This window comes from Mus caroli, unplaced genomic scaffold (genome assembly GCF_978045245.1).
Source record: "Mus caroli unplaced genomic scaffold, Mus_caroli_1 scaffold_18, whole genome shotgun sequence".
Lineage (NCBI taxonomy): Eukaryota > Metazoa > Chordata > Mammalia > Rodentia > Muridae > Mus > Mus caroli.
This window is the reverse complement of record NW_028227273.1, coordinates 40,751,439-40,893,442: the sequence shown is the minus strand read 5'-3', so window position 1 is coordinate 40,893,442 and position 142,004 is coordinate 40,751,439. Positions and strand designations below refer to the sequence as shown.

The 142,004-nt window shown below is 40.9% G+C and overlaps 2 protein-coding genes, 1 long non-coding RNA gene and 1 pseudogene across 3 annotated transcripts; 1 reads left to right on the top strand and 3 right to left on the bottom strand.

Annotated features, from left to right (window-relative positions):
* Positions 1–23,435: 23,435 nt before the first annotated feature.
* LOC110289043 (uncharacterized) lies at positions 23,436–30,607 on the bottom strand. Its single transcript, XR_002377320.2, has 4 exons — positions 30,452–30,607; positions 28,145–28,228; positions 25,452–25,628; positions 23,436–23,566 (listed from the first exon to the last, which is right to left on the bottom strand). It is a non-coding gene; the product is annotated as an uncharacterized LOC110289043 (long non-coding RNA).
* Positions 30,608–33,876: 3,269 nt separating this feature from the next.
* On the bottom strand, positions 33,877–36,159 carry LOC110288828 (putative sperm motility kinase W). The gene is made up of 2 exons (XM_085832690.1): positions 34,715–36,159; positions 33,877–34,279 (listed from the first exon to the last, which is right to left on the bottom strand). Exons 1-2 carry the CDS (start codon positions 36,139–36,141, stop codon positions 34,258–34,260), a joined length of 1,449 nt encoding a protein of 482 aa, XP_085688816.1. The 5' UTR covers positions 36,142–36,159; the 3' UTR covers positions 33,877–34,257.
* A 23,244-nt stretch (positions 36,160–59,403) lies between these two features.
* Positions 59,404–91,432, bottom strand: Sult1c3 (sulfotransferase family 1C member 3). Its single transcript, XM_021149636.2, has 8 exons — positions 91,293–91,432; positions 72,226–72,421; positions 70,014–70,142; positions 65,363–65,460; positions 63,380–63,506; positions 61,790–61,884; positions 60,218–60,398; positions 59,404–60,005 (listed from the first exon to the last, which is right to left on the bottom strand). The coding sequence occupies exons 2-8, from the start codon at positions 72,395–72,397 to the stop codon at positions 59,893–59,895; spliced, it is 915 nt and encodes a 304-aa protein (XP_021005295.1). The 5' UTR covers positions 72,398–72,421; positions 91,293–91,432; the 3' UTR covers positions 59,404–59,892.
* Positions 91,433–110,900: 19,468 nt separating this feature from the next.
* Positions 110,901–112,292, top strand: LOC110312277 (band 4.1-like protein 4B; annotated as a pseudogene).
* The last annotated feature ends 29,712 nt before the right edge of the window (positions 112,293–142,004 follow it).

Here is a 142,004-nt window from a genome sequence, read left to right as displayed (position 1 = left end):
GGGATGGTAATCCACTATATAAACAAACTCAAAGACAAAACCCACATTAGATGCTGAGAAAGTATTTGACAAAATCTAATATTCCTTTATGATAAAAGTCTTGGAAAGATCAGGAGTTCAAGGTCCATATCTAAACATAATTGAAGCAATCTACAGCAAACCAGAAGGCAACATCAAACTAAATGGAGGGAAACTCAGAGCAATCCCACTAAAATCAGGGACTAGACAAGGCTGCCCACTTTCTCCCTACCTATTCAATATAGTACTTGAAGTCCTAGCCAGAGCAATTTGACAACAAAAGGAGTCAAAGGGACACAAATTGGAAAGGAAGAAGTCAAAATATCACTATTTGCAGATGTTATGATAGTATATATTAGTGACCCCCAAAATTCCACCAAAGAACTCCTAAACCCGATAAACAGCTTCAGTGCAGTAGCTGGATATAAAATTAACTCAAACAAATCAATGGCCTGTCTCTACACGAAGGATAAAAGGACTGAGATGAAATTAGGGAAACAACATGAACTCAGCTAAAGTGGGCAAAAGAACAAGCTTCTCCTTAGAAGAGATGACAAGAGATCTCAACTCAATGGGCTCCAAGCCGAGCACCAAGCCTCCATTCTCCCTTTGTCTGGGTACAATTTGTGCTTCCAAAGGCCACCCTCATGCCTTCCTTCTGTTTCTTTTATAACCCAGAACTAGGCTTTCCTTTACTAACAATTTTATTTCTGACATCTCCTTGGAGTCCTTCCCTCACTTTCCTCCTACCAGGTAGAACCTGTTCCCATGAACATATTGTTGTCCCCAAACTAATTCTTTCCATTGTAACCAGGAAAAACAGATTAAGCAGAAAAGTTATTAGGATTTCATGTACTTTCATTTAGACGATCTCTATTATTTGTGTGTTTGCTCTTGAGGTAGTTATTTCAGAGATAGATTCCAGGCTATACCTTCTAGAAGAATGCCAACATAAAATTTATACTATTCAAAGTTGTTTGTTTGATCGATTGATTAGCTGACTAAACTGTCTTACTGATTTATACTGAATAGTGGACAAAGTATACATTGGACATGATCTGCTCTTATGAGTTGTAATGTGATGTTAGTAATCACAGAGTCAGAGACACAATCCTTGGCCTTTACAGTTTGCTTTCAGGGCTTCCTTTGGCTGGATTGAGGCTTGCAGACAGACTGCTGTTCTTGGTGTCTTCACATCTTGATCAGAGTTCCATGCAGAAGTTCAGAGAGGTTCTGCCCATCTTTTGCTTATAGATTTCATCAAACCTCTCATTCTGGGCCACAGTAAAGTGCTTTTTCCAATCACCCACAGTTCCTAAAAGACAAAGCCCAGACAGGAGCATCAGTCTCTGATTGACAGTCTTTGTGTCCCTTACTAGAGTGTGGAGTGGCCACACTGGAGCTATCCTGACGGGAGCTCAATTCCTTATCACCTTACCTCTCCTGTCTTAGAAGAGGCCCTAGTTGTTTTTGTGAAGGGACACAAGCTTCTAAATCAAGTCATCAATTAATTCAGTGTGAACAACAATCCTGGCTCTACTGTGGTACATACATATACTGGATAATCAAAGTCATAAAAATGAATGAATAATTGACATATAGCCATACCAGGAGATCTTAAGATGTTATACTGGCCAGAGATTTGGGACATAAGAAAACATATACTGTGATATTCCCAGTATATGCCATCTGAGAACAAGCCAAACATACCTAGAGTGAGAAAATGAGAACCTTTTTCTCTGTAGGAAGAGATATTGCCCATGGTAAAGGAATTCTTTGCTTCTTTGATTTAGGGTGTTGATCACATACTTTTATTTGTTTATAAAATTTATGGAGCTGATTAATTCATTTCTGGGATTTGTTTTTGTAGATTATATCATTGGAATGAGATTCTATTTTTTCAACAAGAACTGATTAAAGTAATTTTAGACAGAGAGATACTCAATGGAACACCTATGTGTTTCTTATCTGTGTTTCTTGCCCTAGAGGGATGGCTCATATTCAAATAAGCAAAAGTGTTTAATGTAACCACAGTTTGTGTTATAGTGAACAGATTTCTGTCATGGTATTTATATTTGTGTTTTTATGGGCCAAAACAAGTAAGCAAAGAAGAAAACACAAGTGTATGCAGAGAATGCTGGACATGGATAGGCTGGGAAAATGGCTACTTGTCAAATCCTCACCAGAGATTAAGAGAGAAAAGTGGTAGAAGTGTTTGATTCATTTCAGGGCCTGGGATACTTGGTATATTGCAAAGGCAATGAAATGAATTAACTCAGGTGCTGAAGGGTCAAAGAAAAGATGTTTTGGAGCACTGTGTAAACACCAGTCCAGGTAGCACTGCTGTGGAAAAAAAAAATGCATATGTTAATGAGACAGTGGGATGGGTTTCATTCTGTGCCTATCTTCTTGGGAGGTGGATTTACTGAGGATCCGTGTGAAATTGTCCAACAGTATTGATTTTTCTAACAGTTAATGTGTGTACTAACTTAAAATTATAGCATTGTCCACTTAAAATTGAACCATCTGGGCCAACCAGAATTATTTCTTCCAAATCTAGTAAGCATTAAGTGGTTAGGTCTCAGTAATACGTTGAAAATCCTGAAAGTGTTATGAGTCATGATTCAGAGTCATATTCACTCTAGGTTATGCATAGAACCTGAAGCTGAAGCAACAGCTATGGAGTAGAAGAAAGGCACAAGGGTGGAAGGCAGGTGGCAGACATGTGCACAGCAGCTGTCCTAACAAGGGGTAGAGTCTTATACAAAGTGGTCCACTCCTGGTGTCAATATCCCAGATTGGATGAGTCTAACCTCACGCAGGGTTCTCAATGAGGTGCCCAGTGGTCTTAGTTATCTGTAAGACTTGCTTAGTAGTCTTGTACATTAGCAACAAATATCTTGCCTTCTTAGACTCATAATATGTGGATTGGAGGGTGTCTTAGTCAGGGTTTGTATTCCTGCACAAACATCATGACCAAGAAGCAAGTTGGAGAGGTAAGGATTTATTCAGCTTACACTTCCACATTGCTGTTCATGAGCAATGGAAGTCAGGACTGGAACTCAAGCAGGTCAGGAAGCAAGAGCTGATGCAGAGGCCACGGAGGGATGTTATTTACTGGCTTGCTTTCCCGGGCTTGCTCGGCCTGCTTTCTTATAGAACCCAGGACTACCAGCCCAGAGATGGCACCAGCCACAATGGACCCTCCCATCCTTGTTCACTAGTTGAGAAAATGCCTTACAATTGAATCTTATGGAGGCATTTCCCCAAAGGAGGCTCCTTTCTCTGTGATAACTCCAGCCTGTGTCAAGTTGACACACAAAAGCAGCCAGGACAGAGGGGACTGTCTCAGAGTTAGGGATAAAGAAGCCCCAGAAACCTTTTCTCATGGAAGGGGACATGGACTGGTCCAGGATAGACTTGGGAACCGTAGAACAATTTGTCATAGGATTCTCTTTCATTTTCTCAAATGATGTCTCCTGGACTATTTTATCCACCACATCCTCATCCAAATTCTTGCCCATAAACTGCATCACCTTCTGGATTTCATGCTTTGGGTCCTGTGAGTGAGGATAACATTGAGTTGAACTGGAAGAGAGTTTTTTAACTATCACATTTTTCCAGACATCACTGTCAGAACCTCATTCCTAAAGCAGCTTCCCTGTTCCTGACCCAGAAGCAGACATTTACTTACCCTCTTCATATCTTCATAGAAGAGGAAGAGAATCTGATATTTGTCTCGAATTTCCCACCATCCTTTCACATGGTCAAACCAGGATCCCCAGCTTACTGTAACAGACAAGGACAGCGTGCAGGGACAGAAAACTTCTGAGTCAGGAAAGTTTAATTTTTTTTTTAATTGAAGGTACATCAGAGAAGGAAAAGGTTTGTAATTCTGTATCAGATATATCTCAAGTGCACTGAGCTGTTTGATTCTGAGATCACAGAGATTCTGTCAGAATTGAGAATTTTGCCTTAATATGAGAATAAAGTGGCTTCATGTTGATTATGGGCAATCACTTGAATCCTCATATTATGACAGGGCCACATGGGCTTAGGGAAGTCTAAAGGCCAGGAATTCCTGAATAAAGGTTTTTAAAAAGGAGGCACAGGAAACTGGGGAATCAACTGTCATGGGTGGTTCTCTCAACTCAGCCTCATTGGAGTAAAAACACAGAAGAGCCAGGCATGGTGGCACACGCCTTTAATCCCAGCACTTGGGAGGCCGAGGCAGGCGGATTTCTGAGTTCAAGGCCAACCTGGTCTACAGAGTGAGTTCCAGGACAGCCAGGGCTACCCAGAGAAAACTTGTCTCAAAAAACCAAAAAAATAAAAACAAACAAACAAACAACAACAAAACACAGAAGAAGGGGAGAGGGGAACAAAGCATTTTTATTTATTTATCTTTTCCATTGATGAAATTTTCAAAATACTCATCCCAGGTGCCTGGCTCTGGGAGCACCTGGCTCATCCTGAAGAAGTGGTAGTAGAAAACCATGCAGTCTTTAGCATTTCGAGCTACATAAAGGAACTTTGGAGAACAAGAGAGGTGGGTTAAAGGGTCACAAAAATGAGAAGTTCTGAGTTTTTGTTCTGGCTGAGTCCTCTTGGGGGAGGCTCAGCTCTCCTGCCCTGGAAGCAAGAATCAGCCTAGAGTATTGTTGCCAATTAAGCTACATCTAGCCCAGCCCTAACTCATTAACAGTTATCTCAATTCTTGGTTTCTGCTTTATTATCAGGGGTTATTTTCAGAGGTTCCTCTAGAAACTCTGACTTGCTACCCAACTAAGAAGCCAATGAGTCTTTCAACAACCTCAGCATGGTTTCTGGGAAAGCAATAGCTCCACCTGGTGTTTCGATGTGGAGCAGCACTTGCTTTGACTATAAACCTTCCATTAATGATCACTTTAGAATCTGTGTGTTTTCACACAGAATAAACAAATGCCAGGTGCCTTTGAATAAGGGCCCTGCTGGGAGACTTTGTCACCTTGCTAGACATTTAGCCCATGGTTTCTCCAAGTAAACATGCTGCTGTGCTCCAATGGAAAGAATTTTCTAAAGTGTTGGTTTAATTCTTTTATTCACTTTGAATTCTTGAACTTTGTACCTCAGGCTGTCTTTCACTTCAGTATTGCCTGACATTTTGTGAATGTCTTCTTTCCTTTTCATGTATGTGAATTTCAGCCACATCACATGACTCTTGCCTTTCCTCAGTCCTCATTCACTCCCTTTCCAAGTTCATACATTTCTCTTTTCAGATGCACATAGGCTGGGGGTTAGCATAGTTCTGTTATTTAATTTTCAGTGTTTCATATATAAATTTCTAAATATGTACATATAATGTATATATAATACATACATATATGTGTGTGCAATTATAAAAAGCTATTTCTGTTTTTGATGATCTGACTTAAAATCACATTTTATTTCTTCATGTCATTTTTGATACAATTATTTATTTTTGTCCAGCATTAACATTTTCCTATTTTTCCTTATAACAGGTTTGTCAGAAGTTTTGCGGAGCTAACTCTGGCTGTACTTTAGCAGACAACTTTATGAAGGTCTCTTCCCTTATGTATGTTGTAATGTATGATGGTTATCACAGTGGTAATCTGGGGGTCTAAGCTGAGATGATTTCAGATACGGTTCATATGCATTTCTCTTAGATATACTCGTGTTTCTGGCACTGGAGTCATCTTATGCTGACTTGTATGAGCTGGCAGTGTCCTAGACAGGGCAAGCAGAGGGAATAAGTCATTACACCGTCGAGAGACGGCATAAGGCGACCCAGAAGCTGCCCATGGTCTCATGTACCACCGACAATGTACACTATATTGGTAAATTGTATTCTGTTGTTTGAATTCCTTGAGAAGACGTCTCTGGCAGTGGGGTTACACCACACACACTTCAACACCAAGCATATTTTCTAAGTTTTCTCTAAGATTCCTTATCTGGGAAGGGACTAGTCCACTAACTCTGTGACTAGGAGGGAAAAGGACAGCAAAATAGCCCAAATTAACTCTTTGTGTTACTGAGAACATCTGGAAGGTGAACTATTTCCTACAGGTGGTACTTTGTTTAGCCCATTGGGAAAGAGATGCTAGAAGATCAATTCTCAGACATAGAGTGAAACTCCAGCTGATGCTTAAACTTCTCCAGTCAGTTTCTGGAAAATGTTGTGAGCACAGGATCTGCTGATGTTGGCACTTTTGATGGGTAAGCTGGTTGGCTATCCTAATAGAGATTCATCAGTAGTTTTTGCTAGATGTTTGTGAGTCCTACTTTTGTAATATTATCTTCCTGCTGTGATTTGTTTCTTGACCAGGAAGCATCACCCAGGGGCTCACTATATTGTGCTTGGCACTCTTTCTGCTGGGACTACCAGCTGATAGACACAAGAGAGTTGCCCAGTCAGTTTCTGCTTCATGCTTTGAGGACCTGATTTGTTGTTAATCTGTCTGTCTATCTCTCTCCATCCTTCCATCTGCCTGATGCTTGGTATGCATTCTTTTTCTTTGGCTTGCTATATATACTTTAAAAACTCATTCAAATCTGAAAATATAGCCATTGAAGATTATTCTCTACCACAGAGCTCAGCTCCTCCACCTATGCATACAAGGAGGATGCTGACCCATGGTTCCTCTGCTCTCTCTGCTCGTTCTCTTCACTCCTTGTGCTTGGGCTCTATTCTAGTCCCCGTGCAAACAGTAAAGCTAATGTTGCTGACTTTCCCAGGACATCAAATACCACTGCATAGCTCTAGGCTAATTCTGCTTTTCTTAATTGTTTTCCATTTTATTTCCTGTAACTAAGCAATTTTCTCAACTTTTTTGATCTCAGTTGGACAACTTCATGAGGTGTTCCTCAGTGGTTTCCTGATAGCTGATCTCAGTAATGCCAGGAATAGAATTGTCATTCCTTACCCAGCTGTACTGACAGTAGACAAGTCACTTGATCATGGGAGTCACAGCTTTACTCCTGCTATCTTGAAATATTTTAGTCCTTTTTAAGTAATTCTTAATTTTAAATTATGTGATAATTTTAAGTATATTGATGTTTTTGCCTGCTTGTATGAACATGCCAAATGTGCATTCAGTATCTACAAAAAACAGCAGAGGGCATCACATCCCCTAGAACGGAAGTTTCAGACAGTTGTGAGCCTCCACGTGGGTGCTAGCATCTGAGCCTGTGTCCTCTAGAAGAACAGTCAATGCTCTTAACCACTGAACCATTTCTTCAGTTCTTTTTTTGTCTTTCTTTCTCTATTTCCCATTTAGAAAAAGAATACCCTTAGAAAAGCTATTGAGAAGCACCTGAAAAAATGTTCAACATCCTTAATCATCAGGGAAATGCAAATCAAAACAACCCTGAGATTCCACCTCACACCAGTCAGAATGGCTAAGATCAAAAATTCAGGTGACAGCAGATCCTGGCGAGGATGTGGAGAAAGAGGAACACTCCTCCATTGTTGGTGGGATTGCAAGTTTTTACAACCACTCTGGAAATCAGTCTGGTGGTTCCTCAGAAAATTGGACATAGTACTACCGGATAATCCTGCAATACCTCTTCCGGGCATATATCCAGAAGATGTTTCAACCGGTAAGAAGGACACATGCTCCACTATGTTCATAGCAGCCTTATTTATAATAGCCAGAAGCTGGAAAGAACCTAGATGCCCTTCAACAGAGGAATGGATACAGAAAATGTGGTACATTTATACAATGGAGTACTACTCAGCTATTAAAAAGAATGAATTTATGAAATTCCTAGGCAAATGGATGGACCTGGAGGGCATCATCCTGAGGGAGGTAACCCTATCACAAAAGAACTCACACAATGTGTACTCACTGATAAGTGGATATTAGATCAGAAAATTAGAATACCCAAGATATAAGATACAATTTGCAAAACACATGAAACTCAAGAAAAATGAAGTCCAAAGTGTGGACACTTTGCCCCTTCTTAGAATTGGGAAAAAAACACCCATGGAAGGAGTTACAGAGACACAGTTTGGAGCTGTGACGAAAGGATGGACCATCTAAAGACTGCCATATCCAGGGATCCATCCCATAATCAGCCTCTAAACGCTGACACCATTGCATACACTAGCAACATTTTGCTGAAAGGACCCAGATAGAGCTGTCTCTTGTGAGACTATGCCGGGGCCTAGCAACCACAGAAGTGGATGCTCACAGTCAGCTATTGGATGGATCACAGGGCCCCAAATGGAGGAGCTAGAGAAAGTACCTAAGGAGCTAAAGGGATCTGCAGTCATATAGGTGGAGCAACAACATGAACTAACCAGTACCCCACCGGAGCTTGTGTCTCTAGCTGCATATGTATCAGAAGTTGGCCTAGTTGGCCATCAGTGGAAAGAGAGGCCCATTGGTCATGCAAACTTTATATGCCTCAGTACAGGGGAATGCCAGGGCCAAGAAGTGGGAGTGGGTGGGTGGGGGAGTGGGTTTCGGAGCATGTGGGGGACTTTTGGGATAGCATTGCAAATGTAAATGAAATAAATACCTAATTAAACAAAAAAGAATTTTCCTAACAAGCCCTCCATCTCTGAGGGAACTCCTCTCTGTGTCCCTCTCAACATCCAAACCTGAAGTCTTTTTATGGGAATGTCAAGGAATTCACTCTATCATTTTGAGGATCATGAGCTTAAAGCCAAAGATAACCAAATTTGTATATTAAGCCAAAGCCAGTCACGAACACAGAGCAGGTTTTTTACCCTTCTTCCAGTCAGAGCCAAACCTTCTCTTTGGTTCTCTTCAGTGATGTTTCTTCTATAAAATCCTTTCTGATTCATGATTTATAATTTTTGCACTTCTGTTTACAACCCTTATAGGGACTTGCTCTTTTAATCATTTAGTTAAACTGGTGCAAGGGGAAAAATAAAGATGTAGACTCTCCCTGAGATATTTCCTTTAATCTAGGAATCAGGGTTTTCAAGTAATGCCACTGCAAAGCTAAGAGTGTTAGTCCTGAGTTGCTTCAAGGATTGGCATGAAATCATGCTCTTAGGTGGCACATTAGAATCTGGATTCTGAGCCACAGAAAATAGTAAATATTCTCTTACATGAATAATCAGAAAGCTTGTCAACAAGGAGCAGAAGCACTTATAAAAACTTGAAGCATGACTGGTAATGAGTGACATTTAACTATAAATGTACATCAGGAGGGCATTCTGTGAAGTTCCTCTAGGTATAATGGTGTTTCCAGAAAGGCTGAACTACAGAACATAGGCAGCCCAGTGTAGAGTTAGACTACATAGAAAACGGTGAGCAGAGCATTAGCACTGGTCTCAGCTTCCTGCCTATAGATGCAATACATTCACTTGCCTCAAGCTTCCTGAGATATTTATCATATGAGCTGAAATTTGAAATTCAAGCTAGAAAATCCCTAAAATGGCATAAGCAGAACTTAATGGACCATTCTGGTGGGAATTTGGAAGACAAGAAATGCCAAGAAAAGAGCAGATAATGGAGGCTCGGCTAGTGAGATTTAGGAACTGCTGTATTGAGAGCTGGGCTAGTGGTTATTATATGACATTTTGGTGAAGAATCTGTCAACATCCTGCTCACGTACTAAGAATTTGAGTGAGACTGCGTTCACAAATCAGGGCCTAATATGTTTAGCATAGAAATCTCAAGACTAGATAGAGCCATGTTATTTTTATTGCTCGTGGCTGTTTTTCAGTTCCATAGTGAAAGTAGGCAAGTAAAAAATAGTACTGAGAAGTTTGACAAGGAAAGAAGCATGGCTTGATTAAAATTTCAGAGACGGCAGCACAGAAGTGGTTGTTATAAGAATTGCTTCATTAAAGAGAATGCTTCACTCTCCTTTCAGACCAGAGTGAAGAGGCACTGCAAAGTAGAAAAAAAAAAAAAGGAGAGGATGTGCTGAGAGCAGCCTTCTCCAGTCACTGCAGCTGTGCCCAGTGAACCCTGTGGAGATGAGGCAGATAATTCAGACCTTCAGAAGGTCTGAACACAGAGCATAAATCTGTGTTTGTCTGGAAGATGACATATTTGTCATCTTAAAAAAAGGAATGGAGACTCAGGTGAGATTACCATTTTCTCTTGGGTGACTGTCTAAGGTGGGACTAGCCAGGAATGCACAGGCTGCATAAGCAGCAGAGCAGATGGGACAGGGTCCTTCTTACTTCCATTTGCACTCAGGATGTGGGGTTGTTCCATAGCCCTCTGTGCACTGGTCTTGCCAGGAGAGAGCTAGTCTCCCAGGAGTGCTGACCCAGGCTTACAGACCAACAGGAGGAACAAGCTGTAGCCAGGGAGAGCAAGAACATCTAACACCAGAGATTACCAGATGCCAAAAGGCAAACGTAAGAATCTTAACAACAGAAACCAAGACTACTATCATGAGAACACAGTACTCCCACCACAGCAAGTCCAGGCTACCCAAACATACCAGAAAAGCAAGATTTGAATTTAAAATCATATCTCATGATGGTGATAGAGGATTTTAAGAAAGACATAAATGAGGTAACCCAATCACGATCACACCCTGGACTACCATATCCAGGGATCCATCCCATAATCAGCCTCCAAACGCTGACACCATTGCATACACTAGCAAGATTTTGCTGAAAGGACCCAGATATAGCTGTCTCTTGTGAGACGATGCTGGGGCCTAACAAACACAGAAGTGGATGCTCACAGTCACTTATTGGATGGATCACAGGGCCCCCAATGGAGGAGCTAGAGAAAGTACCCAAGGAGCTAAAGGGATCTGCAACCCTATAGGTGGAACAAAAATATGAACTAACCAGTACCCCACCGGAGCTCTTGTCTCTAGCTGCATATGTATCAAAAGATGGCCTAGTCGGCCATCACTGGAAAGAGAGGCCCATTGGTCATGCAAACTTTATATGCCCCAGTACAGGGGAACGCCAGGGCCAAAAAGTGGGAGTGGGTGGGTAGGGAGTGGGGGGGAGAGTATGGGGGACTTTTGGGATAGCATTGGAAATGTAAATGAGGAAAATACCTAATTAAAAATACTTAAAAAGAAAAAAAGAATTAATAAAAATTGACAGATGGGTGATGCTAAAAAAAAAAAATCATAAGCCACTATTACCCTGATACCCAAACCAAAGAACTCAACCAATTACAGACCTTAAGAATGTAGATGCAAGATTTCTCAATAAAATATTCCAAAACTGAATGCAAAAAACACAACAAAAATATTATCCATTGTGATTAAATTGGCTTCATTCCAAAGATGCAGGGATGTTTCAATGTATGTTAATCAGTAAACAGAATTTACCTTATAAACAAACTAGAAGAAAAAAACATACACGATCATTTCATTAAATGATGAAAAAGCCTTTGACACAATCCAATACCTTTTTCAAAATTTCTTATTAGATATTTTCTTCATTTACACTTCAAATGCTATCCCAAAAGTCCCCTATACCCTGCCCCTATCCTGCTCCCCTACCCTGCAACTCCCACTTCTTGACCCTGGTGTTCCCCTGTACTGGGGCATATAAAGTCTACAATACCAAGGGGCCTCTCTTCCTAATGATTGCTGACTAGGCCATCTTCTGCTACGTATGCAGCTAGAGACAGGAGCTCTTGGGTTACTGATCATATTATTGTTCCACCTATAGGGTTGCAGACCCCCTCAGTGCCTTGGGTACTTTCTCTAGCTCCTCCATTTGGGACCCTGTATTCCATCCAATAGGTGACAGGGAACATCCACTTCTGTATTTGCCAGGTACTGGTATAGCCTCACAAGAGACAGCTATATCAGGGTCCTTTCAGCAAAATCTTGCTGGCATATGAAATAGTGTCTGAGTTTGGTGGCTGATGATGGGATAGATCCCCAAGTGGGCAATCTCTGGATGGTCCATCCTTTTGTCTCAGCTCCAAACTTTGTATCTGTAACCCATTCCATGGGTATTTTGTTTGCTATTCTAAAGAGGAATGAAGTATCCATACATTGGTCTTCGTTCTTCTTGATTTTCTTGTGTTTTGTGAATTGTATCTTAGGTATTCAAACTTTCTGGGCTAATGTCCACTTATCAGTGAGTGCATATCAAGTGAGTTCTTTAGCGATTGGGTTACCTCACTCACGATGATATCCCCCAGATCTATTCATTTGCCTAAGAATTTCATAATTTCATTGATTTTAATAGCTGAGTAGTACTCCATTGTGTAAATATACCACATTTTCTGTATCCATTCCTCTGTTGAGGGACATCTGGGTTCTTTCCAGCTTCTGGCTATTATAAATAAGGCTGCTATGAACATAGGGAGCATGTGTCCTTCTTACATGTTGGAACATCTTCTGGGTATATGCCCAGGAGAGGTATTGCTGGATCTTCAGGTAGTACTATCCCCAATTTTCTGAGGAAAATTGATTTCCAGAGTGTTTGTATCAGCTTGCAATCCCACCAACAATGCAGGAGTGTTCCTCTTTCTCCATATCCTTGCCAGCATCTGCTGTCACCTGAATTTTTGATCTTAGCCATTCTGCCTTTTGTGATGTGGAATCTCAGGGTTGTTTTGATTTGCATTTCCCTGATGATTAAGGATGTTGAACATTTTTTTCAGGTGCTTCTCAGCCCTTTGATATTCCTCAGTTGAGAATTCTTTGTTTAGCCCTGTGTCCCATTTTTTAATGGGGTTTTTTGAATTTCTGGAGTCCAGCTTCTTGAGCTCTTTGTATATATTGGATATTAGTCCCCTATCAGATTTAGGATTGCTAAAAATTCTTTCCCAATCTGTTGGTGTCCTTTTTGTCTTAATGACAGTATCTTTTGCCTTATAGAAGCTTTGCAATTTTATGAGGTCCCATTGTTGATCCTTGATCTTACAGCACAAGCCATTGCTGTGCTGTTTAGGAATTTTTCCCCTTTGCCCATATCTTTGAGGCTTTTCACCACTTTCTCCTCTATAAGTTTCAGTATCTCTGGTTTTATGTGGAGTTCTTTGGTCCACTTAGACTTGAGCGTTGTACAAGGAGATAAGAATGGATCAATTCACATTATTCTACATGATAACTGCCAGTTGTGCCAGCACTATTTGTTGAAAATGCTGTCTTTTTTCCACTGGACGGTTTTAGCTCCCTCGTCAAAGGTCAATTGACCATAGGTGTGTGGATTCATTTCTGGGTCTTCAATTCAATTCCATTGATCTACCTGTCTGTCGCTGTACCAGTACCATGCAGTTTTATCACAATTGCTCTGTAGTACAGCTTGAGGTCAGAAATGGTGATTCCACCAGAGGTTCTTTTATTGTTGAGAATAGTTTTTGCTCTCCTAGGTTTTTTGTTATTCTAGATGAATTTGCAAATTGCTCTTTCTAGTTCAGTGAAGAATCGAGTTGGAATTTTGATGGGGATTGCAATGAATCTGTAGATTGCTTTCGGCAGGATAGCCATTTTGACTATATTAACCCTGCCAATCCATGAGCGTGGGGGATCTTTATATCATCTGAGATCTTCTTCAATTTCTTTCTTTAGAGACTTGAAGTTCTTATCATACTAATCTTTTACTTCCTTAGTTAGAGTCACACCAAGATATTTTATATTATTTGTGACTATTGTGAAGGGTATTGTCTTTGTATTTTCTTTCTCATCTGGTTTATCCTTTGTGTAGAGAAAGGCCACTGATTTGTTTGAGTTAATTTTATATCCAGCTACTGCACTGAAGCTGTTTATCAGGTTTAGGAGTTCTCTGGTGGAATTTTTCCGGTCACTTAAGTCTACTATCATATCATCTGCAAATAGTGATATTTTGACTTCTTCCTTTCCAATTTGTATCCCCTTGACCTCCTTATGTTGTTGAATTGCTCTGGCTAGGACTTCAAGTACAATGTTGAATAGGTAGGGAGAAAGTGGGCAGCTTTGTCTAGTCCCTGATTTTAGTGAGATTGCTTCCAGCTTCTCTCCATTTACTTTGATATTGGCTACTGGTTTGCTGTATATAGCTTTTATTATGTTTAGGTATGGGCCTTGAATTCTTGATCTTTCCAAGACTTTTATCATGAATGGGTTTGGATTTTTTCAAATGCTTTCTCAGCATCTAACGAGATGATCATGTGATTTATGTCGTTGAGTTTGGTTATATAGTGGATTATGTTGATGGATTTCTATATATCAAGCCATCCCTGCATCCCTGGGATGAAGCCTACTTGGTCATGATGGATGATTGTTTTGATGTGTTTGCTGTGTCAATTCTGCCTCCCCCAGAAGCTGTGTAGCTTCTGTAGGCCACACTCTCACCTGTGCAGACTAGTCTCTGAGGGATCCGGGAACCAAGATCACTCCTGTATTTCTTTAAGTGAGTTATTAATGCCCTTCTTAAAATCCTCTACCACCATCATGAGATATGATTAACAATCTGAGTCTTGATTTTGGGTGTGTTGGGGTATCCAGGACTGGATGAGGTGGGAGTGCTGGGTTCTGATGATAGTCCGAGGTCTTGGTCTCTGTTAGTAAGGTTCTTATGTTTGCCTTTCGCCATCTGGTAATCTCTGGCATTAGTTGTTATAGCTGTCTCTGGCTGGAGCTTGTTCTTCCTATGATTTTATTAGCCTCTGTCAGCACTCCTGGGAGTCCAACTCTCTCCTGCATCTCAGTGGTCAGAGTACTCTCTGCAGGCCACCTCTCTTCTGACAGAGGAGGAGTGCAGATGTCTGGAGCTCAGATCTGCTTCCTAGCTGAAGATGAAGGCCCAAAACTGGGCCTGTCCCAGAAGCTATGTTGCTTCTGCAGTCTGCAGGCTCTCCTGCGCAGACTGGGCTCTGAGGGACCCAGGATACAAGATGGCTCTCTCACATGCTCCAGTGGTTCCCTAATATCTTTACATGATAAAAGCCATAGTGAAACTAGGGATATGAAGAAATATCTCCACATAATAAAGATATTTTATAAAAAGCCAAAAGCTAACATCAACTTAGATGAAAAGAAACTCCAAGCATTTCCACTAAAATGAAAGACAAGGTATGAATGCCTTGTACTCTTTCTATATCTGTTCAATATAATGCTAAAGCAAAACGATAGTTGTAGGAGACCAATAAGATACAAGGAGGAAAGGCAAAATCAAAGGTATTCTTTTTTGTTTTTTACTTTGTTTTGTTCGTTTTCCAGACAGGGTTTCCTCTGTGTGGCCCTGGCTGTCCTGGAACTCACACTGTAGACAAGGTTGACCTTGAACTCACACAGATCTGCCTGCCTCTGCGTACTGAGTACTTGGACTAAAAGTAAGCACCACCATGACCAGACACCAAAGTATTTTCATTTGAAGACATACAATCCTAATGATTTTACCAGCAAAATTCTATAGTTGATAAGCTCACTCATTAAATTATCAGGATACAAAATTATCACAAAAAATTAGTAGCCTTCTGATAAACAAAAGAGAAAGATACTAAGAAAGAAATCAAGGAAATAATAACTTTCACAGTAACCTCAGAAATATCTAAGAAGGCGAAATATATGTAAAATGACAATGTTAAAGGAAGACATTAAAAGGCAGAAAGACACCAGGCAGTGGTGGCACAACCTTTAATCCCAGCACTTGGGAGGCAGAGACAGGCAGATTTCTGAGTTTGAGGCCTGCCTGGTCTACCGAGTGAGTTCCAGGACAGCCAAGGCTACACAGAGAAACAATGTCTCAAAAAAAAAAAAAAAAAAAAAAAAAAAAGGCAGAAAGACCTTCAGTACTTATGGATTAGCAGGACTAATGACATAAAACAATGCATCTTACCAAAAGCACTCTATTGATTCAATGAAATCTCCATTAAAATTCCAAAACAATTCTTCACAGAAATTTTGCAATTCATATTGAAACAAAAAGCCCAAGATAGCTAAAACAATCCTGAATAATAATAATAATGATAATGATAATAATAATAACATTGCTAGATCAGGGACTACTGTTGAGCAAGGGGCAGAAAAAATTTGTAAGAACTAGAGGATCAGAGAAGATTGTGTTTCCTAGTGATTTTAGAAGGTGTACCTATAAAACCTAAAACAGTAGAAGTAGGAGGGGAAGGGAGAGGGGGAAAACATGCAGCATCCAGGAGGCAGAAAAGGTACAAAGAGGGATGGGTAACCCAAATGTCTGGATTATATAGGGAAGAGCACCCCAGTCCTCTGGGCTGGAAAGTTTAGGGTAGGAGTTAATTTTTGACACTCAGGAAGACTTTGTAACAGGTAGTGGTTAAGGAATGCAGGGAGACCATGGTGGCTAGCATCTGCTTTAATATGTTAAATAGGCATCTTAGCCACCTGTCCCAGGTTTGAAACCTAAAAACAACACCATTTTTTTTTAAATGTGTGCTTTTACATTTTTATTTTGTTTTCTTTTTAAGAGAGGGAAAGAATATGAATTGCAAGACAATCTGGGAGTATTTGGGGGGAGGAAAAGAATATGATCAAAATGTATTGTGTGAATAAATTATTCACTAAAAAATAAACTTTTAAAAAATGTTCAGTTGAAGGATTTTCAGTATGTTCACAGGATTTTGTCTCCATTCATGTTAAAACATTGTCATCTTCCCCCAGAAGACATCCTGTGGTTGTCACACACTCTGTAATCCTTTCATCTTCCATCTGACTCACCTGTAAGTCTCCTTTATACCTATAAATAGATTGTACAATTCTACACATTTCCTGTAAGTACAGTCACTCAAGTTCTTTTGTGACTGGCTGCTTTTACAATCTCAAAAGTACAATCTCAATTTCATAATTCTTTCAAGGCTTGGCAGTATCCTGGCTACTTTATTGTCAATTTTACACGAGTTCGAGTTATTTGGGAAAAAGTACTCTGAATTCGAAAACAAAACAAAACAAAGAAGCAAAACAAAACAATGCCTCCAAAAGATATGTCTGTTGGCAAGTTTGTAGGTCATTTTCTTAATTAGTGATTGATGTGGGACAGCTCAGCCTATTGTGGGTTGTATAACCTCTGAGCATGTGGCTCAATAAGAGCACAAAATGATCAAGCCAGGAAAAGCAGTTCTGTAAAGCAGCACTCCTTTAGGGGCCTCTGCATCAGCTCCTGCCTCCAGCTCACACCTAGTTTGAATTCCTGTATTGGCTTCCCTTAGGAACTCTGACTCAGGATTTGTAAATCTATCAACTTCCTACTCCGAGTTGCTTAGTTTTATCACAGCAATGGAAACCCTAGCTAATTCAACCAGATTGTAGCATTCTTATAAAAGAAGCACCATGAAAGCATGTGTACTCAGTTTTGTGCCTTTCATTTTTCTTTAACCATTAGCCATCAACTTATGGAACTCATGTGTTGAAATAATTCTGTTCATCCCGAGATTTGCTTAGAAAAACTAAGTCCACTGTTTTGGGCCAAATATAAAGCAAACTTTATTATATATTAAAGGACGGGCTTTAGTCAGGACCATTCTAAGAACTATAGCCCCGGCACTCCAGGAAGTTAGCTGGTCCTTGTGCAGGCAGGGCTTAAAGGATTATTTTTGGCATTACAACTGCATTCCACAGCACAGGGCTGGACATGAAGATGATCAGAGTTGTTACCAGTTAGCTTCCTATTCATATTGGTTTTTCTTTGTGTAGGTTGCTTCCTCCCAGAAAGTCCATGCCAGGGTCGCTAACTACAGTAGTCTTGACAGATAATATGTTCACTCGGTGGCACATGTTACTTGGGCTGGAGAAGATGATATGAAACTTAAGGACTTGAAGCATCAGAGCAGTAGAACTGATGTGTTCCAAGGGAGGCTGAGAAACTACCACTTTGCAACAGAATCATAGTTGACTGCCAAGTAATTTTCCTCAGCAAGAAAATTCTCAGAATAATGAATAGGAAGAGAAAGTCTCTGTCACCCTCATTACTGCTGTGTACTTTTCTCAGCACTTTTTTTTTGGCTTGTGAATAGTAGGTCAATCTATCTAAGCACCTTTCTCCTTCTATTGTATACCTTGAGACATTTCTCCCTCCCACACATAAATTAAATATAGAAGATTGGTATTTTTAGTTATTTTTAAAGAGGACCGCTTGCCGTTAACTATCAAACTTGAAGACTCCATTATATAATCCTCAAACCAGTCTTCTAACTGATGTGATTGCAAATATTTCGTCTTGTCATATTCCCAATTCTCCTCACTCTTATTTCACTTTTTTGACAGCGCACATGAAACATAAGAGGGTTTTTTTGTCTTATGTTTTATTTTACTTATACAATTTAATTAAAATGCATCACTTTCCTCTTTCCCTTCTTATTCTTCAGCCCCTCCCAATTTTCCTTCTTGTAACTTCTCCCTTGCGTCCCAACTCTCATATGTATGTTTCTGTATGCACATACAGTGTGTATGTATGTTTATGTATGTATATGTGATATATACTTTTCTTGTTTGTATAGGGTCTTAGGGATGACCACTTTGTCTTGGACAACCAAATTTTGAGTTCATAGACTAATTTGCCTCTCAGCAGTCATTTGGTGGCTGTAGTTACTTTTCCAGGGATGTGACTCTATTGAGATTTCTCCCCTTCCTCATTAGCATGTCTTTTGATATGGCTAAGTTCAGATCTTGTTTATGCAGATCTCTACTATAATCTTCCCTGAGCCATAGATCAGGAGCTGTGAGGCAGTTGCACACACTGGGACTAGGCTTTCTATAATTTGTTAATCTCTGAGTTATTGTGTCCAGTTGTTTTCTGACAACAACAACAAGAACAACAACAAAACCCAGCTTCTTTGATGAAGGTAATAGTTACACTTAGATGTGAGTATAAGGATCAGATTTACAATGTAGTTAGGAATTATTCTGGTTTAGCAAGGTGGCGGTCCTAGGTTATCTTCTACAAAGCAACACTACACTCACCCTAGTACTGTGTAACAGTTTCCTCCTACAAAGAAACATTGTGATCTGCAGGGAAGCTCCTTAAGCAAGAAAGTAAACAACCCAAAATAGCTTCAAAAAACCAGAATCTGACCAGACTCATTAGGGTAGCCAGATTCACTCTCTCTCAGTGGAACAACAAAGTTCCAGGGAGTTACTCCCAGACAATTCAGGATGTAAAGAAGACTGAGAGAAGACCAGCTGCCTGGAAGAAGAGGAAAGCAGTGGAGCTGCCTAGAACTTGTTTAGACCAAGGGAACCACTGAGTACCTTGGAAAGGACATTCTTTGGACTGTTGAATGTTGCTTTGTTCTGTGCTTTAGGTTCACAGCTTGTGTGAGTTATCACTCATGGGTTTTAATGATCCAGCTGTCTTTGAGTCATTTCCATTCCTGTAAGTAACCTACCTACTGCTTTGAATAACCTCAAGAAAACATTAGTTCACCAAGTTGGACTTTAGTGGCATCCATATTTTGGTCTCTCTTAGGCTCCCTCTCTGGGGTATGAGTAGACATGTGTGTAGCATTTCCTGACGAAAAGTCTTGTCACACAACACCTAGGAAGTCGGCTGTGCAAACTCATAGTGTACAAAGGGCAGAGATAATTTCTCCTCCCTGAGACTTCAGCATAGAGCTATACAATTCCCATAGAGACAGGACAAAGGCTGCTTTGCCTATCCTCCCTCTGTGTCGCTTTGAGGTGCTAATCAGAGGCTGTAGCTTCCAGCAGTAAAGTGACTCAGACATGCAAATCAGCTGCAGAAGCAAAGTACCTAAACAAGTGGTTTGGGGCCTAATTTCTGTGTGGAGATAAAATTGATATGAAAAAGGAACTCACTCTACATCTCTATTCTGTGCAGTCCACTGTCTCTTAGATCCACATTGTCTCTGAGGAGACAGGGAAGAAGAAAGGTCAAAACTCTACTATTCTTACTACAAGCATCCTGAAGTAGGGATGTGAATCTAGACATTGGTTTCACCTTCCATACTGGCCACTGCATCCCTTTGGGCTGGTTGTTGAGATACCTGATTGCTAACAAGGGCCACAGTGTCTCAGGGTGGAAGGTTCATTCTCTGTGTGAAAGGAACAGAATTTAAATTTTAAAATACTGTGTGATAAAGCATACATGACATGAAAAAATGACTGTTAACTTTCATTAGTGGATGGCTCCGTGGTATTAGTAATGTTCATGCTGTTGTATGCCCACCATAACCTTCTACCTCCAAAAAACTTTTTGCTTTCCTAGATGGAAAGTAAGAGACCATTAATGTTAAGTCTCTTCTCCCTGGTCTCTGGCACCACCATTTTCCTTTCTATCCCCGTGAATTCTAGAAGCTTCGGAAAAGTAAAATGATTTTGTCCTTTTGGGAATGGTTTGTTATATGTAGTTGAATGATCTTAAGAATAAGCTTTGTAATGGCATGCCATCAGATTTCCTTCCTAATTAATGCTGACTATTATCACATGTCTGCTTGTACTATGATTTCTTTATTCATTTGCTTATCCAAGGGCATCCAGAATGGCCTTTTCCTGTTATAGTGGATGATGTCTGTAAAAACATGATGCACAAATATTTAAGCTCTCAAGTTCAGAGTTTTTGATATATGACGCAATGTAGAGTTGTAAGATTATATGTTTCCATTTTCAAGAGGTTGTCACAGCCTTTTTCTACAGTGACTGTATCATTACCGTGGTCTACCATTAGTGTATCATACTCTATTTGTCACTGACCTGTAGTATTTCTGCCTTAAACATCCTTCGCAATAGATTTGTTTGCCATTACCTTCATGACTAATGATGAATAGCTTCTGAGATGCTTATACTTGACTTTGTCTTTTGGCAAGATGCACTTTCCTGTACTGCTTGCTTGCTGTTGTTTGCTATAGCCGGATGACTTGTAAATCTTCACACAAAAAGGAGGGTAGGAAGAATGAGCCTCTATTACTCAAGAGTAAGGGACTATTGCAGTTACTAACAACATCTACTACTGCTGCTCAGAGGGATGACAAGGTAACGTTCAGCTACTGTCCCAGTGCTGGGTTGAGTACCTTTATAACTGTCTTATTTTTAATTCTCACATAACTTGAGCCACAGACAAGTGGAGGGGAAAAGTCTTTATGGAAAGTGTAACAGTAAAAAAAAAATTGCTGGAAATCGAATAAAGAAAACTAGCTTGGCCACTCCAGGGAGTGAAGGAAGGAACGATGTACCAAGTCGGTTCATACCATCTTTCAAGGAGACAGACAAGCATAGACAGCTAGATTCTCTACAATGCAGGCAGTGATTTTAGAAATGGAGAACCAGTTCTTTTTGAAAATATTTCAAAGAAAGCAGCAGCTATAATTACAATGTAGCAGAGAGGGCAGATATTTCATGAAACTCTGAGGTGTGCTGTAGTCAATTTCAGTACAGGAATATAGATTATTGCCATCTCCTCCTCTTTCCTTCTTTTGGTGGGGGAAGTGGGAGTGGTGCAATGTATCTGTACATATCTCAGGATACCTCATAAGTCACTATGTAGCCAAGAGTGGCACTGGTTTCTCAATACTCCTGTCTCAGGCTTCTTGATGCTGAGGTGTAAGCTATCTCACTAGATTTGGAACATTGACACTTCTAACAGACCTTCTAGGTTAGGTCTTTCCAAAGTTTTCCTCTTCTTTTCATTTACATGACAATTTTATCATGAAGAAATAATTATCACTCTTCTAAATAGGAGAAGGATTGTAAAACACAATGTCTTGCTCTGGATTGGAGTTAGTATCACTCTAGACATCCCATCATCTTTCTTTAAAAACTCCCTCATTTTAAGTTTGGGTATGCATGTTGCATTGAAATTTTAAAATCCTTTGCAATCAATGAACCCATATGCACAAAGAAAATTAGATAACAGAGGAATTATTATTTTACATATTTTTGTCCTCTTCAAATATAAATTATGGTATGTAATATAAAGGTTCCCAAAGAAGCTTTTATCATAATCTCCAATAGCAAAGGTGGAAGAGGTGGGGTCCCTCAGCATATAGCAATGACTTGCTTGACACTGGAAGCTCAGAGACAAAGGCACACAGATATCAAGGCCTCTAGAAGCTGGGAATGAAGGATTGGCAGCCTCACTTCTTAACATGGAGAAACCCGAAGGTCCTTAACATGCAGAGAAATGAACACACAGAGATACATGAAAAAGCATATATGGACACACATGTAGACACCAACACTGACACACTCAAACATACACATTCATACAAAAACACAGTAACACACATACCTCGGCAGCCTGAGGATATCAGGAATCAGGCTCCCAGGATAGTACCAGAGATTCAGCTCTGGGCAAGGGCTCCTGAGTGGTGACAGGGCTTCGGGAAAAGTCACAGTGGGACTGCAGTAGGAGTGGCCACTATGTGGGCTGAGTTAGGAGAAATGGGTAGCCATATTCTCCTCAGACAAGAACTGCTTGTGCAAATGTGCCCTGGCGTCACCCAAGTGGTGGCCTGTGGTCCTGACTTGGTGGATCTTGCCACACGGGCTGTTGCAAGATCATTATGGCTCAGGGTCATGCAGATAGAGGGGTGGGATTCAAGCAGCAGAGGTGGAGCCCTAATTACTCAGTCATTCTGATGTGTGTAAGGTAAAATCTCAAAATTATCTTGATTTGCATGACCCTGATGGCTAAAGATGTTAAACATTTCTGTAAGTGTTTCTTAGATATTCTCCTTTCCTCTTTTGAGAATTTACTGTTTATATCTGTATCCCATTTTTAAGTTTTTTGTTTGTTTTTTTCCCACTTTGATATCTAGTTTCTTTATTTCTTCTTATAATTTGCCTACTAATCCTCTATTGGATGTGTAGTTGGTAAAAAATATCTTTGCCTAGTCTATTGTTTGCTGCTTTGTCAGAATGATAGTGTCTTTCATCTTACAGAAGCCTTTCAGTTTCATGAGGTTCCATTTATTAATTGTTCATCTTGCTGCTGCTATCATTTCCATGTAGAGACAGGCATTTGACCTGTCAGAGTTTTCTACAATTAACCTACTTTAAGATATTTCAGTGATCTTGAAAGACTGAGACAAGCTCGCAAACAGGCTATTCATTTAGCTGTTATTTTCTTTCCTTGTTACATCTGGGTGTTGCAGTAAATCTCCAACCCAAATATGCCTTGCCAATGAAAACACAACTCACAGGAGAATAGAATTAACATCAAGTATAATTAGCCCCAGAACATCCCACAACATCTGGGTATCCAAATATTCACATGAAACATTACAGTGGAGGAGAAATCATTTATATGCTACTTTCTCTATTTTATCTGAACATACTTGATTATTTCTAAAGTACAAAAATAAATAACTTACTTGTTAAAGATATATGAAAACCAATAAACAAGAAACCAAATAAGAACTAGTAGAATATTGTGAGGTATAGTATCCAGTTTCCAGGCTTGCATCATCTGTTGGATGTTCTGAAGAAAGCTTCTTTACACTTGTTTCTGAGATGGTAGCATTAAAAACTCTGGACCTTCCTCTTTGAGCAACAGAAACACCACTCCTAAATCCATACTCCCCTCTCAGTCAGATTCAAAGACATGTAACTCCTTTCCAGAGGCTCTGAAAAACTTTGTGCATTCTATGTAATGATGTGTGCACAGGTGATGCTGTTCTTAGCGGCCTCAGCCCCACTTCTTGCTCTTCTGTAGACACATCTAAAGAGATGAGAGTCAAAGTAAGCCAGAGATTTTCAGGAGCATTTTACTAGAATGTTATAGGAAAAAACATAGTTATTGATGGCTGGGAACTAGATCACTACACAACGCAAGTAGGATCATTTCTGAAAATTAACCAATGATTTTTTTTTTGTTTCATCTTCTTCATAGTACCTCCAAAATTTGACCCTGTATATGTGTACTCATGCATACATGTGTGTGGTCATGTCTGTGTGTGTCTATGTCTATATCCTGGTGTATAAGTTCATGTGTGTTCAAAAGCCATTGTGAGTATTTGCTACTGTTTGAGGAGGTCAGTTAAGTCCCTCCCTGAAACTTCTTGCAATATGTTTTGACACACTCTTACCTGGAATGTGGACTGTCAATTAGATTAGACTGTCTGCACGGAGAGCATGAGGGATCTGCTTCCTTCTCAGTGAAATTCAGATTATTGGCACACTGAAGAGCCATGCCGGGGTTTAACTTGGTTTTTGTAAATCTAAGCTCAGTTCTTCATACTTTATTATCAACCATTTTCTATAGAAAGTTCCTCCTTTGCCATAGACATGGTGTCAGATTGGGCTTCAGGGTAGGTTTCATGGCTAGATTCTCATCTCCTTATATTTTTCATGAACCTATCTATTCTAGTCCACAGAACTAATGTTCATTGCTCCTAAGTTTAAAATCCTTGGTTGCAGCTCTGTATAGTAAACAGAAATAAGTGGAGTCATAATGTAATTTTTTTTGGTGGACTCAAGAGAAGTTAAAAATTAAGGAAAAAATTATTTGTGTGTGAGTGTGTGTGTGTGTGTTAGTTTGGATTTCCATTCCTGTGAAGAGACACCCTGACTAAGGCAAATCTTGCAAAGAAAAATATTTAATTTTGGCTGGCTTACAATTTTCGACATTATTTAGATAATATATAGTTCAATATATTACCATCATTACAGGAAGCAGAATTCTATATCTTGATCAACAGACAGCAGAGAGGCCGTGTCTAACATTAGGTCTACCTTGAGACTGCCTTCACAGTCACACTCTCCATCCAACATGACTACACCTATTCCGATAAGGTCACACTTCCTAGCAGCACCATTCCCTATGGGCCTATGGGGGCCATTACATTCAAATAACCACAATATATATGTATGCACATTTATTTCCTATATATAAATGCACACACACACACACACAAACACACACATTTTGATATGTGCTAGCATCTAAATATAGGGTCTGCAGGTTGAAGGAGACACAGAATTATTGTGAGCAAAGAACCCATAGCTGATAAAGCCTTGGTGTTATTGAGCTAACTGCCGTATTTGGAAGGCATATCTATTATGTCTTAGGGGCTGCAATGGGTATATTTCTAGGAACTGAATTGGAACTTATTGCCTAAGGGTATAAAGCTTTTGTTTTCAGAAGGAATGGGCAAGTTACTTATGTAACTCAGTTTCTCTGCATCATGGTACTTAGACTAATGCATTCCCACGGAGTGTCCCACAGACTCAAGAACCAAGCTGTGAAGAAGTTTCATTTACCCCTTAAACTCTTTCCAATAGTCAAACAATTCAGAGAGAGGTCACAAACTAATGACTGTGTTCCTCTATAGTAATGCATTACTAAGGTCCACTTTGACATACAGAGTATTGGAGAGTCATGGCCTGGCAGTCCTGAACACTGAATGTCTCATGTGTTTGAGATAGTTACCCATGGGCTGAGGGTAACTGATGATGAGGTTGACTGACTGTAAGTGTGATCAGAGTTCCATTTTCACACATGGATGATCCAATGGCATTTTGTGTGTTCTTTCAGAGGATTCTGAAGTGTACTTGGCATGCGTTCATTTCCTGAGATGAATGGTCACTATGTGACACATACTAACCTTTTGGGGCAGTTGTGAGTTGTCCAACTTGGAAGCTGTCATCTATCTGTGTCATGCACAAGAACACCACAAAAAATAAATGTCCTTTGGACAAGGAAAGGGAGCTCCTTTCTCAGCATGCTGCAAGGATCCTGGAGTGTCAATCTTGAACATTTTCAGGGATGTTATTAGGAATATCTACATGGAATGAGAGACATGGATAAGCCCTCTGTTTTATGAAAAGGCAAGCAGGAGTATTTTCAACAGTCAGCACCTTAGTAGATGCAACTCCTAGGTCAAGCCAGAAACCTGACACCTAGATGTCACTGGATCAGTAAGCAAGAGGTCTCCAGGATGCAATGGGGAGGACATAAGCTGAAATACCCAGCAAAGGGGAGATAGAACCTGCAGAGACCATCTCCATGGGCATGATCCCCAGTTGAGGGATGGAGCCACCCACCCATTTCAAACGTTTTATCCCAGAATTGTTCCTATATAAAGGAAATGCAGAGACAAAAGATGGAGCAGAGACTGAATGAAATGCCTTCAAGAAAATGTCATACCTAGGGATCCATCCCACCTACAGACACCAAACCCAGACTCTTGCTGGTACCAAGAAGTGCTTGCTGACAGAGGTATGATATAGCTGTGCCCTGAGAGGCTCTGCCAAAACCTGACCTATACAGATGCAGAACCTCACAGCTAACCCTCAGACTGAACCCAGGGACCCCAATGGAAGAGATAGGAGAAGGACTGGAGGAGCTGAAGGAGATTGTAATTCCCATCAGAAAAACAATATCAACTAATGAGACCACCCAGAGCTCCCAGGAACTAAACCCCAACCAAAGAGTACATATGGGGGGAACCATGGCTCCAGTTACATATGTAGCAGAAGATTGCTTTATCTGGCACCAATGGCATGAGGGGCCCTTGGTCATGTGGAGGCTAGAAACCCCAGGGTTAAGGGGATATTAGAGAAGTGAGGTGAGAATGGGGACTGGGGGCGGGATAATATCCTCATAGAGGCAAAGGAGAGATGGTATGGGACAAGCAGTTTGTGGAGGGGAAACTAGGAAGGTGGACAACATTGAAATACAAAGGTAGAAGAGATGGCTCAGTGATTAAGAGCACTGGCTACTCTTCCAGAGGTCCTGAGTTAAATTCCCAGCAACCACATGGTGGCTCACAAACATCTCTATATTAGGATCTGATACCCTCTTCTGGTGTGTTTGAAGATAACTACAGAGTACTCATATAAATAAAATAAATAAATCTTTAAAACTAAAAAAAGAAATATAAATAAATAAAATAATCAATTAAACAACAGAAAATATTTACACAATGGAGTATTCCTAAGCAGTTTAAAAGAAGAATGACATCATGAAATTTTCAGGCAAATGAATACACTTAGAAAAAAATCATCTTGAGTGGCATAACCAAAACCAAAAAGATACATATGATATTTATTCATGTATATGCATATATTAGCCATAAAGGAAATGATAACCAAGCTGCAATCTTTGGACCCTGAGAGGTTAGATTAAGCAGACACCTAGAAAGGGAACATATGGATCTTCATGGGAGGGGGAAATAAAATAGTTTTTACATGTAAAGCAGGGACAGGTGGGGATGGGAGCAGATGAGGATAGGAGTTCTGGGAGGGGGGCGGTTATGAGAATGACTGGTGAAGTTGGGGTGGAAAGAGAGAGTGCCAAACCCTGGGAAAGAAGATTGGAATTTGGAGATATTTGTTGTGGAAATGAGGTGCAGTGAAATCTTTCTGGAATTTATAAAAGTGATCCTAATGAGGACTCTTAGAAATTGGGACTGTGAAGACTCAACTGGCCATCTCTGGTAAGCGGGCATAGCTTCTAGTATTGGGACTCCATTGCATTCAATTGAGTTACTGGCTAGATGATCCCATGGAAATTTTCAAACAACCCAGGCTGCTGCCAAGAAAAAAAGGTATCTAAGGGGAGCTCCACCTTCTCTGAGGAGAGGGCAATGGGATAGGAGGACGAGGAATAAGTAAGGCTCTGACTGGGAGCAGAGGAAAGAGGGGGGCTGTTATAGAAGTGTAAAGTGAATAAAATAAACTATTGAAAGAAATTAAAAAGAACAGTGACTAGATATACCCAAATGCTCAAGCCAATTTGTTTTTCTCTCAGCCATCTGTCAAAGTGTTCTGAATGCCAATTCAAAGATGATTTTGGAATTCTACTGAAATATTTCAAGCTTTTTGTTTGTAAATATTATCTAAACAAAGTTGCAGAGAGATGGTCCAACAGGATGCCCTCAATTTCACTGTCTTCATGTAAGTGAGCCTGTGATTTTGGGTCCATGGCCACTGCTCTTCTCAGGAAAACAAATCTAGAGCCACAAAAGGGATGCACATTCACATGGAAAGTCTGTGGTAAGATATATTCTTTATTTGCTCAGGCAGATTTCATGGCCAAAATGCAAAGTATCTAAGGTGGGGAGTGAATCAGGTTTATCTACCCACTGGGTGGCTTTCACAAAGAGATCCACCTATAGAGTCACCTGATATCATTAGCAATTTGGAGTGGTTATGTGTAGCTGGACAGTAGAACAGAAACATTTCATTGTCTACCACAGCATCTCCTTCTGATGTTGTGTGCAAGTCTCTGAGCTCCTCTAGAGCTCAGGCATGATATGATAGTCATTCATGGAAAGTGTAGGTGAAAGATGCTCACCTCAGGCAGCATCACGAATGCTGTGTGTGCACAACCTCATGTCGGGAATTATCTGGGTACATGTTTCAAGATGTTGCCAGGCATCTACAAGAGAAGGATTATTTTCCAATGAAGCTGCCAGAAAGATTCTTTCACCAGCTCAAGTCCTGTTGCCTTTCAGACAAGAGCAGGTTTATTTTAGGTGGAATTCAGTACCTTGTGAAACAGGTATTCATTTTCTCCTTAAGTGATCTACCTGAGGATGAACTCAATGGGTCTCTTGAGGAATTTCTGTCTGAAGGGATTCTCTAGCCTGGATCCCTGCTGCTGTTCTGTCCCAGGAACAGGCTCTAGGAGTCAGGAGGAGAAGCAGTTTCCCAACCACCTGTCTGGGTTGGACACTGTGCATTCTGTACACCACCTTGTTTAACACTTGCCTAGATGAGTCAGAATGCATAGATGGTGAAAATGATCCTCCACCACAGAACTTGTCTAACAGAGCCTGCAGATTTGACAGATGAAAGCAGGGTCAGTGAGAGATCTGGACTCTAGTGTAGACCCTAAGACTACAAGGGAATACAGTGTTTGTGATCATATCTGAGTCATATATTTGAAACAGTGTGCCAGACAATCATGCTCTGTCCAAGAGAGCAAGTTACTGAGCATATATGCGACTCAGATTTCTTCTCTGGGAGATGAATATTACTGGCCAATATTTGGGTCAAGTGTGGCTAGCTTCTGGTACAAAAGCTAGTGTTGACTGCACCTCTCCGGGTGTCTCCATCAGGCAGGCTATGTGGAAAGTAAGGTGCTGAGTCTGTGAGTGTGGCCCCATTAAGCTGACTTCTCTTTTCTTGGGTAATAGGGTTAAGGAAGCAACATGATCCCTCCAGTGGCTGTAACACAAAATGTCCCCAATATATTTTTACTGGCCTCTTGGGCATCAATTCTGCACTGTGAAATTCACATACTTGGAGTCAACTGCACATGGTGTAGCCGAACAATCACTTGTCCTGTATCTCCTGAGATTCCTTGATATGGCTACATTACTCAAGTCTCCTTTTCCTTGGTCCTGCTTTAAGTGAAGTGTGTGAGGAATCAAGAGCACCTTAGTGGACACTAACTAAGAAGCAGATCAGTTATGGGCCAAGGAAAAATGACTAATACATCTTGGTTGGCTTCTTCAGCTACTTTGATGGATCTCTCATAATCTAGACTCTGAAATTTAATACAAATGCAGTGACGGCACCCAGTGGCAGAAAAAATGTCAGGACATAGTTGTAAGTGAAGATCCTGAGCCTCTTTACTTTAAACCCTTCTTACTTGAATAATTTCAGACAGAGAATCACTTACACTAAGTTATTCCAGGTTCCCTCTTTATCCATTCCTTAATGGGACTCTCTCTCTCTCTCTCTCTCTCTCTCTCTCTCTCTCCACTCCCCTTCTCCCCCCTCTCCTTCTCCTCTCCCATTCATTTTTTATACTCTATAAATAGTCAATGACCCTTTCTGAAAGAGTGTGAAAGGCTTTCCTAGGCAGAATCAGGATTCCTGACCAGTAGACCAGTGTGAAGTTAGGCAAAATTTCAAGAGCTTATCTTCTACAATCACTGTTCTAGGCTAAGTAAGCCCTATGAACCCTCCAAAGTGTGGCAGCATATAGGTATTCTGTGTATAGTTGTGCCCATTTCCCTCCAGATTGTAGGTACTCTCCTGTTAGGAGACAGATATGGTTCTGAGAAAACTCTGCACACTGAGGCTCCTTAGCACACAGATTAAACTGAGCCAGAATGCATGGACTATGACTTCTGTAATGGGAGGGATACAGGACTAAAGGCAGGCTGCAAACACAACAGCAGGGAGGGGACCTAGAGGAAGGAGGGTATGGAGCTGTTCTGTCCTCATGTAGGAAATCTGATGAGAATGAGAGAAACGAGTATTGCTGTGGTATTTCTCTACAGGCTTGGCCACAAAATTGACACATTCCTGGGTAGATTGCACATGTTATTGGCTCAAAGTGCCATCTGAAAGGATGCTGTGAGAGGCCAGGCCTGGGCCATGTTTCCTTATTAACTGTGGTTCCCTGTGGAGCAACCCAGGGTAGATGGTTTACCTCCTCCTGTGATTTATAGAGCCTCTATTCTGGATAAACATGCACACTGTACTCTGGATTTCCTGCAGGACTCTTCCTTCATTCTGCTCTCTCAGTCCACAGCAGGCAATCCCGTGTTTCACAATATATAAAGCTTATCCCTTCAAAGAAGTAGGATATGTGAAATGGACCTTGTAAGGCAGTAGTTTTCTGCCCTGTTAATTCCTCAAAACTTACTACAGTTCCTGCTGCTTCCACAAACTCTGCTTCTCATCCTCTGCTGTCCATCTTGAGCTCAACTACTTCATTTTACACAGAAGCAAGAAATTCTGGGGTACAGGCAACTTGAAATCCGATTTTTAAAATTTCATATCCATCCATGGCAAACATTTAATGTGTCTGTTTCAATGGAATAAGACAATATCAAAAAGAAAACTTCATGAAAAACTTATATGAAGCAGATACAGGGAATCAAACACATGCCCAGCCTCAATTTTGAAATTTTGACATTTTCAGAAACAGATCAAGATGAATGGCCTATGTGTTACAAGCCTTTCCCCAAAGACACAAATGGGTTGTTTTCACTCGTGTATAAGTTTGATGGTTAGGAGCCTGAACATCAATGACAAAGCTGTAAGGACATGGAATAGGACAGTGGTGTCCTTGAGATGTTCAACAACATTTAGTGATGCAGACAGTTCACCTCTCACATTACAGACACTCCAGAGTGTGCTGCACAGTCCTTTGGGTGTTTCAGAGCCAGATTCTTGCATCCCTGGCTTACCCAGCGAGGATGAACAAGTTTCTGCGATTTAAATATCAATGGAAAGTAGTTTGATAAGCAGAAAAGCACTGTGGGACCCATGAAAGCCAGGCTAGAGAATGGATATCAGCAGATGGTTAGACCATATCTGGGTGTTGGATCAAGAGAACAGGATGCTCTTGTTTACCTTGGTGACCATGAAGTGAAAACTGCCTTCAACAATATAATACAGGCACCAGTTGTCTCAGTGACCCACCCTAGTCCTCATGTGTGACATCTTGGCTCAGATGAAAAAAACTCCATCAATCAGACTGGCTAGCCACTTTAGATTGTCCTGGGTTTTCATGTTGAGGTCACATGACTTGTGCCTGGAATGCAGGTGAGGAATCCACTGAAAGCAGGCAACGTTATAGAGTCACACTCTGTGGCTTATTTTCAAGGGTGTGTCACGTAGAGCAAACTGATATCTCTCCACAGAAGTATTCTAGATGAAATTCCCACCTTAAGCTACCCATTCCCATGAGAACATAGACTTTTTTTCTGAAGATTAGATTTGAGGTTTGCTCCCAGTTCATAATCCACCATGGATGAATTGGAGGGCAGTGCCTCCAATTCAATTCTCTCCATGCCAAATGATAAAAGCACAAAACTGACATGATTCTATATTGAAAAATTAGAAGATTTTATTATTGCTGCTGTCCCGTATTTAAATTAGGCAAGTACCTGTGTACAATCCTAGCACGCAGGATACAGTGGTGTGGGGGAATCTCTGTGAGTTTTAGAGCCACCTATTTTACATAAAGATTTCCAGAACAGAAAAAGAAAGCTATATAGTATGTTCCTGTCTCAAAAAATATAAAAGTTCAGGACAGGAAATTTTCCTATCTCATTTAGAGAATGCAACAGGACCCCCATTCAACAGGAACCCCATTCTTTCAACAGCTCTAGCTTCATTGATGTGCAAAAGAAACACAAGATGACCCTGTCTGAAGCCACAGAAGTCAAAATTGCTTTTGCTCACTATGGTATGGAAAGAGCTTTTTGTTTTGGCTACACAGGACTCACCAGATGATCTGGTTTCTAGAAAGTATTAACAGCCAAGATTCCAGTCATATTGCTGGGAAGAATACTGGGCCAATGCTGTCGATATGCCCAAGTGCTCCATTAAAAACCCAGGGACAGGTGGTCAGAATGGAAGCTGGCTGCCAAGTACAAAGGAGCAAATACTTCTTGCCTTACCACATTTCTGCCAGCTTTCATTTTCCAATTGTTGTCAGTACACAATCAACACTTTCCCTCTGTGTATGGGATACTAGCCTAAACTACTTTATGGGTTCCTTTTTTCCACTATGCTAAGACCAGGTATCAGAGACTCATGTTCTACAACAAATAGATACTTAGTATATTCAGCCTTACTTTCAAGTGCATGGTTCCCACAGATTAGGCCTCAGATTCTCTGTGGAGCTCAGTTGCCATGTCAACCCAGTGATCTGCTTCTTACCTGGAATGTGTCCTGGAAAACACCTCACAAAACACATCACTAGGACTCCATACTCCACCAGTGGATAACATTTCCAACACCATGATCACCAATGGTTTTTTTCTAAGCCTGAATTCTTGGTTGGCAATAGATACAATGAAGTACCATGGCTGCTGTCCTCCTAGAGACAATACCTGGCATCAGGCCTGGCAAGGTCTACTTAATTTTCTATAGTGGAACAGAACAATATTATAATAGATGAAAGAGGCTGTGAGGACAAAGACACAGGTACAATATGAATCAAATGATGGATATGCCACACCTTCCATTTGTTGCCCAGAACAAGAGAGTGTATTTAATGAGGCATTCTCGCACTTTTCTACCTTGACAGTAACCATCAGAGCAGGGCCTCTACACATGGCTTGCCCAGTCCTGTCTACTCATACTGTCTGCAGGGCACATTTGTTCCAGGTCTTCCTTGTTCAAGACCCCTGCCTCAGTCCACACATTTATCCATTTCTCCTTAATTATTGACAGCAAGTATCTCAGCACACACTTGATTTCTCTCTCTACAGGGCCACTCATTTCCTCCTTTCTCTATCCCTTCCTCTTACCTCCATTTGTAATCAAGTGATTAAAGTGGAGCAAAGCCTGAGACCTATAGACATGTCTGTTGTTTCCAGGAGTAACTGTTTTAGATGCTGTGAAAGCCTTTTCCCACCAACCTGACAAAACTGGGGATCTTAAACTTTTATTGCACCAATGCTGCATGTGACTACTCAGGGAAGTCCAGCAAGCAGTGCAGGTGTTCCAGTAGCTGAACCACTCTACACATGGTAGCTGAGGCTCTTTATTTGGAGGAAGAATGCTATGACCTGTAGCCCTTATATCTTTTTACACATCACCTTGGATTTCTGCCTTGCAACCCTCTCTTTGCACAGCACAATACACTTCTCCTCAAAAGGAGCAGAAGAAATCATGAAGGACCTCTGTTACAGACACTGAACATAGACTTGATCAGTATTGAGGAGAATGGACTCAACTGACCAATAGGGCTGCCTCTTTTTCTCCCCTCATGATAGCTCAGCAGCAGAGAACAGGATGATGATGTTTCAAGAGAGCATCCTGTTTATATGCCTTGACCCATGCAAGGAACTATCAGTGCAGGCCCTTTTCTTCTTGTTGCTGGCCATGCTAATCTACCTCCATGCTGTACTCCACGGGAAGTTGTGAGTGCTCTTGATTGCCCAGACTTCTACCTAAGCCAACACAAGCATCTCTTTCATGCTGATTTAAGGACAGAATCTATTCCTCACTCTACACCCCTCTCATTTCTCTTTACCCACTCCATCCCATTTGCCAATTGTTCCCATGACCCCCTTTCACCTGTCTCCCTCCTTCCAGGGGACTTACATGTTTCTTGAAGTTCTTCTCAAAAGACAGTCAAGAAATAAGATGGAGGGGATAAAGTGACCAAGATGATGAGGCTCCTTATGTCAGAAGACACGTCATTTCTGGTTGTGAAGGCATCTGTTTTAGATGCTGTGGGCACTAGTGCTACAGCACACTCAAAGCTGAGGAAGAAGAGCCTCATCAGGTAGATGTTCCTCATGCCCACCTTTCTGTCCAGCAAGCAGTGATGGGACTGGAGTAAGATGAAGGAGATGCACACTGACAGTTCAGATCACAGGGTGAGAGAGACACAGAAGCCTGATGCCCTGTGTTGAAGGAACACAGCACCATGGAGTTCTGTCCTGGCTTTCTGCTGTGGTGTCTCTCTTCAATAAGGCTGAAATGCTCCTAGTCCATTTCGGTTTCCCCACTTCAAAGCAAAAAAAGAAATAAGAAAGTACATCTATTAGTGACCTTGACAGAGACAGGACTTATTCAGCACTGACCTGACCTGATCTGCCAAAGCTCTCACCCTCCTTTCTCCTCTGTGAAATTTACCCCTTTATCCAAACTGTACTTGGTCTCTTCCAACCCACTCTGCCCCGTTCTATACTATCAGCTTGTGACTCAACTCTCCAGATATTTAAATGAAGGCAAAGCTGTGGAATTTTGCCATATAATATGCTAGACACTTTACGATCTTGCCCTATGAGAGGGTCCATCTTGTCATTTGCAATGGATATTAAATAGCATATCCTAACCACACTGAAATTATAAACCTGGGCAACCAATCCAGCTTGTTTCCTAAGGGACTTCACTATCCTATCTTTTCTTTGATGCACCTAACACAGGAATTTGGGCTCACCGTGGGGAGGGCAGACAGCAGCAGCAGCAGCAGCAGCACAGTGCTTTCAGAGCACGGGAAATTCGCCTCCATACTGTGGGTGACCTAGATCTAGAAGCTGTGGGGCCAGCGTGGGCTGATACTGGAGAGACTGGCTCACCAAGCATGCTGTCCTTGGAATCTCTGTTGACTACAATATCCCCGGTAGCACTGTTAGTGACATCAGCTGTCAGAGCATCACTTTCTGGCACTGGGTCATCTGAATAGGGCATCCTCTCTGTGCAGGAATTTTTGGTGAGTATGGGGGAATTTCTGCAACTCTTGCTTCTTCTTTCAACACTCTCATCCTGAAAGTGACTCTTCCTAGCTTCTATACAGGTTGAAAAGGTAGGTTCACTGGCTCTCCTCTTCAAGTGGGGAATGGGGATAAGGGCACATGAAGGGCTGCTATTTGCCCAGGGCTTCTCGACCTGCTGATGGCTGTCCCCATAGCTCAGTTGGTATTTTAAAATATTAAATGTTGCCATTACTTCATCTTTGAGTCGCCTATGTGTTAAGGATGACACAATCTCTTCACAGGTATAGCCAATGGTGCACATTGTGTTCACGATCCTGGGAAGGATATCTTTTGTGGCAACCAGCCCATGGTCTTGAATGTGGCCCAGCCACGGTCGTTCCACAAGCTGATGTATTGTCATCCTGTACCAGATAGGGACCATGAGTAACCGTGCAATGATGATGTGACACGGATATGACAAGTGATAAGGAATGGGACACATTGTAGTAGTGATGATCTTGTGCATATCCTCAATGGTGGCTTCTACATATGGAAAGTGCCCTGTGACCAGAACATAGAGGACGATGCCCAAGCTCCACATGTCAACTGCCAGCCCATCATAGGGTTTCCTTGCCAAGATCTCTGGGGCCCAATAGAATACAGAGCCACAGGTATCCTCCAACATCTGCCCTTCTGTGGTTTTAATTGCCATGCCAAAGTCACAAAGCTTTGCATTTCCTGCTGCATCGACCAGAATGTTTTCCAATTTAATATCTCGATGTGCAATGTGTCTTTGGTGGAGGAAGTGAACTGCTGACACGACCTGCTGGAAAATAGGTCTAGCCTCCTCCTCTTTCAGACAGCCCAGTGCCCTGAGGCACTTCTCAAGGTCCTCTCCTGCCACATACTCCATGATCACATAAGTTGTTGGCAGTGTGTCAATCATGTGAAAAAATCGAACAATGTTCCTGTGCTCTAAAGATTGAAGTAGTTCCACCTCCGAAGTGATGTCAGCCACACTGTTGATGTTTTTCTCAAGGACCTTGACAGCCACCCGTATACGTGTGGGAAGGTGGCAGGCAAGCTTTACCTCCCCAAATGAACCACAACCCAGAGATGTCAACATCCTGAAATCCTTTTCCAGGATGTTCTCTTCCATGTGTCTGGCCATGATGTTTCGCTGAAGTTCAACCACCTACTCTCATATAGAACGAGGGACATACGAGGCTAGAAATAAAAATTAATGCAATTTTAGAAAGAATTCTCTATCATGAAATCTGAGATCTCCCAAACAACCCAATGATGATCCTCAAGGACATATAAATACCAGAAGATCCCAACCACAAACAAGTAGAGGAGGAATTCTAGTAAAGGTCAGAGATGATTTCAGTGAAAGGGGCATGCAAAGGGAAATACTGAGAGCACAGCAATAATGGGCTAGCTGTTTTCAAGACAACCATGGAAACTGTTCACCTAAGGGATCAAGTGAGACCTGATACCGTTTATAGAACAGAAAACAATAAACTGATGTTCTACACATACTCTACTATGACTACAATCCAGATGATCTTTCAGAAATGCTTCAATTTTTATGCTTACGGAAATTAGAAAACATGCAAGGAGGCTTTAGACATGTGTAAATTTTGAAATAAGATGAAATAAACATGTAAATACAAGAATCATGAACAACAAGTATGGGGTAGCAAAAGAAATGTAATTCCCATCAAAGCAAAGCCCACTCATGGATCCCCTAAATGTATAGATTGTTGGAGAAAAATGTATACCAGCCTTACAGAAATTAATTCATGAAAGAGAAAACAAAAGACTACATCCAAACTCATCCCTGTTAATATTACCCTCATCCTACAACCAAATAATCACAATGGACAGAGATAGCATAAGTTTCCTTCCTTGGTGAATATATATATGAAAATTCTTCATTAGAAAAAAATTGTTCTTGCTTGATACTTCACATCCATTTTAGGAATAGACTACACAGTCCTTCATTTACAATCAAAATGGCCTCATCCAGAATGAAAGGACAATATGTAAAAAAGAAAATGAACAATAGTATAGCCTATAAGGGGTCTCTGGAGAAGACTACATACCAAGTGCTATGCCCAGTGAACCCTTGAGGGATGAGGAAAGTCACTGCTAGTAGACATAGTTTGACTTGAAAGAACACAGTTCCACTAGCAGAAATGGGTTACATTTTTGTCTCTTGTGGGCAAGGAGGAAGGAGCCTGAGCTTTTAAAAAAGTCATACTATCAGTACAAACACATGGTGGGCAGAAGGAAATGTTCAGGCATGCCTTGGGGTCTCTCAGAGACAGAACAACCAATCAAAGAGAGAATATGGGCTGGACCTGGGTGTCTGCCACTCCCAGTACACACATGTAACAAAGGTACAGCTTGGTCTTCATGTGTGTTCCCAACACCTGGAGCAGAATTGGGAGAAGATATATATGAGGGGGTATTGAGATATATGAGGGGGTATTGAGATATATATGAGGGGGTATTGGGAGGAAAAGTAGGCAGATTGGGATGTAAAGTAAATGAATAAAATGAAATGGCTTATGTGTAGCATTCTTAAGTGCAATATAAATTTACTGCAGTGTATTAAACTTATTTTGTAATTATTATTATTACAAACTCAGCAAATACTATACCATAATAATTTATAATCATAAAAAAGTAAATTTATAGTTTCCAATATAAATTAGTATACATCACAATATAAATAATTATCATAAACATTATATCATATAACACATAATATATTAAGAATACTAATACATATCATGTTTACCATACATATTGAGGGTAAATAAGCTAGCCAGGAGTCTAGCATAGTAGTCCTCTGAGAGGCTCCACCTAACAGCTGACTCAGACAGATGTAGACATCCATAGCCAAACTATGGATGGAGCTTGGGGACTCTTATGGAAGAAGAGGGGAAAGGAACTCCAAGTAAGTACCAACAGAATCAAGTAACCTGAACCCTTGGGGCTCTCATAGTCTGAACCACCAACCAAAGAGCATATGCAGTTGGACCTAGGCCTCACCCACATATGTAGCAAATGTGCAGCTTGATCTTCATGGGGGTGATGAAAAAGTTGAGTGGGGCTATCCCAAAAGCTGTTGCCTGTACGTGAGATATATTCTTCTAGCCTGGGGTGCTTTGTCTGGCCTCGGTGGGAGAGAATGTATCTAGGCCTACAGAGACTTGATGTAGGAGGTTGGCGGGAACCCTAGAAGACTACACACTCAAAGAAGAAGGGAAGAGAGTAGGAGGCAGGAATGTGGGGGTGTGTGACCAGGAGGGGACAGTGAGCAAGAGGTAAAATGAATAATTTAAAAATAAATATATATATGTTTTATACTAGGAAAAAGTAATGAAGGAAATAAGACTAGAGTTTCAAAATAAAAATTGGCTCATAGCCAGGCAGTGTGGTACACACCTTTAATCCCAGCACTTGGGAGACAGAGGAAGTGGATTTATGAGTCAAAGCCATCTTGTTCTACAGGATGAATTATAGGACAGCCAGGACTATATGGAGAAACCCTGTCTTGAAAAAAAAATAATGGGTCATAATTAATGAAGAAAGTGATAATATAGGTACACATTAACCCTCAGAGAAAATACAAGATCATTAAAATATCTTGTTTCACCTAGTCTGCCATGTTCGATCACTATCCCTGGGAGGACTGATCTTTTCTGAAGGAAACTGGGAGAGTAAATTTGGGAGACAGAGGAGGTAAGGGCACAACAGGGAGCAGAGAGGGAGGTGAGAATGCTGTTAGGATGTATTAAATGAGAAAAGAATCAAAGAAAGTAAAAATATAAGTGTGTATATAAACATAAACATGAATATAAATTTAAATAATTTAAGACCAAAAAGAATCCAAAGGGCAAAACTAACAAACTGCAAAACAATATTGCAGTCTTAACAACTAGCAGCAAGAATTGGCAAGAATTTCAATAGTCTGTAATACTGAGAGAAGACACACAAATTCTTTTCATCAAAAGGCAACATCTGGAGTGGAATACCTGTTTCTGGACAACACATGGAAAATACATGGACCTAGAGAAGTGTGACTTCAAACATGCCAGATCCACAAACACAATTGTCACACTTTGTACTCTAGAGGTCATGAGTAGGCAATGGGACTGAACCCTTGTAAAATGAGAAGTACTTATCACATCCAATGGGTGGGGAAGTGAAATAAAGCAGATAAAGAGTATTCAAAGGCAGTAGAAGCAGTTATGTGAAGTCAAGATGATTTCCTCATTGTGTACAGTTAATATATACCACTGAAGGTATAAAATAGACAAGAACAAAGGCAAACAGGACAAGTAAATGAACTTGATAAAAGGAATAACAGTTGAAATGAAGAAAGGAGCATACAGACATAAGTTAAAACACAAACAAATGATGTAAATAAATAAAAAATAGATGACCACCAAATACCAAAAGTCCAAACTGAAAACCTAGAAAACAAATATAACTCACTATATCCAGATCCAACAAGTTGGGGAAAAGGCCAAGTTGTGGGAAACAACTGAATCCAACTGCTCTCCCACCAACCAACTGCCTCTCTGAAGCACAAGGACAAACCCAGCCTAGGCAGCAGCTTGCTATTGGTTGGTATCTCACATTCCTTGCAAAGTCTCATTATGATGTCACATGCAAGAGACCAATGACAGCTCTACAAAACCCCATAGTATTTTTTAAATATATTTCCTCTCACTTTCTTGCCCCAAACTTCTATAAGGCTAAGTATTCTCATGGTTGTGATCAAATGCAGACAAGGATCACTTGTAGGAGGAAGAGTTTGTTTAGCCTCAGATTTACAAGGGCATAGTTCAACATATGGGAGCTACCAATGCCATGCAGATCAGCGTAGCTGTGCAGTTGGGTACCTGGCATTTCCAATCCCACAATTGCTCTGACATGTCCCTTTCTTTTTTAAGTAACACTAGTGCAATCTTAAGCATTTTTCTCTATTCAGCCAGGGTGAAGTTCCATTCTAATTGCCATGAACCTCAGAGTGAACCAGTCTTTCTTTCTCTCCCCATGCCCTCTTCTCATTTAACTCTAAAAAGAGTGGGATCCATGACCTGGAACTGTCTGTGTTTAATAGTCTTATCCTCCTTTAATGCTCATTCTCATGAATTTAATAGCATATCTGAAAATATATACATGTTCCCTGTTCCACGAAGACTTTCCATTCTAAACAAGGCCCATTCAATCCCCTTCCCTGCTACAGTTAGTGAAACTTCTCCCTCGATCTCTGCTTACTTGGATTTTGCAGTCACCAGCCTGAGAACACTTGGCATTCTAACATATTTCCTTCAAAATCATCAGTGTAGCTACACACATGAGTAACCACCTTTTATCTTCTGTGATTTGTTAAGAGACTGTGATGTTGGAATATGTCTAAACTATTTGTGCCTCTTTCAAGACAGATTAACAAAGAAGATGCATAAGAAATTATCTATTAATGTAAGGAAAGATGGAGTGCACTCTAGAGAAATGAACAAGTTTGTACAAAGTCTTGTATTCCACAGGAAGAAGCCCTCCTCCCTACACAGAGAATTGCAAGTTTAGCTTTGACGCTGTCCTGAGACTCAAAGTAGGCATGCAGCAAGCCCATCTACTTTCCTGTGTTCATTCAGGAGGTCGACACATGGAGGGTTTGCCCAGTGGCCTCTGACTGCTGGGACAAGCTTGGCCTGAATAGACTTGCTGCTGTCCTGGCAATAGCTCTGTGAACATATGACTATCAACAGCTTCCTACCAACAGACCTGGATCAAGACACTGTGCCTCCTACCACACTTACAGTTTCCCATTTGAGACAAAATAAAGATACTCTGACGATGAGTTGCACTCAGGAATTATGTTTTCTCATTCCATCTTCAGAAATATATGAGCAAGAAGACCTTCTGAGAGCTAGGGAGTTTATCTTGGTCCTTCATGAAACCCAGCCAGTGGCCCCATGATATTATGATGGACTTCAAAGTTCTGACTCAGAAGTTACACTCTTGGTACCAGACAGGAGTGCACAGTGGCAGTTGAGGTGCTTGGACAGGGTCCTTCCACCCTCCATGTGCAACTTTTCTGGGTCAAATTTAAAGCAAGCTTTATTAAATATTTAATACTGACCAAAAGATGGACTTTAGTTAGGACTATTCCTTGGAATTTCCTACCTACATTTTCCTGGAATGAACCTGAGCCACCTCTTCTATTTTTATAAGAACCAACCCATAGACCATCATATGTTCCCATGAGGCTTTGTTATTTTCCAAGGAACTATAGCCTTAGCACTCCAGGAGGTTCCCTAGTCCTTGTACCGGTGGAGTTTACAGGTTTCTTTTGAGCATTACACCCACATTCAGTATCACAGGGCTAGACATCACGAGTATCAGAGTTGTTATTGGTTAGCTTCCTATTGGTCATATTGCTTTTTCTTCTTTGTGTAGGTTAATACCTTTGCAGTTTGCTTCATCCCTGAAAGTGCACCCCCAGTGTTGCTAACTACAGTAGTCTTGATGGATAATATCTTCCCTCAATGGCACATGTCACTTGGGCTGGAGAGGAAGATATGAAACTTAAGGACTTAAAGTATCAAAGCATTGGAGTTGATGTGTTCCACAGAGAGGCTGAGAGAACTACAACTTTGATACAGAATCATAGTTGATTGAGAAGTGATTTTCCTGAGCAAGAAAAGTCTCAGAATAATGAATTGGGAGAGAAAGTCTCTGCCTCTCTGACACCCTCATTCCGGCTGTGTGCTTTTCTCATCTCAGCACTTTTTTTTTTTTGCCTTGTGTAAAGCAGGTCAATCTACCTAAGCACTTTCCTCCTTTTTCTATTGTATACCTTGAAACATTTTTAGCCTCTCACAGATAAACTAAAAATCCAAGTTTAGCGTGTTTGGTTATTTTTAAAGTGGACCACTTGCTGTTTTACTCTCAAACTCAGGAAGACTCCTTTGTATGATGCTCAAACCAGTGGTCTATCTAATGTGATTGCAAATATGTCATCATATCCTGTTGCTGATTCTCCTCACTTTTTTTTTTTTTTTTTTGGTTTTTCGAGACAGGGTTTCTCTGTGTAGCCCTGGCTGTCCTGGCACTCACTTTGTAGACCAGGCTGGCCTCGAACTCAGAAATCCGCCTGCCTCTGCCTCCTGAGTGCTGGGATTAAAGGCGTGCGCCACTACGCCCGGCTTTTTTTCTTTTCTTTTCTTTTTTTTTTTTTTTTCTTCTCCTCACTTTTATTTCACATTTTTGGCTGTGTCTTTGAAGCATAAGAGGTTTTTGCCCTACATTTTATTTTAGTTACACATTTTAAAATGTTAAAAATGCACCATCCATGCTATCGCAGGCTCTCGCTGCCTCCATGGTTAACCCCTTGAAGCGACTGCCCATGTCACGTTTCTCTTGCTGTGGATTCTGCTCACATTCCAAGCCCCAGTAAAATCAAAACTCTAGAGGCTTGTAATTTATCAGTCAGATTTATATTAGTAAATTCTCAACCCACAAAACACCTGCATAATGAACTCAAACTTAATTGATATAAACACAAGCTATACACCTAGATGGGGCAGATGCACCCTAATTATTATTTAATCGTCTAAGAAATCCCCAAAACTTCTGGCACCCAGTACTGTGTGGTTCTAGCTCCTCTTCCTCTCCTATAGGTTCCATCTTATCTCTTCCTCTTCTTCCCTTCTTCTCTCTTCCTGTCCCTGTCTCTGTCTCTGAAACTCTTAGCTCCACGTTCCTTTACCCTGTCCAATCACAGGCTTCTTGTTGTATTAATATTTAAATTAATTGGGGAAAAATTCTGCCACACATTTTAATTAAAATATAATTATATCACCTCCCCTCTTCTCTTTTTTCCTCGATTTACCTCAAGTTTCCTCCTTGTAAATTCTCCCCTACCTTCCACCTCTCAAATTAATAGCTCTTTTTCCTCAATTATTGAAACATGTATGTATGTTTGTGTATGTGAAAGTATCTAAATATAACTTGCTGAATCTTCTTTTATTGTGTGTGTGTATAGGGTTTTAGGGCTGAGCACTTTGTTTTGGATAGCCAATTTTATAGCTCATCCCCAAGAAAGCCTCCTTCTCTTAGTAGTCATTAGGTGGCTGTAGTTACTTTTCCAGGGGTACAAATGTATGAGATCTTTTCCCCTTCCTCATTAACATGTCTTTTGATATTGCTAAGTTCAGATCTGTTTAGCAGCCATTATGATGAGAGACTGCTTCAAAGTAGAGTTCTTGGTTTTCTTTTTTTTTTTTAATTTTTTTTAAAATTTTTAATATTTTTATTACATATTTTCCTCAATTACATTTCCAATGCTATCCCAAAAGTCCCCCATAGTGCCCCCCACTTCCCTACCCACCCATTCCCATTCTTTTGGCCCTGGCATTCCCCTATATTGGGGCATATAAAGTTTGCAAGTCCAATGGGCCTCTCTTTCCATTGATGGCCGACTAGGTCATCTTTCGATACATATGCAGCTAGAGACAAGAGCTCCGGGGTTCTGGTTAGTACATCATGTTGTTCCAACAATAGGGTTGCAGATCCCTTTAGCTCCTTGGGTACTTTCTCTAGCTTCTCCATTGGGAGCCCTGTGATACATCCAATAGCTGACTGTGAACATCCACTCCTGTGTTTGCTAGGCCCCGGCATCGTCTCACAAGAGACAGCTATATTTGGGTCCTTTCAGCAAAATCTTGCTAGTGTATGCAATGGTGTCAGCGTTTAGAAGCTGATTATGGGATGGATCCCTGGATACGGCAGTCTCTAAATGGTCCATCCTTTCATCACAGCTACGAACTTTGTCTCTGTAACTCCTTCCCTGGGTGTTTTGTTCCCAATTCTAAGAAGGTGCACAGTGTCCACACTTTGGTCTTCATTCTTCTTGATTTTCATGCGTTTATCAAATTGTATCTTATATCTTGGGTATCCTAAGTTTTGGGCTAATATCCACTTATCAGTGAATACATATTGTGTGAGTTCTTTTGTGATTGTGTTACTTCACTCAAGATGATGCCCTCCAGGTCCATCCATTTGACTAGGAATTTCATAAATTCATTCTTTTTAATAGCTGAGTAGTACTCCATTGTGTAAATGTACCATAATTTCTGTATCCATTCCTCTGGTGAGGGACATCTGGGTTCTTTCCAGCTTCTGGCTATTATAAATAGGGCTGCTATGAACATAGTAGAGCATGTGTCCTTTTTACCGGTTGGGGCATCTTCTGGATATATGCCCAGGAGAGGTATTGCTGGATCCTCCGGTAGTACTATGTCCAATTTTCTGAGGAACCACCAGACTGATTTCCAGAGTGGTTGTACAAGCTTGCAATCCCACCAACAATGGAGGAGTGTTCCTCTTTCTCCACATCCTCGCCAGCATCTGCTGTCACCTGAATTTTTGATCTTAGCCATTCTGACTGGTGTGAGGTGGAATCTCAGGGTTGTTTTGATTTGCATTTCCCTGATGATTAAGGATGTTGAACATTTTTTCAGGTGTTTCTCTGCCATTCGGTATTCCTCAGGTGAGAATTCTTTTTTTTTTTTTTTTTTTTTTTTAATATTTTTATTACATAATTTCCTCAATTACATTTCCAATACTATCCCAAAAGTCCCCCATAGCGCCCCCCACTTCCCTACCCACCCATTCCCATTCTTTTGGCCCTGGCATTCCCCTATATTGGGGCATATAAAGTTTGCAAGTCCAATGGGCCTCTCTTTCCATTGATGGCCGACTAGGCCATCTTTCGATACATATGCAGCTAGAGACAAGAGCTCCAGGGTTCCGGTTAGTACATCATGTTGTTCCAACAATAGGGTTGCAGATCCCTTTAGCTCCTTGGGTACTTTCTCTAGCTTCTCCATTGGGAGCCCTGTGATACATCCAATAGCTGACTGTGAACATCCACTCCTGTGTTTGCTAGGCCCCGGCATCGTCTCACAAGAGACAGCTATATTTGGGTCCTTTCAGCAAGATCTTGCTAGTGTATGCAATGGTGTCAGCGTTTAGAAGCTGATTATGGGACGGATCCCTGGATACAGCAGTCTCTAAATGGTCCATCCTTTCATCACAGCTACGAACTTTGTCTCTGTAGCTCCTTCCCTGGGTGTTTTGTTCCCAATTCTAAGAAGGTGCACAGTGTCCACGCTTTGGTCTTCATTCTTCTTGAGTTTCATGCGTTTAGCAAATTGTATCTTATATCTTGGGTATCCTAAGTTTTGGGCTAATATCCACTTATCAATGAATACATATTGTGTGAGTTCTTTTGTGATTGTGTTACTTCACTCAAGATGATGCCCTCCAGGTCCATCCATTTGGCTAGGAATTTCATAAATTCATTCTTTTTAATAGCTGAGTAGTACTCCATTGTGTAAATGTACCATAATTTCTGTATCCATTCCTCTGGTGAGGGACATCTGGGTTCTTTCTAGCTTCTGGCTATTATAAATAGGGCTGCTATGAACATAGTGGAGCATGTGTCCTTTTTACCGGTTGGGACATCTTCTGGATATATGCCCAGGAGAGGTATTGCTGGATCCTCCGGTAGTACTATGTCCAATTTTCTGAGGAACCGCCAGACTGATTTCCAGAGTGGTTGTACAAGCTTGCAATCCCACCAACAACGGAGGAGTGTTCCTCTTTCTCCACATCCTCGCCAGCATCTGCTGTCACCTGAATTTTTGATCTTAGCCATTCTGACTGGTGTGAGGTGGAATCTCAGGGTTGTTTTGATTTGCATTTCCCTGATGATTAAGGATGTTGAACATTTTTTCAGGTGCTTCTCTGCCATTCGGTATTCCTCAGGTGAGAATTCTTTGTTCAGTTCTGAGCCCCATTTTTTAATGGGGTTATTTGACTTTCTGGAGTCCACCTTCTTGAGTTCTTTATATATATTGGATATTAGTCCCTTATCTGATTTAGGATAGGTGAAGATCCTTTCCCAATCTGTTGGTGGTTTTTTTGTCTTATTGATAGTGTCTTTAGCCTTGCAGAAGCTTTGTAGTTTCATGAGGTCCCACTTGTCAATTCTCGATCTTACAGCACAAGCCATTACTGTTCTATTCAGGATTTTTTCCCCTGTGCCCATATCTTCAAGGCTTTTCCCCACTTTCTCCTCTATAAGTTTCAGTGTCTCTGGTTTTATGTGAAGTTCCTTGATCCACTTAGACTTGACCTTAGTACAAGGAGATAGGAATGGATCAATTCGCATTCTTCTACATGTTAACAACCAGTTGTGCCAGCACCATTTGTTGAAAATGCTGTCTTTCTTCCACTGGATGTTTTTAGCTCCCTTGTCGAAGATCAAGTGACCGTAGGTGTGTGGGTTCATTTCTGGGTCTTCAATTCTATTCCATTGGTCTATTTGTCTGTCACTATACCAGTACCATGCAGTTTTTATCACAATTGCTCTGTAGTAGAGCTTTAGGTCCGGCATGGTGATTCCACCAGAGGTTCTTTTATCCTTGAGAAGAGTTTTTGCTATCCTAGGTTTTTTGTTCTTCCAGATGAATTTGCAGATTGCACTTTCTAATTCGTTGAAGAATTGATTTGGAATTTTGATGGGGATTGCATTGAATCTGTAGATTGCTTTTGGCAAGATAGCCATTTTTACAATGTTGATCCTGCCAATCCATGAGCATGGGAGATCTTTCCATCTTCTGAGATCTTCTATAATTTCTTTCTTCAGAGACTTGAAGTTTTTATTATACAGATCTTTCACTTCCTTAGTTAGAGTCACGCCAAGATATTTTATATTATTTGTGACTATTGAGAAGGGTGTTGTTTCCCTAATTTCTTTCTCAGCCTGTTTATTCTTTGTGTAGAGAAAGGCCATTGATTTGTTTGAGTTAATTTTATATCCAGCTACTTCACCGAAGCTGTTTATCAGGCTTAGGAGTTCTCTGGTGGAATTTTTAGGGTCACTTATATATACTATCATATCATCTGCAAAGAGTGATATTTTGACTTCATCTTTTCCAATTTGTATCCCTTTGATCTCCTTTTGTTGTCGAATTGCTCTGGCTAGGACTTCAAGTACAATGTTGAATAGGTATGGGGAAAGTGGACAGCCTTGTCTAGTCCCTGATTTTAGAGGGATTGCTTCAAGCTTCTCACCATTTACTTTGATGTTGGCTACTGGTTTGCTGTAGATTGCTTTTATCATGTTTAGGTATGGGCCTTGAATTCCTGATCTTTCCAAGACTTTTATCATGAATGGGTGTTGGATCTTGTCAAATGCTTTTTCTGCATCTAACGAGATGACCATGTGGTTTTTGTCTTTGAGTTTGTTTATATACTGGATTATGTTGATGGATTTCCGTATATTGAACCATCCCTGCATCCCTGGGATGAAGCCTACTTGGTCAGGATGGATGATTGTTTTGATGTGTTCTTGGATTCGGTTAGCAAGAACTTTATTGAGGATTTTTGCATCAATATTCATAAGGGATATTGGTCTGAAGTTTTCTATCTTTGTTGGGTCTTTTTGTGGTTTAGGTATCAGAGTAATTGTGGCTTCATAGAATGAGTTGGGTAGAGTACCTTCTGTTTCTATTTTGTGGAATAGTTTGTGAAGAACTGGGATTAGATCTTCTTTGAAGGTCTGATAGAACTCTGCACTAAACCCATCTGGTCCTGGGCTTTTTTTAGTTGGGAGACTATTAATGACTGCTTCTATTTCTTTGGGGGATATAGGGCTGTTTAGATCATTAACCTGATCTTGATTCAACTTTGGTACCTGGTATCTGTCTAGGAACTTCTCCATTTCATCCAGGTTCTCCAGTTTTGTTGAGTATAGCCTTTGGTAGAAGGATCTGATGGTGTTTTGGATGTCTTCAGGATCTGTTGTTATGTCTCCTTTTTCATTTCTGATTTTGTTAATTAGGATGCTTTCCCTGTGCCCTCTAGTGAGTCTGGCTAAGGGTTTATCTATCTTGTTGATTTTCTCAAAGAACCAGCTCCTTGATTGGTTGATTTTTTGAATAGTTTTTCTTGTTTCCACTTGGTTGATTTCCCCCCTGAGTTTGATTATTTCCTGCCGTCTACTCCTCTTGGGTGAATTTGCTTCCTTTTGTTCTAGTGCTTTTAGGTGTGTTGTCAAGCTGCTAATGTGTGCTCTCTCTAGTTTCCTTTTGGAGGCACTCAGAGCTATGAGTTTTCCTCTTAGAAATGCTTTCATTGCGTCCCATAAGTTTGGGTATGTTGTGGCTTCATTTTCATTGAACTCTAAAAAGTCCTTAATTTCTTTCTTTATTCCTTCCTTGACCAAGGTATCATTGAGAAGAGTGTTGTTCAGTTTCCACGTGAAGGTTGGCTTTCTATTATTTATTTTGTTATTGAAGATCAGCCTTAGTCCATGGTGATCTGATAGGATGCATGGGACAATTTCAATATTTTTGTATCTGTTGAGGCCTGTTTTGTGACCAATTATGTGGTCAATTTTGGAGAAGGTACCATGAGGTGCTGAGAAGAAGGTATATCCTTTTGTTTTAGGATAGAATGTTCTGTAGATATCTGCCAGATCCATTTGATTCATAATTTCTCTTAGTTTCTCTGTGTCCCTGTTTAGTTTCTGTTTCCATGATCTGTCCATTGGTGAAAGTGGTGTGTTGAAGTCTCCCACTATTATTGTATGAGGTGCAATGTGTGCTTTGAGATTTACTAAAGTTTCTTTAATGAATGTGGCTGCCTTTGTATTTGGAGCATAGATATTCAGGATTGATAGTTCCTCTTGGAGGATTTTACCTTTGATGAGTATGAAGTGTCCCTCCCTGTCTTTTTTAATGACTTTGGGTTGGAAGTCAATCTTATCAGATATTAGAATGGCTACTCCAGCTTGTTTCTTCATGCCATTTGCTTGGAAAATTGTTTTCCAGCCTTTCATTCTGAGGTAGTGTCTATCTTTTTCTCTGAGATGAGTTTCCTGTAAGCAGCAAAATGTTGGGTCTTGTTTGTGTAGCCAGTTTGTTAGTCTATGTCTTTTTATCGGGGAGTTGAGTCCATTGATATTAAGAGATATTAAGGAAAAGTAATTGTTGTTTCCTGTTATTTTTGTTGTTAAAGTTGGCATTCTGTTCTTGTGGCTGTCTTCTTTTAGGTTTGTTGAGGGATTACCTTCTTGTTGTTTCTAGGGCGTGGTTCCTGTCCTTGTATTGGTTTTTTTCTGTTATTATCCTTTGAAGGGCTGGATTCGTGGAGAGATAATGTGTGAATTTGGTTTTGTTGTGGAATACTTTGGTTTCTCCATCTATGTTAATTGAGAGTTTGGCTGGGTATAGTAGCCTGGGCTGGAATTTGTGTTCTTTTAGTGTCTGTATAACATCCGTCCAGGATCTTCTGGCTTTCATAGTCTCTGGTGAAAAATCTGGTGTAATTCTGATAGGCTTGCCTTTATATGTTACTTGGCCTTTTTCTCTTACTGCTTTTAGTATTCTATCTTTATTTAGAGCATTTGTTGTTCTGATTATTATGTGTCGGGAGGTATTTCTTTTCTGGTCCAGTCTATTTGGAGTTCTGTAGGCTTCTTGTATGTTCATGGGCATCTCTTTCTTTAGATTTGGGAAGTTTTCTTCTATAATTTTGTTGAAGATGTTTGCTGGTCCTTTGAGTTGAAAATCTTCATTCTCATCCACTCCTATTATCCGTAGGTTTGGTCTTCTCATTGTGTCCTGTATTTCTTGGATGTTTTGAGTTAGGATCTTTTTGCATTTTACATTTTCCTTGATTGTTGTGCCGATGTTCTCTATGGAATCTTCTGCACCTGAGATTCTCTCTTCCATCTCTTGTATTCTGTTGCTGATGCTCGTATCTATGGTTCCAGATTTCTTTCCTAGGGTTTCTATCTCCAGTGTTGACTCATTTTGGGTTTTCTTTATTGTGTCTACTTCCCTTTTTAGGTCTAGTATGGTTTTGTTCATTTCCATCATCTGTTTGGATGTGTTTTCCTGTTTTTCATTAAGGACTTCTACCTGTTTGATTATGTTATCCTGTTTTTCTTTAAGCATTTGTAACTCTTTTGCAGTGTTCTCCTGAAATTCTTTAAGGGATTTTTGTGCTTCCTCTTTATTGTCTTCTACCTGTTTACCAGTGTTCCTTTGTATTTCTTTAAGTGTGTTATTAAAGTCCTTCTTGAAGTTCTCTACCATCATCAGGAGATATGCTTTTAGATCCGTGTCTAGCTTTTCCGGTGTGTTGGGGTGCCCTGGACTGGGCGAAGTGGGAGTGCTGGGTTCTGATGATGGTGAGTGGTCTTGGTTTCTCTTAGTAAGATTATTATGTTTACCTTTCGCCATCTGGTAATCTCTGGGGTTAGTTGTTGTCGTTGTCACTGTTTAAAGATTGGAGCAGAACCTGTGTTCCACTCACCAGCAGTCTCAAAATCCTGTGGCGGGGGTCGTGGGTAGCTGGCAGTACCCCGGTGCTGGTCCAGCCGGAAGAGGCCCGTGGTCCTACTCAGGCTGGTTTTCTGCTTCCCTAACTAATGCAGTCTCAGGTCCCGCGCGCAATTGGATTGGAGCAGAAGCTGTGTTCCACTCACCAGAAGTCTTAAGATCCTGTGGCGGGTGTTGTGGGTAGCTGGCGAGTGTCAGCTGACCCTGCGCCCTCACTACCCCGGTGCTTTTCTGACCGGAAGAGGCTTGTGGCCCTATGTAGTCCGGATTTCTCCCTCCCCAACCAAAGCAGTCTCAGGTCCCGTGTGATTGGACTGGAGCAGAAGCTGTGTTCCACTCACCAGCAGTCTCAAAATCCTGTGGCGGGGGTCGTGGGTAGCTGGCGGGTGTCAGCCGACCCTGCGCTCTAGCTACCCTGGTGCTGATCCGGCAGGATGAGGCCTGTGGCCCTACTCAGGCCGGTTTCTGCTTCCCTAACTAATGCAGTCTCAGGTCCTGCGCGCAATTGGATTGGAGCAGAAGCTGTGTTCCACTCACCAGAAGTCTTAAGATCCTGTGGCGGGTGTTGTGGGTAGCTGGCAAGTGTCAGCCGACCCTGCGCCCTCCCTACCCTGGTGCTTTTCTGACCGGAAGAGGCTTGATTTTTTTAAAATTTTTTATTAGGTATTTTCCTCATTTACATTTCAAATGCTATCCTGAATGTCCCCTATAACCTCCCCCTACCCTGCTCCTCTACCCACCCACTCCCACTTCTTGGCCCTGGCGTTCCCCTGTACTGGGGCATTCTTTTTTTTAAATTAGGTTTTTTCTTCATTTACATTTCCAGTGCTATCCTAAAAGTCCCCCATACCCTCCCCCCCCACTCCCCTAGCCACCCACTCCTACATCTTGGCCCTGGCGTTCCCCTGTACTGGGGCATATGAAGTTTGCAAGACCAATGGGCCTCTCTTTCCACTGATGACCGACTAGGCCATCATCTGATACATATGCAGCTAGAAACACGAGCTCTGGGGGTACTGGTTAGTTCATATTGTTGTTCCACCTATAGGGTTGCAGATCCCTTTAGCTCCTTGGGTACTTTCTCTAGCTCCTCCATTGGGGGCCCTGTGATCCATCCAATAGCTGACTGTGAGCATCCACTTCTGTGTTTGCTAGGCCCCTGCATAGCCTCACAAGAGACAGCTATATCTGGGTCCTTTCAGGACAATCTTGCTAGTGTATGCAATGGTGTCAGCGTTTGGAGTCTGATTATGGGATGGATCCCCAGGTATGGCAGTCTCTAGATGGTCCATCCTTTCATCTCAGCTCCAAACTTTGTCTCTGTAACTCCTTCCATGGGTGTTTTGTTCCTAATTCTATGAAGGGGCAAAGTGTCCACATTTTGGTCTTCCTTCTTCTTAAGTTTCATTTGTTTTGCAGATTGTATCTTGTAGCTTTGGTATTCTAAGTTTCTGGGCTAATATCCACTTATCAGTGAGTACATATCATGTGAGTTCTTTTGTGATTGTGTTACCTCACTCAGGATGATGCCTTCCAGGTCCATCCATTTGCCTAGGAACTTCATAAATTCATTCTTTTTAATAGGTGAGTAGTACTCCATTGTGTAAATATATCACATTTTCTGTATCCATTCCTGTGTTGAGGGGCATCTGGGTTCTTTCCAGCTTCTGGCTATTATAAATAAGGCTGCTATGAACATAGTGGAGCATGTGTCCTTCTTACAGGTTGGAACATCTTCTGGATATATGCCCAGGAGACTTCTTGGTTTTCTACCTCTTGAAATCTTTCTTCCATCTCGACTGTGATGCTTCCTGAGTCATAGATCAGGAGATGTGAGATCGTTGCAAACACCTGGATTAGGTTTTGTACAATTTGTTGATCTCTGTGTTATTGGATATAGTCTTTTTTCTGTGTGATTTGCAAACAAAAACAAAAACAAACAAAAAAAAAACCCCAAAAAACAAAAACAGCTTCTTTGATGAAGGTAATAGTTATAATTATATGTGAGTGTAAGAATAAGATTTAGAATTTAGTTAGGAAATATGCTGGTCTAACAAAGTGGTCATACTAGATTCTCTTCTACAATCCATCACTTTACTAGCCTTACTATTGTGTGTAACAGTTTTCTCTATTATGCAAACTGCAGATGAGAGAGAACATGTGACATTTATATTTTGCAATTTGGGTTACCTCATGTGTTGAACGACACACAGAGATCAACAAATTGTAGAAAACCTAGTTTCTGTGTATGCATCTCTCTCACTGATCCTGATCTATGCCTTAGAAAACATGATAGTATTTTGAGAGAAGATTTCAAGAGCTAAAATACCAAGAAGTCTGCTTTGAAGCAATTTCTCATAATGGCTGGATAAATAGGCTCTGAACTTAGTAAAATTAGAAGATATACTAATGAGGAAGGGGGAAATCTCATAGGTTTACACCCTTGGAAAAGTCACTTCAGCTACCTAATGACCACTGAGAGAAGGAGTCTTTCTTGGGGATGAGTTTAATAATTGTGTGTCTATATTGACTTCTAGACTGGCTGCTCCAATTTGCATTCCAACCAACAGTGCATGCAGAATCCCTTTTCCCACAAACTCCTCAGCACTTGTTAGTGGTTCTGCTGATCTTAGCCATTCTAACTGTGGTGAGAAGAAATCTCAAGACTGTTTTAATGTGCTGTCTTAGTTAGGGTTTTACTGCTGTGAACAGACACCATGACCAAGGCAAGTCTTATAAAAACAACATTTAATTGGGGCTGGCTTACAGGTTCAGAGGTTCAGTCCATTACCATCAAGGTGGGAGCATGGCAGTATCCAGGCAGGCATGGCGCAGGAGTAGCTGAGAGTTCTATGTCTTCATCCAAAGGCTGCTAGTGGAAGACTGACTTCCAGGCAACTAGGGTGAGGATTTTATACCCACACCCACAGTGACACACTCATTCCAACCAGGTCACACCTATTCCAACAAGGCCACACCTTCAGATGGTGCCACTCCCTGGTCCAAGGATATACAAACCATCACATGTGCATTTCCCTAATTGCATGGATACTGAACACTTTTTGAGCTGATCTGTAGTCATGTTTGTTTCCTCTGTTGATAATTCTCTGTTTAGATTCCTAGCTCATTTGTTAATTGAATCATGTTTCCTTTGACTGCTGTTTTGAGTTCTTTATATAGGCTTTCAGATGAATAACTAGCAAAGATGACATCCCATTTTGTAGGTTTCTTCTTCACTTACTGTATTGGTTCCTTAGCTTTATATGTTCTTAGTTTTATGAGGTTCTACTTGTTAATTGTTGGCCATAATTCCCAGGTAAATAATTCCTAGATCAAGGAAAACCTTTTCCTGCACCTAAACTTCCATGGTACTGCCCATGTTCTGTTCTAGAAGTTTCAATATTTCTGGTTTCACATTGAGGTCTTTGATCCACTTGAATTTAGTTTTTGCACAGAGTATTATATAAGTATAATTTCATTTTTCTACATGTGAATATTCATTTTTCTTAGCATGATTTACTAAAAGAAGCTATTTTTTTAGTGTATGGTTTTGATTTTTTGTCAAATATCAGATTGATATATATTTTACATACTCATGTTTGGGCCTTTGTTCCACTAATCTACATTTCTGGTTTTATTCCAGTATCATATTGAATTTTTAAAAATGTATTATTATTATTAATTTAGCTCTATGGTGTGTCTTGAGATCTTGATTAGTGATCCCTCCATTATTATTATTTTTCTCAGAATTGTTTGGCTACCCAGAGTTACTTTTGGTTTCATATGAATTTTAGGATTTTTTTTCAATTTATTTGACTAAATTTTGGGGTATTTCGATTAAGATTGCACCAAATCTTTAAATCACTTTGGATACGATGGCCAGTATCATAATATTAATTCTGTCAATGCATGAACAGTTTAGATCTTTTCACTTTCTAGTGCCTTTCTCAACCCCTTTCTTTATGTACTTGAAGTTTATATTGTATATGTCTATTGTTTTTGATGCTATTGTAAATGAGTGTATTCATGATCTCTTAGTATATTTGTTGATAGTATATTGAAAGGCTACTGATTTTTGTAAGTTGACTTTGTTTCCTGCCACTTTGCTGAAATTTTTGATTGTCTAGAAGGTTTTTTTTGATAGAATATTTAGAATCTATTATATGTAAAATATCATCTGTAAATTGAGATAATTTGATTTCTCTTCCTAATTGTTTCTCTTTTTAAAATTTCCTTCGCTTGCCATACTGTTCTGCCTAGTGAGAAACATTGTATCTTTATTTGGTGAATCTGAATTGTTCCATTTAACATTTTTGTCTTTTTGCCAAGGCTCTTCAAATTTGTGCATCTCTTGCCTCACTTCTCCTTTGTGGTATGTCCATATGCAGCTTGTTTCTTTGTTGTTCATTTGTTTTCATTTCATTTTTAAGGCATCTGCCTGAAAGTTACTCAGCCTGTTTCATAGCAAGTGTTTTTGTTTCCTCAAAACTGTGATTGCTAGAGAAATAATTCAGCAGTTAAGAGTTTGTGTTCCTCTTCCAGAGGGCAGAAGTTCATTCCATTCCTGGTACCTACATGAAAAATCACAACTATAATTTTAAGTCTAGGAGACCTACATGGTGTACAGACAGACATAAAGGCAGCCACTCACACACACATATATATAATAAAAGATAAATAAAAAGAAAAATGGGAGAAAGGCTGTGGCTTCATAAGTATGAACTTTGATTAGCTCTGGGTTCTTATTATCTCTCCATGTAAAAAATGGTGATAATAATATATCTTTGAAGAAATTCTACTTATTAAAAATAATATTTGTTTTCTCTCTCTCTCTCTCTGGATTTACAAATATCCACATATGTGCTATGTTAACTGGCTTGTAAAGGTTAATAAAATTGCATTTACTGATGCTCTTATGGGTCTTGCATTTGTGTAGTTTTAAAATATGTTATATAGGTACATGGAGGCAGGTGATTATTTATTAGAGCTTCATGATAATAAGTAGCATTGATGGGAATACTGTGGTATACTTTTTAATTCTAGATTAGAGAGGCACATTTGTACTTCATGTAGAAAGGAACCTGAATGTGAACATTCTAAGTAGCCCAGCCCATTACACTGCTAACAGTTTGTTTGCTCTACATTAACTTTTAACCTAGATGTAACACAGATGGGGATGCAGAGGGAATGCAAAATTTAGCAGTCTTGGGTATATGTGAATCATTCACTATACAGAGAGAGGAGCATAGAAGAAAAAAGCATTAATACTGTAAATGTCAGAGACAAGGCTGCTCACCTGACCAGAGAGACAAGAGTAACATTTGGAATGATTTTTTGCCTTGCTTCTGATTATTTGTCACGTATATTAGCTGGAGATGGGCCGGAGAAGAAAAGTTTAAGGACAACGATTTACTGGGTTCTCAGAATGCTGAACATCTGAATAAAGTACAGTTTAAAGATTCATTTTTAAAATCTATTCATTCGTTTCTGTGGTAGCAGACAACATGGATCACCTTATCCCAGTATAACAGCAACTGCTAAGGGTATGGGATTGCTCACAGACCTGAGAGAAAAGAACAAGGACAGAGAGCGAGGCAGTTGTGGGAACCCGTAAAGGAGTTCCCAAGTGGCCATCACCAAAACACTTCTCATAAATTGAGTGGGTTGCAAATAAATTTAGCTGGCTCATAATTCAAATCTGAGATTGAAGTATAAGACCTACCCAGTATTTGTCACATGTGTACACATTGATCAGAGGTGAGGCCCCTTGATAATTGCATAAAACTGTGCACATTTAGGGAGTGATATTTCCCCAAAGGAAAATCAGTGATAGCAGCTGGTTGAATGAGACTCTGAAAGGCAAAGCATATAAGAACATGAAAAAAGATGAAGACATAACTAGAAATAATAGAAGGAGAAATACATAAGTATAATAACATGGGTATTAATAAAGTACTTTGAAAGTTTTAAAGGGAGGGAGGGAGGGAGGGAGGGAGGGAGAGAGAGAGAGAGAGAGAGAGGGAGGGAGGGAGAGGAGAGAGAAAGAGAGAGAGGGAGAGGAAGGGAGGGAACTTATTGAACTGCACAAACGGAATGGCACTTCTAGGGAGATGACATTTTTTGACATGGAATATTTGAACTGGGGCAGAAATAAACCACAAAGAGGAGTAGATTGACTAAAGTTAGGAGATTGGATGTTGAGCAACATATACTAATTTTCTTTGATTTTAAGACTGAGCAGCAGTTTCTAAATTACTCTGGAAATCTCTGTAGAAACTGAAACTCTACCAAGGATTCTACAAGGTCAAGTCCATTTCTTTAACATTAATTTCTCAGATTCATTCTTCCAGGAGTTTTGGATGGGCTCTTCCATCACTTATCATATCATGCTGCCAGTATTTTGATGCCAAACTGTATATAGTAAGCCTTATTCTAGAGTTTTACAATTTCCCAGTTTTAATTTATATATAAAGTTTGCAAGACCAAGGGGCATCTCTTCCCAATGATGGCCGACTAGGCCATCTTCTGCTACATATGCAGCTAGAGAAATGAGCTCTGGGGGTACTGGTTAGTTCATATTGTTCCACCTATAGGGTTGCAGATCCCTTCAGCTCCTTGGGTGCTTTCTCTAGCTTCTCTATTGGAGGCCCTGTGTTCCATCCTATAGATGACTGTGAGCATCCACTCGTGTATTTGCCAGGCATTGGCATAGCCTCATATGAGACAGCTATATAAGGATCCTTTTAGCAAAATCTTGCTAGTATATGCAATAGGGTCTGGGTTTGGTGGCTGATTATGGGATGGATCCCTGGGTGGGGTAGTCTCTGGATAGTCCATCCTTTCATTGTAGCTCCAAACTTAGTCTCTGTAACTCCTTTCATAGGTATTTTGTTCCATATTCTAAGGAGGAATAATCATTTATCCATTCTTCATCTTAGCACCTGAGCCATTTAAATTCCCCCTGAGCCAATGAGTTCAAGGCTCTTTCCCATTTTCTCTTCTATGAGATTTAATGTGTCTGGTTTTATGTTGAGGTCCTTGATGCACTTGGACTTGAGCTTTGTGCAAGGTGACAAATATAGATCTATTTTGATTTTTTTTTACATCCAGATTGCCAGTTAGACCAGCACCATTTATTGAAAATGCCTTCTTTTTCTATTGTATATTTTTGGCTTATTTGACAAAGATCAAGTGTCCATAAGTGTATGGGTTTATTTCTGGGTTTTCAATTCTATTGACCTGTCTATCTCTGTACCAATACCATGCAGTTTTTATCACTATTGCTCTGTAGCACAGCTTGAAGTCAGGAATGGTGATTCCATCAGAAGTTCTTTTATTGTTAAGAATTGTTTTTGCTATCCTGGATTTTTCATTTTTCTGTATGAAATTGGACATTGCTTTTTCCATGTCTGGAAGAATTGTTTTGGAGTTTTGATAGGGATTGCATTGAACCTGTTGATTGGTTTTGGTAGGATGGTCATTTTTACTACATCAATCCTACCAATCCATGAGCATGGGAGTTCTCTCCATTTTTCTGAGGTCTTCTTTTATTTCTTTCTTGAGAGCCTTGAAGTTCTTGTCATACAGCTCTTTCACTTGTTTGGTTAGAATTACTCCAAAATATTTTATATTATTTGTGACTATTGTGAAGGGTGTTGTTTCTCTATTTTCTTTCTCAGCTCATTTATTGTTTGTAGAAAGGAAAGCTACTGATTTTTTCTACTGATTTGTTTGAGTTAATTTTATATCCAACCACTTCACTGAAGTGGATTTTCTGTCTTCTCTGACACTGTGTTCCTATGTGCAAATGTGTGCATACATGGGTGTATGTAGCATTGTTTCTACTTCTCTAGATAGCAGCTCAAAAGAAACCATCTCAAGGAGAAATTTTCTGATTGGTTCATTTGTTTAAAATCTTTAATGTGGCTAGACCTAAAAGACCCATGACTCTATTTATACCAGTAGTGCATGGCAGTAGAAAAACATAGCTACTCTCTATATTAGTCAAACAACAGTCTGGGTTGTCATATACATGGTATTTTGAACTATTTCTGTCAAGAAATAAGTATAAGTTTGGTTGCTTGTTCCTAAACTGAGCTCTAGCATATAAAGTCTCACTATTCAAAATGCACATAAATTTACCTGAAAGCTATGTTTGTCCAAGAGAGACAGGGAGAGAGAAAGAGAGAGAGAGAGAGAGAGAGAGAGAGAGAGAGAGAGAGAGAGAGAGAGAGAGAGAGAGAGAGAGAGAGAGAGAATTGATATTGTGGAAAATGGAACACATAATTTCTTCGTTCAAATGACTCAATGACAATGAACTTCAAGCCTCACAGGGAGTCTACTAAAGTGAGACCATCAACTCAGAAGAAAGGGACACTGTAAACGGAATCTGAGATGATGTAGAAAGACTGATAGAGCTGGAAACATTGGCTACTTAAATTCTGATGATATTCTTTGCCAGTAGAAACAATCTATCCAGCCACTGGAGAGATTAATCCTTCATTGCTGGAGGAAACATAATAGTCCCCAAATCACTCTGGGTGTGTACTTTCAAGATGGATCCAACTCAGATCTTCTGGGTTGTGTAAATGGTCCAAAGTGTATGATGAGACCAACAGTAAGGACTTACCTTCTACTTTGGGGAGGTAGCTGAGGATAAAAGTTTTAGGAATCTGTGTTAGATAACCTTGTCAACTTAAAAGGAAGCTTTTATGCCTGACTTGTTGTTGTTGTTGTTGTTATATAGTCTAGGGATCTTGATGTGGGGAGTCTTATTCTTGGGCTAACAGCTATAGTTTGAATAGATAGCAATGTTTATTATATATTGGAAACTGAGTCATCAGTGCAATGGAGTGAGGAGGTGAGTGAGTTAGTTATCTATCACAGGTTCTTGATGAAAACATGAACTTGGCCTCCTCTCCCACCTCTCTGTGCCTTCCATATTCCATCATGGGAGGGAGCAATAAGAAGGAGCTTGTCAGTATGGAACTTTGACTTTATTCACCCAGGCTTCAAAGGACTACATAAGAAGTAGTTTTTATTCTTTATAAACAAATTAGGTGTTTTGTTAAAGTGTCATAGAACAGATGAAGATAATTGTTAAGAAAATATAGCTAGTCTTCGGTTTATGCCCAGTGCTCAATTCTCATTCCTTTTGCTTTTCATATTTACTTTCTTATGCCGAATCCTGTTTTCCTATGTGTCTTTCTATTCATGAGCTTTGCTGTGAGACAAAACAACTGGAGGCTAGTGAAGGCATTCCATTTATTTTGCCTAAGTGTAGTGAAGTACATGATTGTGTGGTAGGTATCAATAATATTCACATAGTGTAACCAAAATATTTCTGCGGAAGGTCTGATTACCTTTTGATGAAATAGAATCATAGGACACATAGAACCGTGCAACAGCTTAGGAATGGAGGCTCAAATAGCTAAAACATACAGTCAGGGCATCTAGAGATTCCCTCTACCCTACTGCTCTCAGATCTCTGTGCGGAAGGTGATAGTACTCCCTGCCATCTTCTTCCGGTAGTCTTCATCAAAATCCTCACTTTGTGCCACGGTAAAGTAGTTCTTCCAGTCTCCAGGCATCCCTGAAACAAAGTGAAATCTTAGGGAGTGCTGCAGGCACAGAGGGAGGAGTACCTATACACCCCTATGACCTGCACCAAGATGAACAGGTATATAAGCCACTTCTCTCCAAAATAACACCTGTTAGCAAAGTCAGATAGCATGGGATAATGGTGGAAAATATGAGCAGGACCATGAGACTTATTTGACATCTCAGAATGTCAATCTCACCTACCTTTTCTCATGAAAGGAGATATAGAGTGGTCCATGATACTGGAGGGTAGAGTGGTATAGTTGGCCATTGGGTTCTGCTTCATTACATCAAAGGATGTGTGATGGATGATTTTATTTAGAACTTCCTCTGAAATGTCTTTTTCCAGGAACTTTACTATCTTCTTAATTTCCCTTTTAGGGTCCTGTATGTAGAACAATTATACAAAACAAATAATTTTGGTCTTCCAATAGAAATGCTGTTTAATCATCATTGACAAACAATATTTGGAAAAGGATGTTTCAAGGGACCAGCTGAAATTATCTTAAGTAGTTTTAGTTGAGGGCACTGACTGCTCCAGCTTCTACTCTTGCTGTCTAGGAGATTCAGTTGTAGCAGGGAATCAATGCCTCCAGAAATAGGACTTGGAATCTTGGGAGGGTAGCTATTCTATTTCCTGGGTGTCAGGGATTGTGTGAAGATCATATGAAGATGAGGTTTTGTTGGTTTGTGTGATTAACTTTGGTATAGTGGCTACAATAGCCAGCAAAATGAGATTGTGAGCTATGAGAAGTCTAATAAGAGAATGAATAAAAGAGTTATCAAGTAGACCCAGGGATATGAACCCTTGCAGCTTGCCTCATTCTGATGAAAGAAAAGGAGCTACAGCTTCTGGTTAACTCACACTGGACATCTTAGCTTGGGTGTAGAAGGTGGATTTGTAACATAAGCACAGCAATATACAGGGTTGTGAAAGTAGCTCATTATTCCTAAGATTTGCCAGAAAAACTAACTTAAAATTTGTGTCAAATTTTAAGAAAGCTTTATTAAATATAAAATACTGACTAGGAGATGGACTCTGGTCAGGAGTCCATTCCCTGGAGTTTCCCAGACATAAGGGCCTTGAGCCATGTGTTGCAGGAGTTTATAAAGACAAACCTATAGGCCACTGTATTCTTCCCATGAAGCTTTGTTATTTTCTAAAAGCTACTTCTCCAAGCATTCCAGGAAGTTGCTTCTTTCCTGAGCTTACAGATTCATTTTAGCCATTACACTATACCCATTCACAATGAAACAGAGACAGAGGTGTCAGTTCAATACCACACTGCATGTGTCTAATCCTGCCAGTGTTCACATGGACTAGAACTTAGTTAATGACGGACTTCAGTGGTGTGGGAGAGGGATAAAGGAGCTCCCCATTTCTACTCTATAACTATGACTGGATAAAATTCTAGTCACTTTGTGAGATAGACATCTTCCAGCTTTTAGATAATGAAACATGGGCCACAAGTGTCAGAATCTAGTCAGTTGATTTGAGTATAAAATCTGTTCTGGTTTTTTTTTTTTTTTTTTTTTTTTTTTGAAGAGAAAAGATTCCGTGAAAACCATTGACTACAAAAAGGGAAAAAATAGTGAGAGCTTCTAGGGAAAAACTGAGTTGCAGAGTTTCTAGGGGAAGACTGAGTGGTGGAGTATCATGGAAGCAGAGAATGGCCTCAAGGATCTTCTGCAGACAAGTCCATATCCCAGGGTGTCACTGGGATTTTTGTAAATGAGGATAGGGGAATGACACAGTCGAGATCACACTACAATCACCTCTTTCATGTCTTCATAGAAGAGGTAGAGAATACGGTGTTTGTCTTTCACATCCCACCATCCCTTTACATGGTCATACCAGGAGCCCCACAGCACTGAGGAAGAAAGAAAGAGGATGTCACTGTCACCTTAAAACGTATCAAATAAGAATGGCTGTGTTAAATACAAAATAACAATTAATAAATACAAACAAAATACAAAGATCCTGAACAGAATTCTTTCTTGCAGAAGACAGTTTTACATACACACAGAGACACTCATAGACACAAGCAGACACACTGACATGCATGCACGCACGCACACATGCACACATGCACGCATGCACACACACACACCCACCCACCCACCCACACACACACACATTTGATAATTTTTCAACCATCTCCCTGAGTCTTACCAGAAGTATTCCCCCTTTTCCTCCTACCCTCCTACCCAGCTGTGTATCTTTTTATTCCAATCAAGGCCAATTTGTACTCCTCAAATATTCTTGAGTATGCTGTCTTCCACTGGAGCATGATGTACTTATCAGAGGATATATATACTCTTAGGTTAAACTGACCTGAGAAAACTGGCCACTTATCTTCCAGCAAATAACAAACCTTAGTAGCTCATTCACTAGGGGAAGACTTTTATGCCCAACTCCTGTCTTGATGCTAGGATTTGGTATGGCTTGGGCTTTCACAGGGTTTATGAATATTCTCACAATTGGAATATATGTACAACTCCTCTGCTGTGCCCAGAAGATGGTTTCCTTATAGTCATTCACTGCTCCTGGCTCTTAGATGCTTCCTTTGGTAAAAGTATTGAGTCAGATGCTAAGATACATTCTGAATTCCTTGTATTTTATTCCCATTATTCTACTTTCTCTGCTGTGGAAGGTTGTATTATGACTGAGTTCAAAACTTTTATTTTTCTTGCATTATCACAATGCACATAGATTAATGTTAAGCAAGAGTAATAATTGTTTAAATATACATTATTTTATGTATGCAATATAGTATATACTATGTTACATATTAATACATTATATATACAATATTTATATGTATACATGTATTGAAAACATTCTAATAGTATTATTTTGAAGTAAACTTGGGGAAATGTCTTACTACCTGGTATCTGGACAACTTCGCTTTCTGTGATGGTGAGTGGGAAGAAGTATGCTGGCTATCTTTTGCTGGTTCTGCCAACTGTGCCCAGCAAGTGGAACTCAGCTTATGGCTGGACTTTGTTCAAAGAGGCACTGAAAGGCTTTTGGAGACAGGAGGATGTTGGACTTGTTTCCTTGGTGTATTTCCTCCTGGCTCACTGTGGTTGATTGCTGGCACTGTCAAAGCTCAGTTCCCATTAAAGTTCCTCTGGTAAGCCCCAGGGGCTAGGGAACACCAGAAACTCTCACTAGCCCTTGCTGAATTCCTAACTTTGCTCTCAGCTGTCAATAGTCTCTTTGCCAAAGTCTTCAGAAATGACCTATTCTTAGTATAGCATTTTCCGTGATTGACCTTAAGGAATGCAAATGTCTATGGAAAATCTTGTCTGTTGTCATTGCATGGCTTAGGAAATAGGATGCCGCCATTTTATTTCACACACCTTTTCCAGCTTTGAAGGTTTCAATGTATTCTCCCAGGGTACCAGGGTCAGGCAGCATTTTATTCATTCTTGAGAAATAGTAGTAAGATACCAGGCAGTCCTTGGCATTTCTGGCCACATAGATAATCTAAATTTGTCCAGCAAAGGAAATGGGAAGCAAAGAGGAAATAAGACAGAACATTATTACTATTCAGTATGGACACTGTGTTCTTTGAAAGCATTCTGTATATTATAGGTCAACTTATTGAGAAATTGGGTATTCATATGTTTTTATGGTCAACATGACCACCTTTTCCAATTTGCTCATGAACCACTACAAAACATTCTTCTTCTGAACAACAAATACACCTTGACTAAGTGTGTCATTTCTCTCCAATGTTCTTAGAGTTCCACATTCCTATCCCAGAATTCTTTCTATCTCTGAGCTACCCAGGAATCAAATAGCCTGACTGAATGGAACATTCTGGTCTATACCAAGGGATTCTCCGTCATAGGCTTGAGTTCTTGTCAGATCCCTGGCCATGCTGTCTGTTTGCTGTGGTAGTGATAATAATTCTTCAAATAAACTTTTTATTTATTTCAAGACTTGTTGATGAAATTGCTATTGAACCCTTCTTCCTTTATCTGTTTGTTGGTATATTCAGAGATAAAAATGTCTGGGAGGTTTGAGTTTAGTAAAAATCTATGTCTACACTTGTAAACAATTCCAATTAAGAAGTGTCAAATCAAATTAAATAGGGGAAATAGAAACACTATACTGGCTTCATGAGATAAAGTCGCTATAAGGGTTGATCAAGTTTCTACACATTATCAAATTAGAGTTGCTATTCCAAGAGGACCAAGTTTTGCCTACAACTTGAACATGTTTTCATTGGTGTCCACTAGAATGTTGTTTGGTCTATGGTTGTAGGAAGGATATTGTCAGATGGCCTTAGCTACTATAGTCTTAATAAACTATCATGTATTGAACAAGGGCATATTTTTTATCGAGACTTTCTTTTATTAGATATTTTCTTTATATACATTTCAAATACTATCCTGAAAGTTCCCTATACCCTCCCCCCACCCTGCTCTCCTACCCACCCACTCCCGCTTCTTGGCCCTGGCATTCCCCTGTACTGGGGCATATAAAGTTTGCAAGATCAAGGGGCCTCTGTTCCCAATGATGGCCAACTAGGCCATCTTCTGCTACATATTCAGCTAGTTATTTCATATTGTTGTTCCACCGATAGGGTTGCAGACCCCTTCATCTCCTTGGGTACTTTCTCTAGCTTCTCCATTGGGGGCCCTGTGTTCCATCTTATAAATGGCTGTGAGCATCCACTTCTGTATTTGCCAGGCACTGGCATAGCCTCATATGAGACAGCTATATCAGGGTCCCTTCAGCAAAATCTTTCTGGCATATGCAATAGTGTCTGGGTTTGGTGGCTGATTATGGGATGGATCCCCGGGTAGGGTAGTCTCTGGATAGTCCATCAACAAGGGCATATTTAAAAAGGGATGTTTGTGGCTAAGGAGTTGGCACAGCAGAAATCCAGAGGCAGAATTTCTTGGATAGTTGGGTTTAGGAGAACTCTTAAGAGATTGCTGAATATTTCATGGGCCTGCACTGTGGCCTATGTTTTTAGAAGTCTTACTATCATGTTTTATTTTACCCATACCCATACTCATGTTTTAGTTTTCCACAGATAGACTGCTCTCTCATTTAAGTCCTTGGTCCCCACACCATAGAGGTTCCAAATTAAAACTCTACCTTCAAGCAGGAAACCCATATTTTGTATTATGACTTCTCTCATCTAACATAGGTTAGGGGGTAGATGATCAGAACTTTGCAAGAAAACTTCCAATGGCACCCAACAATGATATTCTGAAGTAAAGATGGGTGCAAAAAGGAAAACGTGGGCTCTGGGGTAATGCCACCATGTACCCTATAGTTTTCACTGGTTGTTTCTGTTTTAATGAATGCAATTAGGCTGGTCTTACCTTTGAGTCTTCTTTCCAAAAGGAAGGTGGAAGCATTTGAACAGGCAGATGAGTCTTCAGAGTTCTAGGTGAAGGCATTTTGTTAGCGAGATCCAGACCTAGGAGGTAAGACAACTTTATTTAGCCAGATCTTTCTCCCTAGCTATGTGGGTCCAATGTTGTGTTAAATACTAGAAAATGTATTGGCCAAATGATTAAGTCTACAGTCTTACACATGTAAGACCTATGTCTTCCTCTGTCTTGAGGGTGGATTTCTGGCTCAATCTACCATATACTCCACAATGATGGATGGAATTACACCTTGAAAAGGACTACGTAGTTATACATACTTCTTTCCCTTTGCCTAAACTTAGATTCCATGTCAGGATCCTAAAGATGGACTTGGGAAGGGCTAGTCATTGGAACTTTTTATTTACTTTGTAGTGGATTCTGAACTATAGTTATGCCATCCTATGAAAGTATTCCTAAGGATACTTTAAGTGCTAAAACTATACTGGGTAAATTGGCTCTGGATCAGCCATAAATTCCTGTACAATGTCTTCCTGACCCCAAGACTATGAGAAATACCCGAGTCCTAAACTGTTCTCTCTCCATTCTGTAAACAATGCTTTCTTGTTGCATAGGCCCACAGCTGCCATTCTGTACACATTTCAATGGAAGTTTTTGCTACTCTCTAATCTTGAACAAGTTTAGAGGTTGTGGCTGCTTCTCTCTCTGGGACAAGCTTATTGGTCATAAATAAAGGCACCAGTTAATTTGTCTTAGTCACACCTTTCAGGTGTTTTTTTTTTTTCTTAAAACCATATAACATTTTGAGGTCCCACAAAAATGCCTGAGGAAAAGATCCCTGACCCCTAAGTTGGGTGCCTTCTATGGAAGGGTAAGAGTTGTTGGTAATAGGAAGGCCATTGAAAAATTGTTCCTCAACCTTAGGAATTGACTACTCCCCTCCAAACACCTGTCCTCTAAAATTTTTGAAGGGGTCTATGTGTGCACCTGTATTTGGGACCCCTGGAGATAAGATAAACCAAGGTTTTGGGTTTCTGGTATGTCTTAGATGCCAATCATGATAGGACTTATGGTGAAATCTGGAAAAACTGTAAGAATTCCTGAGTCCTGGTTCTAGCCAGGAGGGCACTGCAAATCCTCAGGATCTGGTTTGTCTTGGTGGCCACCAACATGTGTCCTCTGTTTGTTGGATCATTTTCATTGTCTCTGTCCCTTGTCTGTCTTTGGTTCTGTGTCCCCATTAATCTTTTCCATTTATAGGCAGATGTGGGGAAAGTGATCCTCATTGATAGTCTCAACCTCCTCTTTGGAATACAAATTATATAACTTTACATTAGTTTTCAGAGCATGAGAATCAGAATGTGGAGTTAACTTCTCCAAGGGAATTCTCTGTTTACTTTGCAAATTGAATTGGTCAGCCTGCAGTGTGGGATGGCCTGATACTGGGTAACTCAACATTGATGTTGGATGCCAAGGACCAGTGTACTGTTCTAGGAAGTTCTAGGTTAATTTTCCTGTGTTTGAGTGTGGCAGGACAATCCTGGAAGCACAACACTCCTGGCTTCTACAGTGCAACAAACATGGGATTCAGAAGATCATAATAGTACAAAAGGAAAAGCCTCTCAAACTGCCAGAGAACCCAGACTCTGGGTTTTTACAGCCATTCTATCCCTCACCTCAGAATCCTCCTGATATTACCACCTTTGACTGTCCTTAGCTGCTACGCCCCGGTCGAGTCAACTGGACAAGCCGAGAGGCTTAAAAGTCACTCATGAGGCAAAAGAGTTTCAAAGAAGCTCTCCTCCTGGAGTCTAGCGTTCCCTCCCCATACAGTAATTATTCATTCCCGAGTTCCATTCCCGAGTTAGTCTAGTGTATGGATCCACGTGCTCTCTTTCAGTATTTTCCTATTATAAGTGCTTTTTAAAATTGAATTCTGACTTGGCTTAAGCCTTCCACCAGTGTTCCAACAGTCCTAGAAATGTCCTTGAGCAAAATCTTGGGCTTAGAATTCAGCAAGATTGTAAAAGCTAAGTCACTCCCTTACACAGGAATTTACCATCACTAAGGAAGAAGGAAGCTTCAGACCAAAGGAGAAACCAGAATAGATACTATAGCAGAGTTACACCCATACACATGTATTTACAATGGCCTAAGGGGAAGGTGGACTTTACAAGAGACTAAAATAGGAACTATGGCAAGGACAGGAAGCCCTTGACCCTGGCTTCTAAGATTAGTGGAGCTTCTAATCTTAGGTGGAGCCCTTGTTGATCCCAGCTGTTATCAATGAATTTTATCCCAGGTGGTTCCCATTAGACCTTTTGTGTTTGCATTCTTCTGTTTTATGTAAGATTCCAGTTACCTCAATTGTACCTTGCGAGTTTGTCACCCAACTTCCTTATTGTCCTCTGCATAAAAACTCTGATGCTCGAATTGCAAAATTACACTCAGATTCCACACGAACTCTCCTGTGTGTGTCTGTTTGTCGCTCATCCATGCTTTGCCCACCCGCGTCGAGAGTCCCCATTCCACGCAGACACAGGGACCCAGGGGGTCTGCGGCACTTAGCTTTTCCTATACCCCGAGTGGTTTCTTCTATTGTCTATATTCCTACTCTCAGCTGTATCCAAAGCTTCCTTCTTCTGATGCATCCTCAAATGACCCAGATATAGCCAAACCCCAAACCTGGTTCTCTCTTTGGGTGTTTGGTCCCTGTAGCCCAAGGGAAGCTATGAGTGATAATCATACCCCTCCTACAGCTCTATTTATGGTCTATGTTCCCTTTTCTAACTGTGAAAAATCAAAATACCTAGTTTGCTGATAAACCTCAAGGCATAATTTCAGACAAAGTTTCAAAAACTCACCAGCCTACCTGGAACAACTGCCCAAAACTCCTGTAAACTCTACTTACCTTAGGGGAGAGAGAGAGAGATAGATAGAGAGAGAGAGAGAGAGAGAGAGAGAGAGAGAGAGAGAGAGAGAGAGAGAGAGAGAGAGAGACTGGTGGGATTGGGGAGGCAGAGATCTGAGGGAAGGAAGAAGTCCATAGCCTCTGAAGACCCCCTGATTCTGGAAACTGCCTGTCTGTCTCCCACACTTCAATGGGACCCCAATACTGAATAAGGTAAGGAAGGCCCCCCTCTCTATAAATGATGAATGATCTTTACAATACTGTACAAAGCCTACAAATTTGTCTAAGGTTAGTGAAGTTTTGCATAAACCAGCTAAAATTTCTACCATATTTCTGGAGAGGCGATAAGAAATCTTCCAGACCTATATACCCATATATCCAGAAGCCCCAGAGAATAGAAGGGTGATTAACATAGCCTTTGTTAATCTGTCATAACTCACTGATCCTAAAGCCCCAGGGAAGAAACCTGTGATTAACATAATCTTCATTACCTAGTCACACCCACAAATTAGAACCACCCCAGAGACTAAGAAAGGCAGATCTCGGAGGTCAAGGCTGGCCTGATCTACAGAGCAAGTTCTAGGACAGCTAAGCTTAAGCAGTAAAGGAAGCGATCCAAACAGGAAAGCTGGTGAAAATTTATTCGACAAATGGAGCCATGTTCCAGGTTCAGTAAACATCAAAGGTTGACAACATCAGCCATGTGCTTCTGGCTTTAGGAGACAAGAAAGAAGTTCTGGAATCTCCTTTTGTAACTAAGGAAAGTGGCAGAGGCCTATGTCAGGTGTGTCTCTGCATAGAGGCCTAGAAAGACCATTTTTGAAGCTGTGAAGGTGAAGCCTGGATTGCCTTGGAGATCTCAAGATGTTGGAGATCCTAGTGACATGGGATACCTGCCAAGAAAAGTGGCTAACAGGTAGTGGAACCAGCCCAAGAGGAAAAAAAAAATATTTTGCAGTCAACCAAAACTAAAAGGAGTTGGAGATCTGAAGAGTACTTGACATCAGACGTAAAAATGAAGTGTTTGGAGGTTACTAAACTGGTGTTTGGTCTTGCTTTTGTTCTAACTATGCCCCCTTTCCTCTGTTTTGGAATGGTAATGCATATTGTCTGCCATTATCATTATATGATGATGCCAGACATGATCAAGTTGGAAAAACAAAGGTCTGCTTCAGCAGATGGCTTAAGAACTTACACAGATGGTGGCCTTATTTCTTTCAATCCGTGCTGATGAAGCAAATCATGGTGGAGCATGTGGTAGAGAATAAAGCCTTTCCTCTCAAGCCAAATACAATAGGGTCAGAGGTTACGGTTCTATTATCTGATAAAGGGCAGAATCGGTGGCTTAAATCTATTGCACATATGGCCAACCACATGGGTCTCTAATGCTTCTCCCAAGTGCCTTTCTAGGGGAGGAGGCATTTAACTTTCAGACTTTGGTGACACATATGGTCCAAACTATAGCCCATGACTATATTGACCTCTTATACAACCATGGCACTTCAGATGATTGCACACCATGGGCTGTGTGCCTTATGCTACCTAATAATGCATTTTAGAAAAAGAATTTTGTTGTGTTGACCTGGGCTGCTTTCACACACCTTTCCGGTTCCATTTGAAAGTGGTTTTTTTTTTTTTTGAGGGAAGACTGTAGAAATGATCTTCCTTTGGGGTAAAAACTGTTACTGCACAGTGATTACAGTTCCCTGTACCTCAGTTGGGGAAACTCACCTGAGTTGAGGGGTGGAGGCAAAGTCCACTCAATGAAAGGGTGTCGGTCATAGGTGTTGGCCCGCTGGCACTTTTGAACATCTCCATCATTTTGGATCATGTCCACAATTTCCTGTGTCCAGGTGGTACCTAGAAGCATTAATTATTTTCAGTTCTACCCACTCATGGCACAATTCAATTCTATCTAATCAATCACTCATATAGTGAACAAAGCTGTGTTCAGATTTGCTGGGTTCTGGATAGAATCAGCTCACCTACTACATTTTTTTGTCTTCCTCTAAGCACCAGTGGCCCTCTGTGCTCATTGTCACTTTCTGCTTGTAGTGTATGCTGTTTTTAATTCTCTGTCCTCTTTCTGCCTGGCGTTCAATAAAGAACTTTGTCTCCCATAAATGGAGTTTGAGTGAATAAATATGGAGTCAGGCAAATGTGGATTGAATCAAAGATGAATTAGCCAATGCATTTGCTTTCATAAGCTGATGGTCCTTTTGGGGGAGACATGACAGTGACTCCTTCTTGCCTATCAGATATTTACAAAGATGAATTAGCCAATGCATTTGCTTTCATAAGCTGATGGTCCTTTTGGGGGAGACATGACAATGACTCCTTCTTGCCTATCAGAGATTTACTCTTCTCTTTCAAATTAAGAGGTACTCCCATTTTAGTTAGGTAATTAGCTAACTAAAGGCTACAATTTTCAGTTTTTCTTGTTCCAAGATGCAGTCACTACTTTTAATTGTTTCTTTTCCTCACAGATAAACGAAACACACTAGGTATAAACATAACAAGTGTAGCTATTACAACATGTAGGCTGGGAAGGGAAAAATGTATTAGAACAGGAAGGTTTCTTACTTATCTCTTAAAGGCTTGAATAGAACTATGACTGTTTTGACTCGAAGAATGGAAGTACAAATTGAATTGCCCTAGAAAATAATATTATCTGGAGGGGACCAGAGCAGGTTTGCTCCACCTGGAAGTATATGTAGTGTTTATGGGAGTTGAGAGGTGCTGAGAGAAATATAACAATAAAGCCAAAGATGGGGGAGAGAGAGAGAGAGAGAGAGAGAGAGAGAGAGAGAGGAGGGGAGGGGAGGGGAGAGGAGGGGAGGGGAGGGGAGGGGAGGGGAGGGGAGGGGAGGGGAGGGGAGGAGAGGAGAGGAGAGGAGAGGAGAGGAGAGGAGAGGAGAGGAGAGGAGAGGAGAGGAGAGGAGAGGAGAGGAGAGGAGAGGAGAGGAGAGGAGAGGAGAGGAGAGGAGAGGAGAGGAGGAGAAGAGACCATTGGCCAGAGGTCAGAGGTCCTTGCAGGTAGATGCATATTTTTCAAGCTAGACTTATCAAAAATTTCTTCTCTAAGAAAAAGTACATGATTGAGTTCAGATGTGGGAAAGACACATGTTCAGGGAAAGCCAGACAGAAATAGAGAGCCTATAGCAACCTGAATCCCTATTTAGAAACTCCCAAACAGCCGTTGAAATGCCAAGCAATATAGAGCACAGAGGTGATCCTTTTTCGAAATTCATCTGTATCTTCATGTCAAAAGTCTCTGTTACTAAATGAAGTGTGCAAACTACTAACTCTATCATACTATGTGGGATGATAAAAACAAATGGTATTGGGGAGGGAATGGGAAACCCTATGAGTCATTTACCAGTTTCCCATGATCAGGCCCATGACATTCTTTGTCTTTACTGATCCTTTTACACAGTCCCCTCTTTGTTCCCTAGGATTCTAATAACTGGTCATTCTTCTCCATTTTCTCACAATGATGTGCATGTGTTCTCAGAGCTACTTCTGGGCTGCAGGTGCTCAAGTCCATGCCAATCTAGGACACTAGAAGGCACAGCTTAGACGCTAGAGAGGTGAATACAGAAGGGTGGTAGGCTGGCAGAATCCAAGAATTTCCATTTTATTTCCCACAGTTTGTGCTTTGTAATTTCTGTGTGAACCCTTCATAATTTCACTTCGTCTTCGGGGGTTTGTTATGGTTGGACCATCTCTGTCTTTCAAGAGCTTAATTAAAGGAGGATCCAGTGGCATTGGGTATTGACCCTTCTGAGTTGGAATGGTTGGTTTTTTTCTATTCCCCACCCCCACCCTACCCCAGGGACTTGCCTAGATAAAGCCGCACCCATCCTCTTTTAATGCAGATGCCCATGTTGGAAGCACTTGTTCTGTGTAAGTGGCCTTTCCTGTTACTTTTCCTTATACCCACCTGCTTTTGCATAGGTTGCAATGAGGAGATCATCAGGCTTTGCTTGGAAGTTCCAAATTTTGTCCCAGTTTTCACTCATCATCTTGGACATTAGAATCCCATTCACTTCCCTGGTTTCTGGCTGCATGTTCTGTTCATCAAGGTGGAGGTCTTTCATTTTTTCCAAGGGCATCTTAGAATGGGGACTTCACAGGTTCTGTAGGAAAGGGAATGAATGTTATTTCTAATATTTAGACTTAACTTTGAAAGCATTTCTCTCAGGTGACCAGAAGAGCTACTGGTATGTTTTTGTTTGTTTGTTTGTTTCTGTTTTTGTTTTTGTTCATTTAGTAAGAAAAGTAAAGCTGTCAGCATGTGGAACATTTGTAACATGTCTACAAATGTCTCTGAGGGAACAACAACCACAGGGAGGCAGACAACCAGGGAGGAATCTGCCATTTTGTGTTGTCTCCTTGGAACCAGACTCTTTGAGACCTGAGAAACAGGCAGAGACATGGTTTATGCCATAGATCATGGCTTACTGTGGGATTCAAGGAGCATGAAGTGGGTTGCATTTAAAGCAGTGCTGAAGTGGGTGGGGGTAGGCTCACTAAACTGTTTCTGACCTGACTAGTACAAAGTTTATAGAAATAACTTCATGGAACACCTTGGTAGGGTCCCTCCCTATGAAACTATGTTCATCAAAGGGCCACAGCAAGTCAGTCTGGTTGACAGAAATCTTTCTGGAAGTTAGCAGCAGTAGGGCTCAGCTGAAGAACAAACACCATCTAAAGCCATCCTATATATCTTGGAGAACGAACACAATGGTGTTGGGGTAACCTACCCCCACACATATTGTACGAACTGGCTATGAATGTGTGCTCCTGTATTGTCTAGTGTGAATTGCTGTGCCGGCAGTGCAGGGGTACTGGCAGCACATGTGGGTATTGTCATTTCTATAACCCAGAAGACATGCTTTCTATATAAATGTTTGTTGATTCCCCACCTACCCAAAATGATGTAAACGGAGTGATCAAGTAGTCTCTGAGATTATCATGTTTAAAAGCAAGTTGCCCTTGGGAGGTCTTATAGCCATCAGTCTGGCCAAAAGGCAGTAATAGACTGGTCATAGTACTGCTGCTGATTAAGCTGTGGAATCTTTCCCACTATGCTCTTGAGGGTTTTTTTGGTATGAGAGAGTAAACGGCTTTGGATGAATAAAGATCTGGATGCTTGTGCTTAGAGGGAAATTGGAGCATAGCAGGGAGGTAGAGCAGAGAGAACCACATGGTAGACACTAGGGGTAAGGGAGCTGGGCTGAGTCTAGATGGCTACCTGAGGACCTGCTCCCAGCTCAACTATATTGATGCCTCTGTGACTTTGTTATTAAATCTCAAGCAGGAACCCCCAAAGCCCCTACAATAAAATGGCTTAAGCCATGACAGCTATTTCTATGATGAAAAATTTTGTTTCAATTTCTTGAAATCTTAGAATTACATTTATGCAGATCTGTATGTGCTGTTGCATACCTGTAGTTAGTCCTAGCACTTGGAGACTGAAGCAGAAGGACTTTGAATTTGAGACCAGTCTGGACTGCAAAGACACATATACTCACATCCTTTTATAGAGAAGTAAAGAAAAGCCATAGCATTTCTGGTTTTGTTCTAAGAGTATAAGAATGATCTTGGGAGTTTTAGCAAATGCTAATATGGCTAAGAGTTTGATATGATGAAATATCTAACAGGTGAAACTTGCAGTTAGAGCTTAATGTATTGTTGCAGCATTTTGTATGAAGATTCAGTTTTGTCAGGTTTGTGAGTGAGAGATCTGAGTTGCCATACTGAAGAGCTAACTTAGAAGATTTAGGCTAATTTTTGAGATAAGATATTCATTTGCAGAATAAGGGTTTACTCTGTCACCCATAGTTCTGGATGTGGCATATGAGTTTAATAAAGTTCTTATAATGGCCACCCTATTTATAAGAGACAGTTATTCTTTGAAAATTCTACTGTCACTTAATAGCATGCAAAGTGATCCATCAAACAAAGGCTAGAGCTTGCTGTTCTGCGGCTTGACAGCTGTTTCCTCTCATACTGCAGCTGTGTGAGATACACTGAGGTACCCACCTTTCTTGGTGAAGTTTATTGCCTTGTTTTCCATTCTGAAGGCCAGGCACTTACTTATTTATAGGCGCCACAGAAGTGTCTGGAAATGTGGCAGGACTCGTGCTCTGGTTCCTAAGTCAGTGGCCTCTACCTGGTGGGCTGTTCCTGTCTCATTCGCTTTGACCTGAGAAGGTTCATTTAACCCATCTTCTATTTCTGGTTTCCGAACTAGAAAGGGGAGGCTTCCCCTTCTCTGAGGATAAGAGTTGGGAGTAATGGGAGAGCAATTTGTAAGAGTAGGCCTGGGAGAATAGGAGGGTGTGCTGTGATCAGGATGTAAAGTGAATAAATAAATGGTGAAAAAAGAAAGGACTCTGGGATAAATAAAACATATGTGGCAACTATCTTTTAAGGACATGCCCTCCTCTTTCATTCTGAAGTGACACACATAGTGGCAGTGTGTTGACCTTTCCTAGGAATTCATGTCACCAAGGTCAGGGGTGAGGAAACAGAGCAGGAGGGGTCTGCAGGTAAGTTCTAAAGTAGCCTGAGGTAAGAGTGGTTTCTGAAATTTTTGTTTTTTTCTCAGAGACTGACTTTATTATGGAGAATGAATGCTCTATGAAGCCACAGAATGATACAGAGGAAATCTCAGTGAACGTTACTAAGTGCAAGGAAGCTGTTTGAAAAGCTGACATATTGTGCTATTCCAACTATGTGGTCTTATCAAGAAGGTGAAACTGTGGAGACAGTGGAGGTGAGCGGGCATCTGCAGCTAGGAGGTAAGATGAATGTGGGAAGACAGCAGTGATTAGGGGGCAGAAATGACTGCATGATAACAAGACCGTGAATGCCAATTGTTATACAAGCTCCATAGGATGTGTGTGTGAAACCCAGGCATGATAGGGTAAACTTGTCATCCCAGAAATGAAGAAGGAAGATAAAGATTACCCTCAGCTACATAGTGAGTTTGAAACCAACCACTGATGTAGACAGAAAATGACAGGGGGAGACAGAGACAGAGAGAAATTAAGACAGACAGAGACAGAGTTGAAGACACAATGTGGAAGAGCTGAAGCCAAGAATGCAGGCAGACAGCCCCATCTCACCTTCCCAGGACTTCGAGCAGAGCAGCCTCACCAAAAGTCTGACATTAGAACTTGTGTCTCTATATCTGGAAGCTAGAAAGCTTATGTTGCTCTAAACCACCAAATTTGTAGTAATCTCTTAAGCAGCAATATGAAGCTGACACAACAGCTAACCAGAAGTGAAATATAGACAGACAAGACAGACAAGGGGCTCATTCAGAAGCTGGGTGAGCCAGACTTTGCACAGGGTATTGATTATCATCATCATCATCATCATTATTATTATTACTGTTTGGTTTTTCAAGACAGGGTTTCTCTGTATAGCCCTGGATGTCCTGGAACTCACTCTGTAGACCAGGTTGGCCTCGAACTCAGAAATCTGCCTACCTCCTTACCTGCATACCTAATGTGGTGAAATCAGACTTAAAGTAACAGCTCTTCTCATCCTGCCCACCTACTTATTCCTAAGGGTACCAGTGGACGTTATATTTGGAAAGAGAACAACCCCATACTTCCAGGGGGAAAGTAAGCAGTAAGGTTTATTTGATCCTTTGGTCTAGGATCAGAGATTCGAAATAACTGGATAAGAAAACTAAAAGGACAACATGGCAGAAGTACTCGAGAAACTCCTCAGCCTAGAATAAACTCCCTGTGGTAAAGTCGGTTGTTGAGGAGTCAGAGGAACAGGACATAGAACAGACCTGCCTGTCATGGTCAGACCCTGCATAAAGAAGTGGAGACTCTTCAAAGCTCTTTTATGGGTTCTTGTGAATATTTTGTGTACTTCCCTTTAAGATGGGATTGCTCGATATTCATAAGGGATATTGGTCTGAAGTTTTCTATCTTTGTTGGGTCTTTTTGTGGTTTAGGTATCAGAGTAATTGTGGCTTCATAGAATGAGTTGGGTAGAGTACCTTCTGTTTCTATTTTGTGGAATAGTTTGTGAAGAACTGGGATTAGATCTTCTTTGAAGGTCTGATAGAACTCTGCACTAAACCCATCTGGTCCTGGGCTTTTTTTGGTTGGGAGACTGTTAATGACTGCTTCTATTTCTTTGGAGGATATAGGGCTGTTTAGATCATTAACCTGATCTTGATTCAACTTTGGTACCTGGTATCTGTCTAGGAACTTCTCCATTTCATCCAGGTTCTCCAGTTTTGTTGAGTATAGCCTTTGGTAGAAGGATCTGATGGTGTTTTGGATGTCTTCAGGATCTGTTGTTATGTCTCCTTTTTCATTTCTGATTTTGTTAATTAGGATGCTTTCCCTGTGCCCTCTAGTGAGTCTGGCTAAGGGTTTATCTATCTTGTTGATTTTCTCAAAGAACCAGCTCCTTGATTGGTTGATTCTTTGAATAGTTTTTCTTGTTTCCACTTGGTTGATTTCACCCCTGAGTTTGATTATTTCCTGCCGTCTACTCCTCTTGGGTGAATTTGCTTCCTTTTGTTCTAGTGCTTTTAGGTGTGTTGTCAAGCTGCTAATGTGTGCTCTTTCTAGTTTCCTTTTGGAGGCACTCAGAGCTATGAGTTTTCCTCTTAGAAATGCTTTCATTGCGTCCCATAAGTTTGGGTATGTTGTGGCTTCATTTTCATTGAACTCTAAAAAGTCCTTAATTTCTTTCTTTATTCCTTCCTTGACCAAGGTATCATTGAGAAGAGTGTTGTTCAGTTTCCACGTGAAGGTTGGCTTTCTATTATTTATTTTGTTATTGAAGATCAGCCTTAGTCCATGGTGATCTGATAGGATGCATGGGACAATTTCAATGTTTTTGTATCTGTTGAGTCCTGTTTTGTGCCCAATTACGTGGTCAATTTTGGAGAAGGTACCATGAGGTGCTGAGAAGAAGGTGTATCCTTTTGTTTTAGGGTAAAATGTTCTGTAGATATCTGCCAGATCCATTTGATCCATAACTTCTGTTAGTTTCACTGTGTCCCTGTTTAGTTTCTGTTTCCATGATCTGTCCATTGGTGAAAGTGGTGTGTTGAAGTCTCCCACTATTATTGTATGAGGTGCAATGTGTGCTTTGAGATTTACTAAAGTTTCTTTAATGAATGAGGCTGCCTTTGTATTTGGAGCATAGATATTCAGGATTGATAGTTCCTCTTGGAGGATTTTACCTTTGATGAGTATGAAGTGCCCCTCCCTGTCTTTTTTGATGACTTTGGGTTGGAAGTCAATCTTATCTGATATTAGAATGGCTACTCCAGCTTGTTTCTTCAGACCATTTGCTTGGAAAATTGTTTTCCAGCCTTTCATTCTGAGGTAGTGTCTATCTTTTTCTCTGAGATGAGTTTCTTGTAAGCAGCAAAATGTTGGGTCTTGTTTGTGTAGCCAGTTTGTTAGTCTATGTCTTTTTATCGGGGAGTTGAGTCCACTGATATTAAGAGATATTAAGGAAAAGTAATTGTTGTTTCCTGTTATTTTTGTTGTTAAAGTTGGCATTCTGTTCTTGTGGCTGTCTTCTTTTAGGTTTGTTGAGGGATTACCTTCTTGTTGTTTCTAGGGCGTGGTTCCTGTCCTTGTATTGGTTTTTTTCTGTTATTATCCTTTGAAGGGCTGGATTCGTGGAGAGATAATGTGTGAATTTGGCTTTGTCGTGGAATACTTTGGTTTCTCCATCTATGTTAATTGAGAGTTTGGCTGGGTATAGTAGCTTGGGCTGGAATTTGTGTTCTTTTAGTGTCTGTATAACATCTGTCCAGGATCTTCTAGCTTTCATAGTCTCTGGTGAAAAATCTGGTGTAATTCTGATAGGCTTGCCTTTATATGTTACTTGGCCTTTTTCTCTTACTGCTTTTAGTATTCTATCTTTATTTAGTGCATTTGTTGTTCTGATTATTATGTGTCGGGAGGTATTTCTTTTCTGGTCCAGCCTATTTGGAGTTCTGAAGGCTTCTTGTATGTATATCCCTTATGAATATCGATGCAAAAATCCTCAATAAAATTCTTGCTAACCGAATCCAAGAACACATCAAAACAATCATCCATCCTGACCAAGTAGGTTTCATCCCAGGGATGCAGGGATGGTTCAACATACGGAAATCCATCAACGTAATCCAGTATATAAACAAACTCAAAGACAAAAACCACATGGTCATCTCCTTAGATGCGGAAAAAGCATTTGACAAGATCCAACACCCATTCATGATAAAAGTCTTGGAAAGATCAGGAATTCAAGGCCCATACCTAAACATGATAAAAGCAATCTACAGCAAACCAGTAGCCAACATCAAAGTAAATGGTCAGAAGCTTGAAGCAATCCCTCTAAAATCAGGGACTAGACAAGGCTGTCCACTTTCTCCATACCTATTCAACATTGTACTTGAAGTCCTAGCCAGAGCAATTCGACAACAAAAGGAGATCAAAGGGATACAAATTGGAAAAGATGAAGTCAAAATATCACTTTTTGCAGATGATATGATAGTATATATAAGTGACCCTAAAAATTCCACCAGAGAACTCCTAAGTCTGATAAACAGCTTCGGTGAAGTAGCTGGATATAAAATTAACTCAAACAAATCAATGGCCTTTCTCTACACAAAGAATAAACAGGCTGAGAAAGAAATTAGGGAAACAACACCCTTCTCAATAGTCACAAATAATATAAAATATCTTGGCGTGACTCTAACTAAGGAAGTGAAAGATCTGTATAATAAAAACTTCAAGTCTCTGAAGAAAGAAATTATAGAAGATCTCAGAAGATGGAAAGATCTCCCATGCTCATGGATTGGCAGGATCAACATTGTAAAAATGGCTATCTTGCCAAAAGCAATCTACAGATTCAATGCAATCCCCATCAAAATTCCAAATCAATTCTTCAACGAATTAGAAAGTGCAATCTGCAAATTCATCTGGAATAACAAAAAACCTAGGATAGCAAAAACTCTTCTCAAGGATAAAAGAACCTCTGGTGGAATCACCATGCCGGACCTAAAGCTCTACTACAGAGCAATTGTGATAAAAACTGCATGGTACTGGTATAGTGACAGACAAATAGACCAATGGAATAGAATTGAAGACCCAGAAATGAACCCACACACCTACGGTCACTTGATCTTCGACAAGGGAGCTAAAAACATCCAGTGGAAGAAAGACAGCATTTTCAACAAATGGTGCTGGCACAACTGGTTGTTAACATGTAGAAGAATGCGAATCGATCCATTCCTATCTCCTTGTACTAAGGTCAAGTCTAAGTGGATCAAGGAACTTCACATAAAACCAGAGACACTGAAACTTATAGAGGAGAAAGTGGGGAAAAGCCTTGAAGATATGGGCACAGGGGAAAAATTCCTGAATAGAACAGTAATGGCTTGTGCTGTAAGATCGAGAATTGACAAGTGGGACCTCATGAAACTACAAAGCTTCTGCAAGGCTAAAGACACCATCAATAAGACAAAAAAACCACCAACAGATTGGGAAAGGATCTTCACCTATCCTAAATCAGATAAGGGACTAATATCCAATATATATAAAGAACTCAAGAAGGTGGACTCCAGAAAGTCAAATAACCCCATTAAAAAATGGGGCTCAGAACTGAACAAAGAATTCTCGCCTGAGGAATACCGAATGGCAGAGAAACACCTGAAAAAATGTTCAACATCCTTAATCATCAGGGAAATGCAAATCAAAACAACCCTGAGATTCCACCTCACACCAGTCAGAATGGCTAAGATCAAAAATTCAGGTGACAGCAGTTGCTGGCGAGGATGTGGAGAAAGAGGAACACTCCTCCATTGTTGGTGGGATTGCAAGCTTGTACAACCACTCTGGAAATCAGTCTGGCGGTTCCTCAGAAAATTGGACATAGTACTACCGGAGGATCCAGCAATACCTCTCCTGGGCATATATCCAGAAGATGTCCCAACCGGTAAAAAGGACACATGTTCCACTATGTTCATAGCAGCCCTATTTATAATAGCCAGAAGCTGGAAAGAACCCAGATGTCCCTCAACAGAGGAATGGATACAGAAATTATGGTACATTTACACAATGGAGTACTACTCAGCTATTAAAAAGAATGAATTTATGAAATTCCTAGCCAAATGGATGGACCTGGAGGGCATCATCTTGAGTGAAGTAACACAATCACAAAAGAACTCACACAATATGTATTCACTGATAAGTGGATATTAGCCCAAAACTTAGGATACCCAAGATTTAAGATACAATTTGCTAAACGCATGAAACTCAAGAAGAATGAAGACCAAAGTGTGGACACTGTGCACCTTCTCAGAATTGGGAACAAAACACCCAGGGAAGGAGTTACAGAGACAAAGTTCGTAGCGGTGATGAAAGGATGGACCATTTAGAGACTGCCGTATCCAGGTATCCATCCCATAATCAACTTCTAAACGCTGACACCATTGCATACACTAGCAAGATTTTGCTGAAAGGACCCAAATATAGCTGTCTCTTGTGAGACGATGCCGGGGCCTAGCAAACACAGGAGTGGATGTTCACAGTCAGCTATTGGATGTATCACAGGGCTCCCAATGGAGAAGCTAGAGTAAGTACCCAAGGAGCTAAAGGGATCTGCAACCCTATTGTTGGAACAACATGATGTACAAACTAGAACCCCGGAGCTCTTGTCTCTAGCTGCATATGTATCGAAAGATGGCCTAGTCAGCCATCAATGGAAAGAGAGGCCCATTGGACTTGCAAACTTTATATGCCCCAATATAGGGGAATGCCAGGGCCAAAAGAATGGGAATGGGTGGGTAGGGAAGTGGGGGGCGCTATGGGGGACTTTTGGGATAGTATTGGAAATGTAATTGAGGAAAATATGTAATAAAAAAAAAAAAAAAAAAAGATGGGATTGCTCATGTCTGGAGGCTCCTGGCAGAGATTCTGTGGTCAGAGCAGCAAAAAGTTGCTAAGCTACTCCTCTCTTAGGGAAAGCACTTGGCAGGGGAAAAAAGCCACAGTATAGGAATATTAAGAGAAAGAACACCCTAGTCCCATATAAGTGAAATGGTAGTAGGGAAGAATAGATGACATCCATCAACTCTCAGTTGACCTTAGCAATGTAGTTAGGGCAGGCTCTCACCCATGGATGTTTGTGGAAACTTCACTCATATGCTTCCATTCATCTTTTACTACTATGCCCATGAATGCCTTACTCTTTCCTTTTCCCCTTCCTTCCTTCCTTCCTTCCTTCCTTCCTTCCTTCCTTCCTTCCTTCCTTCCTTCCTTCCTTCCTGCCTGCCTGCCTGCCTGCCTGCCTGCCTGCCTGCCTGCCTCCCTCCCTACCTCCCTCCCTCTCTCTTTTCTTTCTTTCTTTCTTTCTTTCTTTCTTTCTTTCTTTCTTTCTTTCTTTCTTTCTTTCTTTCTTTCTTTCTGCCTGCCTCCCTCCCTCCCTCCCTCCCTCCCTCCCTCCCTCCCTCCCTCCCTCCCTCCCTCTCTCTTTTCTTTCTTTCTTTCTTTCTTTCTTTCTTTCTTTCTTTCTTTCTTTCTTTCTTTCTTTCTTCTTCCTTCCTTCCTTCCTTCCTTCCTTCCTTCCTTCCTTCCTTCCTTTCTTTCTTTCTTTCTTTCTTTCTTTCTTTCTTTCCTCTTCTTTTATTCCTCTCTCTCTCTTTCTTTCTATATACGGTGGTTTGATTTGGAGGGTTGTTTGCTTTTGGGGGGGAGATGGTGGTCCACGATCTTACTATGCAGCATTGGCTTCACTGGGGCTTGACTAGTCTGGCCTGGAAAACACAGAGATCCACCTACCTCCTGAGACTAAAGGCATATGGCACCATGTGCTAGTCACAAAATAAGTAAATAAATAAAATAATAATAATAATAATAATTAAAACAAAACACAAAAATAGATCTAAGAACAGCCTGAAATCTGACACTCAAAAGATAACAATTTGCCTTATTTCTTTTAATAGGTACAATATTATAGATAGCTAAAACCCTGTTGCCAATTTTTCTCCCTCCTTTCCCTTTTCACCACATGGGAAATTATAATCATATAATAAATTACAATCACAATTCAGATTTGGATATCTTCACAATGTTTTTGAAACTTGGATTTCATTTGTATTCATAATAAAATGATAAATAATATGCTCTATACATTTTTTTTAATGTAGTTGATGTTGTAGTTTAGAGATTGAGCATTTACAAGGGACTGGGTTCCATTTCAATCATCTGGGAGAAAAAGATAAGGAGGAGGTTGAAAACGCTTGTAAAGAAAATGTGAGAAAATCTCATATGATCTCTTTTCTTCATTCACCATACTCTTTTTTATAAGTTGTCAACAGGATTAAAATCTGAACAACATTTTACGTGGTCTTTTTGCCAAAATCGTTTATTCTGAATCTAAACGGGAGGAAAAAATATTGAATAATCAGAATGTGACCCATGCTGCACATAAGAGAACTGCTCAAATGTAAACACTGCAAAACAAAAGAGGCTAGGAGATTGCTCTAGATCAGCGGTTCTCAACCTTTCTAATTCTATGACCCTTTAACACAGTTCTTCATGTGGCAGTGATCCCCAACCATAGCCTAACTGCAATTTTGTTATTGTTTTAAAACATAATGTAAATATCAGATATGCAAGATATCTGACATGTAACTCCCAAAGGGTTTGTTGAGAATGACTTCTCTAGATGAAAAGAGAAGCCAATACTCTGCTTTGACTTTAATTAAAACCAAATAACCAATTCCATGGAAACCAAGGGCCATTCCTCCAGGGAATCAGATAGGCAGATCTTCTCTTTTCCCTCTGCTCTTCAATATCGAATTCTCCAGTCTTATCCATGTCTCTGTAGAACACTGGCTGTAGCCTTACTCCTCTACTTCTTGTATCCATTTGAGTTGATCACTCAGATCTTCCTCCCCTATCTTCCTTTTGCACACTCACTGATTTGTACTATACCCCAACGTTAGCAGGCACTTCCAGGAAACTCACAGGCCACTATGACAAGAAATACCAGTAGGCTAACTACAGATCTATGCCTCTCTCTCTCCATTCCATCAACTCTAAATCCTCCAGTCTCAACCAAAGCTCTATAGTAGACCTTGTACTGTGGCCTCTCCTTACTCTGTTTCCATTCTCAGGGGATTAAACAGATACCCACTGAATACTTAGCTTTACTCCCTCTTGTATCATCCCCAAAGCCACGTCCCAGTTCATTTCATTCTTAAGTCAGTTCCCAATAATGAGAAACACATTTTACTTGGAACATCCAATGGCTACAGGCTATCAGGATCACCAAAGACTTTTCTACCAGGTAACACACAGCCACTGCATCCTCCTAAGTACCATAGAGGAAACAGAAATGAGAAGTGAAACACTTAACCCACAAAAGAGAAGAGCAGATATCATAAAGCCCAAAATTAATCTGTAAGTCCCACCTGCCTAAGGACAAGGTAACTTTCTGGAATGCTGGAAGCTGTAGTTCTTGGAAAATAAAAGAGCCTCATGGGATAGGATAGTTAGTTGCCTATGGGTTTGTCTTTATAAATAGGGACACTCAGCTGGGAATTCGAAGGAGTTATCCTGACCAAAGTCCATATCTTGGTCATTATTTAATACTTAATGAATCTGCTTTAAATTTGGTGTAAAATGGTTGAATTTGTTTTTCTCTGTGAAATCACAGAATAAACAATATCACTACCTAGAATTACAATCTTTCCAATCCCACATGCCTATATTCCCTGTGAAAACACAATCAATTACAGGCAGTGCAATATGTCTCCAAAAGAGCCCACTAAACCCACAAAAGCAGGCCCTGAGTATTCTAAGATAGGTGAAACTAGGAAAAGCAACTTAAGGTAGCCTTTATGAAAATGATAGAGATCCTTAAAGAAATGAATAAATTCTTTAAATAAATCTATGAACACACTGGAAGAAAATGAGTAAAGCCATTTAGAACCCAAAAGAGGAAATAGAATCAATAATAAAAAAAAACTCAAACTGAGGAAATTCTGAAAATGAAAAATTTAGGAACCCCATCAGAAGACACAGAGGCAAGTTTCACCAGTCGAAGACAAGAGATGGAAGAGAAAATTTCAGGCATTGAAGACATAATAGAAGAAATGGATACACCAGTCAAAGAAAATGTTAAATCTAACCCCTACTCCAAAAAAAAAACCCAACATAATCCACTATATAAACAAACTCAAAGAAAAAAACACATGATCATTTCATTAGATGCTGAAAAAGCATTTGACAAAACTCAACATCCCTTCATGTTAAAAGTCTTGGAAAGATCAGGAATTCAAGGCTTCTATCTAAATAGAGTAAAAGCAATATACAGCAAACCATAGCCAATACCAAAGTAAATAGAGAGAAACTTGAAGCAATTCCACTAAAATCAGGGACTAGATAAAGCTGCCCTCTCTCTCCGTATCTATTCAATACAGTACTTGAAGTTCTAGCTAGAACAATTAGACAACAAAAGGAGGTCAAAGGGATACAAATGGGAAAAGAAGAAGTCAAAATATCACTATTTGCAGATGCTATGATAGTATTCTTAAGTGACCCCCAAAACTCCACCAAAGAATGCCTACAGCTGAGAAACAACTTCAGCAAAGTGGCTGCATATAAAATTAATTCAAATAAATCAGTAGCCTTCCAATACTCCAAGGATAAACAGGCTGAAGAAGAAATTAGGGAAAAGAAACCCTTCATAATAGTCACAAACAATATAAAATGTCTTGGTGTGACTCTAATCAAACAAGTAAAAGATCTGTTTGACAAGAACTTCAAGTCTCTGAAGAAAAAAATTGAAGAAGACCTCAGATGATGGAAAGATCTTCCACGCTCATGGATTGACAGGATTAATATAGCAAAATTGGCCATCTTGAATACTTGGTCACCAGATGGTGGAACAGTTTTAATAGATGCAGTTTTATTGGAAGAAGTATTCCACTGAGGTGGGCTTGGAGAGCTTAAGATCTCTCCCTACTCCCAGTTTGTTCTCTCTGGCTTCTTGGTTATGGTTCCAGATATGAGCCCTCAGTTTGATGTTCTAGTCACCATACTTGCTTGTTTTCCATGATTTTGAGAAAACTCTTATCCTTCTTGAACCATAAGCCAAACAAGCACTTCCTTCTTTAAGTTGGTTTGGTCATGGTATTTTATCACAGCGATAGAAAAGTAATTAATATACAGGGAATACATACACACACACACACACACACACACACATATATATGTAGTTATAGAACCAACCAACTATGATAGCAACACTGTTATAGTATGTGATTTCAATTACTCACTCTGACCAACAGACAAATCATCGGAACAAAACTTAAACAGAAAAATATTGAGTTAAAAGAAATTATAAATCAAATGAGACTAACATATACCTACAGAATAGTCTATCCAAACACTAAAGAATATACTATATTCTCATGAGCTCATGGAACTTTCTCCAAATTTGACCACATATTAGAACTTGAAGCAAGTTTTTATACCTACAGATAAGTTTAGTCCAACTCTCATCAACTTCTTATGTAAAAAACAGAGACCCACAAAACAACACCCAATAAAAATTCAGAATTGTGCAATCACATTCTGACAGCTAGCTACATCTACAAAATACTACCATGCTTAATACTCTGGGCATATTTCAAAAGAGAGAACAGAAAGATTGTAAGATCCAGAGGATCAGTGAGATTGCTGTGAGATTGTGTCTTCTACTAATATCAGAGTATATATGTGTATATCTATTAATATCAAAAAGTTTCACCAATGTTACTGCTCAAACTACTAGATGGAGAAAAATCCATGAAGCCTTATGTGGCAGAAACTTCCCCTAATGAATAAAGATTTCAAGGGGCCAATCACTAGGCGAGGGTTAGGCAGGACTTCCTGGTCGTGGAGAGAAAGATGGAATGCAAGAGAAAGATTTCTTTTCGGATGGGAGAGAGCATGGAGGCATAATGTAGGATGCCAGAGGTCCCAGTTTAGGTGGCAGATCCACTAGAATCTGCCATTGGAGGAATTTATAACTTAAAATAGGTTACAAAATTAGGATACTAGTTTGTGCTCCCAGTGATTGTTGATCTTAAACTAAGATTATGTGGTTTGTTTAACATGGTATCTCAACTGGGTTCCAGAGAAAGGTAGGTGGCAGGGCACCCTAACCAGCCACGGGAATTTGGAAGCATGGGGCATGTGTGGCAACAGCCAGCCATGAGAACTTGGCAAGCTGGGCAGAGAGGTTTCTGAGCTCTGAGTCCGAGAGTCTGCCGGGCTAAGAACAGGCCAGCCTGTCCACCGATGCCATGCTGGTGGTAGCATGGGATGCTTTTTAATATTTCATGAAACAGCCTTAACCTTACATAAAGAATTGTAGGAAAGCTGGGAGTGGGAGAGGTGGTCTTCCCCATAGAAGTATACATAAACTACTGTCTAGTGCCAAACAGCCTGAAAACATACACACAGCTGACCTCATATGATCTAAGCAGGTTATATGTAGGAAGATATATTTATATACAAATATCTATTCGATAGCAATTAGTAAAAAAATGGTTATGAATGTGAAGAATGGAGAGGAGCATATGGGATGTATTGAAGGGAGGAGAGGGAAAGGAGAAATGCTGTAATTAAAGTATAATCTCAAAATTAAAAAGAAAACTTATATTGGGAGATTAAAATAACACCATGCATTCAATCTGGCCATTCTAGTGTACAACTAGGCATCAACAGCAATAGAAACTACAGAAGTGTATGAACCCACAGGTAGTCTTTTGTATGATAACTGAGTAAAAAAATTAACAAAAGAGATAATTCAAAACTTTCTAAAATTGAATGAAATGAAAACACAACATACTAAAACCTTTTGGACACAATAAAGGCCATTCCAAAAGGAAAGTTTGTAGCAACTAATGCTTACATGATATTTTTTTTTAAATTTTAGGGACCCGACTTTATTCCCCCCTCTTCCCTTCTCTCGCTTGCTCCAGCCCCAATCTGACCCTGCTCACGGCCCATAGGGTTTTTATTTGTTTCTCATTACAGAAGGTTGTGTGCCACCATGTGGTTGCTGGGATTTGAACTCATGACTTCCAAAAGAGCAGTTAGTGCTCTTAACTGCTGAGCCATCTCACCAGCCCTACATAAATTTTTGATATGACAAATTAATAACTTAATGTTATATCCAAAGTCCTTGGAGACATGGAAAAGAAAGAAGGCAAGAAATGCATACCCGTTTAACCCCAGCATTGGAGAGGCAGAGGCAGGTATATCTCTGTGAGTTCCTGGTCTATATAATGAGTTCTAGGTCAGCTGGACCTACATAGTGAGACCTTGTCTCAAAAACAAAATGAAACAAACAAATGGTAGACACAAAGAAAGAACCAAACCACTGCCAAAATTGATGAGATACAACAAATCAAAATAACTACACAAAGAATCAATGAAATGGAGAGTTTGTTATTTGAAAAGATTAATAAGATTAACAAGCCTTTACCCAAATTAATGGAGAAAGAAATTGAATTAATAACATTTGCTCATCCCACTGATTATGGAATATGGATATGAGTTGCATGCATATGTGACAGGCAGCTTGTCATTTCAAATTCGCAGGAATAGTTTTTCTCTTCCTTGGTCATGCCCACACCAACACAGGGGTGTCTCTCTGTATTATGCCTCTTCTACAAGGTCAAGCTTTGTTTGATCTCATTATACTACCTACTTTCTATGGAAATGGGCTGTCTTAGGATTTATCTCTAGTTGAGAGCATGCCTATCCCCAAAAGCTCCTCTCTTACTTTTATATCTGACTTGATTTTCCTACGAGTTTGGCTAGTTCCACAAAGCATCGTTGGAGATGTTTTAAGAAGTATTTTATACAACCTAGAGAAATATTTCTATATCAATGTCTACCTCACGATATCTGTTCTTCCACATACTTAGCCATATTTTTGGGTTAAGACCATTCTATATTTTTAAATATAAGTATCAATATATGCTATACTCTTATCTTATTACCTGAAGTCCTAGGGGTATTTTGTTTTGTTTGGAGACAGTCTCAAGCCATGTAAATAGGCCTGAATTCATTGAATAGCCTTCTAACCTCAACCATTCAATCCCTCTGTTTTATGTTTTAGGACTTAGCTCCCTAAAATCTGAGATTATATGCATTCACCACTACTTGGGCTCTTTTAGGAAGTTTTAGGACTCTAATACATTTCCTTTCCCTAATGAGTAGGGTTTATGATAGTAAGTTCATTTCTATAGGAACCAGAACTACAACTTTGTTGAAGGCTATGTTTCCAGGGTAGCTCAGGACATGAGCTGCAGATTCAGGATATTGTTAGCTTGCAGTTTGCTCTTGTGCTGACTGCTGTCTTTGAGGTTGTTGGGACAGAAGAGCTGCGTGACTTGCTCAAATGCACTGGTCCTTGCCTACAAGAACTGAGAAGACAGTTGTTCATCTACATCTGAGTCTCCATTTTTGCTCATAGGGGACCACTTAAAATGTATTTAGTGGTATAAGTATATGCATATCTGTACATGTGCTTGCTCAGTGACCAAGGAGGCCAGAATAGGGTATTGAATGCTCTTGGGCTGGAGTTACAGATGGTTGTGAAGCTCTGAACCACAGAGCCATTTCTCCAACTCCAAGGGGACCACTTTTCTCCAGAATCCTTCGAAGAATCCATGCTTGAACCTGACCACTTATTTCCAGTTCCCAGTGCTGCAAGGCTTTTTTATGCTGACATTCATGGCATTAAAACCCTGAGTGGGAAAAATTGTCTTCCCCAGGGAAAAGACCCTCCTCCCATCCCCCAGTGGATTTTTCAATACAAATGGTCAACATGAAAACATACACACTTGTTACTTGTATGTAGCATCATACAAGTAACAGGGCTTATTGTTTTTATACATTTGGGAGTGTGTGTGTGTATAACAACAACTAAGGTAAAAGAGGCCATGGGAGTGATTGGAGGGAAAAAAAGAAGAGGGAAATTATGTAATTTCACTATAATTTAAAAATACTACAAATGTAGCTCCAGCTGCCATTTTAGCCGTTTTGTCATGAAGTAGCTGTTCAGCCTGTTAAACTCAGAACTGAGTTCCCCAGAAGTGTCCTTTGCCTTCACACGCAATTCTGGGTTAACAGGATGTTTGCTATACATATCCAGTTTCCTCGTGTTTGCTGTTGGAGGACTTTTCAAGTTGTGCTTTGCTACCTGACCTGGAAGTTCCTTAATCTCCTATTTGTGGCTTAAGTAAAAACCTTGTATTTTGTAAACGGGCAGGAAGGACTATCAAGGATATATGAGTTAAGGTTTTTAATTTTCTTTTCAAGTTCTTATACTAAGACAGAAAACAAATCACATTTTCTTAGAGAAATAAACTCTTAAACTGGTAGTGAATGTGAACACATTCACTTTAGGGAAAAAAATGACAGAAAAACAGCAATACTTAAGAAAACTTGAATTAAATTCTATGATTAAACTTGTTTCTGGCTATTGGCCACTAGAACTATGTCTGAAAAGCTTGGAAATATTAGTGCAGTGATACCGTATAATGGAGGCCTGCTCCCTGTTATGGCTCTTAAGTGATTCACCTCATATATCCACCCATGACATTTAGAGGCATCTTTTTTCTGCCTTGAGTTCTAAGCTTGCTCCCTCCATAGCCCTGCTTAGCCTGCATCGATTATTACAGACATAGCCTGGCCTGTGCATTCTCTGTGGGAAAATAACACTGATACAAAGCCAGCTCCCTTGTGCTCTTAGAAAGTGAGGGTTTCATCCTTGACTACCTTGGGAGTTTCAGGATCCCTAGATCCAACCTAGAGTTGGAGCCACTCTGGCGGCTCTGACTTCAGGAACTCCTGCAGATGGCTGGGTCCAAGTCATCTTCTTGTGGGTCTATGAATTCTTCTCATCAGGTCATAGATGTTCTTGCATCTTAATCTATCTACTATGTGTTTATTCTCTTCTGAGCAGCCCCATACCAGGGTGAAAAACCAAAAAGCCTCTTTGCTGTGCCCCCCCCCCCCCGTGGGGTGATTTCAAGGAGATCTGGGACTATTCTCTTTGCTTTTATTATCAAATCCCAGGGAGGGGCAGTGTTCACCTCTGAGGCTGCCAGGAGATCACAGGAAGGCCCCTGAACTCAATTGTGTCAGGCAATTAAGTCCTGTCTCCAAGAGAAAATTCCTTTGTGTCTCTAACACCTAAGGGTGATTTTAGTAGATCAACCAGTTTCTGACTTGAAGGAGGATGCTCTTAGGGAGTCTTGAGGTCTGGATACTTCTGGAAGATACCTTTCAGCTTCTCTTGTGTTCTTGGAACATTGTCACCTTTCAAGGCTTCAGCATTCTGAGAGATCCCTAGGTACCTGTATTCATACCACCCTTGGGAAAGAGCTGTGAAAACTCTCCTGTGAAACCAGGCAGTCAAATGCAAAGGCCTGCAGCAAAGGCCTGACTTCCTCCTACGAAGAGCAAAAAGGAAGCTACCCTTTCTTTAGGAGAAGGAATGACAGAAGGTTGTGGCTCAACCTGGACTCTGCAGTTAGCCCGCCTGGGCTTCCCAAGTCAGGCCACACTTTGGTTCCTTTCAGAACAACTAGCACATGGTGACTCCTAAGACAGAATGTGGACAGTGCCAGGATCACCCACTGAGGAGACCTTGGCCCTGCTTTATGGCAGATTCATTTAACTTTGGTGTCTTCCTTCAGGGAAGAAAGTATTTGACAGTTCTTGATAAGGGAGAATTCTGTAAATCCTTCAGCCAAGCCTTGTTCTTAAATCTAACAAAAAGACCAATGGAACTCAGAACTTGTGAAATCTGGGGCTAGAGGCAAAACACTTTTCTCCTTCATCATTGGAAATGTAGTACTCTTTTCTCTGCTAGAAACAGTGACCACCCCTTCCCCTCTTCCTGAACTTCTGTCTGTTCTCAAGGGTAACCCAGGAAGACAGTAATACTCACAGGATGTCAGGTGAGGACCGCTCTCTACCTTGGCCTGCTTTCCCGTTTGTTGACTGTTGATGACTTCACTCTCTTTAGACTGTTCTTCCAGGATAGCTCTTGAGTTCTGCCGGATGCATGCCACCTGCAGTGGAAGCCTGTGGGTAGTTTCTAATTAATCCTGTTCTCTCCTCCCCTAAATACAGGAGCCTGCTTAGGGCGGGACATAGATCAGGCTACACAGGCACCAGTTTTGCAGAGCAATGCACAGGTAAAGAAGGAAAGGGTAAGCCCACCTTTCTATGAATGCCACCGGACTACCTGAGAGCTTCCCTTGGAGCCAGAGTTATGTACCTTTGTTAGGCAGTGAGTCAGATACTAACTGGCATGGAGGCCCTTGAAAATGGACTAATTTAATTTTGAGCTCCACCTTCTTCTCTTGGTAAAACACTAACCTTACGAAGGGAAAATATCACAATTGTCCTCTTAAGATTTGAAATAATATGTGAAAGAAGCAGGGAAGCATCCTCCACGAAATTTAGCATACTGATTGAAAGGAATGAAAGGAAGGCATGCAGAGATAACAGGGCTCTGCATTATTACACATTTTTTTTTTTAAATCAAAAGTTTTGTATCTGAGTTGTCTTGTGTCATGGCATTTAGAAGGCACCCCTTCTACTAAATCTTTGCAAAGCTAGTTAACTGCTTAGGACTTCAGAGATGATGGTGAGGTTGGGATGTTGTAGGTTCCTTGCCCACCTATGTGTTATACCTTATATCCTGTGAGTAATAAGGAAAACCCTTTAAGATGTATTAATGTAACAAAACACCCAACTTCCACGAACCAAATTGCTAAGAATGCCATGAGATAGCATCTCAGGTCTACAGCAGGGTTTTCCTCCCTTTGTGTAGCATCTAACTAAAGTTTCCATTGACGTTTTTGAAAAGTACATTGATTTCCAGCTTTGTTGTTTCTGTCACATAAAACTTTTGTTAACTCTACTTCATTTAAACATGCAACTCAAGATAGCCTGAATCTGGCGACTGCCTTTAATCCCTGATCTTAGGAGGCAGAGACAGGTGGATATCTGAGTTCGAGGACAGCCTGGTCTACAGAGTGAGTTCCAGGTCAGCCAGGGCTACACAGAGAAACCCTGTCTCGAAAAACACACACAAAAAAAGATAGCTTGAGTCTGTGTTCCTGGGCTATGGCCACTCTTATTTTTACTAGAGAATAAACTATTACTTATTTTTTTTGTTGGGGGGGGGCTGAGAATTGTGTTTGGAAAATTATAAAATTGTAGACATACCACTCTCCCTCTTTGAAAAGAGTTAATCTAAAGGAACCTGTCGTCTCTCAGAGATTTGTAACTTCAAGAAATAGGAAACACCTAAAATTATGAAGATGGGATTATGGGCTATCATTTTAATGAGATATGCACATACACACCTTAGAAGTCCTTCCTCAGGTATAGTTGCTTACAGATTATTGCAGGCAGTGCCATTGGCGGTCCTGTGTTGTAGAGAGCCTTTTGGAGGGTCACTTGGCAAGAATCTGACATGAGGGCATGTTAAGGTAGTAAGTTCATCTAGAATCTAACTTTAGGCTATAATAGAGAAGTAGACTAAGGCAGGAATTTTAATCCTAGGGTGGAACAAAAGAAGAAGGCTTCAGGCCAGATTGTGGCTTGGACAAGGAAGTCAGCTCAGGTATTTTGGTCATTCCGACAAGCCCTTGAAAACAACTGTCATGGGAGTAATCATGGGACTTTGCCTTGCTAGTTCCTTATTGTACTGCTCGCCCTTAATACTTGCATGTAATTAAAATGGTGTAAAAGTGGATTGGGAAAAATTAAACGTGCCTTCACTCTCCCAATTGACTGGGGTCATGTTGCAGCATTGTCTAATTGTATCTTTCTTTTCAATCCTCACTCCAATGCTGGAGAAGGTTGAATGACTGAGCGGGCTTGGTCACTGTGTAGTTTATTTTCTAAACCCACTGTTTTTATATGCATCATGTAGGCTATATCTACACTTATACTAGTACTATGTTGATGTTCCATTTTCAGTTTAAATCACATAAAACCTTAAAAATTAAAATTTCCATGTTGGTCTTATTGATTTTTATTGTAATTACCATTCAAAGACTTTTCCAATGAAATAAGCTGTCTAAGTTAGGGTTTCATTGCTGGGAAGAGACAACATGACCAAGGCAATTCTTATAAAGGACATTTCATTGGGGTTGTTTGCAGGTTCAGAGGTTCAGTACATTATCATTATGGTAGGAAGCATGGCAGTGTCCAGGCAGGTATGGAATTGGAGGGGGGGAGGTAAAAGTTCTACCTCTTGTTCCAAAGGCAACTTGGGTAAGACTGAATCTCATGTGGCTAGGGGGAGGGTCCCAAAACCCTCTCCAGAGTAACACTTCTTCCAGCAAGATGACACCTCCTAATAATGCCACTCCCTGGGACAAGCATATTCAAACTACTACATAAGCTAAATGATAATCCCATAATACTCACTAAAGCCTGATCTATACTGAGCCAGATTTCTGGGTACTTTATCATCTTATTATAATTTAAAAGTTTGTTTGTTTGTTTGTCTGTTTGTTTTACCAAAGTCTGCCCACTATGTGTCTTAATTTTTAAAGTAAGAAATTTTTCAGGTAAGGGGATGAAAACTTCAAAACCCCACTTGAAGTTGAGCTGCTGGCTCAGGGTCAGAAATTAAACATTTGAGGCCCAAAGTTTCTTAGCCACTATTGTTGTCTCTGAAATATTACAGATCTAAACATCGTTATATTTTATGTTGAATATAAAAAAATTTATATCCTTGATCCATTGGGGAAAACAAAATTAGACTCGTTAAAATAATTATTTAAATGAGCTACATTTCAAAATTTTACATGTTAAACTAATAATCTTAGAAACTTACCAAGTTATATTTAAACATTTTTGAAAGTCAAATACCTTCTAAAAATACCTGTTTAAAGCATCAAGACTTTGAATACGCGTGTCTGATCTCAATTGACTCCAAGATTATATTTATCCTAAGGGGAGAGTTGAAAAAAAATGGTATACTTTCTCTTTATTGGCTATTTCTTCAAACTGTTCTGGATGTTCATTGACACTGTTAATATGGATGAACACTTGATATTACAAAATGTGATTTAAAAGATGGCTTATTTGTGAGTTCTACTGTTCATATACAAATGCCTCAGAACTTCTCATTGGACTTAACCAAGAGGGAGTAGAATGAATTCCGAGAAGGAAAAACCCAGAGTAGGCTAAAGTTCCATTCTCATCTGGACACATTTGAAAAGAATGAACAGCTTGTGAGGTCTGTGAAGTAGAGAGGATGGCTGAATGGAAACTTCTAGTTTCTTTGGAGTGTCAGTTATGTCAAACGATGTTTTGCTCGGGCACACAGATAAAAGTATGTTTTTCTAAGGCAGACACATGAAAGACTGTTATCCTGAAGCAGAAACAGGTGAAAGGATATTTTGCTATAAGAGACATGTGAAAGGATGTGTGATGAAGAAGTATATATATATAACCCCACAGATAGTGGGAACTGGAGAATTGATTTGATTTTTTTCCCCTTGCTATTCTTTGCTAAAGACACACATGTATTGGTTTGCCTTACATAGCGTTGTTGTGTTCCCATTATGGTAACACAGCCATTGAAAAAAACTAGCCAAAGTTGCTGAGGCTTCTTGCTGCTTCAGTGGCCTCAGGCCAGTTGGTGAGCCCTGTAGTTTCTTCAGGATTGAACTACAGCTGCTGGTTTGGCATGTGGCATCTACCTGCCGAGAAGACGGGACTGCAGCTTCTGATTTGAACTGCTGTCAAAGAAGACTGGGCTCATCCCCAAAGAACTATTGTTAAGCAGGTCCACTTCCCCCATGTCTTAATAACTTCTCTCTTCCACTATGTCTGGTAGGTGGTAGGCAAGAGGAGAGGTTGAACCCTTATTAAAATAGGCTGCAAAAAATTTATGCCTCAAAAAGAAAAAAAATTGCCTATAGATGGCGATTATTCATAGTACATAACTATGGGGCAATTCAGTTTTAGTCAAATGCCATAGATATGAGATCTTCATAACAGCTTCCTATCCATATGACCTCCCTATATCAATCAATGTATGTAATAATGAATGCTTTCTATGTGCTAGCCGTGGTATGAGTATTGGTGTCATGACGAGAGCCTTCGACTCCAATGCAAAGATACAGGTAACAATACAGAGGACTGTAGCAGGTGCTATGCTGTGCAAAGAAAATAGGGAGAGTCAGTGAGTAATGGGAATGCTGGGTTGATGGTTAAGTCAGAGAAACTCTCTGAGACTCGAGATGTCATGATGGTGAATGTTGTGGCAAAGGGTGTGCAGGCAGAATGAGCAGTAGATTCTAAACTCCAGTGCTAGAGCTTAAGTTGGCTTCACAAGAAACCTGAATGTGGGCAGTCATAAGGGGCCCATGACTCAGGATGAGTTTAGAAAGGCAAGTCTGGGAAGCTTGGAGATAATTTGGGTTTTGTTCTAAATCAAAAGGATTTTATTGAAAACTTTAGATTCTATGCTTAAAATCAGTGCTTTGAAGAGTACATTGAGTGCTTCTAGAGAGTTAATTTTTTTTCTTTTTTTAATTAGATATTTTATTTATTTCAATTTCAATTGTTATCCCCTTTCCTAGTTTCCCCTCTGAAAATCCCTTATCCCTCTGCTCCCCAACTCACCCACTCCTGCTTCCTGGCCCTGACATTCCCCTATAGAACTTTCACAGATCAAAGGGCCTCTCCTCCCACTGATGACTGACTAGGCCATCCTCTGCTACATATGCAGCTAGAGCCATGAGTCTCTCCATGTGTTTTCTTTGATTGGTGGTTTAGTCCCAGGGAGCTCTGGGAGTACTGGTTAGTTAAAAGGCAGAAACGCAATGGTGAGATCAGCTCAGCAACTCTTCTATAGTCAAATAATTGCTTAGCATTTTCTCAATGAGCCATGCTCAGAAGACATTTGCTTCAGAGATGTGCTCTGCATTTAATGTTTTGGCAAGGACTATGGGAACATGTGCAATGACTAATGTTGTTTAACATTATTACAGATCGGCATTGTCCGTGAGCAAGACTAAATCTCAGTTCACATCTGCCTTGCCTGTTGACTTCTTTTCAGTGCAAACACCTGTTGAGGTTGATTGTCTTACTTCTTGGACACCTGCAGGGATTACTTGCCTTTTCTCATGATGGGAAATGTTTCCAAAGTAAGCCAGACTCTGAGGCTCTGTTGTTTGGGCACTAATAGGATTTCTTCACTTGTGATGGTAAGCTGTCTCGTGTGCAGCCACAAGAGGATTAAGGAATTGTTTACCAGCTCATAACAAGGTAGAACAGGATCAGAGCCTGTGATAAATGGGTATAAGGAAGAAAGCTAGAAGTAATCTCTCACTGATTTCCTTATTCCCAACCAAGGGAAAAGAGAAAAATCCAATTGAGTAAAAAGAACTTCTCAGAAATCAGCATGACTATAATTATAGATAAGTGTGTATAAGGAACCGAACAAACAATAAAAGTTAGTCTACAGCAATAGTAAACAGAGGAAGTAGTCCAATAGCCAGCAAATCTGATGCTCTGTCTTGAGTACCTCACTAGGATTTTCTATGAAAACTGAAGGTTCTGACACGAGGAAGTGAGTCTTGCCTGTGCATTACTTACAATCTGTGGAGGTTTGGAATGAGCATCACAGAGCATATGTGAGAGAAGAGCACCTTGGGATCCAGAGGTGTGAATGGGATAGAGTTATCTCAAGGTGGTTAGCTTGGCAAAAGTGCTTTGAAACAAGAATTCAGAGCTAGATGGGAAACAATTGGCTTTGGCCAATTGGATATTCATGTTGGAGACACAGACTTCTGAGAAGCTCTGTAGGTAGGGCTCCAAGACAGGCTGTACCATCTATAGATCAAGTAGAAAAATGGGCATTGGCTCCTGGGAGGGTGGGGGGATAGATAGAGTAGTGAGAAGGTGTTTCACTCTCAGCGCTCACCGCAATTGTCAGGTTGAGCAGGAAAAAAAAAAAAGGATAAACACAGACATGACACTTTTTCCCAAGATGAAGAGGACGCTCAGGTTGAAGTGTGGTCTTAGAAGCCATTTTCTTTGGCTCTAACTATCCCAAGTCAGATGTATCTTGCTTGTTATGTGAAATTTACTCCTTAGGGTCATGACTTATATGTTTAGATCCTAACATCTTGTACCTCAGAACATCATCGTGTTTACAAACATGGCCTTTAAGAGGTCATTATGCTAAAGCAGTGTCTTTAGAACAGTGGTTCTCAACCTTTCTCATTCTGTGACCCTTTAATACAGTTCATTATGTTGTGACTCCAACCATAAAATTATTCTTGTTGCTACTTCATAATTGTAATTTTGCTATTTTTTAAGAATCATAATGTAAATATATGTGTTCTCTGATGGTCTTTTGGAGTTGTGGCATATAGATTATGAACTACTTCTTTAGAGAGAGTCCTAGTACAATGTGACAGGTAGACATGAACAAGGCATCTACCTGCCGAGGAAAGTTAAAGCGAAACTAGCTATATGCACATCTTGATCTTGAAATTCTACCCCTTAGGACCATAAGACAAACATTCCTCCTGTTTAAGCTTTAGTATTAGTTTTTATTTCAGCACTCCCAAGAGACTGATACAGACCTGTTCATTCCATAATATGCAGCTAGCAGCCAGAGCAGAATGACTGGTACAGTCTGTACCAAGGGGTGAATACATGTGGATGTTGGAAGAGTATGTGGCAGAGATGCCTCTGTGAAGTGATGTACAGTAATGTAAGAATGTCGATAGGTCATATACAGATGAAGAATGTGATTCTACCTGTGCGGGCTGCACAGGAACAGGTTTGTCTCATTGTAAAAAAAAAAAAAAGTGTATCTCTGTCTATACTAAGAATTGAGGATGGTGTAGAGTGATGGATGAAAGTTCACTAGCAGAAAAATCACATTAGAGGCAAAAAATGAAAACTGCTACAACACTGGGAGATTTGTCTGTGTGTGTCCTGGAGGCTTCAAGGAGAGAGAAGATGCTTGTCTATAAATGGTGTGGGTAAATTTGCAGAAGAAACCCCTACACAGCCATCTCCTGTGAGGATTTGTGCTGGAGCTCCAGGGTTAGAAGCCAGACTAACCATTTAACTTTCTGAGAAGATGGCCTATGGAAAATGTGGCCAGTGGTCATTAACTCCATCTTTCCAGGCTTTGGAGAGAGAAACTGCCTACATTAAAACAGCAGAACTTCACTCAGGCCTTTAGAAAATTGCATTTCTTGGAGGTTCTTAAGCACATTCATCATCATGAATTCAAGTACTTGCACAAGCTCCTCATATCAGCCTGTTCCTCACCACAGCCGAATCTCCAGCTCCACTGCTCTCCTCAGTGCACAGACCACTCAGCTTCCCTTTCTCTCCCATCTCAACACCACTTACTCTGTCTTTTCCATCTCTCTGTCACATTATTTTCTCATTTTATGGTACCCACCACAGGGTTAGAACAGGCTCTTGGTTGTCTTTTTCAGCCTTGATATTGACATTGATTTGAAATGTTACGGTTTTTTTGTACCTTTTTGTGTGTATTGTGCAGGGTGTGGGGTGTCTCTTTGTGTTTATGCAGACTTGTGTACATATGTGTGCATACTGAGGCCAGATGTCAACCTTGGGTGTCCTTTTCAAGGTTCACCCTCCTTGACTCTTTTATAAGCAAAATTACATGTACGTATATATGTATGTATGCATGCATGCTTAGATGTATGTATTTATGTTTATATGCACATATGAGTAGAACTGTGTATACTACTGTGTGTCTGTGGAGGACAGAGGACAATTTGTGGGAGTCAGTTCTCTATTTCAAACCATGTGGAGTTCTGGGAATTGAACTTATCATCACATTGGATGGCAAGTACCTTCAGCTGCTTAACAAATGCACCAGACCTGGCCTCCTCTTAGATACCCTGTTGTTGCCCTGTGTTACGGAGGTCCTGTAGTTTTGGATCTGTAGAACAGGCCCCTTCTTGCACTCCAGCAGTTTATCAATGGGGTAAAGGTTGGGGTGGGCCAATTCCAAACCCTGGATCTGGGTCTGAGAGGTATTTGATCTGTTCAGCCTACTGGCTTTCCTACTTCCACATCCCTGGGGCTGGCACACCAGCAACCCACACAAACAGGGCCACTCCATTTTGCTTCCCAGAAGAGGTGCAGGGCCCACTATATACTGAAGCTGGTGCATGAGGGACATGGTCAGTTTTCCTGCTTTCATGACTCCACCAGAGTCAGTGTTACTGCCATCCATAGATGTAAAGGGGTGAGGGTGGGAGAAAGTATCTCTTGTTCACCCAGGATGCTGCACAGCAGACACGTTGCATGGCCAGCTCTCCCATGCTCACACCCCCAGGGTCTGCTCGCTTGCACCACCCGTGCCATCAGAATCAGCTTTACTGTGCTGCCCAGGTCAGGTGCAGGGCCTGCTCTTCTGAATGCTGCAGCAGGTGAGGAGCAGGACCAGCTCTCTTGCTCTCATGAACCCATGGTCAGCTCATAGATGACAGAGTACAAGGGTTTGGGAGGGGGTCTCTCCCTTGCTGATACTACCACACAGCAAATAAGAGTCAGGGCTGGCTTCCCCACATTCACATTCTTGGGCTAGATCACCTGCAGCCTCCGCATCCAGGACCAACTCTACTGTACTGCCCAGGTGAGGGGCAGGGCCAGCTCTTCCAAGTGCTGCAACGGGTAAGGAGCAGGGACATCTCTTCTGCCTATCATAAGTGGCAAAGGCTATGTGGGGGTACATCCCCTCTTTCCACATGCCACCACACAGTAGTCAAGTGACAGGGTCTGACTTCCCATTCTCATGCCCTCCAGGCCAGCTCACCCATGTCCCTGCCACCAGGATTATCTCTACTCTGTTGCCTAGGGGAGGTACAGGGGCTTCTCTCCTGAGTGCTGCAGCTAGTGAGGGGCAGGGGCAGCACTACTCTCATGACCGGAGGGACAATCTCCTGAGTGCTGCAGCTAGTGAGGGGCAGGGACAGTACTACTCTCATGACCGGAGGGACAATCTCCTGAGTGCTGCAGCTAGTGAGGGGCAGGGACAGTACTACTCTCATGACCGGAGGGACCAGTCTTACTCCTGTTGAGATATAGGGAGGAAGAGGGTATTTTTCCTTTGTTCAAGGAAAATGAGTGGCAGGGCCAGTTCTCCCATGTTCATAGCCTCAGTATTGCTCTGCACCTCCTGCAATGTGTGAGCCCTAATTTCATGAGTACTGCAGCTGAATGTGGGCAGGGTCATCTCTCCTGCTCTCCTGTTTCCAGGACCAGATCTCCTACAATGCTCAGGTGAGGAATGGGGCCAGTTCTGTCCAGCCCTCAGACATCAACATGTCTCAGGGTACAGCCTATAACAGGGACGTCATCTGGCTTTTCATGGTAATAGACTGTTGCTTCTGTAGGATCATAGACCCAATTAAGGCTCCTGTGGAAGCCCAGGCCAGGACACACATTCATGCTCTTTCTGTTGTTGTGTCTGTTTTTATATTCAGCCAGCCTTGGTACGACATTATGTTGCATTCCGGTGCATTTGTATGTAATTTGAGGCCTTGGCTAGAAGAAAGCTGGAGACTGAAACTACACATGGGATATGGATAGGATAGCTTGTCCCTTACTCTTTCTTCTGCAAGCTTTTGGATGAGCCTTTAAGCTTCTACTGTGCTTGCTTCTTGATAAATAAAATGCATGATGCAGGAGTGATACTTAGGCCTCTAGTTGACGTTCACCAGCTTCTAGAATTTAGTTGCTTTGTAATAAGTGTGAAGAACTTATTGGATTTTTTTAAAAGTGGAAAATACTGGTGAAAAACTTTGCTTATAAACATAATTTCTGAGTTAAGAATTTGTCTAGTTGGGGCTGAAGAGATGGCTCAGCACTTAAGATCACTGACTGCTCTTCTAAGAGGTCCTGAGTTTAATTCCCAGCATGGTGGCTCACAACCATCTGTAATGGAATCTGATGCCTTCTTGTATGTCTGAACATAGCAGCAATGTGCTCTTATACATTAAATGAATAAACAAATCTTTTTTTTTAAAGTATTTGCCTAGTGCTAACAAGATTTTAAATTCACTCGTGTGAAAGTTTATATATTTGTACTGCCCTGTATTTCGTGCAGAAGCTGAAAGAGTTTGAAGCCTTTAGAGTTAGAGTTATGGAGGTTGTAAACTGCCATATGTGTGTGCTGGTAATAAAACTGGGTGTCTCCAAAAGAGAAGAAATGTATGTGTGTTCTTGTATGGCCTCCCTTGTTTCAGAAAGGACTGCGAGTCTTAGGGCAATTGTGATTGTAGAGTACCTATTTTTACCAGAATGGATTTATAAGAATTGTTTCTGTCATAGTTATGGTTCTGTTGCTGTGAAGAGACACAGTGAGCAAGGCAACTCATACTGACATATATATGAAATCATTTAATTAATTTAAGTGGCAGCAGGCAGCCTTGATACTTAATAATTAGCTAAGAGCTATATACTGATCTGTAAGTTAACAGGGAAAACCTAGACATGGCATGGGCTTTTGAAATCTCAAAAAACCTATTTTCTATAATAAGGCAGCACATGTATACTTTTTTTTTCAAATAGTGTCTCTCCTTGATGACTAATCATTAAATATATGAGCCCCTGGAAGCTAGTCTCATTCAAACCATGACAGTTTCCAATGTCAGAAGCAGACTAGCATAACAGCACCAAAAGTTTATCCTTACATTACTCTTTTGTTTTCTTTAGTTACAAAAAGAAAACCTAACTACTCCATGTTTAAAAGTTACCTCTGTGCTAAATACTTATACTTATTGTCCTTGAGAATAGAAATATTTAGTATTGCACACAGTAGGAGGCAAAAGCATGCTTAGTCCGTTACTTAGTGATATTGCTCAGTACTTGAGTTCCTTATATTTTCTGTTGTCTTGCATTTGTGCCACTGTGTTTGAGATTCAGGACAACTGTTGTTGAAACACCCAAGATGACTGAACAACTATGCCGGGAGTCTCAATCAACTTTTAGACTTTTACTAGCCTGAATAGATTTTGTATTCTGGGAAGGTTGTAAACATTTGGAGCTTTCTGTGGGCCTTGTGTTGTGAATTTCAACATTCTCCCAAGGGCTCATTGTTGTCCAGGACTTGCTCCTTAGCAGAAGCTCTGGAAGAAACTGGTGGGGACTTTTCAGAGGTGGAGTGTAAGGAAAGGAAATTAGGTCATCGGAGGCACGGCCTTGAAGAAGATATTAGGAACCTATGGCTTTGCCTCTTTGTTCTCTGGCTGTCATTAAGCAATCCATACATTCTTTCTCATGACATTTGACCCCAGCACAAACAAAGGTATCATAAGGCCATAAGGATTACATAAGGCCTTCGACACTATGAGCCAAAACAAATGTTTAGTCCTTCTGAGTTGTTTTTCATAAGAATTATATTGAAGATATGGAAAGTTTACTTATACATTCTCTAAATATCACACAGAAGAACCCACCCCTCCCTTCCTCCACTGTATTTTTGTAAGTTCACTTGATTATCGAATATAGCCAAGAAGTGATTCTTCTGAGGAAAGGCAGGGAACATTGAGGGTACAAAATTTCATTCTCTTTCCATGGGGCAAAAACTCACTATACCATTTTATTATGAAAGATAGAAAAATAATATGCATATATACACCCAGACACAGACTTACACAGACATCCCCCATCCCCCACCTAACACACACACACACACACACACACACACACACACACACTTTCCTAAGATTAGAATTAAAGATAGTAAATGCGAGAAACCAGCCTGAGTAGGGCCACAGGCCTCACCCGGCCGGATCAGCGCCAGGGTAGCGGGAGCGCAGGGTTGCCTGACACCCGCCAGCTACCCACGACCCCCGCCGCAGGATTTTGGGACTGCTGGTGAGTGGAACACAGCTTCTGCTCCAGTCCAATCACGCGGGACCTGAGACTGCTCTGGTTGGGGAGAGAGAAATCCGGCCCACACAGGGCCACAACCCTCTTCCGGTCAGAAAAGCACCTGAGCAGCTGGGGCGCAGGGTCTGCTGACACTCGCCAGCTACCCACAACACCCGCCACAGGATCTTAAGACTTCTGGTGAGGGGAGCACAGCTTCTGCTCCAATCCAATTGCGCGGGACCTGAGACTGCATTAGTTAGGGAAGCAGAAACCGGCCTGAGTAGGACCACAGGCCTCATCCGGCTGGATCAGCGCCGGGGTAGCGGGAGCGCAGGGTTGCCTGACACCCGCCAGCTACCCACGACCCCCGCCGCAGGATTTTGGGACTGCTGGTGAGTGGAACACAGCTTCTGCTCCAATCCAATTGCGCGGGACCTGAGACTGCATTAGTTAGGGAAGCAGAAACCGGCCTGAGTAGGACCACAGGCCTCATCCGGCTGGATCAGCGCCGGGGTAGCGGGAGCGCAGGGTTGCCTGACACCCGCCAGCTACCCACGACCCCCGCCGCAGGATTTTGGGACTGCTGGTGAGTGGAACACAGCTTCTGCTCCAATCCAATTGCGCGGGACCTGAGACTGCATTAGTTAGGGAAGCAGAAACCGGCCTGAGTAGGGCCACAGGCCTCACCCGGCCGGATCAGCGCCAGGGTAGCGGGAGCGCAGGGTTGCCTGACACCCGCCAGCTACCCACGACCCCCGCCGCAGGATTTTGGGACTGCTGGTGAGTGGAACACAGCTTCTGCTCCAGTCCAATCACGCTGGACCTGAGACTGCTCTGGTTGGGGAGAGAGAAATCCGGCCCACACAGGGCCACAAGCCTCTTCCGGTCAGAAAAGCACCTGAGCAGCTGGGGCGCAGGGTCTGCTGACACTCGCCAACTGCCCACAACACCCGCCACAGGATCTTAAGACTTCTGGTGAGGGGAGCACAGCTTCTGCTCCAATCCAATTGCGCGGGACCTGAGACTGCATTAGTTAGGGAAGCAGAAACCAGCCTGAGTAGGGCCACAGGCCTCACCCGGCCGGATCACGCCAGGGTAGCGGGAGCGCAGGGTTGCCTGACACCCGCCAGCTACCCACGACCCCCGCCGCAGGATTTTGGGACTGCTGGTGAGTGGAACACAGCTTCTGCTCCAGTCCAATCACGCGGGACCTGAGACTGCTCTGGTTGGGGAGAGAGAAATCCGGCCCACACAGGGCCACAACCCTCTTCCGGTCAGAAAAGCACCTGAGCAGCTGGGGCGCAGGGTCTGCTGACACTCGCCAACTGCCCACAACACCCGCCACAGGATCTTAAGACTTCTGGTGAGGGGAGCACAGCTTCTGCTCCAATCCAATTGCGCGGGACCTGAGACTGCATTAGTTAGGGAAGCAGAAACCGGCCTGAGTAGGACCACAGGCCTCATCCGGCTGGATCAGCGCCGGGGTAGCGGGAGCGCAGGGTTGCCTGACACCCGCCAGCTACCCACGACCCCCGCCGCAGGATTTTGGGACTGCTGGTGAGTGGAACACAGCTTCTGCTCCAATCCAATTGCGCGGGACCTGAGACTGCATTAGTTAGGGAAGCAGAAACCGGCCTGAGTAGGGCCACAGGCCTCACCCGGCCGGATCAGCGCCAGGGTAGCGGGAGCGCAGGGTTGCCTGACACCCGCCAGCTACCCACGACCCCCGCCGCAGGATTTTGGGACTGCTGGTGAGTGGAACACAGCTTCTGCTCCAGTCCAATCACGCTGGACCTGAGACTGCTCTGGTTGGGGAGAGAGAAATCCGGCCCACACAGGGCCACAAGCCTCTTCCGGTCAGAAAAGCACCTGAGCAGCTGGGGCGCAGGGTCTGCTGACACTCGCCAACTGCCCACAACACCCGCCACAGGATCTTAAGACTTCTGGTGAGGGGAGCACAGCTTCTGCTCCAATCCAATTGCGCGGGACCTGAGACTGCATTAGTTAGGGAAGCAGAAACCAGCCTGAGTAGGGCCACAGGCCTCACCCGGCCGGATCACGCCAGGGTAGCGGGAGCGCAGGGTTGCCTGACACCCGCCAGCTACCCACGACCCCCGCCGCAGGATTTTGGGACTGCTGGTGAGTGGAACACAGCTTCTGCTCCAATCTTTAAATAGTGACAACGATAACAACTAACCCCAGAGATTACCAGATGGCGAAAGGTAAACGTAATAATCTTACTAACAGAAACCAAGACCACTCACCATCATCAGAACCCAGCACCCCCACTTCACCCAGTCCAGGGCACCCCAACACACCGGAAAAGCTAGACACGGATTTAAAAGCATATCTGCTGATGATGATAGAGGACTTCAAGAAGGACGTTAATAACACACTTAAAGAAATGCAGGAGAACACTGCTAAAAAGGAAGAAGACAATAAAGAGGAAGCACAAAAATCCCTTAAAGAATTGCAGGAGAACACTGCTAAAGAGTTACAAATCCTTAAAGAAAAACATGATAACATAATCAAACAGGTAGAAGTCCTTACAGAAAAACAGGAAAACACATCCAAACAGATGATGGAAATGAACAAAACCATACTAGACCTAAAAAGGGAAGTAGACACAATAAAGAAAACCCAAAATGAGGCAACACTGGAGATAGAAACCCTAGGAAAGAAATCTGGAACCATAGATGCAAGCATCAGCAACAGAATACAAGAGATGGAAGAGAGAATCTCAGGTGCAGAAGATTCCATAGAGAACATCGGCACAACAATCAAGGAAAATGTAAAATGCAAAAAGATCCTAACTCAAAACATCCAAGAAATCCAGGACGCAATGAGAAGACCAAACCTACGGATAATAGGAGTGGATGAGAATGAAGATTTTCAACTCAAAGGACCAGCGAACATCTTCAACAAAATTATAGAAGAAAACTTCCCAAATCTAAAGAAAGAGATGCCCATGAACATACAAGAAGCCTACAGAACTCCAAATAGACTGGATCAGAAAAGAAATACCTCCCGACACATAATAATCAGAGCAACAAATGCTCTAAATAAAGATAGAATACTAAAAGCAGTAAGAGAAAAAGGCCAAGTAACATATAAAGGCAAGCCTATCAGAATTACACCAGATTTTTCACCAGAGACTATGAAAGCCAGAAGATCCTGGACAGATGTTATACAGACACTAAAAGAACACAAATTCCAGCCCAGGCTACTATACCCAGCCAAACTCTCAATTAACATAGATGGAGAAACCAAAGTATTCCACGACAAAACCAAATTCACACATTATCTCTCCACGAATCCAGCCCTTCAAAGGATAATAACAGAAAAAAACCAATACAAGGACAGGAACCACGCCCTAGAAACAACAAGAAGGTAATCCCTCAACAAACCTAAAAGAAGACAGCCACAAGAACAAAATGCCAACTTTAACATCAAAAATAACAGGAAACACCAATTTCTTTTCCTTAATATCTCTTAATATCAATGGACTCAACTCCCCGATAAAAAGACATAGACTAACAAACTGGCTACACAAACAAGACCCAACATTTTGCTGCTTACAGGAAACTCATCTCAGAGAAAAGGATAGACACTACCTCAGAATGAAAGGCTGGAAAACAATTCTCCAAGCAAATGGCATGAAGAAACAAGCTGGAGTAGCCATTCTAATATCTGATAAGATTGACTTCCAACCCAAAGTCATTAAAAAAGACAGGGAGGGACACTTCATACTCATCAAAGGTAAAATCCTCCAAGAGGAACTATCAATCCTGAATATCTATGCTCCAAATACAAAGGCAGCCACATTCATTAAAGAAACTTTAGTAAATCTCAAAGCACACATTGCACCTCATACAATAATAGTGGGAGACTTCAACACACCACTTTCACCAATGGACAGATCATGGAAACAGAAACTAAACAGGGACACAGTGAAACTAAGAGAAATTATGAATCAAATGGATCTGGCAGATATCTACAGAACATTCTATCCTAAAACAAAAGGATATACCTTCTTCTCAGCACCTCATGGTACCTTCTCCAAAATTGACCACATAATTGGTCACAAAACAGGCCTCAACAGATATAAAAATATTGAAATTGTCCCATGCATCCTATCAGATCACCATGGACTAAGGCTGATCTTCAATAACAAAATAAATAATAGAAAGCCCACCTTCACGTGGAAACTGAACAACACTCTTCTCAATGATACCTTGGTCAAGGAAGGAATAAAGAAAGAAATTAAGGACTTTTTAGAGTTCAATGAAAATGAAGCCACAACATACCCAAACTTATGGGACGCAATGAAAGCATTTTTAAGAGGAAAACTCATAGCTCTGAGTGCCTCCAAAAGGAAACTAGAGAGAGCACACATTAGCAGCTTGACAACACACCTAAAAGCACTAGAACAAAAGGAAGCAAATTCACCCAAGAGGAGTAGACGGCAGGAAATAATCAAACTCAGGGGTGAAATCAACCAAGTGGAAACAAGAAAAACTATTCAAAGAATCAACCAATCAAGGAGCTGGTTCTTTGAGAAAATCAACAAGATAGATAAACCCTTAGCCAGACTCACTAGAGGGCACAGGGAAAGCATCCTAATTAACAAAATCAGAAATGAAAAAGGAGACATAACAACAGATCCTGAAGACATCCAAAACACCATCAGATCCTTCTACCAAAGGCTATACTCAACAAAACTGGAGAACCTGGATGAAATGGACAAATTCCTAGACAGATACCCGGTACCAAAGTTGAATCAAGATCAGGTTAATGATCTAAACAGCCCTATATCCCCCAAAGAAATAGAAGCAGTTATTAATAGTCTCCCAACCAAAAAAAGCCCAGGACCAGATGGGTTTAGTGCAGAGTTCTATCAGACCTTCAAAGAAGATCTAATCCCAGTTCTTCACAAACTATTCCACAAAATAGAAACAGAAGGTACTCTACCCAACTCATTCTATGAAGCCACAATTACTCTGATACCTAAACCACAAAAAGACCCAACAAAGATAGAAAACTTCAGACCAATATCCCTTATGAATATTGATGCAAAAATCCTCAATAAAGTTCTTGCTAACCGAATCCAAGAACACATCAAAACAATCATCCATCCTGACCAAGTAGGTTTCATCCCAGGGATGCAGGGATGGTTCAATATACGGAAATCCATCAACGTAATCCAGTATATAAACAAACTCAAAGATAAAAACCACATGGTCATCTCCTTAGATGCGGAAAAAGCATTTGACAAGATCCAACACCCATTCATGATAAAAGTCTTGGAAAGATCAGGAATTCAAGGCCCATACCTAAACATGATAAAAGCAATCTACAGCAAACCAGTAGCCAACATCAAAGTAAATGGTGAGAAGCTTGAAGCAATCCCTCTAAAATCAGGGACTAGACAAGGCTGTCCACTTTCTCCATACCTATTCAACATTGTACTTGAAGTCCTAGCCAGAGCAATTCGACAACAAAAGGAGATCAAAGGGATACAAATTGGAAAAGAGGAAGTCAAAATATCACTTTTTGCAGATGATATGATAGTATATATAAGTGACCCTAAAAATTCCACCAGAGAACTCCTAAGCCTGATAAACAGCTTCGGTGAAGTAGCTGGATATAAAATTAACTCAAACAAATCAATGGCCTTTCTCTACACAAAGAATAAACAGGCTGAGAAAGAAATTAGGGAAACAACACCCTTCTCAATAGTCACAAATAATATAAAATATCTTGGCGTGACTCTAACTAAGGAAGTGAAAGATCTGTATAATAAAAACTTCAAGTCTCTGAAGAAAGAAATTATAGAAGATCTCAGAAGATGGAAAGATCTCCCATGCTCATGGATTGGCAGGATCAACATTGTAAAAATGGCTATCTTGCCAAAAGCAATCTACAGATTCAATGCAATCCCCATCAAAATTCCAAATCAATTCTTCAACGAATTAGAAAGTGCAATCTGCAAATTCATCTGGAATAACAAAAAACCTAGGATAGCAAAAACTCTTCTCAAGGATAAAAGAACCTCTGGTGGAATCACCATGCCGGACCTAAAGCTCTACTACAGAGCAATTGTGATAAAAACTGCATGGTACTGGTATAGTGACAGACAAATAGACCAATGGAATAGAATTGAAGACCCAGAAATGAACCCACACACCTATGGTCACTTGATCTTCGACAAGGGAGCTAAAAACATCCAGTGGAAGAAAGACAGCATTTTCAACAAATGGTGCTGGCACAACTGGTTGTTAACATGTAGAAGAATGCAAATCGATCCATTCCTATCTCCTTGTACTAAGGTCAAGTCTAAGTGGATCAAGGAACTTCACATAAAACCAGAGACACTGAAACTTATAGAGGAGAAAGTGGGGAAAAGCCTTGAAGATATGGGCACAGGGGAAAAATTCCTGAATAGAACAGTAATGGCTTGTGCTGTAAGATCGAGAATTGACAAGTGGGACCTCATGAAACTACAAAGCTTCTGCAAGGCTAAAGACACCATCAATAAGACAAAAAAACCACCAACAGATTGGGAAAGGATCTTCACCTATCCTAAATCAGATAAGGGACTAATATCCAATATATATAAAGAACTCAAGAAGGTGGACTCCAGAAAGTCAAATAACCCCATTAAAAAATGGGGCTCAGAACTGAACAAAGAATTCTCACCTGAGGAATACCGAATGGCAGAGAAGCACCTGAAAAAATGTTCAACATCCTTAATCATCAGGGAAATGCAAATCAAAACAACCCTGAGATTCCACCTCACACCAGTCAGAATGGCTAAGATCAAAAATTCAGGTGACAGCAGATGCTGGCGAGGATGTGGAGAAAGAGGAACACTCCTCCATTGTTGGTGGGATTGCAAGCTTGTACAACCACTCTGGAAATCAGTCTGGCGGTTCCTCAGAAAATTGGACATAGTACTACCGGAGGATCCAGCAATACCTCTCCTGGGCATATATCCAGAAGATGTCCCAACCGGTAAAAAGGACACATGCTCCACTATGTTCATAGCAGCCCTATTTATAATAGCCAGAAGCTGGAAAGAACCCAGATGTCCCTCAACAGAGGAATGGATACAGAAATTATGGTACATTTACACAATGGAGTACTACTCAGCTATTAAAAAGAATGAATTTATGAAATTCCTAGCCAAATGGATGGACCTGGAGGGCATCATCTTGAGTGAAGTAACACAATCACAAAAGAACTCACACAATATGTATTCATTGATAAGTGGATATTAGCCCAAAACTTAGGATATCCAAGATATAAGATACAATTTGCTAAACGCATGAAACTCAAGAAGAATGAAGACCAAAGTGTGGACACTGTGCACCTTCTTAGAATTGGGAACAAAACACCCAGGGAAGGAGCTACAGAGACAAAGTTCGTAGCTGTGATGAAAGGATGGACCATTTAGAGACTGCTGTATCCAGGGATCCGTCCCATAATCAGCTTATAAACGCTGACACCATTGCATACACTAGCAAGATCTTGCTGAAAGGACCCAAATATAGCTGTCTCTTGTGAGACGATGCCGGGGCCTAGCAAACACAGGAGTGGATGTTCACAGTCAGCTATTGGATGTATCACAGGGCTCCCAATGGAGAAGCTAGAGAAAGTACCCAAGGAGCTAAAGGGATCTGCAACCCTATTGTTGGAACAACATGATGTACTAACCGGAACCCTGGAGCTCTTGTCTCTAGCTGCATATGTATCGAAAGATGGCCTAGTCGGCCATCAATGGAAAGAGAGGCCCATTGGACTTGCAAACTTTATATGCCCCAATATAGGGGAATGCCAGGGCCAAAAGAATGGGAATGGGTGGGTAGGGAAGTGGGGGGCGCTATGGGGGACTTTTGGGATAGTATTGGAAATGTAATTGAGGAAATTATGTAATAAAAATATTAAAAAAAAAAAAAAGATAGTAAATGCATGTCTTTGTGTTCATATTACTTTTCTGGTTCTGTGATGAAGTTATCAAGATCAAAAGCAACTTGGGATTGAAATGCCCCTATGAAATGGCTGTGGGACTAGCTGCCCTCGTTCTGCAAGCGAAGCTAGGAGAGTGTGAGGTCCCAGAACACACATCTGAGCTTGTGTCTGAGTTTGGCTCATCCCAAATCAGACAGAAGCCATGGAGTTCGATATCTTCCAGAGATGTAAAGAGTACAGGGAAAGAGCCCTGCCCAGGCAGAACTCTCCTATCTGAACAAAGCGAAGTGGCTGGAAATGTATGGGGTGGACATGCATGTTGTCAGTGGAAGAGATGGCTGTGAATATTCCCTCGGACTGACCCCGACAGGCATATTAATCTTAGAAGGAACTAACAAAATATGCTTATTCTATTGGCCTAAGATCACCAAAATGGACTTTAAAAAAGAGCAAACTGACCTTCGTAGTAGTGGAAGATGATGACCAGGGGCATGAGCAAGAGCACTCCTTCGTGTTTAGGCTGGACAGTGCGCATACCTGCAAGTACTTGTGGAAGTGTGCAGTGGAGCACCGTGCCTTCTAATGTCTGCGCACACCCATCAACAGCAAGTCCTCCAGATCTGACTTCATCCGGCTGGGTTCCCACTTCCAGTTCAGTGGATAGTCAGAATATCAAGCTACACATGGCTCCCGATTGCGAAGAACCTTTGAGAAGAAGCCTAGCAAACGTTACCCATCCCGGCGACATTCCACATTCAAAGCCAGCAACCCAGTTATTGCTGCTCAGCTCTGCTCTAAAACAAATCTTGAAATCCATAATTACCAGCCTCAGTACCTTCGCGACGTCCACCCCAGCCAGCCTCGGTGGCGCCCTCACTCTCCAAATGTCAGTAACCATTCCATCTGCAAGTAAAACAAGCCATGTTTTCAGGATGACAGGCCACACTGGAAAGCCTCAGCCAGTGGAGATGGCAGCCACTATGTTCAGGACCAGAACCAGAGGTATTTAGGAGGGGCGTACAATGTCATGTACCGGGACAAACTCATGACCGCACTTTGAAAGACTGAAGCCTCCTCTGGTCACCACCATGGTGCCTTTGCATTCCATGAGAAGCGTCATGGCATCACATGAATGTTTTGTACAAGTGTCATTAGTGCTTTTCGTGTCCCTGTAAACATTTGAAACCACGATTTACTGTGGACTGCGTTCTCAATAATGAAGGTAGCTAAAGGCTCAGGAATCATTTTGATATGCTGATTTTAAAACTGAAGTCAAAGTCTCAACCATCATGCTGTGTACCTGATAGTTTTGTCATTTAACCAGTGGGGCCACATAAAGCAAACAAAACCAAACAAAACCAGAAGCTTGGGGACATAGCTTAGCACATAGTACTGTTGTAGGAGTGGAAATCGACAGGGAACAGCCACCCTTGCCACGTGACCTTAGCTAGCTCATTCCCCTTTCTTTGGTTTCATTTCCTCCCTGAAAAGAATGGGCTGGGCTAAGTGATCTCCAAGGTCCTTTCTATTCTGTGATCTATTAAGATTTCACTTCTCATTTGGGGTGAGAGCATGCATTCCAGACTAACTCCCCATAAGGATGACTATAATACCCCTTCTGTAGCAGAAGCTCAATAAAGATTATAAAACTCATTAGATATTCCATCAATACAGGGGGGCTTGGAATTTTTCATCTGTAAGTGGGTTAGCCCATGTGGAATTGAGCCTCAATGCTGATCATCAGTTGCATAGCATGTTTCACTAGAATTTTCTTCTCAAACATAAGGATGATTTGTAGTGCCTCAGTGACTGGTGCTGCTAACCTGTGTGATTTCAGAAGACACCATTGTGACTGCTGTCAGAGTAAAGGCTGGATTCCATCCTAGCCTTAACTCCTTTGAATAGCAGCATGCAGTTGAGAAGAAGTTGGGGCGCACAGGAGAGACTGCCAGGTTTCTGCAGGTCGTGCCAAAGCATTGTGTTGCACAGAGGTGTGCATATGCCCTCCTCCTCTGTAGGACCCCAAAGCAACATGTCTTTTAGGGTGAAACTTGTACCAAAGTATTTATTTACCCCAATTCAAGTAGCGCCTCTAACCTTGTTATGTCTTCATAGGCAGTACCAGGATGCTCTTCCATTTGTTTTTCTGTGCAATCAGGTTTGTGTCACTTTGATACGTGTTATTATAATTTGGTTCCTTTTAAACCCTTTGGCATGTGTTAATAACATCTTCTCTTGCTAAAACCTGGCCCTTTTTGTTCTATGAAAGTCTCTTGAGGAGGAGGGAATCAATCCTCTGTACACTTTCACAGAGGAGTAGACCACCTCCTATAACCTCCCCACAAGATGAGTTTTTACAGGGATGTTCCATTTCAGCAGGTGTTCTGATCCCCAGTGTATGTACTGCATCTGAATAAATGTGTTCTGGATCTCTTCATTTAAAAAAAAAAGCAACTTTGGCAGGGGTGGGTTTTTGTTTGCTCTTTGCTTACAGTTGTTGATTATGAAGAGACGTCAATGCAGGAACCTGGAGGCATGAATTAAAGCAGAGGCCATGAAGAATATCTCCTTAATGTCCAGCTCTACCTGGCTTGTGTTATATAAGATAACTTTCTTATATAACACAGAATGTCCTAGCCAATCATGTCCCAGCCAACAGAGGGATGACGCCAACCACATGAAGCATTAATCATTAAAATGCATGTACAGACTTTCTTTGGGCCAAGCTGATGCAAGAAATATATCAATTGATATTCCCTCCTCCCAGATGACTCAATCAAATGGACAAAAACCAAAAATCAAAATAACAAACAAAAAACCTGTCCCTCTTTAGTGAGTAAATTCTAGACTTTAGTTTACAATGTGGGTAAGTATGGTTGGAGATAGCCCAGCTAGACAGTCTTTAACCCACCTCAGGATCACAAAGTGGCCAGTGTGGTGTACTTTTAGCAAGACATCATTGGCAGGGTAGGCAGGATATACTATAATAACTTCTTTGGGTCTGTGGCATGAAGATTATATTTAGTGTCTGTAAAGAATCCAGAAGAGCAAACATCACCATATATTCGGGTGTCTTCCCTGCCTGCTCCTTGTGACCCAGGGCTTGGCATTGTGACTTATTTTTCCTGAGATCATCTTTCCTTTCTGAGGCTTTCGCAGGAGAACATCTTCATCTGGCAAATGGAGGGTAAATTCTTGGAGAATGTTTATCCCCATCGTGTGACTAGGCCTATCATCGAAGAGAAGCACTTTCTACTAGATTCTTTACTAGATACTGACTCCAGTGGATAAAAGACTTCAAAGTAAAAGTAGGTACACTGTACCAGATAGAAGAGAGCCTGGGGGAATAGCCTGGAAGTCATTGGTACTGGAAGAGACTTTCTGAACAGAATACCAATAGCGCAGGTACCAAGATTAACAATTAATGAATGGGACCTCAAGAAACTGAAACCCTCTCTAACGGAAAGCACACTATCATTTGAATAAAGGAGCAACCTATTGAATGGGAAAAGATTTTTTTCCCAAACCATATCTAATTGAAGACATATACAAAATATAAAGAGAATTCAGAGAACTAGATACCAAAACCATATAATCCCCTTAAAAATGAGATATGAACAGTGAATTCTTTTTTTTTTATTTTAACATGTTATTTTTATTGATAATTTGGAAGTTTCACATTAGGCACCCTGACCACATTCACTTCCCAGTACTCCCAGGTCCACGCCCCGCCCCCCTACACACACACACACACACACACACACACACACACACACACACACTTTGTAAACTAAAGAAGATGGGAAAAAAAAAACTAAGTTCAATTTGTATTGCCTATATACTTACTAAAGCATAGTCAAACCCCCAGGGGGCAGATCCATAAAAAAAAACCAACAACAAACAAACAAACAAAAAAAACCCGAGTCCTTCCCCATCCCTGCCCTTGCCAGAAACCATCAATTGTGGAGAGCCACACTTCAGCATACCTAAGATGGCTTCCTGTATAGATTCTCTCTCTCTCTCTCTCTCTCTCTCTCTCTCTTTCTCTCCACTTTCTTTCTTTCTTTCTTTCTTTCTTTCTTTCTTTCTTTCTTTCTTTCTTTCTTTCTTTCTTTCTTTCTTTCTTTCTTTCTTCTTTTTTTAATTAGAAATTTTCTTCATTTACATTTCAAATGCTATCCTGAAAGTCCCCTATACCCTCCCTCTGCCCTGCTCCCCAAACCACCCACTCCTGCTTCCTGGCCTTGGCATCCCCCTGTACTGGGACATATAATCTTCACAAGACCAAGGGCCTCTCCTCCCAATGATGGCTGACTAGGCCATCTTCTGCTACATATGCAACTAGAGACATGAGCTCTGGGGGTACTGGTTAGTTCATATTGTTGTTCCTCCTATAGGGTTGCAGAACCCTTCAGCTCCTTGGGTACTTTCTCTAGCTCCTCCATTGGGGGCCCTGTGTTCCATCCAATGACTGTGAGCATCCACTTCTGTATTTGCCAGGTATTGGCATAGCCTCACAAGAGAGAGCTATATCAGGGTCCTGTCAGCAAAATCTTGCTGGCATATGCAATAGTTTCTGGGTTTGGTGGCTGTTTATGGGATGGATTCCTGGGTGGGGCAGTCATGGTCCTTTCTTCAATTTCAGCTCCAAACATTGTCTCTGTAACTCTTTGTTAGTGCAGAGCAACTAGAGGCAGGGCATATAAGAGAATCTCAGTCTCCTTGGAATACCCCAATATTTATTATCAAGAAAAAAAATCTGGTAAATGGAGATTTCTACAAGATCAATGAAAGGTCAATGAAACCATGGTACCTATGGCAGCTTTATAACCTGGACTTCATCTTCAGGGGCTATTCCCAAAGGATATTATAAAGCTGGGCTACCAGCTGTTAGCAGAACTGACAGCTGAACTGAATGTTTTTCAGTCTGTGGATGATACTTTTAATCTTTTTACTGATAGTCTATATGTGGCCCTGTCTTTTCCTCTATTGGAAACTTGTAGTACATTTAATTTTAATATGCCAGCTGGATCTCTGTTTTCACAATTGCAAAACATTCTTGCTCAAAAAAAAATCCCTTTTATATTGGTCATATAAAAGCTCATTCTGGTCTTCCTAGACCTTTAACTGCAGGCAATGATCACATTGACAGAGTTCTAATAGCAGAAGCCTTAGTTTCAGATGCTGTTGCATTGGCTAGATGTGATCATAATAAATTTCATCTTTCTAGTCATACCTTAAGGTTCTAACATAAGATTAAGGAACAGGCTAAAATTATTTGAAAACAATGCCCTAACTGCCTTACATTATCTCCAGTTCCTCATTTAGGGGTTAATCCATGAAGCCCTATGCTCAATCATATTTGGCAACTGGGTGTACCTCATTATGCAGAATTTGGAAAATTGAAATACATACATGTCTGTATTGACACTTGTTCAGGATTCCTTTTTGCTTCTCTACATACTGGAGCAGCCTCTAGAAATGTAATTGATCATTATTTACAAACCTTTAATGCTATGGGATTACCTAAAATCATTAAGACAGATAATGGGCCAACTTATACTGGAAACAATTTTACATAATTTTGTGAAGAATTTTGTATTGAACATAAAATCAGAATTCCTTAAAACCCAAAGGGACAAAGAATTGTCGAGTGTGCACATCGCACTCTGAAAAAAATTGGCTTTTAAAAACAAAAAGGAGGGAATTAGACACTCCAAGGTCACCAAAAGCACATCTTGCTTTTGTTTTATTTGTTTTATTTGTTTTGCAAACTGATGCTAAAGTCAGTCTGCACTGGATTGCCAGTGGCATCCAGTCAGTTCCAGTTCATGTGCCAAGGTTAAATGGGACCCCCTAACTAATACATGGAATGGTCCTGACCTTGTTTTGATATGGGGGCGAGGTTCTATCTGTGTATTTTCACTAAAAGAAGATGGAGCCTGATTAATGCCTGAAAGATTGGACTGTCAAGTGGACACAGGTCCTGAGTCTTCTAGTGAAAGATCCACAATGTGAGGACTCCCCCACGTTCTGACTCAGGAGAGGTGACACCCCAAATCACTCACGAGAAACAGTCTTGCTGCAAACTGCAAGAGGACTTTTATTTCAATAGCGTTCTCAGGCTCACAGTCATACACCATGCAAGGGTAGAGGACCGTGGTGCCCTGAGTAGCTGGGTGAGAGGGTATTTAAAGGCAGAAACCACAACTCAAGGAGGTGGGGAGGACGTTGTTGGAAAATACCAAAAATACCAATTAAGAGTCACAAGGAAGTAAAAAGTCAAGACAGTTTTCTAGGAGCCTCTAACAACAGCATATTTGGATAGTGGTTTCCAGCAATGGTCAGGGTGGGTCAGGGTGACTTTCTTTGAATGAACACTCCCTGAACCCTGGAAGGTGGTGGGTGGAGGAATGTCGCTGCCTGTTTTATGATTAGCATGCCTTGGAGCATTGAGTCACAAAGGTCACATTCTCAAGCCTGGGCCTAAAGGCCTAGAATTTTGTTTTTATGTTATACTTTTTCACTAGAAAGTATGATTCCAATGATGGCTCAAAATTTCTATCAGCCAGCTGAGTTAACTTGGAACATAGTCTCCATTCTTACTGGAGAAGTAGCAGTTTTCCATTAATCCTCAAAGCCACCTCCCACCCACCCTGTGGCCAGATTTTGTGTCAGAGATGGGCAACTGGAGTTCTTGAGATCCTATCAACCTAAGACAGAGGTGGAGCCAAAAGGCCGTTTTTCTCCATAACAAACACAAACAAGCTGTGCATGTCCTTAAAGATGGGTAAGAAGGAATATAGACCCAGACCTAAGCCAGTCATGGTCACCTGCCACTATATTTCCCAGATGGTATCATTGAGCATAAGTAAATCTTGTGCTTCCCTTGCAGTTTATCTTTAAAAAATAAAAAAGGGGGAACTGTGCCCTTCCCCCAACCTTGAGTTGGCTAAACAATTTTCTGAAGGCTGGAGCCAGGCACCTGGTCTCCCTACATTTACATCTTCTTGCCTGAGACTTGAGCAGACTGCCCACCCGCTGAGCTGCTGAGAGCTTGTTTTGCAACAGATTCAGCTGAGACAAAGCAACAGAATCCAGCCATGGCAGAGGATGGGCCTTTGGGTTTTCCCCTATATTTTCAGAGTTAAATATGAAAACATTGAGCCTTGATCAGAAACCTTTCAGGTTTCTCATTTCAGGTACCCAGTTTGACCAAAGCCACTGGATGGCTACATCTAACAAATGTATATATGCATTTATAAATTAATAAAACAGGTGGTCAGCCCCAACTAGTATGTATATGTGTGTGTATATATGTGTGTGCCTGGCTTTCTCCTTTTCTTCCTTTTCTTTTCTCTTTGGCTCATGGAAAGTTAATAAACTGAGCCTCTGGCCTAGCCAGTGAGGGGCCTTTGGGCCAGAGAGAAAAGAGCCCATGAATTGACCCTTTTTTTCTCAATCACCTGATGCTATCAGCAGAAGTTAAACTGTTTTGGCCACAGAATAGCAAAGTGTTAAAGAAAGAGTTAAATTGCCAAAAGTAAGCAGTTTTGGACATACAACCATTCACTCCATACTCCCTTTCACTGCCTTCTTCAGGGAACTGTGTGCATATGTGTGCACGAATATATATGTCTCTGTGTGTGACTGTGTGTGAGTGTGTGTCTATGTATGAGTGTGCGTGTGTGTGTTGGTGTGTTTATCTGTATTTGTGCATGTATCTGTATATGTGTGAACATTCACATGCATCCATCTGTTCACCCTACACAACCTCTGCAGAGTTAAAACGATAACTTGTGGGAGTAGCGTCTCTCCTCACACCATGTATGTCCCGTGCATCAACTTATACAATTATCGTGCTGTGAGCCTTCTTTCCCTGCCTCTTTATTTTGCTGCTTCAAGACAATACGTTTTTGTGGTTCTTGTTTTAGGACCATTTATTGATGAGAACAAAATAAAGAATGGAAAACAGAAGAAAGTAGAGCAGGAGAGAGGAAATAGAAGTGGGGAAGGGAGAGACAGTAAGTCTTTCACACTGAATTGTAATGGGTCCTCCAGTGAAAACCAATGGACAATAAAGGGTAGGGACATGCATGTATTTCCTTATTTATTTACCAACAGGATTTAACAGGATTTATGCATCCCTGGTTAGTCTAGAACTTGGAAAAACCTGCTGCTCTAGGTTTGCTTTTCCCCTCAGGGTATCAAGGCACCATTATGCATTGAGCTGGATTGGTAGGAATGAAGTTTAGCATTGGTGGGTGGATTAGACAGGATCTCCATTGACTGGAGTGCATAAGAAAGTGTTCTCTAGAAACAATTTACAGTGAAATAACTCTCTTTATTGGGGCTGAACAAGGGTTATATAAACCTTGAGAACTTGGTAGAGGTTTGGGGGATGAGTGCACAACATTGCCTGGGGCTGAGGTTCTAGGAAAGCTTCATTTCTATGAAGAGGAATTCCAGATACTTGCTGACCATGTTCTTGGATGGAGACAGTAAGTTTAACTTGTAATCTGGTCACGAGTCGTTATAACTAAATCAAGTGTGGTAGGTTTTAAGGGTCATAAGGCATATGGGTTCCAGGATATGCAGTCCCAGAACAGGGAGGAAATTACCCTCCTCCTGCTGTTATCAGGAAGAGATTTTCATGGTTTGGACACATCTCAATCTCACTCTTGCTCTGGACTGGCTCTCCTGGTTGCACATCTTTCTGGCCCTACACCACTCTCTCTTTTGTTTTATAAAGGGGAGGTGTCATCATAATCACCAGCCTGTATCTTGGGAATGGTTTGTTAGTGAACCAGAACCTGATAGGCAATGATGTTTGCCATGCTATTTATCTCCCATTTTAGAAATTGCATGAGGCAGGGCACCAGGAGTAGCAAGGCCCCATTTGATAGTATGGGTTCGAGGAAGGGAAAAAGCCAAACTACCAGAGGTTTGAGTATTGCACTGCATTGATCTGATACTGCTTGTATTCTAATATTAAACACTGGTTCCCCAAGATGTGGTTACCCCTATGAGCAGATGCTCACATACTCAAGTGATGCCCTGTGAACCTTCTCCTCAATTTAATTGGTCAATAAAAGGTTAGAGCCTATGATTGGGCAGTTTCTGCAGGTAGAGAGAGGGAAGAGAGGAAGACAGAGGAGGAAGAAGCTGCCATGGACCAGACCCCTTGGCCAGAAGAACAGCAAGTAACAAGGGGCTTTATAGGTGGGGAATAAGTTTTTACATCCCTGAATTTGCTCAGTTGAGGCATCTGGCTTGTAAATAAAATACCTGGAATGTGTGTCTTATTAGGATTATAAATTTCTACCACGTAGGCATACCTTATGTTGGGCTTAGAACCAAACTAATCTCAGATAAAATTTCACTCCCAAATATAAACAACTAGGGCTGTACTCTAAAGCTGCAGCAGGATGGAAATCAAATGCTAAGTGTGTCTAGGGAGTCTACGGAGCACTGGGAGGCCTCCTACCCATTCACAGGCTCCGAGCAAACCTTGGCACCTGGAGGCTGTGCCCAAGTTCAGAGCTGGGACATAAGGCAACACCAGTGCCAAAACACATTAGGGAGTTCCCTGTGCCCAAGAAAAAGACTAGGGGCCCGGGGGGGGGGGGGGGAGGGGGGAGAGGCATGGCTGCCTGAGACACAGCCTTCACAGCTGAGGATCAGCAGCTGAAAATCCAGTAGCTAGATTTCTAACACCTTCTCATAGGCACAGCGAGAGGATATGGACATTTTTGCCCCAGTCAGCCTTCTCATGCTAGCTTTTCTACATCCCCACATTAAACAGGACATAGGACAGCCAGATGCTACTTGCACGGAGGGTGCTTCTGGCCAGTTGTACATACTGCTGGCTGGAGCCTAGCTCTATGCCCAAGGCATAAGAAACAAAAGAGGATCAGGAACACAGAATCCATGTTTTTTGTTTGTTTGTTTTGTTTTGTTTGTTTGCTTTTCTAGAGTCAGTCCTCCTTATGGATAAAAGAATCTGAAAGGATTGCACTGTCAAGATTCAAACACCAGAGGGAGACAATGGTACAGGAATCGCCAGTTAGGGACCAAGCGTTACAAATTGTTAATTTTGCAAAGAAATAGACACATCAAGATCTCCTAACCTCAGAATGGAAAATAGGAAATTTGTTACCCTGGGGAAGATGTTATGGTTATAGTTCCACAGGAAAAGAAAAGTTATGGTCCTTCCAAGTTGATAAAATTCAGACATGACAGAGGGCGATCCCCTGAAGATCCACAGTTTTTTTCTATAACCCAGTATCTTTTGCTTACTGTTGTTCCTTTCTCATTAATATTCAGAAAATTTAAAGTTAGCTGAGCACTATTTGGTCTATTTCTGTGGGTCTTTATTTACCCTTTTTGTTTTATAAGCATTTCCTTTAAGGTGTGGTTATATCTTTTTACACCTGCTTGTCGTATAGGATTGTGTGTTATACCAGTAATGTGCTTTATATTATAGTATGGAAGAATCTCTTCGTCTTCCTTGAGACATATGTGGCAGCATTCTCAATCTTAATTTGTACCAGAAACCCCATAATAGCTATTACTTCCAGTAAATGTGTATTTTTAGAATCAGTCCTCTCAGAACTTAAAGCAGCTGCCCATTGAAATTCTGAATGTGTATCAGTGGTATTGTGGAAAAACTTTAGTTTGCCAAAATCTGTAAAATGAAACACATGCATGTAGCATATTTTATTGATTGATTCATTGATTGATTGATGCCCCTATAGTTTTTTTCCAGCAGGCAATAAAGTTTAGTTATACAAAGAACAAATCTGACCATTTTCTCATACATTCCTTGGCTTGTTGTGAGCTGATGAAATTTTTAAAAAAATCTTTACTGTCAAATGGTGTTTTTAAAACATGAAATGTTAAGGTTTCTAACATATTTCCTATTAATAATTGGCCAATATCTTCATTTTCTTGTGCCAGTGAATACGACTACCCTGTATGAGACCAAATGTAGGTGGTGTATAATAGATAGCTTCTATTTTTGATTGCTTGTTGCATCTGTATAAAGAAAAAAGTAATTCTGGAATAAATTCATATCTTAAATAAATTCATCAGTTTCTTTATGCAGAACAACTCTTTACACATATTAAGAGCTAATAATTACAATAAGAGATTTAGGAAGAATCTAACAACACCACAAGAATTGCACACAGCTCTAATTCTTGAACTGGGCTTATATGGGTTTGAATTACTTTGCTCATTTTGTCTGACTTATCCCTGCTATTCCCAAATTACTTGTATCAGTACAGACTATAGGTGCTTCACGAAATCGGTTTTTATAATACATAGGAGAATCCAATTACTTCATTTTATAAACTGAAGACATTTGCTTTTAGAATATTTGCTGTTAATTTCTCCCCAATAGTTGCTACAAGGTCTTTGCCAATCTTCACTGTGACATAATCTCAGCAGTAGTATAAGGTACTATGATTTCTGCTGAGTTTGTTTCTGATTTTATTCTACCTGTTATGATTAAGTCAGAAACTTTTTAATGTAGTTAAATAAATAATTAAGTCCTTAATTATTTATTTTGTTTATGAGCTAAGAAAATCCATTCCATAATACTATCTTCCCTTTGCATAATAAGCCCAGGCAAAATTTGCCCAGGCAATATGTCACCTGAAGAGCACAGATATCGTAGCACAACAAGCTGCTGGATATTCCAACATAGCTGAAGCACAAGAAAAAGATCTTAAATCGAATTATATGAAGATGATAGAAGACTTTAAGGAGCATCCTTCCACTGTCTGTGGGGTTCTATTTATATTCTTTCTAAACATCATGCGCCTTCACAAAGTGTCCACACCAGCAAACCATCATGTGCCCTTTCATGTGTCTGCTTCATCAAAACATCCTCTCACAAGTCAGCTTTCAGGAAAATATCACTTGACACAACTGAGTTTCCAAAGAAACCAGAAATTTCCACTTCAGAAGACCTGAAAATGAAAATTGAAGCAATAAAGAAAACAAACTGAGAGAATGCTGGAGATGGAAAATTTAGGAATTACATATACAAGCATCATCAACAGAATACAAGAGATGGAAGAATCTTAGGCAAAGAAGAAATAGATAGATCCATAGAAGAAAATGTTAAGTTACTGACACAAATCATCCCAGAAGTCTATGAGAAAACCAAACCTAAGAATAAAAGAAATAGAAGGGGATGATTCCCAGCTCAGCAGACCAGAAAATATTTTCAACAAAATCATAGAAGAAAAATTCCCTAGCCAAAAGAAAGAGATGTCTATAAATATATAAGAAACTTAAGAACACCAAAAAGATTAGACAGAAAGAAAAGTTATCCTGTTGCACAATAAAACACCAACAGCACAGAACAAATAAATAATATTAAAAGCTGCAACAAAAAAGAAACACATAAAAGCAGACATCAGAATTATACCCAATTTCTCATCAGAGACTGCAAAAGACAGAAAAGGACTTGAAGAGATGCCTTTCAGACTCTAAGAGACTGGAAATGTCATTCCAAACTACTATACCCAGCAAAACTTTCAATCACCTTAGAAACAGAAATCCATGACAAAATCAATTTTAAACTATACTATCCACAAATCCAGCCTTACAGAAGATACTAGAAGGAAAACTCCAACCAAAGGAGGTTAATGAAACTTTCAAAAACACAGGAAACAATTTCACACTGATAAAAGCAAAAGAAGAGAAGCACATACACATATAAAACCACCAATAACATAAAAATAACATAAATTAACAACCATTGGTTATTCATATCTCTCAACATCAATGGCCTACATTTGTGGGAAGCCACATGTGCCGTTGCAGGGTGGCGCTGGCTTCCGCTGGCCACCACGCATACATAGGCAGTAAAGTTCTTTTGCCAAGATGAGGTTTTGAGAATTAACCAAAATTAACCAATCAGATGAGAGACAACCAATCATATGAGAGACAAGTTAACCAATCAGATGAGAGATAAGTTAACCAATCAGATGTAGGCATGCAAATGAGGTGATAAGCATAACCCAAGCATAACCAATCCGGGTGTGAGACACGCCTCTCCTAGGCCTATATAAGCAGCACCAGTTCTGGGCTTGGGGTCTCTTCGCCTCTGCAATCAAGCTCTCCCAATAAACGTGTGCAGAAGGATCCTGTTGCAGCGTCGTTCTTGCTGGCAAGTCAGGGCATGCGCAAGATACATTCTCCAATAAAAAGACACAGGCTAACAGAATGGTCTGATTATACAAAAAGTGACTCCATTGTTTGTATCTGCATATACCGTATACCTGATAATAATTGTGAGTCCAGTTAAGTATATCTTTGTGGTAGATGATGTTTCTGAAGCCTGGTCTTGGTGTAGGACAATCTCAAGAGAAGAAAAGTAAAACATCATTGCTTATGCCAGATTTCCCCTCACAGAGAGAAAGAAATCATTGCTTTCCTTTGCTGAAGTAATGGGAAACTGAGTGGCTACAGCCCTGTGACTATAGAAGATCTAGTCTCTTCTTGTTGACAGCAGGCTTCTGTTTGACAATCTGACTTCAGGCAATTACGGAACTCTTGCGCACCAACTCGACCAGCAAGAACTACGCTGCAACAGGATCCTTCTGTACACGTTTATTGGGAGAGCTTGATTGTAGAGGAGAAGAGATCTGAGCCCAGAACTGGTGCTGCTTATATAGGCCTAGGAGAGGCGTGTCTCACACCCGGATTGGTTATGCACTATGCCTCATTTGCATGTTCCTCATCTGATTGGTTACTCTCTCTCAGTATCTCACAGTACCTCATTTGCATGTCTCACATCGGATTGGTTATTCTCTCAGTACCTCATTATCATACCTCATTTGCATGTCTCACATCTGATTGGTTATTCTCTCAGTACTTTGCAGAGCCTCATTATCATGCCCGGGCCAGGCAATGTTTGGGCGAAAAACTTTACTGCATAAGTAAGTGTTGGTTGTTTGCCCAAACTTATGCATGGTGGCCAGCAGTAGCCTGTGCCACTCTGCAACGGCACATGTGGCTTCCCACACGGAACAATGGATCATTAGAGGGAAGTGGCCAAATCTTTCCATGAATGTAGTACAAAGGTTTGCTGTCACTAGTTGGCCACTCTCTGGCAGTACTTTCTACAAAGCTTACTACGTGATGAATTCTATGTGGATAGATAAATGGAGCAGCTTGCTTAGGAGTTAGAGCAAGGTTGGGGTTGTGGGTGTTGACTAGGGCCAGACTTTGGTTCTGAAGCTCATCAATCAAGCCAGGGCTGTGGAAGGAGGAAGTGTGTTCTATCGATATCTTAGAACAAGATTAGAAATCCAACACCAGTTAGTGCTTTCAGTGAGAGGGTGATCCCCCAGAATACAAAGAGTTCCTCTCCGACAACTTTGGTTGCCTTGCTATGGTTATTCCATGGCCATAGGGCTCTATGATGAAAACATTCAGAAGCTATTTGCTGCAACAGAATATAGAAATTAAATTTGTGCCTCAGAAGTACAGACTTCTGGGTAAAGAGTTTGGAGATGATGGGTGGCCTCCTCTCCCAACCAGGGTCCTTGTTTACCTCTGAATACAGTCTCTATAGGTTCTCCCTCCCCTTATTGGGCATTTCAGCTAATCTCATCCTTGTTGGGTCCTGGGAGCCTTTTGCTTTCATGGCAGATGGGACTTGCTGGTGGCTACCCACAGTTCCCCATCCCTCATTGCTTCACAACTCTGATTAAATTCCTGACCCTCTGTATATTATTCCCATCTGCTCTCATTCCTGATATTACCTGCCTTTTTCTCCCTACCCCTCTTCTCTTCTTCCCATGTCCCTCCCACCCTCTACCTCCCATGAGTATTTGGTTCCCCCTTCTAAGAAGGACTGAAGCATCCACATTTTGGTCTCCCTTCTTCTTGAGCTTCATATCGTATCTTGGGTATTCCAAGCTTTTGGGCTAATATCAACTTACCAGTGAGTGTATACCATGTGTGTGCTTTTGTGACTGAGTTACCTCACTCAGAATGATATATTCTAACTTTTTCCATTTGCCTAAGAATTTCATGAAGTTATTGTTTTTAATACCTGAATAGTACTCCATTGTGTAAATGTACTACATGTTCTGTATTCATTCCTCTGTTGACATCTGGGTTTTTTCCAACCTCTGGCTATTATAAACAAGGCTATGAACATAGTGGAGCATGTATCCTTGTTATATGGTGGAGTATCTTTTAGGTATATGCCCAGGAGTGGTATAGCTGGGTCTTCAGGTAGTACTATGTCCAGTTTTCTGAGGAAAATCCAGACTGATTTCCAGAGTGGTTGTACCAGCTTGCAATCCCACCAGGAATGGAGGAGTGTTCCTCTTTCTCCACATCCTCGCCAGCATCTGCTGCCATTCTGACTGGTGTGAGATGGACTCTCAGGGTTGTTTTGATTTGTGTTTCCCTAATGATTAAAGATGTTGACATTTCTTTAGGTGCTTCTCAGCCATTGGAGTTTCCTCAGTGGAGAATTCTCTGGTTAGCTGTAATCCCCATTTTTTTAATAGGGTTATTTGGATCTCTGGTATCTAACTTCTTGAGTTATTTGTATACATTGGATATTAGCCTTCTATTGGATGTAGGATTGGTAAAGATCTTTTCCCAATTTGTTGGTTGCCATTTTGTCTTATTGACAATGTCCTTTGCCTTACAGAAGCTTTGCAATTTTATGAGGTCCCATTTGTTGATTCTTGATCTTATAGAATAAGCCATTGTTTATTTCAGGAAAATTTCCCCTATGCTCATGTGTTCAAGGGTCTTCCCCACTTTCTCTTGTATTAGTTTCAGTGTATCTAGTTTTATGTGGAGGTCCTTGATCCACTTGGGCTTGAACTTTATACTAGGAGATAAGAATATATTGATGTGCATTCTTCTACATGCTGACCTCTAGTTGAACCAGCACCATTTGCTGTCTGTTTTTCACTGGATGGTTTTAGCTCCTTTGGCAAGGATCAAGTGATCATAAGTGGGTGGGCTCATTTCTGGGTCTTCAATTTTATTCCATTGATCTGCCTGTCTATCACTGTACCAATATCATGCAGTTTTTAATCACTATTGCTCTGTAATAGAGCTTGAGGTCAGGATGGTGATTCCCCCAGATGTTGTTTTATTGTTGAGAGTAGTCTTTGCTACCCTGTGTTTTGGTTATTTCAAATGAATTTGAAAATTGTTCTAAGTCTATGAAGAATTAAGTTGGAATTTTGATGGAGATTACATTGAATCTGTAGATTGCTCTGGGCAAGAGGAAACCAGGAAAGAGGATAACATTTGAAATGTAAATACATAAAATATCCAATAAAGAATAAATAAATCAAAAAAAAAAGGAGTACACATTTGCTCTCCCTACTTTACTTGTCATGCAGGGATATCCACAGGGCTCTGAAAACATCATTTTACTGGCATTTCTTCCCTTATTGTCATGTGTAGCAAAGAGGTGCAAAAGTCAATAGACAATATCTAGACCAGGGAAACAGATTATGATAAAACCCACACAATCATAGAAGGGGCAAAAGAATGAGTGGAGTTGGCAGTGTTCATTTAGTGTTTTTCTTTTTGCTGTCAAAATCCATCTCTCCACTTGCAGAAAACAGGTGCATGCACTAGGCACTAACTTACTTAAGCATTGTACTGGCTGGATTTGTGTGTCAACTTGACACAAGCTGGAGTTATCACAGAGAAAGGAGCTTCGGTTGGGGAAATGCCTCCATGAGATCCATCTGTGGGGGCATTTTCTCAATTAGTGATCAAGGGGGAAGGGCCCCTTGTGGGTGATACCATCTCTGGGCTGGTAATCTTGGCTTCTATAAAAGAGCAGGCTGAGCAAGCCAGGGGAAGCAAGCCAGTAAAGAACATCCCTCCATGGCCTCTGCATCAGCTCCTGATTTTTGACCTGCTTGAGTTCCAGTCCCAACTTCCTTTAGTGATGAGCAGCAATGTGGAAATGTAAGCTAAATAAACCCTTTCCTACCCAACTTGCTTCTTAGTCATGATGTTTTGTCCAGGAATAGAAAGCCTGACTAAGACAAGCATTAATCACACAGTCTTGGTTGTTACATGAGGACAAAGGAATTGTCCACAGAACAGTACATTTCTCCTCCTGTTTGTATGTTTCTTCTGCAGACTGGATCCATTCCAATCACCAGAAAAAGTTAGGGTTCAGGTTCTACACACACACACACACACACACACACACACACACACACACACTACTGGCACAGTGAATAGCACAGACTTTCCTCTCAGGAAGCAATAAAAACTGTGGACTGCATGGCAGCATTGAGTAGCTAGCTATTCTTGGGGAAAAGAATGAATTTGCTCAGGGCACTGTTTACATTTTGAGCCAAGCTGGATTCATGATGCCTTTTGAAACTACAGGTTAAGATTTGGAGTCCACAAGTTAAATTCAGAGCTTCCTTATGGCCTCCCATTTTCCATAATATATATATATATATATATATATATATATATATATATATATATATATATATATTATCATCTGCTGCCAGGAAAACCATAGTCAGGGTCAGCTCCCAGGAAAACATCAGGGCCATCCAGGCCAAGCTTATCCCTTCTGATGGAGTCCCTCCTTGGGGACTCTAGCCAGAGAAGGCTGATACAAATGTAGACATGGTTTGTACATACCTCTTGTTAGTGTCTACTCACCACTGAAACTGAACTTATTCTTCTTTGCAGCAGATTTAGGCTTGTCCTAGGAAATCTGTGGGCTTGGAAGAGTATCCCCTGGGGTTGCATCACAACAGGTGTTGACTGTTGAAAACACTTTACTGGGTCTCTGTCATGCCTTTTCTCAAAACAAAAAGCTTACCTTTGTCTCTTACTTCATGCAGATGCTCCTAACAATATTCCTGAAAATGTTCAGAATTGAAACTTCAGAATTCGCACAACTTGGTGTAAAAGAAGCTCCATTTCTTTCTCCTAAAGTCATTTTTTTTCATGATGCTTCTGCAGATGACCCAAATTCAGATGACAGCATCCAAGATGGACAACTCATGACTGCCTTATTAGGTCAGAATGGGTTAGATAGTGGCCACCTAGCTCAGAAAATAAACATGTAACAAGCACACCCCAGAATTTCTCTGAAAGAGCACACAAAACCACCTGGACAGTCCATATGTAAAAATGGAACTCTGATCACTCTTGAAGCCAGACTCTTGGATGTCTGGGAGTCAGGAGAACACAACTTCGGCCTGCCACACCTTAGACTGTGTTCTCCCACCTGCTGAGTGGTGTCCCCGTGCTTCCCTAAAGCCCAGCACCATGCCTCAGCCTCTTGGCAACTTTCTCAGCCAGATGAGACATTTAGTGTCCATGACTGCCAGGCCTTGACTCTTTGAGATTGATTACCCCAAGGTATAGTTTAGTAACATACCACTATAGAGGTTCATAATGTTTAGGTTGTGATCACTCTGAACTGCTTGACTTTAGGAAAGAATTTTAAGGAAGAAATGAGAGATTTTCACAGCTTGGTTCTGTGGACTCTAGGGTGGGATGAGTCAAAGTACAAAGAATCAGAGAAACTGAGTCATATAATAGCCCACCCTTCTCAAGACGAAAGCTTCATAACTGTACTCAGTAAGACCAAATTCACTTTCTGGAAAATACCCATTGGGGCCCTTAATGACAGAATAGGTATGACTTCCAAATATGATACACCACTTAGCTCAGTAATTAAAAGCCTTATTAACTGTGGGCTGATTGCTCAGGACAGCATGTGGTCACCTCCCTGCTCCCTGCAGCCTGCAAATCTTTTATTTAGACATTAGCACAAAATAACAGAAAAATTTCTGCCAGGTTTGCTCATCCCCCAGACTAATATCCAGAACTATATATACATATACACATATATGACTATATATATATTTATATATAAATAAATAAGTATATATATATATATATTCTTCCTTAGTTTGCAGGTTCTCTTGAGTCTTATACACATGACAGCAACAGCACAAGGATTATACTCTTATACCCCTTTTTTTCTGCTCATTACACAGAGGTAAAACAGGGACTGATCACCTTGGATCAATGAATCATCAGCTCTGTAGACTAGAAAAGGCAAAAAGGGTCCTGAAAAATTGTGGGACAGTGGACCATGCCAGGAAACTTGGCAGGTTGAGAGGGTTCAGCATCCCCAGAACCTGGGCATCCACCTAAGATGGTAGGCGGCTCCCTGCTCCCTGCCAGATTCCTGGCTTGAAACACAAGCCACACATCCAGCATAAGGAAATGTGACCTGTGACCATATAACCTAAAACAGAGTTCTCCATGTTAATGAGTTACCTAGAGGCTCTGATGGTTTAGCCAATAAGCTTCCCTTCCCATATATTCCTCCCTGTTAAAAGTATTTAATCTCTGGTTCACTCTGATGAGGTAATATTAATCCATTTTCTATGATAATTAGTCAGTAAACAGTATGGATAAACATGGATTGTCTCCTTCATCAAGAGGAAAAGGCCTTCTCCTACGGAGCCATAGTCTATATCTCTTGTAGAAGGCCTCTATGCACTTTCAGACAACCGCTGCTAAGCTAAGGTTCACTGATGAGCTAAGCCGGAGTTCCTCAATTCCTCGGCCCCTGGTTCATTGTTATCCACAGCCTGTGGTCCAAAAATTCTGTTCCCAACTCTTCGGGACCAAGCAGCAACTGTATGTCCATGAGTTTGGGAGCACTCTGTCCTGGCGGTGCCGTAAGCTCATGGACTCTGATCCTTCATTCCTGACTCCTCTGTGAGGCACCCCAGTGGTAAATGGATGTCTGGGAGTCAGGAGACCACAACTTTGGCCTGCCACATCTTAGACTGTGTTCTCCCACCCGCTGAGTGGTGTCTCCGTGCTTCCCTAAAGCCCATTACCCAATGGCGCTGGCACAGGGTAAATGCAGTCAATGAGCCAGGAGTGGTGGCACATGCCTTTAATCCCAGCACTCGGGAGGCAGAGGCAGGGGGATTTCTGAGTTTGAGGCCAGCCTGGTCTACAAAGTGAGTTCCAGGACAGCCAGGGCTATACAGAGAAACCCTGTCTCGAAAAAAACAACCAACCAAAAAAAAAAAAAAAAAAAAAAAGCAGTCAATGTCTCTTTGCATTTCACCTCCCTAGTGGTGCATCTCATACCCCAGGAGTGGGGCAAAATGCGAACCCATTTCTGTCTCCACAGCAGTCTGCCAGGCCAGCCAGCATGTCCTACACCACAGCTTTTGAGCAGAATGCAGACCCGCAGAAAATGTGATGAAAATGTAGCCATACAACTTTCCTCCACTCTGAACCTCTGTGATAGCAACATAGGAGAGACTCCCCAGCCAAAATGCTTGTCAAACAAGCATGAGGACCTGAAAATTAAACGCTGGCAGGTCAGTTTGGTATGCTTATAATCCTAGCTCCTTGGAGATGGGCACAGTTCCCTGATGCTCTATCTGCAGGTTGTCTGACACAATGGACAAGAATGTTTGACACAATGGACAAGCTTCAGGTTTCAGGAGAGAAGGAGTAAAAAACAAAAATGTGACAGAAGACACTTGACACTAATCCCTGTCCTACTCAAATAGTAGCAAATATATGAAAGTATTTTTGAATACACATGAACTCATACACCTGTACCAAGGTATAGACATGAAACACACACATACAATACCCTCTTCTACACAGACAAGACCACACATGTGCACACACACAAAGGCAGCAGAAATAAAGATGGGGCAAAAACATGATATGTTAACATTTCATCTTTCAAGAATAACCCTCTTTACAAAGTGTGGGGAATCTAGTTTGCCGCCTTCAATAATGATGCCTTTTCCTCCTGGTACTCTATTGAGAGGCTCCTGAAGAACTGTGATTCACTTTGATTCTCATATTTTTAGATTCATCTGCAAAAAAGAGTAATTTGTAGAGCTGAGTCCATTTAGAACAGCACCACCTGTGCACACATCATCACAGAGAATGCAAAAATTCTTTCAGAACCTTGGGAAATGGGTTAGCATGTCGTTAAATCTGGTTGGGAGGAAACAATGGATACAGGAGTTATGCTTATGGCATTCAAAAGGCAAGTTTTCAGAGATTCTTTCCCAGACACAACTGTGAAGCAGCTTTCTTCAGAATATCCAACAGCACACATAAGGCCAGACACAGGAAACTACACCTCACAATATTCTACTAGTTCTGATTTGATTTGTATATTTTCATTTTTATATATCTTTAAGAAATATGTTTTTATTTGTATATTGTATATGTTATCAATATATTTATACATTGTAAATAACATAAAATAAGTAATTTTGTATACAAAATAAATAATGTTAAGATAAAGTACAGAAAGTAGTACATATATATTTTCCACCTTCATTGTTAATGTTTCATGTAAATAGTTGGATTTGCAATATAACTATGAAAGATTGAAATGGAAAATAGAAGCTCAACGAATAGACTGTTTGCTTCAGTCCTGGCCTGTCATAGTCTTTCATGGTCACTGAACTATTTTAAAACTGGTCATCTATAAAAACCTCAGACACCCCAAATGTCTGTCTATACATTTCCATGTATACTTTTGGCCATACTTTGTTCTCCTCTGTTTTTTTGTTTTTGTTTTTCAAGACAAGGTTTCTCTGTGTAGACCAGATTGGCCTCAAACACATAAATCCATCTGCCTCTGCCTCCCAAGTGCTGAGACTAAAGGCATATGCCATCACTGCCCGGCCTGTTTAAATTTTTATATTTGCATGCATGTATGACAGGGCATCTACATATATTTATTTATGTTTGTGCAAACATGAGCATGTGTAAGTGTGTCTAAGAGTGCATTAGTTTCTAGATATGAATAAAAATATAAGTTTGTATGTTTGTCTCTGGGAATAAGCATGTGTGTACATGGTGATACAGGAATAGACAGAAAGCTCTATTGTCCTTGTCCTCTACACTGGGACACTGTAATGGGTTATGCTGGTTCATGATTCATTCTCTGCATGAAACTTTCATGCTAATAGGGCACAGATGGTATCTACATGACACTAAACAGTCAGGAGATACTTTGTGATTTTACTGCCTAACAATCTCTTTGTAATATTCAGGAGGCTAACTCATGAAAGAACTGCCAAGCTGTACCCCAATATAATATATGCACATACTATCTGGAATTGACATTGTCCCTGATACAGAATAATAAGTTGTGGTGGTGTTTGATGACAACATATAAAACCATGGTCCTTCTGGTTTCCATCTGCACCCTGGAGATAACCCTGTGCCACAGCTCTCTGTATTACCCAAATCCCTTCTGGGGAGAGCTGGTCTCCCAGGAGTGCTAATATACCCAAGATCACAGCTGGCCCAAGGAGGACCCACCAGGAGTCCATAGGGCACAAGAACTGCAGCACAGTTAGGGACAGGATCCTTCCAGTTTCCATCTGCTCCCCAGAGATAACCCGTTACCACAGCATTCCATACCCAAACCAGCCTGGAGAAAGCTGGTCTCATAGGAGTGCTGACATACCTAAGATCACAGGCTCACAGGAGGGACAAGCTCCAGTTAGAAACATCAAGACTAGCAAACACCAGAGATAACAAGATGGCAAGAAGCATTTGAAAGAATGTAAGCAACAGAAACAAAGCCTACTTCACATCATCAGAACCCAGTTCTTCCACCACAGCAAGACCTGGATAAGTACACTGGAAAAGCAAGACTCTGATTTAAAATCACATCTCATGATGATAATAGATGACTTTAAGAAGGACATAAAGAGAACAAGAGAACACAGGTAAACAGGTAGAAACCCTAAAAGAGGAAAAACATAAATCCCTTAAAGAAATAAAGGAAAATACAATCAAACAGGTGAAGGAACTAAACAAACAACATCCAGGAACTAAAAATGGAAATAGAAGCAGTAAAGAAATCACAAAGAGAGACAACCCTGGAGTTAGAAAACCTAGGAGAGATCAGGAGTCATAGGTACAAACATCACCAACAGAATACAAGAAATAGAAGAGAGAATCTCAGGTGTAGAAGATACCATAGAAATGATTGACACAATGGTCAAAGAAAATGCAAAATGCAAAAAACTCCTAACCCAAAACATCCAGGAAATCAAGGACACAATGGAAAGACCAAACCTAAGGATAATAGCTATAGAAGAGAGTGAAGATTCCCAACTTAAAGGGCCAGTAGATATCTTTAACAAAATTATAGAGGAAAACTTCCCTAACCTAAAGAAAAATATGCCCACAAACATACAAGAAGCCTATAGAACCCCAACTAGATTGGACCAGAAAAGAAATTCTTCTCATCACATAATAATGAAAACATGTAATGCACAACACAGAGAAAGAATATTAAAAGCAGTAAGGAAAAAATGTCAAGTAACATATAAAGGCAGACCTATAAGAATCATACCAGATAACTGGAAAATCTGGATGAAATGGACAATTTTCTTGACAGATACCAAATACCAAAGTTAAATCAGAATTAGTTAAGCTGTCTAAACAGTCTCATAACCCCTAAATAAATAGAAGCATTCATCAAAAGGCTCCCGACCAAAAAAAGCCCAGGACCAGATGGGTTAGTGAAAAATTCTATCAGACCTTTAAAGAAGACCTAATACCAATACTCTTCCAACTAGTCCACAAAATAGAAAGAATTCGTTCTATTAAGCCAAAATTATGCTGATACCAAAACCACACAAAGACCCAACAAAGAAAAAGAACTTCAGAATATTTTCCCTTATGAATATCAATCCAAATATACTAAATAAAATTCTTGCCAACCAAATCCAAGGAAACAACAAAATGATCATTCGCCAAGATCAAGTAGGCTTCATCCCAGGGATGCAGGGATGATTCAATATATGGAAATTCATCAATGTAATCCACTACATAAACAAACTAAAAAAATATGACCATTTCATTAGATGCTGACTATTCCACAAAATAGAAACAGAAGGAACACTATCCAATTCACTTATGAAGCCACAATGAAGCTTATACCTAAATCACACAAACACCCAACAAAAAAATAGAACTTCAGACCAATTTCCCTTATGAATATTGATACAAAAATACTCAATAAAATTCATGGAAACCAAATCCAAGAACACACCAAAACAAACATTAACCATTAGGTTTCATCCTAGGAATGCAGGGTTTGTTCAATATATTGAAATCCATCAACATCATGCACTATATAAATAAATTGAAAGACAAAACCATATGAGCATTTCTTTAGATGCTGAGAAATCTTTTGACAAAATTCAATACCTCTTCATGCCAAAAGTCTTGTAAATATCTGGAATTCAAGGCCCATGACTAAACATAGTAAAATCAATATACAGCAAACCAGTAGTCAACTTCTAACTAATTGGAGAGAAACTTTAAGCAATCCCACTAAAATCAGGGACTAGACAAAGCTGCCTACTCTCTCCCTTCCTATTCAATACAGTACTCGAATTCCTAGCCAGAGCAATTGGATAACAAAAGGAGGTCAAGGGGATACAAATTGGAAAGGAAGAAGTCAAAAATATCACTATTTGTAGATGATAGTTAAGTGACCCCAAAAATTCTACCAGAGAACTCCTAAACTGGATAAACAACTTCACCAAAGTGGCTGGATATAAAATTAACTCAAACAAATGATTAGCCTTCCTATACTCACAGGATAAATGACCTGAGAAAGATTTTAAGGAAATGCTACAATATCAATTATTAGGCATGGCCCCTAGTTGGAGGATGGGGCCTCTCACCTAACTCAAAATATTTAACCCAGAATCCTGTGGGTTAAAATTGGTGTCCTGGGTCTGGTCTGCCACAGGGTTGGGCCACTCACTTGTTGAGGAGGCATGGAGCAGTTTGACTATGTGCACCCTATGCCACCACAGGGCAGGTGTCAGGTTGAATCCTGTGGAAGAGATGATAACAGAGTGGTGAACCGAGGGCAGGCTCTGGCCCAGGGCTGAGGGGCAAAGGGCAGGGAGGAGAGCATTCAGTCTGGGTCCCGTGGGGAAAAAAGTCCTAGCTTGCTCAGTGGGCAGGTTGGTTTGGCTTGGTGGAAACCGTTTCTGGAAGCACTGAGAGTGCTCCTGCATGAGATTGGATGCTTAGCTCTTTAGAGGAAGACCTGCCCCATTGTTCTAGCACCATGGATCCTGATGAGAAGAGACAGTCCATGGTTTTAAGGCATTTATTGTAGAAAGACAGAGAGAAGGAGAAGTAGAGGCTGGCCATGGCCATGTGGAAAGGGGGGGGGAGGAATGTGGAGAGAGGGGGAGCAAGAGGGTAAGAGGCAAGAGAGAAGCAAGAGGGAAGCAGGAGTAAGATATTAAGAAAGTAAAAGAGGGCTGGGCCTACCTGGCTTTTGCCAGGTAACTCTGTGGGGAGGAAAATGCTTGGCTGTTGCCAGGTAACTGTTGATCATATAGGCAACCAAACACACAGCAAGCCCCAGACGTCGTCTTCTCTCTCCTCCCACAAATGAAAGCTATAGACTTCCAGATTATTCTTTATGCCCTGGGAATGGGAACTCATGTCCTCATGCTTGAATATCATTCTCTGTAACAACCAAGCCATCTCCCTAGTTCCTATTTGTACAGAACATTCACTGTTTTGTATAATAAACACACATGTTGAAATCTTCAGGGTTACCCAGCACCTCAATAGAATTATTATGAAAACTACCATGGTCAAAGCCACCAGAATGCACACAATTGTAATAGAAAACACACTCAGAATATGTTTCTCTAGGAAATATTTCACCAAAACTTGACATGCTGCTAAGAGTAGTTTGAAATATCCAAGGCTTATTACTGAACATGATTTGTTTGAACATAACATGATTTGTTGAACATAATACTATCCCCCATCTGGAATGTAAACCTCACATCTAAGGCAGTCAAAGACCCTTGTCCAGATAAAAGTAAGGTGGTTGCTATACAATGTTACCACGTGAATTCAGTTTTATGAACCCTCATCGTGGGAGAGCACTTCAGGTTCTTTTAACCCCCATATATGTGCCTTGGCATGAATGCTCTAAGACATACATACGCCCACACAAATTTAAATCAAAGTGATTTGAATGGTGAAATAAAACCCTCATGAACAGACATTTATAGTTTACTGTATTTATTAGCACTTAATACAAATTAAAAGTAAGAAACAAGTTCAAACCAAAATCACAGGATAGACGAAAATTCCTTTCTAGTGGATCTTCTCATCGAAAAGTTTTGGCTACATGTATATATCTGTTGTTTTTCCATTCTCTCACAAAAATGTCATTTTGCTGTCTATAATGTGCTCATTTTCTTTTGTTTATTTAAAAGAGCAAGTCCTTTTAATACATTATAACTTTCCTGAAAAAACAATGATGTCGTAAACCTTCCTTTTGTTCTCTTAGTTGAATGATTGCTATTTATTTTATTACCTAAAATCTATGCTATAAGTGATCTCCTAGCTTTAAATGCAATGTCTGTGATGTGCATGGCATGGCAGCACATGCCTTTTGCATATGGCGTGGTATCTGCTTTCCTGCCTTAGCCACTTTTGGTTGTCTATAGATTTGAAATTATTATCATTTGTAAAGAACAACAAATGTCCTTCCAAACAGAAGCCATTGGGAAAGAACAGAAATATATTTCCATAAATATTTTATGTGTATTTCTTTTATCATTTGATCTTTTAAAAAAATCTGTTTGTTTGCAAGGCTCATTTGGATCATTGAGACTGAAGCAGTAAGCAAGAGGACTGCACAGATCTGCACCACATATTCTGCATATCTGTTACAGTCACTAAGTAGATGTTTTTGTGGGACTCCTAACAGAGGGAGTAGGAGTTTCTCTGACTCATTTCCCTGCTCTTTGGGCACTTTTTCTCCCATTGAATTGACTTGTCCAGCCTCCAAATGAGGGCTTTTTTCTTGATTTATGGTAGTTTGGTTTGTCCTGATTTTCTATTGTTCCTTGAAGCCCTATTCTTTTATGAAAGAAAAGAGGGGGTAGATCTAGTTGAGAGGGGATGTGGGGAACAGCAGGAAGGAGTAGAAAGAGGAGAGACTGTACTCAGAAGGTATTGCACGATAGATGAACCTATTTTTAATAATAATAATACCAAAATAAAATCTTCTTATTCATATAAAATGCACATTTTAAAAAATTTTAAACATAAAACCAATTTTTTCAACATAAAATTATTTTTATTCAAAGTAAAAATATTTGTATTAAGCATAAAAATATTTCACCAGAAAAAATGTGCTCTGGTTGAGTTTCCATTCCATTGCCACGTTCATTGCACAGACTTCTATGGTGTGTTGAGAAGCCAAATGCAGAGGGACAGTCCCTCTCACCTCAGAAGACAGAGTGTGCCAGCAGTTAGTAAGGAGCAAAAATAGAAGAGCACCCAACACTGAGACTCATGTCATCTTCGCCATGGTATACCATGCCCTTCTCACACATTAAGGATTGATTGGGAGAAATGAGGTGTGTGGGAACATGGATTTTCCTGACATTACACACCCTGTCCATCACAGAAGCAAGGCATTTCTGGCTATTTCCAGGCCCTTTTTCCTGCCCTGCATCACGTTAAACAGGAGGACCTCCCTCAAAGGCCACTAAAAGATTTAACTGTCTGTAAACATCTTAACCACAAGAGTTCACATTTCTTATTGATTTGTCTTTTTTTCTATTGCTTCATGTAAGCACTTCATAATTAACAAGGTTGGACATTTATTAATATATATAATATTATTTCTATAATTTGACGAAACCAACTTGCTATAGAACTGGTCTTCTGAAATGAAAATGTATATTTACAAGGCTTGAATTGTCAGCATTTCCTGTGTTGTTTCTGAGATTCATGTTCTTTGCAATGGTTTCTTTGTTTTTAGGAAAATAAATTGTTTCATAAATTTTACTTTAACCCTTAGATTTTGTAACTTTTCAGTCACTGACTTTACCAGGAATTCATCTTAATGAACACCTGGAAAGAAGGTAGTAGCTATACTTTGTTCAAATGTTAGCCAGTGGTAATGTGCCCTGTCTGGCACTCTGGATGTTGACACTGATTTAAGATGCAGATTTCTTGTACATATCATAAGTACATATATGTTTGTGTGTGTTGTGGGGAGAGTACCTATTGGCATTCATATATGTATGTCTGGATGTGTATCCATGAGCCAAGAGGTCAAATTTGTGTGTCATTCTCGAGGTTCCAGGCTCCTTGACTTTTTTTATAATTAAATTGTGTGTGTGTACCTGTGAGTTCGTGGAGACATGCACACACACAGGAGATACTGTACTGTGTACTTTTGGAGGTCAGAGGATAATTTATGGGAGTCAGTTTTTTTTTCCTTCAATCATGAAGGGTCCTGGGCATTGAACTCAGATTGTCAGGTTTGATGGCAAACACCTTCACCGATGAGTGCTGGTTGACCTGGGATTCTCTACTTAGAATAAGCTGCTGCTCTCACTTGATGCATGAGGGAGGGGTGATGCCCGGGGTTGGGGGGAGGGCTTCACCGGCTCAGAGGAGAAGGAGGGAGGAGGATGGGAAGGAAATTTCTGAGGGGGGGCAGGAAGGAGATAGTGGGGTGGGTGGCTATATGGAAGAGTTTGGAGGGAGGAAAGGAAAGGGAGAAAGGTCCTGAGTATATTATAATCCCCCAAATAAAATATAAATATAGGAAAAAAAGGAAATAGACCAGGCTATTCTAAAATTCATGGAGATCCATCTGCCTCTGTCTCCTGAGGGGTGGGTTGATGATTTATACTGAAGTGCCTGGCTTCAATCTTACTTCATTTCAATCAATGGTAATTTCCCTCAAGCATCAGGGGGAAGTTGTACCAATTTCTCTCTTTTTCATCTTGTCTGTATTAGGGATATGCTATGTAGAAATAAAAAGCTCTACAACAGTGCTATAGGCCTGCCCTCAAATTTCCTATAATAACGTCAGAGTACAGAAGGTGATGGTATACTTCCTACCCCTATTTTTGAGGTGAGCATTTCATAAATACACAAATATGTCAAAGAATAGAAACAACAAACCTGTGTCTGTCATGTACACAAATGAAAAGCATAACAACATATCGGACCATTGTTCAAGTGTGGCTTGCTCAAGCCTGTCATGCCAAGACTTAGGAGTCAAAGGGAGAAAGATCAATAATAACCTGATCTTAATGGATACCTCCAGGCCAGGATAGACACAGCATATTAGGAACTTTGAAAAAAAAACCACAACCATCTCCAAATATAAAAAAGAATCACACACACGTGGCTCCAGGTTTGCACACGCAGTACCCTATAGCCAGGATTCCCTCCACCTGTTCTGCCTTTGCCCAGGCATAAGCCTGGCAGGGGGCTTCTGGTATCTGGAGGAGCATGACCTAGGAGGAGGGGGTGGAAACATAGAAGATGGGAGAGAACACTGCACTTGGTGATGCATGGTGTCTTAAGGGAAGGGAGCAGGTAAACTTACCCACAGATAAGCACAAGCATTATTCAGATAAACTCACATACAGAAAAATCACAATGCATAATTAAATGCACATTATAATTAAAAAGCAGTTCACCACTCTTGGAAATAACTGCCACACGAATCAGAGCTCTATACAAGCAACATAAGAAATGCACATTTCGCCAGGGTAGGAGCATACCCAGGGGGTCCCCACCAGCTCAGAAGAGAATGGGATGGGGGAAGGAGTGTGGGAAGAGATAACTGGAAGGGGGACAATGAGCAGGATGTAAAATGAATATAATAATAATAGTAGTAGTAATAACAATAATAATGAAAAAATACACATTTTACCATGATCTTCCAGTATTTTAATACCTCCCATATTTGTTATGTATTGCCTATACCACATATATCTACCTACAGAGTAAAATCCTATAACAAATAATTAATTATCATCATGACCATCATGATCACCATCATCATTTTAGAACACTGTTAGTACAAATAGGTTAGTTACCATGCCTTTGAAATATCAAATCAGCATGAAATAGTCTGTCCTCAGGAACTCTTGTAACCCTGTTAGGAGAAAAGGGAGAATGTGTTTTGCTGGGCACAGAATCTTGAAGAAGTAAGATGAGGAAAAAAATGTCCTCTGCAGAGTAGTCTGTGAGTTGTCTGGACATGGTCAGCCATAAAATGAGGTCCTGCTCTGATGTTTCCAGGTAAGTGTCAAGTAGAAAAGGGGGAGGATGCCTTCAAAATGCACTCTTGTCCTGTGCTACTGATGAAGGGTGTGGCAGGAGAGAACAGCTCCATCATTCAACAGAGACCTCTCCTGCTCCTGTGTGATAGACAGAGCCCTTAGCTCATCTGATGATATCAGTGTCTCTTTTCACAGACACCTTCACCTAGGCCTCCCATGTTGCCTCTCATCTTATTATCCAAGAATCTCATGTCATTTTCCATTTAATGGGTGGATTCATAACTTTTATTTGAACTGACATTTAACACTGTTCTGCTCCAATGTGGCCTTGCCTAACTCGGTACTGAGTATTGCCTCCGTAAGACCAAAAGCCATGGGTCTGTTTTTGTGACCAATGCTCACCATAGGGCTCAGGCTTAGAAGGAAACTTTGATCATCATGGAGTTGTGGATGTCAGTCACTGGTGAGTGTCATGGTTGAATTGTTTTCCAGGACACTTTCAGGGTCAGGAACAGCTCACTAAGTTGACAGGTTCAACTGAATTCAACAGAGAATCAAGGGCTCTAATCTGTGTGAACCCCATGCATCTGAAGGTGAGATTG

Coding starts and splice junctions, on each gene's coding strand:
- LOC110288828 (XM_085832690.1), bottom strand. CDS start 36,141: ATGGCCAGACACATGGAAGAGAACATCCTGGAAAAGGATTTCAGGATG. Junction 34,280..34,714: donor TGCTGTCTGCCCTCCCCACG/GTGAGCCCAAAT, acceptor TTTGCTTTGAAG/TGGGGAAACCGAAATGGACT.
- Sult1c3 (XM_021149636.2), bottom strand. CDS start 72,397: ATGCCCTTGGAAAAAATGAAAGACCTCCACCTTGATGAACAGAACATG. Junction 70,143..72,225: donor TGCAACCTATGCAAAAGCAG/GTGGGTATAAGG, acceptor TAATGCTTCTAG/GTACCACCTGGACACAGGAA. Junction 61,885..63,379: donor AACCTTCAAAGCTGGAAAAG/GTGTGTGAAATA, acceptor TTTCTTCCTCAG/TGCTGTGGGGCTCCTGGTAT.